A 120,850-nucleotide genomic window follows, 5' to 3' on the forward strand; every position below is an offset into this window, starting at 1 on the left:
TACTGTATGTATATTACTTTATTATTGAATAAACCTGCTTAAGAAGACTTAGAAGCTGTGATCTTGATTGCTGTTCAAGACAAAGAATAATCTAACAGTTCCTCTGAAATTACAGGTTAGACTGTATGAGACTACAAAAGGAAGTTCATCCACGTGGTCCAGTTCTTGTGAACATGTGCCCATTGTAGGCACTTTCGGCAGTGGACAAGGGTCAGCATGGGCACCCTGACTGGTCTGCAGCCCCATAAACAACCAACTGCGATGCACTGTGTGCTCTGACACCTTTCTATCAGAACCAGCATGAACTTTTTCAGCAATTTGAGCAACAGTAGTTCACCTGTTGGATTTGACCACATGGATGATTGCTATGTCCTGATACGTAAAACCATGGACTTCAAAGTGTGTGTACTTTTTCACATGACATGTCATTTATATCTTAACACAATATAAATATAAAAGTGACATCTTTGGCATTAAAACAAATGAAGCAGAATTTAATCTGCTAAAGCAACACATCCCCTTTATTTTCCAGACTCGGAGGGTTTCAAAAACACCAGCGGAACGTAATTATATGCCGTCTTTTTTAATTACATTTCATCTTGCTCATTAAGCTGAATCTAACATGCTTCAGAAACATTGGATAAGGAAATAGGTCATTAATAACGTAATACAATACCGTAACACTACATATACTCTCAGAGGTGGGCAACCATGATCTTTGCAACTGCTCATTTAAAATCCCTGAGGGTCATGGAAACCTGCCAGTGGGGTCTCACGTAACAATGAGTTGCAGGCATTTCATCTCATGTAAGTTTAAAGGCTAATTGAACAGTTTTCCTAAATTAACATAACATACTATAAGATCTATTTTGTGTCCCTGATTGCATTATATGTATAAATATTTTGATTTATCGAGCTGTAACATATTTACTTAGTGCTTTACAGTATATTAAAAGGGGAGGTACAGTAAGTGCTGTAATATAACGAGTACAGTAGTCTATACACATTTTGATTGGGGTGTAACAGTTATGAACAAATTAGGAATGGAGGTCCCTGCCCCGTAGAGCTGACAGTCTAAATAGGAGTTGCCAGACATGCAGATACAATCAGAGGAAGAAAGGAAGTGCAATTTACAGAACTTACAGAAAGTCATGGTTTCCAAGTTACATAGTACTACAATTAAACAGTGTTCCTTTAGTTTGCTTTTTAGGTCATTAGGAGTTGAAGACACAAGTGTTTCAAGAACAGAGATAGCGTGGCATCTTTCTAGGAGAGGGAAGGGGTGCAAGGGTTGTAAAGGTGGTGGTCAGAGAGTGGCAAAGGGGATACAGAAAAGTGAAGCAATGCCTGGTGAAGACAATGACCATATCTATGTGCCGGACTTCGTCCACTGAAGACAGCTGAATCAAGAGGTTAGATGAAGAAAGGGATTCTCAATGTGGCAATTATAGTCCCCCAAGTATGACAATAGGAGAATCAGATATACAGAAAGTGAGACAAAACTCAAAACAAAAGCAGAGCTTGTGTTTGAGGTTGGTCTGTATAAACAGGGCTGGAACTATAGGGGGTTAACGAGAACTAGGATTAGCCGAGATGTCACTAGCCCCCAGAAGAATAAGTGCTAATGGGATGTTATGGTGATAAGGCCAGCTTTTACACAGAACTCTGAATTCAAAACATGGCAAGTAAGACATATGCCAACCGTTACCTTCTAATGTTTTCTTACATTTTTATTAAATATTGATATGCTACAATCTTTACGGCGTGTGGTCAACAACAAACTAAAACACCAACCCTTCAAATGTCTCAGAACTATATATACATAATCCAAACACATTGAAGTGTATTTAGTCTTCTTTATGCCTCTTGTGAAATCTTTCCAGTAGAGCCCGTAAAATGTTCCCAGGTACTTTTTGGTGCCGATCAATTAAAGACTGAAGAGCACACTTTGTCTGCAAAAAAGCAAAATAAGAATACTAAGAATAACACTAAATTAATATCCTTCAATAAAGCAGTTAAATACTGATATCAGCTAGTTTGTCTCCGGTTCAGTTAGTGGGGTGTGACTGGGTCTTCATTCTATACCCCTTCTTCTTGTACAGACATCTCACACTGGGACAAACTCCAAGAAACGTGAAAGAATCTCTCCTGACATGCGATACCGTAAAAAGAGGATATGGGCTAGTTATCATTATGGACGCCAATGCAAAAGGGACGATAAACACTTTTACAGAGATTTATATTCAAAGTTTGTCTCACCATGATAACAGCGTTCTCAGTCTAGACCAGTGCTTATGTCCTAAAAATATTATCAAAGTTTTGTCTCTGTGTCATTAAATAGTGGGAAAAAACGTAGTAGTTGAGTGTAGCTTGGCGAGTGCATTATTACCGTATTTGCTCGATTATTAGACGACTCCCCAAATCTGAATATTAATTTAGGAAAAAAAGAAAAAGCCTGAATATAAGAGGACCCTATAGGAAATTTTTTTTTACCAGTAAATGTTAATTCATGTAAATTATGTGAACAATAGTTTGTTAATAAAAGCTATGATTGAGAAAAATATTTTGGTTTTATTTCCTCCTATTTTCCAACCTGCCCCCAGTTATGCACATCTGCCCCAGAAATGCCTTATACCCCCTATATGCCACTGTGCCCCATGATATGCCTTTTAACCCTCTAAATGCCACTGTGCCACATGATATGCCTTTTGACCCCCTATGTGCTACTCCACCTCCAGAAATGCCTTTTACCCCTATATGCCACTCTGGCATTAAGGGGGTTAAAAGACATATTATGGGGCAGAGTGGCATATAGGGAGGTGTAAGGCATTTCAGGAGGCAGAGTGGTGTATAGAGAGTTAAAAAGGCATTTCTGGAGGCAAAGTGGCATTAAGGGGATTAAAAGGCATTTCATAGAGCACTCTGCCTCCAGAAATGCCTTATGCCCCCCATTTAACACCCCCCCCTCAACTTACTGGTGCTTCTGACTCCCGTCATGCAGCCGGGGCAGCGTGGAGAACCCACGCACTTACACTGCAGCCGGAAGGAGGTGTGGCTAACAGCGGGGGTCGTCTGCGTCCATCGCGCAGACCTTCCCCGGCTGTCAGAGATCAGAGTTCCCCGCACCGGTGCTGGTGCCGCGAACTCTGATCTCTGCAGCCTTTGCTCAGAAAAAAACCTTGTCTTATAATCGAGCAAATACGGTATTACATATTCATGAAACAACCAACATGTGCAGAACAAGTGATCCCGCTAATGCTTCATCTGTTATTGATGAACGGAGCTGAGAAAGAATGACTCGGGTATAAAAGAAAATAAAGGATGAGACATGTTCTACAAAATGTAACTTGGCCTACGTTATAATTACCAGATATATATTTCCCAAACAATTAAATGAATCTTATATATTTTGAAAACCCCAGAGGAAATGTATTTCCAGCTATGTTAGGCAGTCACTAGGCTGCATAAATACATTACAGCTAAGGAAAAAGGGGTAACCTTATTCATGCTCCTCACCTTTTCTGCCAGCTCAGCAGCACCGACATTTGGATCGTATGGGATCGGATCGCCAAGGTGTGTGCAAAGTTTCACTGGAAAGCCCCCGTACAAAGGAACAAGAGGAATCTTAAACCTTTCATAAAGCCACTGGAACAAACCTTATTAAAGAAAGCGATAATTAAAATGAAAAGGAGCACTTCGGTCAAATTATATTATCTGTAATTAATACAAACCCACTCTCAGATTTCATGAAAAGCAAATCAAACTAATGAAAATCTAGTGTTTTTACCGGGGGTCCGGAATTATACAAAATCTGTTTAGTCAAAAGAAGAATTAGAAGTGCTACAGCTTTCTGGCATAACACCAGAACATGCATTAGGTGCAAAGTTTTGAGAAGTAACGGATTTAAATGCATATTGCATATGCTATAAAACCAATGCGTCATGATTGAAGAGTATGGCTGCCGGATGGATTCAGTAGAGACAAATGGCCAGACTATACGCCTCACTGAAAGGGACTTACTGAAGGCAGAGCCCCAAGCTGCCCCTCGGCAACCTCCATGCAATTGGTTCCAGATGACAATACCGGGTGCCAAGTCCAAAAAATTACTTAGGCTGTAAATTGGCTGATGATGAACCAGCTCATCAAGCAGCTCAATATGCAAATATACAGCACTATCTGCTACAGAATGACCAAGGGTGCTGGGAGTTGCACCAGAAGTTCAGGTTCAGTTCAGTGGCAGGTAAGAACTGTGTGAATAACAGAAGGGAGAAGTAATGGGAATAATATAATAGTCAATGCCAACTGGTGCACTTCCTCTCCCCACAAAGGGCACTGTTTTATACATAGGCATTAATTTCAATAATAAATCTTACGTAACCATCCAAGTGTTCGAAATCCTTCACGTATGTTTTGTGTAAACATTGGAATGATGGGCTAAGGCAAAAAAACAAAACAAAAAAAAAAAAAATCAGATTTCAATGAAGTTACTGAAAACACACCATCAGTTTCCATGATTAATTCTTTTAAAAAAAATCTTTCAGGGCATCGGAATGTAGCACACATCACTATACTTTAGGGGACTAAACTGTTACCAGAACCATTGACCACTACCATGTTGGTTGGTAGCGGAGAAGAAGCCACATGCTTTTGAGTTAGGACAATACAAGAACAGATGACGATTACGCAAGTTATTTAACTTTTAGTCATTCCTGACCAAAAAGCACACATGCATCTTGGAACTGGAAATGTATACTTTGTCACTCTACACACAGCCTCAATGATCTGTATCCTTTACATCATTTTCAGAAAGGTAAGCACAGCCATTGTTTTCTGGACCTGGCAGGCAGCAGTACAATAAAAATGGTCTTCTCAATGCAATGCATACCAGTTTCTATGTTGGGTATTTCTAGTATGCATATGAATAAACCTGTATTTTGAACTGGCAACAAATATATATATAAATTACTAACTTTGAATATGTTTGGTGTTTGAAAAGGCTACCAAATTTTAAATGTTTTTAAACACTTGAGCTACACGTTGCATTCAGCAATATTGCCGCAAAGCCGGTTACCATGACACTCACCACTTTAGCATCAATGGCCACCTGAGCAAAACCCGTCCGATTTTTCCAAATTATAGTATAGTTTTCATCACTAAAAAGCGCCTCCCGTACTCCGCCTGGTGATATCGCCAAGAGGTGACCGTTGCTCAGCGCTCTCACGCATTCTTCTTTTGGTCCGTGGATTACGTTAAACAACTCAAGTAGTGGTCTTAAACCTTACAAGAGAGAAGTACATAAATCGCTATACATCATGTCAGAATAATTTTCAGAACTTCACTTTGCAAGGACTGATAACATAGTGAGCATTTTTCTTTATGGCACACCTTGTTTGTGAAAAATCTGTTTTTGGCCCTTTAAAAAGGTCGACCATGACATTTATAGGACATATATAGGTCCCTGGTATTGTAGAAATGCCTGCAGCGCACACTGGGAAAAACGCTGGCTCAAGGAGGAAACGAAGGAAAATAAAATATATTTGCTTTATCTACAAATCTATTATTTTGCTAATCGGTTGCTCTGAAAAATACCCCTCGTCTTATAATCGAGGTCGTCTTCTAATCAGACCTCCGCCTGGGGCCAGGCTGCTTACCGGTGCTCTGCCTCCCCCTCCTTCCTCTGGGGGCGGGGCCAGAGAAGTTGCTCGCACAGCCGGGCCCCTGCAGAAGTCTTCGAGTGAGAGATCTGCAGTTCAGGTAAGCGGGTGGGGGAGGGTTTTTGAGCAAGTATGTGTGATTAATGGAATGAATGAGTATTTAAATGTTTGTGAATGAGTGTGTGATAGCATGGATGTGTAAGGGGGGTGGTGGTGGTAGCATGGCATAGGGAGGCTGTACTCACACTCCTATCATCCCCAGGTTCCAGCATGTACTGGCTGCCTTGGCTTGATAGGAGTGTGATTGCTGTTAGCAGAGATATCTCTCTCTCTCTCTATATATATATATATATATATATATATATATATATATATATATATATATATATATATATATATATACACACACCTCCAGAAATGCCTTTTAACCCCCTATATGCCACTCTGCCCCATGATATGCCTTTTAACCCCCTATATGCCACTCTGGCATATAGGGGGTTAAAAGGCATATCATGGGGCAGAGTGGCATATAGGAGGGTATAAGACATTTCTGGAGGCAGAGTGGCACATAGAGTGTTAAAAGGCACATCATGGGGCAGACTGGCAAATAGGGGGTATAAGGCATTTCTGGGGGCAGATGTGCATAACTGGGAGGGCAGGTTGGCAAATAAAAGGAAATAAAAAAAATATACATTTTTCTCAATCATAGCTTTTATTAAATATGAAAAAATTGTTTACATGAATTAATATTTACTAGTAAAACTTTTTTCCTATAGGGTAGTCTTATATTCAGGCTTTTTGTTTTTTTCCTAAATTAATATTTAGATTTTGGGGGGTCGTCTTATAATCGAGCAACTACGGTATATTGATTATAAGAACTAATTTTATGTTTAATCATCTTACCGACTTAATAATGCATAGTGAGGTAAAAGGTTTCAACTCACGGTTTAGTAAATTATCATTGTAGACAAAGTTTCAAATAAATCGGTAAGAGAAAAAAAAAAAAAACATGTGGGGGTTCTATCAATGACTAGCGTGTTTGAGTTTCACCAAGTACAGTTTATGCCTTCATCTATTCATAACCAAGGATATTTTACCACTTCAACCCTAGAGACCAAGTGGCTGTCCAACTCAGTGCAGTGTTTGATTGGGGAAAGTCACAATAAATATCAAGACTACCAACAATGGCGGCCTACGGGTCCGTAGATAAAGGAAGTACAAAACGAAATAAATGAATTAAATAATTTATTTTTCATGGGATTTGCCTTTAAAGAAAAGTTAGCAGAATTTGACATTAAAGACTATATGCCAAGCTACTTAAAGTACAAAACCGTACTTACTTCAATAGCAACGCTCTGTCTATTGGTGATTTAAAGGATTTCTCAGTGTTTGACATGTAGGTATGAGAGCTTCACAGTAGTGAAGGCTGCTAATGGGATTCTGGACAAAGAGAGAGAGAGGAGGGGTTCAGCCGATGCGTGGAGAAAGAGGAACTGAACCATATGAACTATTGTCATACACCCGCAGGTGGACTTGCGCTCTTTTTGATGTAGAAAATAATTGGTTAAGCTGGAAGTGCCTTGAATTTCAACTGGTACAACATGATTGTTAAGATAGTTTAAAGAAAAGCCCACTTCAGAAAAAGTATATTCATATTCAAGCACATCTAGTCTTAAGAGCAACATATTGTATGGTGTTTAACAGAGTTGGTAGCTACTAGCATGGACCTGTCAACTTTAAACGATTCATTGCTCTTCAAAACAATACCTACCACCCTGGTAATGTTGCTTTGACATAGTCAAAGCAAAGTCTCATAGGGTTCGTACAACAAGGAGTTTGAAAGAGTTACAGTTTCTACTGTTTTCGCTTGCAAATGTACATACTCTCAATCATTCTGAACCTCCTTACTTCATGCTTTAAACTTTTGTTTGTGGTTGGAATGTCTTCTCTTTGGCCTGTCTCTACAGAACGCCAATTTAAATAGGTAACATTTGGTAGCCTCCTGTTTAGCTTCTTTGGAATTGTTGAATGGCTAGGCATGAAATACAAGCTGCCTGTACAAAATCAACTGATCAAGTCATCCTCTACAAAACAGCCCCTCACCTTCTGTCTCACTGTCCCTCACACCCCTTTAATATATGACTGTAGGTCACCATTGTCAGCAGTCATGTCGTTCCCACTGGGCCCAGATGGTGTGCATTGTTTGTAAACTCTGAAGCCTCACCTCCAGAAGCCAAATTAAAAAAAGAAGCTTTTATGTCGTTCAGGTTGTATTATTTACAACATTCGTGCCAACTATCTGTTGTTCATTTTCTGGCCATAGCCATGGCTAATACATCAAGTCATATACCAGAATGCGGACTATTATCTCTTTACCTTAGACTAACATTTATGTACAAGCATTTACCTGGTATTTTAAACAAAAAGTGGTCCCCGACAGAGTGAATGGTTCTCCCCTTGAGGAGGATGACCCTTGACACAAAGTAATAGTAGTCCACAGGAAGTGCTCCATGATAATACACAATTAATGCAGGACTCTCATCGGGGAGTTTATCCATGCCACATATCTCATAACCTGCAAAGACAGAGAAAGGACGACCCTTATCAAAACAAGTAAAACGACTCATATGTTTTGAAAAACTAACTTGCTATAATTTAATACTAGCCATAATGAATAAAGTAACTAGTCAAAAGCAGAGACTTTATCTATGATGGTATTTTAGGGGAAAAAAACAGCAATGTGAGTGTGTCCTTCTATCCAAGTGTTAAAGAGGAAGACAAACCATAGTTCGTATGATCATGAGAATTGTTCGATTACATTTTTCATGGTTTTCTTTTTAAATACATAACCTCCTTTCAGTAAAAGACTAGAGTGTTCTCAGGTACATAAATGTTAGACTTGTGCAAATGGACCAAAAAAAAAAAAAAAAGATTTGAACAATTATTTTTCCTTTTTGCTCCATTTCATTTCCAACAACGAACTTTGTTTTTCTGCCCTTTTGTCTCAGAAGAAATTCAGAGGGCTTTATCCATTGGGAAATAAAATGAATTGTCTTCACTAACACTCTCATTCTCTCTCTAAACGTCTCCACCGACCGCGTCTGTGTCCCAGTCTCGTTTTCTACTGCCCTGCTTTGTTTCGTGCCTCTTCTTGTTTTCTGTCTTCTGTTTTTGTCTGCTTCTCCCCCTTGGTATCAGCTCTGTTAACCAGGCCTCCCAGAGTGCTTCCACAATAGGGCCAAGGTTCCACGCGTACCCTCTTCCTCGTTTGGAGGAACGGGAGAGAAGCTGTCCCTGGGGTGAGTGCCACGGCGCCATCCTTTTGTGGAAGTATCGCAAGAGGCCAGAATAATACAGACAGATCCGTAGAGAAAGAGAAGTGTTTCTGCAGCTATTTCTCTACAATTTGGTTCTAATAATTCTGGCCTTTCAGATTGCCACAGGGACAGCCTCTCCCCTGTTCATCCAATCGAGAGAAAGGGTTTGCGCAGAGGCTCCAGGAGGACTGGTTAACGGAGCTGATACTGGAGATAAGCTGATTAAGAAAGAAGACAAGATAACAAGAAAAGGTGGAAAAGGAGACATGGTAGTGGTAAGTGGAGACACAGAGAGAGTGAGAGAGAGAATGAATGATTGTCTAAGAGAGTGAGAGAATGAGATAGTAAGAAACCTATGAAATGCAAGTAGAAATTCAGAACTCTACTTCATTTGTGTTGGTTTTGTTTGGGGTCCCTCCTCTTTTTCAGACACTTGTACAAATTAACAAAGTTGGCAAATGTTGTTAAAATTAAAACTTGTACAAATCCAAATGCACAAGTCTAATACATATTGTTACACACCCATCCACATGAGATTGTCTTATTTGCACCCACAACTAATAAAATTTTTACCATGCCATATTGTAGCATGCCCATCCCACAGAGTTGCCAGCGTACGTCGAGCACCATCCCACATACTGTTTGAGTAAGCCTCTTTTAGCTCATTCTTCCGCTTGTACACATGGAGGAACAGGATGGATAGATAAAAGAAAATGACAAAAAGGAAGGGTAGGATGAAAACTATTATAAGTGGTGTGAAGACCCACAAGAGATAGGCAACATAATTCAAGTAGTCTTCCCAACTGTCCAGCTCTAACCACTCCAGGCACAGGTGCAAAATGCAAATCGCATAACCGAGAGACGGCTCTGCAGCACACGACTCATTCTCGGCCTGCATCTTTATCACAGAATCCAAACCTCCGAGTACGTATCAGTATTCACAAACACGTTGTCTCCTAAAACCAAAGGAAAAATAACGTTGTAGCAATTAAAAAACATTTTTATTACTATGTAAGTGTTCCAAAAGTGCAGAGAATAAACAGATTGCAGAGATGCAAACAAGTGTACTGGTAGGCATTTCAAAGGACCTGGATCACAAAGCAATTGATGGATTGAAATCATTAGCTGTTTATCTGGTACAAAATTACCCCCAAAAAATTCAAAAATAATGTAATTTATCACAATTAAAAGCTTGACCCCATACTGTACTCAGAATCAACCGTATCATTCTAAATCCTTTGCATGTATTTTAAAAGAAGAAACAGGTTTTTATAACAACTAATAAGCATTTGTTTATTTTATTCTCTGTGCAAATAATGGGAGTATTTAATAGAGATTAAGGTTCATGGCTTACTTATGGGTTCTTTTACACTTCTGAAAAATAAACTGTAGGATGTGATGGATTTTTTTTTCAAGCAAAGTCTACCTTTCATTAACATTAATCATATCTTTATTTCACGTGGATATCAACGTTCTGTGATAGATAGATATATATATATATCTATATATATATATATATATATATATATATATATATATATATATAGATATATATATATATAGATAGATAGATATATATATATATATATATAAGTCCAAAATTAACAATTGCACTCCAAATGCCAAATTTCTGCCCGGTGCCAAATAACTGCAGCAGTAAATGTCCTGATGAAAGTCTGTAATAAACAAGACTGAAACGTTGACTTAAAAACCGAAGTTGTTTGTGTGGTCATTTGCAAAGTCCCTGGAGTGCCGGTAATTATTTTTGGACTTATATATATATATATATATATATATATATATATATATATATATATATATATATATATATATATATATATATATATATATATATATATATATATATATAATCATTATCTTTAACATACGCCTAGAAAAACTAAAGAAATACTCACGCAAAGCCGCTCATGTAGGTTAGCTGGATGTTATACAAAGACCTTGGATTTGGCCGGGTTATAAGACCAGAGAAAAGTGACATCACACACCAGGATCCAACACATTTTTAGACTAAAAAATAAATAAAACATAGTATTTGAATAAATTACAATTATCATATGCAATCTAATAAAATACAAGTAACAGAGCATCCTTTCTCATGATTCTTTTAGTGAGGGATTGTTAATGTCTTCTTTTCATAGTGCCATTTAAAATACAGTCACTGATAAACAGACCCGGCCATATGGCCCACTGCGAGAATGACCAGTGGGCCGCCGGTGCCACATGCTGCAATATACAGCCAGAGGCCGCTGGCTGCACCTATGCCATCAGACGGCTGCTGGCCTTAAAGCAACAGCGCAGCTTTGTCATCGTCAGCCCAGCCCTGCTGTAAGATTACGTTAGCTGAATGATACCTGTTACAATTCTTGGGTATGCTGTGCCTGAAGGCCCCCTATGGACCCCCCCAACAGCTCCTTGGTTTGGCTGAAATTGAAGGTACAAATTTTTTTTGGGGGGGGGTTGTTTCTACGTCACACATAGAATTTTTTATATACTCTGCCGCAGGTAATTTAATATAATAAAGTTTACCGCAATCATAATGACCATAATACTCCAATAAATGCATCAAGATGTCTGCAGTAGACGGTATACATACATTATATATACACACACAAGATATGGCTGCTGAGAACACTGCCATATATTGCTTGCCATTAAATATTCATTATGACCACCATTTCCATGCACTAAAGAACTATAATGAGGACTAAAGAACTAGAGCTGGAATACCGAGAGACAACTAAACAGATTATTTCACAAGCAACGGGTCGGACCTCGCAGTAACACTGGACTGCCTGAGCATTTCTGTATGTAGTCACTACCATTGCCCACTGGCCTTCTTTACGGTATAAACCTCACCTGAGTCAGATCCACATTATTCCCCTTAGAAGCTGTGAGGCTAGCGCTAAACCTCCCAGCATGCCTCGCTCCACAGCTCCCCTTCCTGCTGCCGTGACATCAGTGCGTGTAAATATAAGCTAGGTGGGTATTGGCGTACTAAACGACTGCATACATTGTCATATAATTACACGCACATCAGATGTCTCTAAATATTATTAGGAGGTAAGCGTGCGAAGGGATAAGCACGGCGCGAAGCATGCTGGTATTTGTAGTTCCTGTTCACACTGTATCGTGATTACTATTACCCGGAAGCACAGAGATGGAGACGTCAACAGAATAGGCGGAGCCTGAGAAGGAAGTGGCAAGGCAAAGCATGCCGGGAGTGGTAGTTTTGCTGCTCGTTTGCATGCAGGTACTGTCCGAAGCTCGGGAGGTGAGCTGAGCTTCACGCGCTATAACTTGGAAGCACGAAATTGAACACTCGTGTTGTGTAGGTTGTAAAATACCGTTTTGGGCTTTTATTTTGTGTAACATTGTATTAGAAACGTGTAGTCTCCTATGAATATTACTACGCAGACTAAAACGTGTGGCAGTATAGCAAAGCTCATGGTAGGCTGTCAGATATCTGGGTTCTGTTTTTCAATCAGAATTTGCGGGGCTTTATTTAAAGGTAGAGGTGACATTGTTACAATACTGAACCATGGATGGATGGATGGATGGATGGATGGATGGATGGAAGGGGGGAAGGGATATCATTGGGTTTATGCAGAACTTCCTACCTCTTCAGTGGATGGAGTGCAGGGGAAATCAGGCTATTTAAAGACTGTTTTACAGACCATTGCATTAAACTTTTCAGTAAGGCTAAAAGAAAAAGGAAAGTACTGTGGTACTCTGCGAAGGGGTGCGTGTATCAAAGGAGAAGAAGTTAACATTTAGGAATTCCAAGCTTACATGATGAGCAAATCCAAAATGTGTGTTGTAAGATGTGCCGAAGCGCACACAGCCTCGGTTTCATTATGTATAATCTGTTAAAATCATTGAATGGATCAGGCGATGATGTATATTCAGACGACAATCTTGGTACTAGTGGGGGGGGCTCAGGGATCCGCATTGGGACCCATGGAAGACGGGTACAGCTTAGACATGGCGCTGAAATGTATAACTACAGACGTTAGCTGCAGAAAGAAGACCTATAGTTAGATTTCGGCTAGAGTACTGTGTACGGTTCTAGAGCAACCGGTGTCAGAAGGACATAGACATTCTAGAGAGAGATAAGACAAGGGCTATTAAATTAGTGACTGGTTTGCTTGGAGAGAGAATATAAATATACAAACACATAAAGGGATTGAATAAAGTAGAAGAGGATGAGAAGCTGAGATATAGCACGGAGAAGGCTTCCTTTATTGAGTTGGTTGTAGATGAGTGGAATAGCTTTACAATTGAAGTGGTATAAACTGATACGGTAAGATCATTTGAATATGCTGTGACAGCCTTATGGCTTATCCTGAATAGGAGACAAGACCAAGGACCGAATAAGCAGGCAGGCTTGATAGGCCCAGTGGTTTTTATCTGCTGTCGTCATAAAATGTTTGTTAGACACCCACCTTATTAATAAACTTCTAGAGCAACCTCGTTCCTGTTCTCTGGTTTAAGATAATTGCTCATCTAGTAACCAAGTTACTTTTCTGCTGCAGTAGATACCCTTGGTAGGGCAGTATAAGTGCTTGACTGATCTGTTTCACTGTCTTCATTTCTCCTCTTAGGGTCATGTTGAGCGTGGAATGGACCCAGGTGGCCAAAATGTACCTTTACCTGGATGATGACCTAAATGAAAAGAGTAAAATATTATGTCTTTGTTCTAGGGCATTTGTCAAGTAAGTATTTAAAGGGGCAGCTTAATGCCACATACAGCCCCACCGATGAAGAATGCATACTAAAAAGAATACAAATGTTAGCGGGTGATAAAGCAGCACATCTTTACAGGTTTTGGCTGAAGCATACAGTCAGTGGCAGGAAAGTTCTCTCATTTAAATATACAGCGGCCATTTCCTCTCATGTGTGTGAGGGGTCTAATCGGACCCCCCCTTGGCTGCAGAGCCAAGCGTATCACTATCATTACAAAAAGTATCGGGGGGCAAGGGAAAGAGCAAATGCATTGAGGGTGTTGTGAGCACTCCCTTCATGTATTTGGATACAACAAAAATATTAATTTAAACAAAAAATCTATATTTTTTAAATAAAAACAGGCTGATGAAATTTGTGTATTACAACTCCCATAACATATATGCTGTGTACTGTTCCCTATTTGGGTTTCTTGTGCACTCCTCATGCACAGCTTCATTTTTTGGATAAATTGAATAAGAGAGGTTGAGCATTGTAAGACAATTTAGCCGGTGTTACTTTTATTATTTTAGTTTGGAATATATGGAAACATTTTAAGGAAATTATTTTGTTTCTGTTATGTTTGTTTAGTTTGTAAAATAGGGAAAAATACATATTGAGTCCAGTTAAAGCAAACAAACAGATAAGCTGAATTTTGCATCCAGTGTGATGTATATGTGAGATGTGGCTGGTTATTATTGTCACATTAACAGGATGATATCATCTATAACCCATTGTCACATTTTTGTTGATATTCACAGATTTTTTTTTCTCAATTTTTCTGCTATGCTATTCTGTGAAACCTTTGTCTTTCTTTGTAGTGATCGGAACTTATACTACTTAGGATTAAAGGACATTGACCTTGGCAGGAATGATTACAAAAATGGTAAGGTGTTAAGAACTGTGAACACACACACACACATTTTTCTTAAGGAGAAGTAGGGCCACATCCATGCTTTACAAATTACTCCATAATAGTTATTTTTTAATGCTATTGACTAAATGGTTTTTTTTTTTCATAGTTCCCCGTGCAGTAAGGCTCGAGATTTTTGCAAGGGGAGGACAGTTTTCTCCCTCCCCTCCTCGTGATCTGTTAGTGCACAATGTGATCAGCAAACAGGGCTCCGTATCCCTGTATTGCAAATGGCAACCGTTGCAATCAGCCAGTAGGGCTAGACCCTGTTGAGGGACTCTTATCCTCAAGCGAACATCCGGTGGGTGTCATCATTGACATCTACAGGAAGGGATTGTGTGATTGGGCTTTCCTTGAATGGCATATTTTTGATATTGGCTATTTAGTGTGATAATGTCCTCGACCCTCAGCCTATGTTTGTGCCATGTGGCATTTTGTAAGAAAAAGCATAATTCCTGGATGACACCTATTTTCTCATAGCTAGAAGAAAGGCTGCTGATATGGTTGGAATTCCCAGTATGAGCTGTGAACTGGCAGTCTCTTGTACACCATAGTAATAGAAAGACCTAGAATCAACCAGTTTATCAAATCGAATTGTTTACATTTGCAGGTGATGACGAAGATGATTCCCCGAGTGTACCAGCAGAATCTAGTATTTATGACTTGGTTGCTGAAGAAAGTGACATGGACTCAGAGACAGAACTCATGGTGAAAATGGGCCTTCCTTTGAGTTTTGGTGGTTCCTCATTTGAGAAGAACTTTGTGGTAAGATGATGTTTCCTCTCCCTTCCTGCTATTTTCGGGATAACCCCTTTCTTCGTTTCTTCCTGTCAAACACGTCTCTTCTGTTATTAACGCTTACGTGTCCTTAATAAATCTGACCTCAACTTAAAACTTTAAACCTATGCCCTCTGTATGCTTTAGACTTACAATACTATTCTTGTCTCGTGAATTCCTACAGTTCCAGCTTGTCGGGAGTTCTACAGGTTTACAAAAAATACTCATCTCAAAACTTTATTTTAATTTCCGAAGGCCCATTAACCAAGCCCCTCTCTCAATCATTCCTCATTACTTTCATGGTAGTGTCTCCATGGTAGATAACTTACTTCCATTTTCTATTTTTATTATGCAAGAGATACTGAATTAGCTTTATTATTTACAAAAACGCCTAATTTTTTTTATTAACAGCTTCCAGGCAACTATACAAAGATAGCTAAAATCCGAAAAAAGAAGAATAAAACGAATAAATGTCAGAGGGATTTAAATGAGAGCATTGAGGAAGCTGTTGCGGGTATGACTGACGCTGAACACAACTGCGCAGAAGAAAGCACTACTAATACTGAGCTACTGATTACTGATGGAACCAACCCGATAGACTGCGAGGACACAAGTGTCACACAGACTGGTGCTTTTGTTACTCCGTCTATTGAGCTTGACATAAAAGAGAAATGGGAAGAGTATTGGTGTCGGTACGGGCAAAGTTTACTGTGGCAGGACTGGGTGCAGAAACATCCCGATACACAACAGTCAGATGGTAACTGTACCTCTCAGCCATGGAGCTCCCCTGACACCAAAGATGAGTGGGACGGTCATTATAATGAATCTTATTGGTACTATTTTGAGCAGTTTAAGTACTGGGTAGACCAAGGGTGGACATTTGAATCTAGTGAAGTTCCAGATCAAGAGCAAGAAGGACAAAGTACAGACAACACAGACCTGCGTTGCCCTATCACACATCCGGATGAGTCTTCTACCGAACATTCTGCTACAGCTAATGATTGCAGTGCTGGTGACGGTGTCGCAAATGGAATAATGAACATAAATCTTAATTCGGATGAAACCGAACAAGACAGTGTAAGTGATACATATGAGGTCCATTCATTGCCAAATCCAGAGTGCCCATGTGATCCTGCCCATAACGAACCGGAGGATGTGGAATCTGGAAAAAAGGATGCATCGTCTGGAAGCACTACTGCAAGCCAGCCAGGTCCGTGAAATGACGTTGATTTTGACTAATGAGCAAGTTAAGTTGTGTAAAAAGCAACCTTGCAACTGCTTCTCATTATAGCAGTTTATAAATGGGTTTTCTTGTAAGTAATCATTTGTTTATCTTTAAATAGCTCCCTGCTGTATTGCAAATCTTTAAATTTTAATTTAAAAGAAGCGACTTGAACTGTGACATGAATTGCTTTCTAATTACATACTATGTAGATATTGATTTTGTATAGTTGTGACATTAGGATTTAATTTATACAAACGCTAGCAATGTTTCTGATTTCTCCAAATTTGGTACAATTGCGAAATGCTACCTTGTGTAAACAAATGGTCGCTGAGTCCTTCTGTAACCTCCTACCCTTTAATCCTTGGCTCCTCAAAGAAGTGTACTTGTACTGCGAGTAGTTTTGTGAAGAAAGATATGCCCAACAGTGTATTTTATTTTTATTCTTTCTGCTCTGTTTTATTCTGCAGATAAATTGAGATTGCAAATTATTACAAGTGCCGTGAATGTTAAAATAAATAAAAGAACATACATTTTATAGGGAAAGTTCACGCGCTTTATTATATCAATTGACTTGTGGAGTTGTATTATCTAATCTATAGTCACATGCCTCATCTTTGTATTAGTGTCGGGAGGATCAAACTCTGCACCCCAAAATGTGCGCTCATCTACCATTAAGGGGCAAAGTGAAGGTGAGGATGATGACGATGATGAGCCTCCGGACTGCAAACAAGCCAAGATTAAGAGAAGGTAACAACCCTCCCACTCCAAAATTTGTTCAAGGGCATAATTAGTGTTCCTTATATTCTGAAGATGTCCGATTATGTTTAATTCAGTATAATTGTCCAAATGTAGAGCACGAGTTATTGATACCACTTCGTAATTATAGCTACTGTATATTTACTAAATAGGAGAAAATCTGTCCCGATGGTGACTTAAAGGGACACTCCAGCCATTGTATGCACCCTAAAATATGATAGCCGAGAGGTCTCTGTGAAGTATGTTGTGTGACTCCCCCCTTGAAGATGCATTGAGTGGAATTTTACATTATCATTCATATTTGTTTGTGCCCCTACCTTTAAGTGGAGGCAATAACAGCAGACGGGAATTTATTCCTGCTCTAATGGCTCGAAAATAGGTCCTCCTGAAGCATCCCACACTTTGGAAAGTAATTCGTCAACAGGGGCAAAATAAAACATGTATACTAAAACTAAAAAATAAATACATGTGTATATTAACAGAAAGTAATAACTTAATTGAAGCTATTTTACACGGTCATAAATTTATATCAAATATGACAATCTTGTGTTTATCTTATGTTATTTGTGAATCTGGGCTGTTTGACAAGAAGCACGAAATTGATAACAAAAAAGTCCAAATTTCAAGTAAAAATGAATCAACCAAATAATAATCGCAATTCAATAAATTCTTTTATTGAAATAATAGCATGATTGGTTGAAATTCATTCTGTTGTAAATAATCCTCTCCAAAAACTGAAAGTATGTACATTTTAAATTAAAGAAAATATTGATATTTGATATGTATTGATAATAATGTTTAATATATGCGAGGAATGTTGGCTTTGAGACAGTGTAATATTCAGTTTATTTGGTATACACACAGTGACTGACCCTATAATAATACCAATGACAAAAGTTATGGTGGGTGATGAAAAACCCTTCCACTTAAAATTAAGGGGGTAGTAGAAGTTTTTTTTGTCTGGTGTCTAAAGACACCAGACAAGCCAGAAGGCTTGTTTTTCCCTTGGAAATCTCATGGTGCTGCCACAAGGGATTCTGGGTAGGCGCATGCAAATAAGGTCAACAATGATGACCTTTTGCCTCTATATCCACTTTATGCATGGATCCCTTGAACCTGCCCTCCCCATGCTGTCCTGCATATGACTCCGATAAAAGCCAGCACCCCCATGAGAAAGCGTTGGTTGCCAGATTCATGATGGGCATTAGCCCGGCAGATTTAAAAGGACGACCCCGGTAGTCTATTGTACAGTATATACAATATACAAAGGATCCTTCGGGGGGGCATAATGGGCACCTCCTGTATCATTGAGTGAGGAAGAGCTGTTTGTATACATTGCGAAGGAGCAGTACAGTGGTTATTAATAACATAAAAAATACTGTCTGTCTGAGTGTATACAAGTTATTCATTTAATCCTAAGGTTCTCTTTGTAACAGAACCAATGTTTAAGTAGGTCACTATATCAATAAAATATAGTTGAAATTATTTTGTTCTCTTGTACACAATCACTATTAGAAGCAGTACAGATCAATTCAGTGGCAATTAGTGTTAGGAACAGGACCCGTATTAGAATGAGACTCCTATCTTTTTGAGAGACTTCTCTTTTTAGAATTCTAATTTTAAACTATTTTATTCCTTTTTTAAATACTTTTCTAGGGGGCACAATACACTTTCTACCTTATAAAACCTCTGTGAAGCACACAACATATCCATATTCCTTCTGTCTTATTAAACGAGTAAGTGCCAGTCTACTTTATCCTCAAGTGAGCTGCTAATTTGGCAAATCTGGATATTACTAACTATATCTTCATGTTGAATGCTATATATTAGTCATTCTTCTTTGTGAGTGGTGTTCCCTGTCACCTAGAGGTTCAATATAGACATATGTGGCATTATGTACAACAAAATGCATGTTTATGTATCTTACCTTGCTGATGTGTTTCCATTCGCACTCAGTCTTAATGAATGTGTTTTGTAGCCATGAACTGGATGCAGATGAGTACCCGCGTGATGTGCTTGCAGAGGCCTCCAGTGTCTTGGGACTTAAACATGGAACCGGTCAAAAGTAAGGCTCTTAAGAGTGATGCGCCGTGACAATAAACTAGAATATTTAATACATATTCAAACAAGGGAGCCAAAGCTCTTCTATAAACCTCCCACTTAATACATACTTATTTGCGGTTATTGTATCGGACAATTTTTGGCCACCACAAGTGAGGGCACTGAAGCAAGGAGTTGGATCTGTACTTCTTGAAAAGTAATTTACCTGTAACTGCCTTTGTCTAGGAAATTGCTGAATATTAATTTGGAATTGATATAAATGAACTGAGAACTACCATGTTTCTTAATCTTAGCGCCATCTAACGGGGTGTCCCTAAACATCTCCAAAGGACTTGGTGTCATGGGACGTTAACGTACACTAAAAGGATAGATCTTTTTAATATAATACTTGAGCTTACTTTTAATTTACCGAGAGGGCTGTGGATAAATGGAACCTCCTCCCATCACAAGGGGTAGTGAGGGAATTTAAACATGCAGGGTATAGTCAAAAAGATTTCCTGAATCAAAGGCAAGACCAAGGACCAATTATGGTCTGTCTCTAGACTACATGGGCTGAATGGTTCTTATGTGCCGTCAAATTTTATGCTTACGCACGCGCGTAGTCCCTTTGCTGTCTGAGAGTGACTCTGCTGGTTCTCTGTTGTGCTACTTATACATACTGTATACCTCTTTACATGCAACTTACATTGTGACCCTGCTTTTTATATTTGTCACATTGTGGAATACTCTGCCCAATAGTCTACTTTAAAACACCTAAACAAATACCCCCTGGTTCTCTCCCATTAAACCATAACTACAGTTTGCTGTAAAATCTACACTTTAACTGCTTAATGTAAGTATGTAACTTAGTAGACTTTAATGTGTTGCTCGTTTTATTATATATGTGTTATATTACCGTTCGATTAAACATTTTGTGGTAATTTGTTTAGTTGGTGATAGCTGTCTGGTCGGGAACATAGCCTCTGTCATGTTGAATAGGTATCCTTACAAGTGTCACCGCCATCTTATAAAATGGTTATTATTACTGTGTTGCCTAATGGCTACTATTCATTCATTCATTTTTATTTTTTTTGACTCTGCTAGGTATGGAGAGATTTCACATTTCAGCCACCGAACTCTGCACTACCTAGAAAGAGGTGTGAAGCACAGGTCCCAGTTTCTCGACATGCATAGACCAGTGAGTGCCAAGAACAAGCACATCTTTTTCTCTGAGGATCCTGTGATAAAGCCGATGAAGACTAAAGCTTTAAATAAGGTATGATGGGTGGCTATATTTCTAAATCCACCCCCAGTGTTTCTATAGTATTTCAGCTGTTTGTCTGGTTTATCATAGTAAAGGGTCAAGCTTATTAATCTTCCACCATTGCGCATTCAGAGCCAAAGAAGCTCTTCCACCTAGAGAAACTCGCTTGTGGCTTGTTTTTTGTGATGCATAGTAATTGCAGGAGAGCTGAACGCATCAAGGTTCCTGTAAGCTCACATTTGACAATTTGTCTCTATACTATGGATATCGGTATAGATCATATCACCTTTGTGGCTCTTGTTTCCAGGTTAAAGGATTCCTGGAGAGGATGAGTGAACCCACTCAGAGTACATCAGATGAGGTGGTTCCCTTGCAGGATGTGTCTGTGTTTTCCAGCAGCTCAGACTCCGAGGAACAAGACCATTCGGACCTTCAAGGTTCTTCTGTCTCACCAGAAACGAACTCCAACCTACCCTCCAACAGCATATGGTGTGCTCAAGATGCAAACCCTGAAGAGAAGCAATTCATTACCAGTGATACAGTAAACCCTGCCAGAGAGCTGCTATCCTTGGATATCCCTGACTATCTACAGGCTGAAACAGACCTTGTGAAAAAAGGTTGGTAGAGTTTGTGGCATTTTACATGAACTAGCCTACAACCTCATCACACATTGAAACCTTTATGGTTGTGTTTTTTTGCAGATCCACACCACTGTGTGTGATCAAAGGCAGCTGCTCTGTGTCTCCAGCTGAACAGTGGTTTAGGCATTTATTTTAATTTAGTGAGGCTGGCTCCTTCTGTCAGAGGGGGATCCAGCCTTTTTTTGGTGATCACGGTGTTCAGTACTTAACCCTTGTCCTTCTGAAACAGATTTCTCTGCCATCACGGGATTAATCATACCGGCTCTGTACATGATCTCATTTTCCTTTAAAATGATACAGTGCACCTTGGTCTTTGTGTGCATATACTTTCTTTACCTGAGGTGCGTTGTGTGTATTAAGGAGTAATATTATTCCGTCAGCTGTAAAAGTGTGAACCTAAACTACCGTATTTGCTCGATTATAAGACGAGGTTTTTTTCAGAGCAAATGCTCTGAAAAATACCCCTCGTCTTATAATCGGGGTCGTCTTCTAATCAGACCTCAAATAGAGGTCTGATTAGGAGACTAAGATCCAGATCCCCCGCACCGCTGCAGGGGACCTGGATCCTCCTGTCGTCGCCTCCCCCCTCCCCACACACTTACCGGTGCTTCCGGAGGTGAAGTTGGCAGCGGGGGTTTGTATGCGTCCGTCGCAAATACCTTCCCCGACTGTCAGAGTTCCAGAGTTCCTGATCTCTGACAGCCGGGGAAGGTATTTGCGACGGACGCATACAAACCCCCGCTGCCAACTCCACCTCCTTCCGGCTGCCGCGGAATGAGACGTCAACCCGCTGCCCCGGCAATCCAGCAGGAAATTGGAAGCACCGGTAAGTAAGTAAGTGTGTGTGTGTGTGTGTGTGTGTGTCATTTCTTGAATGCCTTACACTCCTATATGCCACTCTGGCACTTAGGGGGTTAAAAGGCATATTATGGGGCAGAGTGGCATATAGGGAGGTATAAGGCATTTCAGGAGGCAGAGTGGCGTTAAGGGGGCATTTAATAGTGCACTCTGCCTCCTGAAATGCCTTATACCTCCCTATATGCCACTCTGCCCCATAATATGCCTTTTAACCCCCTAAATGCCAGAGTGGCATATAGGGGTATAAGGCATTTCTGGAGGCAGAGTGCTCTATATAATGCCTTTTAACTCCCTTAATGCCACTCTGCCTCCTGGAATGCCTTATACCTCCCTATATGCCACTCTGCCCCATAATATGCATTTTAACCCCCTAAATGCCAGAATGGGATATAGGGGTATAAGGCATTTCTGGAGGCAGAGTGGCACATAGGGGGTCAAAAGGCATACCATGGGGCACAGTGGCATATAGAGGGTTAAAAGGCATATCATGGGCCACAGTGCCATATTGGTGTGGCAAGCCTGGGGGCAGATGTGCGTAACTGGGGGACAGGTTGGAAAATACAAGAAATAAAAACAAAAAAAATATTTTTCTCAATCATAGCTTTTATTAAAAAAAATAGTTTACATGAATTAACATTTACTGGTAAAACTTTTTTCCTTTAGGGTTGTCTTATATTCAGGCTTTTTCTTTTTTTCCTAAGTTAATATTCAGATTTTGGGGGGTCGTCTTATAATCAGGGTCGTCTTATAATCGAGCAAATACGGTACATCAAGCAAGTAGTGATTCAAGAAGCTCTAAAATATTGTATAATTTTATAGTTTTTTGGATGTTCTGCTTTTCTAAAATACCGTATTTGCTCGATTATAAGACGAGGTTTTTTTCAGAGCAAATGCTCTGAAAAATACCCCTCGTCTTATAATCGGGGTCGTCTTCTAATCAGACCTCAAATAGAGGTCTGATTAGGAGACTAAGATCCAGATCCCCCGCACCGCTGCAGGGGACCTGGATCCTCCTGTCGTCGCCCCCCCCCCCACACACTTACCGGTGCTTCCGGAGGTGAAGTTGGCAGCGGGGGTTTGTATGCGTCCGTCGCAAATACCTTCCCCGACTGTCAGAGATCATTGTTCCAGAGTTCCTGATCTCTGACAGCCGGGGAAGGTATTTGCGACGGACGCATACAAACCCCCGCTGCCAACTCCACCTCCTTCCGGCTGCCGCGGAATGAGACGTCAACCCGCTGCCCCGGCAATACACCAGGAAATTGGAAGCACCGGTAAGTAAGTGTGTGTGTGTGTGTGTGTGTGTGTGTGTGTAGGGCATTTCTGGAATGCCTTACACCCCTATATGCCACTCTGGCACTTAGGGGGTTAAAAGGCATATTATGGGGCAGAGTGGCATATAGGGAGGTATAAGGCATTTCAGGAGGCAGAGTGGCGTTAAGGGGGCATTTAATAGTGCACTCTGCCTCCTGAAATGCCTTATACCTCCCTATATGCCACTCTGCCCCATAATATGCCTTTTAACCCCCTAAATGCCAGAGTGGCATATAGGGGTATAAGGCATTTCTGGAGGCAGAGTGCTCTATATAATGCCTTTTAACTCCCTTAATGCCACTCTGCCTCCTGGAATGCCTTATACCTCCCTATATGCCACTCTGCCCCATAATATGCATTTTAACCCCCTAAATGCCAGAATGGGATATAGGGGTATAAGGCATTTCTGGAGGCAGAGTGGCACATAGGGGGTCAAAAGGCATACCATGGGGCACAGTGGCATATAGAGGGTTAAAAGGCATATCATGGGCCACAGTGCCATATTGGTGTGGCAAGCCTGGGGGCAGATGTGCGTAACTGGGGGACAGGTTGGAAAATACAATAGAAAATATAAAAGAAATAAAAACAAAAAAAATATATTTTTCTCAATCATAGCTTTTATTAAAAAAAATAGTTTACATGAATTAACATTTACTGGTAAAACTTTTTTCCTTTAGGGTCGTCTTATATTCAGGCTTTTTCTTTTTTTCCTAAGTTAATATTCAGATTTTGGGGGGTCGTCTTATAATCAGGGTCGTCTTATAATCGAGCAAATACGGTAATATATATCCAGACCCTTTTTGAAGGCATCCATTGTATCTGATAGCACCACCTCTTATTTATTTCCATACTTTTATTGCCCTTACTGTAAATCCCTTTGTCGTCTGACATCTTCACTCTTTCAGTCTGAGGATGACCTTCTGGTTCTTTGTACATTTGTGTTTTTGAACAGGTCACTGGAGAGAAATATTTATACAGTTTTATAATATTTCCTCTAAGATTCTGTTTTTTTTAGTGTATATAGATGCAGCTTTTTTAGTTCTTCATAGATCTCTCAATCCCATTATTAATTTTTTAGCCCTCCTTTTGCACATAATGTCCTTTTAAAGGACTCTTACCAGAATTCCACCACATATTCAATGAGAGGTCTTACCTTTGACTCCCTCCTGTGAATCAATACCCCGTTTCATCCTTTTGGCCTTTGCAGCTGCTGACTGGCATTGGGCTCTGTTGATAAGTCATCTACAATCATTCCTTCTCCTTAGTAGTTTTTCCAGGGAGGATACCATTTAAAGTATATGATGTTTTATTTTTACCATCTTTTTTGTAACAGCTGAAAAGAAAAGCAAAAAGAAGAAAAAGAAGAACAAAATGAAAACAATACCTTTGCCTCCTGAAATTGCTGCTGTTCCTCATCTTGCAAAGTACTGGGCACAGCGCTACAGACTCTTCTCTCGCTTTGATGAAGGGGTTAAGCTTGACGAGGGTAAATGCAATTAGAATTTTATGCATTTTATTTTATAGATTTATTTTTTTACTTTTACTTTTTTGCGAAGCTGAAGTGCCCAAAACTGTGAATTTCATTCTGTGATTCCGTTAATGTCACATTCTTTGAAGCGGTGGGCTAGATTTCCAGTGACTAAATTCAATCTTACACCTTTGTCACCATGGAGATGATTGTAATCCTAGGATCAATATATTTTGGGTATTTTTTTTCCCATTGGCTCTATTTATAGACGTACAAAACTGCAAGGGGAAAAATGTTTGTTTTTGGTGGCTGGGTTTTAGATTTTATTCATATAAAACATCTTAGGTTTATGAATATGGTTTCAAATCCCCACTGAAAAAAATACATAATCACATATATTAAGGGTGAATAAAGACAGTAAAAATCTAAAAATAAAAAATATAAAATAAAAAGCTGTTTTTCTGTAGTGTAAAAAAGCCCTGGTCCTTAATGGGTTAAAACCATAGCAGATACCTTCTATTCATATTGCTATCGGCCTATAAATTACCATTGATTCACTGGATTGTGAGTTGAGCTGTCCTGTCTTCTTAAAGCGCTACTATATGATTTGTTCATAAATCACAGTTAAGTCTGTAATATAAAATGTTTTTTTCTGGACTCGATTTAATAAATTGACCCTAGAGAGTGTGAGGATACAGGACCGAGCAGAATGCTTTCCTGTAAATCCTTTTTATTTCAAGGGATTGTTTTACCTTTGCCAAAGCAAAAAGGAAATGGTTCCATTGCATTTTGTAGCCACCACAAGTGTTCTTAATGTCGCTTTCCACGTGCAGAAGGCTGGTTTTCGGTAACACCTGAGAAGATTGCAGAGCACATCGCCAGCCGGGTCAGACAGACCTTTAACTGCAATGTTGTAGTAGATGCTTTCTGCGGTGTTGGGGGTAATGCCATCCAGTTTGCCAAGGCCGGAAACGCTGGTGAGTTTGGAAGTATTGTACCGAGCAGCGTGTGACACATTACAAAATAATTAACTTAAGTTGTAATGTTTTGGGGATTTTTTTTTCTTTGTTCTTTTATTCAAAATGAATTCTTTCTACATTCCCAGAATGTGATTCATACCTCCGCTAAAGGTTAGAGAGTTAATGAATTTAAAAAGTAACTTTACATTATTTAGACAGCCCCAGCAGATTTGTTTTACAATAGGGGGGGGCGAGAAAATGAATAATAGGGCCCTACTCTTGCAAGCTTAGAGTTTAAGAATTTGAGGGGGGAGATGGAAGGACAGGCTGCTGGACTGAAAATGATTTGATTGTAGCGATGGTGATATGGAGATCTGGAAGGGTAGGACGGATAGTTTCCTTATGTCGAGAGTAACTGTTATGTCAGCGTGTGGCATGGGTAAACACATTATGACAAAAAATAGATAGAGGCTATGAACGTGTTGGGTTTTATCTCTTTTAAGAGGGAGTTAATTAAGGAAGTAATCATTTATGCATTTTTGTTCTTTAACCCCTTCGTGACAATGGCCTTTTTAACATTTCTGCGCTGCTCGTGTTTAGCTGTAATTTTCTTCTTTCCCGTTTACTGAACCCACATGATTGTATCATAATTGTATCATATTATTTACTATTAAAAAAAAGTATAAAATATGGTGAAAAATTTAGAAAAAAATGACTGTTTCTAACTTTTAGTTGAAAAATCTTTTACTCATCTATAAAAGGTAATGAAAAAACCTGCTAAATAGATTCTACTATTTGTCCTGAGTTTAGAAATACCCAATGTTTTTATGTTTTTTTGCTTTTTTCTACGCATTATGGGGCAAAAAGTACAGGTAGCGTTTTGCTATTTCAAAGCCATTTTTTCCAAATCTGGTAATTCTTCCCCCCATGTGCCATTTCGGGTATATTTGAAGCCAGCCAATGCAATTTACCCCATCAAGTCATATATTTTTGAAAACTAGACAGCCCAGGGTATTCCAAATGCTAATATTTTAACCCTTTCCAAGCACTAATTCTACCATCAGCCTTTGTCAAACTTTTTGGTAGTAATTTTTTTTGCATTTGTTTTTCCACACACATTTTACTCTCCGGAGCGTTCACAGTCCATCCCAAGGTAAGTGTTTGGTGTTGCTGGATGCCTCCTGATCGAGGCATTCCAGCGACACCATTTAAGTTTAGGAGGACGCCCTCCTAAACGCTTTTAAAAGGGGCGTCCGCCGCCATACAAAGTATGGCGGATGTTGACGCCCCGGGGAGGGGCCAGAGATGGCCCTTTGTGCCGATCATGGCGTTGCTGAATGCCTCGAGGTCGAGGCATTACAGCAACGCCGTTTAGGTGCAGAAAGCGAAAATAGATCGCTTTCTGCACCCGTTTAAAGACGTGCTGGTCCTAGTCAATTGTCGTTAACGACTTGATTTTCCGTGACGTGCCCAGACCGGCAATTGTCATCAAGGGGTTAAATTGCGCTGCTTTGTTCAAGCAAGAAATAGTGCTTGATATTTATACCAGATATTTCTAAAATAATCAGATCCCATATGAGAATTAGGAATTGTCTGTAAAATGTTTAGAGATACAATCCTGCAACATGACTTGATGTGAAAGCTCTTCTCTCGTAAAGTTTATTTAAAGAAACTCGTATATTTTGATAATGTCACTCATGCATTGCCTCTGCTTCTCCTTTTTTTTTGTAGTTATTGCAGTGGATATTGACCCAGTGAAACTGGATCTTGCTCGGAATAATGCTGAGGTCTATGGTGTTGCAGACCGCATTGAATTCATATGTGCCGATTACATGCGTGTGGCTCCTGATTTGAAAGCTGATGTTGTATTTCTCAGCCCTCCATGGGGGGGACCTGACTATGTCAGTGCTGAGACCTTTGACATCAAGACAATGATGTCTCCAGATGGATATCCTTTTAAAGACTGTCTACCCAGTCATTAATTAACCTTTCTGTTCCACCCTTGATGTGCTTAAATTTAATGCCTGGAAACCCCGATTGATATAAGAGCTACAATGTAAAGAAGTAGTTGTTGTGGGGCTTGGTAAAGTCTCCCTCTGTGTAATGCTTACATTCTGAGGTTCCATATGTATTGACCTTTTCACTTGAAGCTAAGTGGAGCATATACGTGTAGGAGAGGGTTGGTAAGCACCATTGGTAAGAAGAGGGCTGTTCGATCTTTTGCTTGGTAAGCACACTGCTGGTGTTGATGATTTTTTTTATTTTTTAAAGAAAGACTGTCTGGCAAAAAGGGTTATTGAAGTTGCTGTGGACATAAATGAAGGAAGGGTGTCTCCTGCCATGGTCATCAACAAGGCATGCAATTAAGGGACCCTATGCTTCTCCATGGAATGTTCCCTCCTAGTGATTCTGCTGCTCTGCTATCGATGTTCCTGTAACCAGGGACAGCTTGACTTGGTCCATGAAGTCCCGGTTTGAGACACCCAGTGGGTATCTGCAGGCACCCATGAGTCCTGTTTTTCCTAGCAAGATATTGCTCAGGATTTATGCAGTCGTGTTGGCAAAATATTTTAGAAACTTATAAATCTGGCCTCAGTGATGGGTCTGATGAGTTAAAGTGAGTGTTGGGCACTGTTTTACTTGGTGTTGATCAAATACCGAGTCTGACTACGTATGGGCATGCTAGATGGGCCAAACGTTATACTGTATTAAGTACCACAAAGGAAAGGACTTTATTTTCCTTCATGTTCCTCCACATTTGAAATTTTCCAGCTTTCCAAACAGATAACGAAAAACATCATATATTTCCTCCCACGCAATGCAGATATAGAGCAGGTAAGTCTCCACAATTACCCTATTTAACATGGTTTGCTATCTCTGCTAAGGAATATTGTGACAGAGTGCCTCTAAGTAGTATAGCATACCATTAATCAATTTAACTACTTACTTTTAAGCGCTTTGTCCCTTCATAATACTTATTGAAGTCCGTAAACTGAAATGTTCAAGCTGGAAGCTTGCATTTTAGTTAATGGGTCTCTTGTAAAATTAGCATTTGTGATAGGGGAAAATGGTTAGGATTGGTGAGGACAATGATTTATCAATATTGGAAGAAAGTCAGTTGTTCTGAGGTGTGCCAAAACCGACATTTAAGGTAGGCCTACAAGAAGACCCCCTGTGAGTTAAGAAAAGAGACAGATAAAGGGGGCAACCAAGGGATATAAATCCAATACCAACTACAGGCTGATTCAATTAGCCTTAGAATTTTATAGTAACCTCTAAAAATGTATTATGTTTTCTGGTAAAGCTACACAGATATTGACTTATTTTCAAATTAAACTGCAAACTTCTAGTAAAGTTATAATATGATTTAATTTGTGTTTAATTGGGTAAGCTATGTAGTCTTTGTTTGTATGCACACTCTTTAGTTATTGACGGTTGAGTTTCTTTTAAAAGAGCTACAATATGTCAGTAAAGGCAAGTGCACACGGTGCCACATGCTTGCTCAGAAGGAACCCGGGTAACTTCTTGGCTACCCTCTTTTATTGGTGTTTATATATGAAGTGTACCCAGAGCCACATTTACTTAAAGCTGTAATTCTTCAGTATGGAAGTGGATGTGCATAGCCTACTAGATACTGTTTTGTGTGTTTGGTTTTTTTGTAGCTTTATTATAGTATTTAAATCAATGTTTTTATATGACCAGAGGTTTTTTTTCATACCTTCTTGAATTTTTTTTTTTTTTAATTTGTGTGAAAATATATTTGCCTGTGTTGCTATTATCTATGTAGGGACTGTGTATGTGGACCCAGGATGCATACCTTGTTGTGGCATTATAGAAAACCTTTCTGTACTGCAGTGGAGCGGGTCACCAGCTCCTGAGTCTATCATCGGCTATATCCAACCAGTAGGGGAAAGTCTTTTGTGTTTTTAACAGTAGGTTTCCATTATAGAAAAAGTAATGCTGCGGATCAGCCACAGAACAATCAGCAGCTTCTTCGGCATTACAAAAAAAACCCTTAAATTAAAATACACTCAATAGATGGCGCAGTCACCCTAAATAGGGCTGCTTACAACCATTAGAATGAATTGTATAAAAGTCAGCTGGCCGGCATACTTGTAAAAAGCTACTGTTCAGATTTCCTTTGGAGACATCGTAAAACAAGCGGATTGACTTCCCCCTTTCTCAGTGCACACGATAGCTGAGTGAACGCTTATATTTTAACTACAAAGTGGATGTGAAAAGTGTTTTCTTTTATGTTGTTAGACTAACTTTGTAAGGCGCTGGTGCGCAACTTCATGGGAAAGGCCAATAAGGTCCTAACTAGATTCCCCAAGCGGTCTAGCTTTTGAAAATATATAGTTTTATGGAGTTGAAATATATATAATATATATAAAATATATATATATATATATATAACCTCTACTGTGTCTCAAATGAGACATTGGCCTAGCGAACTGATCTGTCAGTATTGCATGTTTGAAAACTGTAATGTGCCTGTTCCAATTTTGAACCCGCAGTGCCAAAAACACGTGGCCTACCCGTGCATATGGGGTATTGCTCTACGTAGTAGAGGTGTTTCTTAATACAAACCACAAGTTGTTCCAGTAATGTCACGTACCCAGGGAAAGAAATGCACTGAAATACCGTTTGGATAGAATGGGTTTGTTTAAAATGGGGGAAAAAAGGCAATGTTTAGGACAGACTGGTGCTAAAATGGTTAAATAAAACTTGTTAAAATGTCCCTAATAAAGTATTTTAGGATGTCATCTTTCAAAAAAATCTATACTTTTGTTCAGCAGTTTTTCTTTTTCTTGTTTAGAAACAGCGATGCGTGTCATTCATATTTAACCCTGTAAGTGCCAAAGTAAATGGAAATACCAGGCATGCGAATACCTAAATACAATTTTGGAGGGATGTTTTTATTATTCTTATATAGCGCCAACAGTTTACGCAGCGCTTAATACAATACATAAATTCAAGCGATATGACAAGAATTGACAGACTAAGACAAACCGATACATTCGGTGGATATATATAGTTTTTATAGATGAAATTGAAAATGTTGCCTCCCCCCCTAATTTCCCCCAAATTCTTAGATATTTTTCATGCTAAATAATGGTTTAAATATTTTGTGGGGCTGGACTAAATGAGTTAGTGGTCAATCACAGTTGAATAAAGACAAAGCAAAAACGCACAAACTGCTCTGGTCATTTAGCACAAACATGGTAAAAAAAAACAAAAAAAAAAAAACCTTGGTCCCGAATGGGTTAGTAGATTAATGCATTTTCAAGTTAAGTGTTCTCTGTGTTTAGAACTCTTTCCATCCTGCAAGATTTTCCAGAAGGTACCTGGCTTGCTTTTTAAAGCTTACTCTTAGTGAACACTAAGTTAATAGATTTTTGTTTTGCCGCTTTAATCTTGCTCTTCTAATTAACAAATAAAGTAGACCTGTCGCAGAAAATCGTTTTGTTCTCATCTCACGCAGTACGTAGAACACGGTTAATTCGATTGGCACTTGGTAATTCCTGTGTCTCATTGACAGCTCATGTTTTTCCAGCATGTATCTGACACCTTTCCTCTGGCTGCTGATTTAAAAGCTTTGTAATGTTTGCAAAAAAAAAAAAGCCGAAGTGGCTTATATAAATTACACATCATAAGTCTCCTTATAATATATTTGATAAGTTTGCATGTATAGGTTTTATTATGCTTAATGGGAAATTTGGTTACAAATCAAGTATATTTGCTGAATGTGTATTAGGAAGTTGGCAGAGTGTACACACCCCTGTTAAAATGCCAGGTTCTTGTGATTTTAAAGAATGAGACAAAGATAAATGATGTCAGATCTTTCCACCTTTAACGCGACCTATAACATGAACAATTTAATAGCAAAACCTAAAAAATAAAATAAAAAACCTCACAATAACCTGGTTGCATAAGTGTGCACACCCTCTTATAACTGGGGCTGTGGCTGTGTTCAGAATGAACCAATTACATTCAAACGCATGTTACATAGAAGTCCGTACACACCTGCTATCATTTAAAGCGACTCTGATTAATCACAAATACAGTTCAGCTGTTCTAGTAGGAGTTACCTGGCATTTGCTTAGTTGCATCTCAGAGCAAAAGCCACAGTCCGCAGAGAAAGACGAGAAGAAACCTGGTCAGGGAGGCTTACAAGAGGCCTACTGCAACATTAAAGGAACTGCAGGAATCTTTGGCAAGTACTGGCTATGTGCTACATGTGACAGCAATCTCCCGTATTCTTCATGTGAATGGGGTAGGGTGGCAAGACGGAGAAACATCCAAGCCCAGCTGAAGTTTGCAAAAACAAACATCAAGTCCCACAAAAGCACGTGGGAAAATGTGTTATGTTCTGATGAAACCAAGGTTGAACTTTTTGGCCATAATTCCAAAAGGTATGTTTGGTGCAAAAACAACACTGCACATCACCCAAAGAACACCATACCCACAGTGAAGCATGGTGGTGGCAGCATCATGCTTTGGGGCAGTTTTTCTTCAGCTGGAATGGGGGCCTTAGTCAGGGAGGAGGGAATTATGAACAGTTCCAAATTTTGGCACAAAACCTTCAGGCGTCCGTTAGGAAGATGAAGACGAAGGTCACCTTTCAGCACGACAACAACCCAAAGCACACATCCAAATCCACAAAAGCATGGCTTCACCAGAAGAAGATTTTGGAATGGCCCAGCCCAGACCTGAATCCAGTTGAACATCTGTGGGGTGATCTGAAGAGGGCTGTGCACAGGAGATATCCTCGCAATCTGACAGATATTGCCACGTCAAGATGTGCCATGCTAATAGACTCCTACCCACAAGACTCATTGCTGTAATAAAATCAAAAGGTGTTTCAACAAAGTATTAGTTTAGGGGTGTGCACAATAATTGAATTGTTCACCTTATAGGTCACATTAAAGGTGGAAAAAGTTCTGACATGATTTATCTTTGTCTCGTTCTTTAAAATCACAAGAACCTGGCATTTTAACAGGGGTGTGTAGACTTTTTATATCCACTGTATTTGAGATGCACGTCTCCCGCAGTTTTATACTAAACTGATTTGTGTTTGTGGAATGGTGATTTCTTAAAGATGGTCACATGCTGGGTTTTACGCGTTGCCCAGGCTGCTGCCGGAAGAGTATTACAATGTATGCGTTCATTGCTCTTCAACAGATCATGAAACATAAACTGCACAGTAGGGCTGCAACTAACGATTATTTTAATAATCGATTAGTTGGCCGATTATTTTTTCGATTAATCGATTAATCGGATAAACAAAAAAAATATTTAATAATTTAATGAAATGCCCTGCACCCACCCACACTCTGCCCCATCAGTTTCCCACCCGGCAATCATTCTCTCTCCAACGACGAATCGATCACTCGATTAATCGATACCGGAAATCGTCGACAACGATTCCCGTTATCGATTATTATCGATTTTATCGATTCGTTGTTTCAGGTCTACTGCACAGACAAGGTGGCCCTGCTGTCTTGTGCTGAAAGGAAGCGGGTTTCAGATTACTTTTGTACGTTTGCAGGGCTGTGATATTTTTTTTTTTTTTTTTTTTTTTTTTTTTTTCCTGTGACTAAAATAATCAGAGCAGTGCTTTAGCAACTTTTGTCAGCCCAGCTTAAGGATTACACAACCACAAGAATGCCTACTGGCTATGGCCCTTAGTCACTGTGTACTCTTACACTTCTACATATAGTTTCTCGGTAGGCAGAGTCACAATAATGGAAAAAGTCAGTCATATTGTGTAATCCAAGGAAAGTGGGGAAGTTAAGATGGCTAGGTTTTATTTATAATTCCCAAAATAAGTCCTTCCACTTCTTAAAAAGTTTTGCTGACTATTCATACTAACTATTCCGCTTCCCGTTATAGTTTTCCTAACTTCTGAAAACCCATTATTTCATGTAGGATTGCATAAAAAACACAGGATTGTTGGTAGTGTTTATAAATATATATATAAATATATGAGCTCAAAAGTTTGCATTACCTGGGAATTGTGAAACGTTTGCATTGATTTTAAAAATGACTGATCGTGCAAAAACCTGTCTCTTATTTAAGGCTAGTGATCATATGAAGCCATTTATTATCACAGTTGTTTGGCTCTTTTTAAACTCCAAATGATAACGTATCACCCAACTGGCCCTGATCACAAATGTACCCTTGAATGTTTGGCCTTGTTACAGACTCCCAAGGTGACACACACAGGTTAAAAGGACAAAGGTTAATTTCTTACACCTGTGGCTTTTCAAATTGCATATAGTGTCTGTGTATAAATAGTCATTTAGTTTGTTAGCTATCGCGTGGATGCACTGAGCAGGCTAGATACTACTGAGCCATGGGGAGCAGGAAAGAACCGTCAAAACACCTGCGTAACAAGGTAATGAAACTTTATAAAGATGGAAAAGGATATACAAAGATATCCAAAGCCTTGAAAATGCCAGTCAGTACTGTTCAATCACTTAAGAATTGGAAAATTCAGGGATCTCTTGATACTAAACCAAGGTCAGGTAGACAAGAAAAATTTCAGCCACAACTGCCAAAAGAAGAAAAACCCACAGCTAACCTCAGGATAAATACAGGCTGGAAAAAGATGGTGTGGTTGTTTCAAGGAGCACAATATGACTGTACTGGAACAAAAATTACCTACATGGTCAAGTAACCAGAAAGAAACGTTTACTGCACCAATGCCACAAAAAAAGCCCGGTTACAATATGCCCGACAACGCCTTGACACACCTCACAGCTTCTGACGAGGCCAAAATAAAGCTTTATAGCCACAACCATAAGCTCTTTCTTTGGAGAGGAGTCAACAAGGCCTGTAGTCGAAAGAATACCATCCCCACTGTGAAGCATGGTGGTGGCTCACTGTTGTTTTGGGGGGAGTGAGCTCTAAAAGCACAGGGAATGTTGTGAAAATTGATGGCAAGATGAATGCAGCATGTTATCAGAAAATACTGGCAGACAATTTGCGTTCTTCTGTGTGAAAGCTGCGCATGGGACGCTCTTAGACTTTCCAGCACGGCAATGACCCTAAGCACAAGGCCAAGTTGACTCAAGTGGTTACAGCAGAAAAAGGTGAAGGTTCTGGAGTGGCCATCATAGTCTCCTGACCTTAATATCATTGAGGCACTCAGGGGAGATCTCAAACGTGCGGTTCATGCAAGGCGACGAAAGACTTTGCATGTTGCCATGAAGAATGGGCAGCTTTACCACCTGCAACAATTTGGGGCCTCACAGAAAACCATTACAAAAGACTTTACTTGTGCAGATTTCTTTATCTTTCTCGCTGAAACAGATTGCTATCTGTAGGATAAGAGGAGTCCCCTGGAGAGAGTTTCTATAAGAGGGAAGTGCCGCAATATTTTTTCTTTTTTTTATATTTTTTCATATAAGTTATATGCTTCAGCAACACACATGCTGCTGTATACTCCTAGGCCACATTGAGTATTTTTTCATGCAGCAAAAAATATGAATTTGTTTTATTGTGCTGTTACTTTTTTAGACTCTAGAAGCTTACATAAATGTAGACAAAAATGTTGGTGAAGTGAATTATCTGTCATTTCCTTCCTAGTGAGTTTTTTCCTTTTCAGCAAAACAGCGGAAATTCATGTTAAAAATATCCCAGAGCATCACAACAGGAGCCACTAATGTACAGAAACGTATTGGTAACGCACGGCTGGCCATGGCTTTTTTTTATTATTTTTATTTTTTTATTTTAATGCTTGTGTTAAATTAGTTTTGAAGATATTCTTTTTCACTGCTCGCTTTAAATGGCAAGAATATGCACATTGTCTAAATATTTGCTTTAATGAAATATTAAACATTCTAATATATATATATATATATATATATATATATATATATATATATATATATATATATATCAATAATGCTACTTTTTCTTGAATTATAACACCTGAAGCGAAACCTAAGGTTCTGAAACCTCCCATCTTGTTGGCCCAATTAAATTAATTTTCCCAAAAACTAAATGAATGTATTGCAGACAACTTGTGCCCTGTTTTGATTATGTATTATGAATATTGTATATTTTATTACACATTCTGCACGTTTGTTTGTCAGTGGTGCTGGGGCACTTGGTGAGTGAGGATGTGAGTTCCGAACTACCGCATTTGCTTGTGTTTTTTTTTTGCTTTTATTCTTTTCAGAAATAAGCTGAAAAAACAACCTTGTTTTATAATCGAGGTAGTCTTTAAAGTCAGACCTTAAATCTGCGCAGCCACCATGATCGGCAGCAGTGAAGATTTCCTGATAGCCTTTGCAAGTCAGTCTGTCCAGGAATGAAAGAAACGCTATGACATCACTGCACCCAAATGCTATGACATCACTGGCCTGTCAATCATATCCCCAAATCGGGTGAGGAGTGTTCAGGGATGCCTCTGGATTGAAGCATGCCTGGAACGCCCAAAAAGAGGCTGCAATTTCTGGGACTGCTGTCTCAGCAATTTCATAGAGGATTTGAGACTATCTAGGTCTCTTCTTCAGTCTTATTATACATGTGTTATACAGTAACATGCCGACAGTCGCAGCAAGGTACAGAGATTGTGAATAGAGATTACATTCCTGTAGTGATGTTAAAAGGAAATACAAATATATTAGTGTGTTGTTGTGAAATGTAGCATCTGCCCTCAGCCGTCTCAGGGGTCAGAACATATGCAGTTGTATCTGATGGCCTGGTATACACTTTTTTTGTGTATGTGTTATGGTGAAGGCTGTTGCTGTTCAGGTAACTGACCGTGTCCGTTGGTTGGTGGTAAAGGGAGGTTTGAATGGTGGTGTTTTAGACGATAATGGTTGTGTCCAGGAAGCTGGCAGGAACTGAGTTGCAGTTTTATAGTAGAGTAAGTTTGGGTTTTTTTTTTGTTTTTTTTTTTGTGGAAACGTAGAATGGACAGGCCCAGTTACCTCAACAGCTTCCACTTGGACTACACATAAGAATCCATAATCTACAGCCAGGCCATAAGATCCAACCACATATGTTCTGAGTGCAAAGATGAACTAAAAGACCTCAAGAAGGAGGAACTCCTAAAATACAAAGAGCCACAGAGAAATTATCAGATCCCCAAAGTGGTCACGTACAGCCCACTGCTTGGAGTTTTTTTGCTATATTGTTTAGGACCTCAAGCAAACTACATACAGATGACAGACTGATAACTGATTAAAACAAATTCCACAATCTTATCTGCTCCTTTACAAATATATATATATATTACACACCTGTTAGGAGCACCATAGACCACGTACAGGCCAACACCATAAAGTTTAATGGTACCGTCTCGAGCAAGCTATCCAATATGGTAAATCTCATGTGTTTGCTGCCCCAATTCTGAACCTTACGTAGGTGAAACAGGCCAGCCCTAGGAAGACAGATTAATTCACATAGACACAATGTGAACAGAAAAAGATGCACAACTGTAGGAGACAACTTCTGCCAAAATGGACACGGCATCAAACATCTGAGGGTCACCATATAAATGGTTCTGGACACTGAGAGAAAGGTACATATTGGAATACAAACTCATACTAAAATTTGGCACCATTTAATTCAGGTGTACATCCTGATGAAGAATTTGTCATGCTATCCACACAATCAGTCTTTCACACGGATACTTCTGTATTTCCTTTTAACATCGCTACAGGAATGTAATCTCTATTTATGATCTTTGTATATTGATGTGACTGTCGGCATGTTAGGGATTTTTGCTTCAAATGTATAATATGCCTGAAGAAGAGGCCTAGATAGTCTCAAAAGCTTGCAATCCCTTATATGTCAATAATGATCAATTAGAATGTTACTTACATTTGGATTGGTCAACGCAACTTGCCATTGGTGTGATGGTTGTTGATAAAGAGACTCTGTATGCCAATGAAGATATTCCATTAAATAAAAATCATTAAATAAAAATAGTATTGTAAGTAAAATTTATATTTTTTTGGAACATTAAAGCAGTCGGTCTTAACTTATAATGAGCAGTCCTACACTTATCTCCTGCTTCCATACTGATGTACTTTGTTCATTGTATGTTCCTGACCAGGTAGGACTCACTGTCCATGGGAGAGGGAGCTGTAAATGGTCAGTCTGCTAATACTTTTGTCATCTGCATTGCGCTCCACGCAAATCTCATATGCCCTATACACACAAACCTACATAGGCTTATGTGTATATGTAGATAGATATAGGTGTGTGTGTGTATATATATATATCATGTTAAATGTTAGTGCAGACATCAGACAGCTGGAGAATTATTTACCAACTGATTTGCATAAAAGCAATACATATAGTATAATACAAATACGATACAAGTGTCCTCATTTTTTTTCTGTATATTTATAGGTTGCATCATTGGCTGGGCCCGGAGGTCAAGTGGAAGTAGAACAGAATTTCCTGAATAAAAAACTGAAAACAATGACCGTATACTTTGGAGACCTGATCCGAAAATCTTAAGTCTTTTTTTTTGTTCCACTCTTAAATATTTTATTCTGAGGAGCGGAGGGGTTTTTGTCCAGTTATTGTTTAGGCACAGAACAGTAGTTTGTGATTCCATACCTGTAAATATTTTTTCCTTAAAAGAAAAAAGAGCACCGTTCCACTTCCTAATAGGACACGGATTTGTATAAAATTAGAAGATGGTTAGATAAAGAATCCATGGTCAGTCAATAATCACCATTGCCAAGAAGAGTTTAGAAATCAGGGGTCATGAATACAATGTTTCATTTATTTTTACTTGATAATCCGGCTTAAAGAAAAAAGGATTTTCTAAAACTAATACAATCCAGCTATTAAAGTGGTTTGATTTCTGAAAAATGTTTTGTACCAGCTATATGTCTACACTATTCCTTAAAAGATCCCCAGCTCCAAAGATGCTTCTCCTCCTTGCAGTTGCTCTCTTACTAGTTCCTGTGCTCTCTGTTTTGGGAGTATATTTGTTAATTTAGTAGAATAAAGGAACTCATGTTTCCCTGATGCTTTTAGAAGCCTGTAAATCGTGTAGAAATGTAATCTTTTATTGTGTATGTGGCTCATTCTGCTTCTTCTAAAAGTATTTGTAAGAGGGGGTAGTAGTCTGTCACCATGAGGTTTACTTTTTCTTATTTTCGAACACTGCAGCAGTAACACCCCTCCCATATATATATATATATATATATATATATATATATATATTTATATATATATATATATTTATATATATATATATATTTATATATATATATTTATATATTTTTATATATATATTTATATATATATATATAATGTATATGTATGTATATAGTATAAATGTGGCAGTGGCTACTAAAATGAGGACTTACTTTTATACAATTTTTTTCATATACATTTTAAGTAGTTTTCCATCCTTAATAACCACACAAGTAAAATAAGCATTCATAATCATATTCCAATATATATCAATGTGTATAAAAATCCAAATTCCTGTTTCTTGTGTTTTTTTACTTACTATTACCAGTGACTGCTGGCTGGATAAAATTGCATATTGTTGGTACCCGCAGTTGAAAGATTTTGGGAACCTAAATAAAATGTGTCTTCTGTGTAATATGGACTTTTTATTAAACTTCAAGAATCAGATTTGAATATATTTTAGAATTTCAGAAATGATGTGGCATGCCCAAGAAACTGCTGCAATTGGTGAAACTTTCTATTAAAGAAACAGAATGTTACAGAACCACTTGGCCCTTTTAACCTGCCCATTTTCCTAATGTTAAGACTTAGAAATTGTTCTCTTTGATTCAGGATATCTTTATCCCAATCCCATCCATGCATGTCTTAATTTCCTCACTGTATTAGCCTCTAACACCTCTACTGGATCACTCTTAGTAAAGTAAAATACTTTTCTTCCTTTCTTCCATACCTGTATGCCCATAGGGTAATGAATGGGTTACCCGTTAATTGCCCTATGGACATACAGTTATGTCCACAAAAAGTTTGACAGGATTACCTTCAGGATGTACATGTATGTCCTGCATTTTTCTGTTGGCAGCCTCCCCCGTCAGCATCCTGCCAACCCACCGTTCACTTCCAGTAGGCATCAGCCCTGCTTGTTGATCCCAGTGTGAAAGGGGGGGGGGGCTTTTTTTATTTATACAAATCTAAATAAAAATAAGATTTAAAAAAAATCTATACAGTGAGCTCAGTGGTATCATTGTGACATCACTGGCATATCCAAAATGTACCATGCAAAAAAATTACCCTGGCACTACATTGTAAGAGGTATAACCCCCTCCTGTTCACTACCCCCCAAACTTCTTACACCAGAAGTATTAAAAATAGTACGCTATATGGTACTATTTAAGGGATGGATGTTGCCTTCTAGAATGCATTTTTGTATGTAGTACTGTCAGGGGATTGTCAAACATAAATTGGATTATTGTTCATCAGCAGCACCTACTATGTAGAAGAAATTATAGGCAAAACTACAAAACAAAATTAGTATAGTTGTTTTTTTTTGTTTGTTTTTTACATACTAGCACATTTATCTTTTGCAGGTTTCTATGGTTTCAAATGAAAGCCCTATTTTGTTCTGGAAAGAAGAATGTATAATTTCTGTGGGTATGTCATAAACCGAAAAGGAGAATCTTAAACCCACATATGGTAAAAATGGCCCAAAAAAAGTACGGTACATATGGCACTACAAAATTCTTGTTAAAGAACTGGTTAATGGTTTCTATCCCATCTGCCTTCTCTTTTTAATCCAAGTGATGCATTTTACTATCCCTTAGTCCTGATTTATTTTTATTCTACAAACCATTCACCATTTTTGTAGCCCTTCTCCGAATGTTCTCCAACATGTCAATATCCTTCTGGAGATAAGGTCTCCAGAACTGTAACAATGCTCTGGCATTTTTAAATTAAGATTGTAGTTATAAGATAGTGGACAAAGTGATATATATAACTTTGTCAACGCAACCCAGGAACAGTACAAAACTGGCTTCTTTGGTGGTTGCAGAGAGCACGCTATGGCAGATCTGGAGGGCCACTTGGACTAAGTAGTTTCTAGGGAAACATGCTGATTTTGTACCTGAATGGATTTAGAGAGCTTGTAAATCAGTAGATCAGACTCCGCCATGTTGCCCTGGAGGAAAAAATCAAAATCAAAAATTGCACTGCAACCAGCCTGACATTTTGTAAGTGCCATGCACTACATCTTAATTTAGAATTTTTTTTATCGCCAACTACACTTAGGAAATGCTACAATTTGACAAATGCTACCCAGCCAATAAAGTACTCACACAGACCACCACCCATTACTTTGCAATGCGATACCTAACACCTGGCTGACTCCAGGCAGATTAACAATTTTTTAATTCAATCAAAAACAACATGGGTTTACTTCAGGAAGATCATTTTTTTTTATTGGGTGACTAAAGTAATTGATTGCGGTGGTGCAGTAGACATTGCGTATCTAGATTTCAGTAAGGCGTTTGACTCCAACATAGAAAACTTATCAATAAACTGCAATCTTTGAGTTTAGATCCCAATATTGTTGAATAGATTAGGGCAGGGGCGTCCAACATGCGGCCCGTGTGAGCAGGGCTTCATTAAGCGGCCAGCGGAGTCGGTCTTACAGCCGCACGCCGGCTACTTTGAACTTCGCGGCCGGGCGGCTGCTTTGAACACGTGATGTTCGACTGGGGCAGGCTCACAGAAGGTGTTCCTCGTGGCAAGGAGAGGGTCATTATCGCCAAATTAACCCTGCATTATAGCTAGAAGGCCAAATTTTCTTTCAGTGAAAAATGAGTGCGGCCCACACACATATACATTCCTGATGAAGTGGCCCACTGAAGAAAAAACTTGGACACCCCTGGATTAGGCAGTGTCTGACAGAAAACAGAGGGTTGTGGTCAATGGTGTATATTTGGAGCAAAGTCTTGTTACCGGTGGGGTACTTCAGGGATCTGTACTTGGACCCATTCTCTTGAATATTTTTATTAGCGATATTGCAGATGGTCTTGATGGAAGGTAGGTCTTTTTGCTGATGACACAAAAATTTCCAACAGGGTTGATGTTCCTGGAGGAAGAAGCCAAATGGCAAATGATTTAGGTAAACCGGAGAAATGGTCAGAGCTGGGGCAACTGGCATGCTGTGTTGATATGTTGGTTAAATAGCCTACTTTTGCCTCTTAAAGCACTGCCTTTCCCAAATATAAAGGCATTTACCGTTCCCTATGATTAATTAATCTTGTAAAAGTTCTTTGTTTGATACAAAGTTGGAAATATGCAGAAGAATTGCTTATCTGATAAGAAATAATGGTTCTGCTTCCTACTCTGTACAGCTTTTTCAATGCTCAGTGCAGTGGCGTCACTAGGGTTGGTGTCACCCCCTCGACGTGCGTGGTGTCATAATTCCTCCTCCACCTTCCAGTGATCTGCCAGTGCCAGGTCTGCCTCCTCTGCTCCGGTTGCACTGCGGCGGCCGTGCTATCCCAGGCGGATTATGCTGTCATAGAGTTCCCTGCCTGGTGTGGTGTCACCCCCTGTAAGGTGTCACCCGGGTGCGGTCCGCACCCCCCGCACTTGGGTTGTGACGCCACTGGCTCAGTGCTCGACTCTGTGTCTGTCACCTTCCTTTCTCATACACTCTTAACACTATATGCAAACACACAAACTCACTCTAACACCATACACCCCCCAAAAACACATACTCAAATATATATATATATATATACTGTATATATATATATACAGTCCAGATACACACATATACACTGCCTTTACTAATGCTGCACATACATAAACACGTGCATTTAGGCTTGCCCTTACACACAGACATCTTGGCTAACACTGGCCCCTGCATTCACATACTTACTTGCCCTACCATACAAACATTTTCAAAACACACACTGTCACTTTTCTCCTTATCTCTCCTCCTCATTATGTTTTATATAGACCCGTCATACCCCACAGAGCTGTATATCTCCCTATCTCTCTTTTGTATCTCATTATCTCCCCCTTTCTCCCTATTCTTTTCTGTCTTCTTGATTCTTGTGGTAGGAGTGTGAGGTCTTGTGTGGTGCACGCGGCTCCAGTGCACCGAAGCAGCGGTTTGTATAAACAATCCTTGCGCTCCTGTCATTTTGGGCCTGTCAGTCAGATCCATGTTCTCCCCAACCAGCCCTGCTCCTCCAGCAGAGGGCTTCCCTTTGGCCACCTGATACTAAGACCAGCCCTGCTTACACAGACTAACATCCTTACTTGAAAGACACACACAGCAACATACTTATACACACTTACTTCTCTTAGCTCAGAAGGGGGAAAGACTGGTACCAGCTCTTCTGTTCCCATCCAGATGCTCAGCGTAAATGTGCTGGGCCTGTGGGAGATTAGCCCGTGGTGCCAGCTTAGCAGTATGCCCAGCCTCGGGGTTTGTTTCGGGCCCCCCATTAGACAGAAAGCCCTCTGTAATGCTGGGGAATCTGTTACCGAGTGAATGTACGGTGTACTCAGTGAGTGAATGTGAGTGAAAGTGCAACTTCTCCGCAAACTCTCCTTCCAATTCCCTCTATAGAATACATTATTTACTGTAAGCTTACACAAGATGCTCTCTCCATGCAAGTTGATTTGTGTATATATACTAGGATCAAATCTCCAAGTTGTCCAACATTGCATTGGCTTACAAAATGGCAAACGTAACCCCTTCATGCCAAATGTTTTTTCCATACCTCAAGGGCTGGAGCTTTTTTGTCAATAAATTCCGTGTTGGTGGCATTAAAGCAGTTGCTTCATTTTTATTTTACTTTTATTCTTTCAAAATCTACCACATTATTTTTATTATTGAGGAAACTTTTCCTCTCTGTGGTCCTCTTGTTTACTGATTACACAAGCCCCATAGCACTACATTCTTTATTACAATGTGTGTGATATGCCCAGGGGAGGGTTGACATCCCGGAGGGATTTTGTTCCTCTCTTCAGTTCTTCTGGAGACACCTGCTTGGAAGAGATTGCCTGATTACGTCATCGGGTATTCTAACTGTGAATGTGTACCGAAGCTTGTTCCAGAACTGTTGGCTAACTAACACAGAAGAGTCCAGGCTGTTGTCGTGACGCCTTGTGGACATATTAGTAACCATACAGTAACCATACACAGGTTCTGAAGGTGTTAAAGGGTTATACTTTATATATATATATGCATCTGCCCTAAATCCCCCCCCCCACATAAAAAAGAAAAAAACACAGTTACATAGTTTACAAATAAAGGCTTTTGACCACTAAGACTTTGTTTAGGTTTCCACATTCCTCACAATACCTCATGAATCTTGAAAAACCAGTCCTGAAAGGTATTAAGCTACATACAATAGATCACAATGATTAGAAGTATCTTCACCTGGGTTTTCCCAGCTGCTTACACATACGACAAAAAAAAGAACCAGGCTGTTTTTTTTTTTCTTTTTGTGCCCTTCTGGACCGAGGCTTTTATGATATGTTTGCAGTGCTCGTGTTTAGCTGTAATTTTCTCTCATTGAGTGAACCAACACAAGTTTTATATTTTGTTTTGTGTTTTTTTTTCTGAACAAGAAGGGCCGATTCAATTTACCCCAATCAAACCATATATATTTTATTTATAGTTCCTGGGATATGTCACTGTCAAACGACACCCCAATATGTGTTCGGCAAAATCTTCTTAGTACAGTGATACCACCCTCGCATAGGTTTGTTGTTTGGCGGGTAAAAGCCCAAATTTGGTAGGTGCGAAACCCTTGGCTCCCATTAAAAGACACTAATGTTCAGTCTGATGTGACCAACATCAGCTTTGGGCTCTGGATCAATTATACAGGAAGGGCCCCTTCTCTGGATTTCCTGTCTTTTTCCTTCTGTTCTATTCTTTCCTCCAGCTTTGGTAATTTCATTTGCACCTTTCTTGTTGCCATTGCAATTTTCTGTCTTTCCCTTTTTCTTTTTCCATGTGTGTGTAGAAATATATATATATATATATATATATATATATAATCGTATTGGCCCGATTATAGGCCGCACCCTTAAAGTTTGGTGCTATTTTAAAGAAAACATTTTTTTAAGGAAAAAATACACATAAGTGGAATGGTAAAAAAAAAAAAGTATGTTACCTAATGAACAGGAATACACATTTTAACATTTTTGTATCTATTATGCAGTTATTCAGCATATTTTATATACAAATAGAATCTTAGAAAACCAATAGCAATTTTAAGGTCCCCCCACTCTGCTTCCCAGATATGCTTTATACCCTCTGATATGCTTAATTCCACCCCTGATATGCGTTATGCCCCCTACAAATGGCACTCTACCCCCTAGATATGCTTTATGCCCCCAGATATGCCGCTCTGCCCCCTCCCCCAGAGTCCCTGGTGTCCAGCGGGGGCAGCCGGCAGACAACCTCTGCTGCTGTTCGTCACTTCCGTGGAGCACTCCGTCATAGAAGTCCCGTTGGAAGTACCGGCAGCAGTGGAAGTTGTCTGCACACATTGCACAGATGTTCACTGGCTGTCAGAGAGGAGGCTACAGGTCCCCTGCAGCGCTGCGGGGGTTCCTCCTCTCACGCAGCCAGTAAATGTCTGCGCCATGCACTCAGATAACTTCCACTGCTGCTGGCCAGTACTTCCGTTGGGGCTTCTATGGTGGAGGTCATGTCACGCCGGCGCTCCACAGCAGGGCAAAATAATAAAAAAAAAAAAACACCTGCCCGATGCCCGGAACTGAATGTCCCAGGCATCGGGCGATAAGCATTGCACAGCCCTGCCGCTAAACCCCAATTATAGGCCTATATGGTGTATGTGTATATATATATATATATATATTGTGACAACCCCTATAGCATGAGGGCCATACATGTCACTTTTAGGGGTTCTAAGCACAGACCTCTAGGGCAGCTTTGAACAAAACAGCGCTTTATTTTAACCACTTAAACCCCAAAAACCAAATCATAAAAAGAAAACCTAGCTCCCATTTGGAGCCCTCTCTAACTGAACTATGCTGGTCCAGATTGACCAGCCTAATCACCCACTTCCTCAACCTCCCAGCCAGACCCAGCTACGCCAGGCTCTGGAAAACCTCCACCAGACAACACACAAAATGTCCAGGCAGGTATTGCCTCACTTGGCTCCGGGATGGTCCTCTTGTGCAGGGCCTCTCCTTGTCCTGGGAGCTCAGGGAAACTTCCTCTTCCCCCAACAGTCTCTCTGAGTATCAGGCTCCAGGGGTTTTTAATGCCCAGCACCTGTGCCTGACGCCGACCCCATAGGAATCCCAGACCGGATCCTGCGGACTTCTTGCCTCCTGGAAAACCCGGCATGGAATTTCCACAAAATGGGGAAACGGAGCATTGGCCCACCCTGCTCTCCAATTGCTCCACCCCAGGGACCCATATGTATTATCTGCATAGCAGCTGTACCCAGATGACATGCCAATCAACTCCCTGGGGTTCACAGTCTCACAATATATTGTGGTAACGTGTATGGGAGAGTGGTTGATGGGATATATATCTCACCTGGTTTCCTCAGCCAGGCACGGTAGCAAACCCAGGAGCCCTCAGGTGAGGCTTCCTAAGCTCATTACCAGGGAGGAAGCCTTAAAAGAGAGGGCTGTTAGGTTTGCAGGAGGAGGAGAAACTGAATGAAGGAGCAGCTACAGCCAGCGCTGCAGCCCACCAGGTATGAAGCTTTACCTAGGGAAAACCTGTTACTTTGCTTTGTGCCAGACCTTAGGCTTGTAGAGAGGTATCCGGATGTTTAGTTAGAGCCGGACAGGCTTAGAGTTTGTTTCGTTTACAAGGTGCTCTGTGCCTACAGCATCTAAATATACACGCTTTACGTTTGAAACCTGTGTGAATACTGTCATTGCCGCCCCATGCGTGAGCTGTTCCCTACAATATATACGCACACACACATACACACACAACTTTGCGAAGGGAGTTAATAATGCATAAGGTAAGTGTTTTAATACATATCTAAATTGCTTATATTAATTTGTAAATATCTTTCCATTGATCTAGTGTAAAGATAATTATATATATTATATATTATATATATTATATGTACACCGATCCGCCATAACATGGTATAAAATCTCCTAGGCTTTGTGTACAAGTAGCTGTTGCCACCGGGATTAAATAGGACATGTCGCAGGGACTTTCCACAGTTTAGCAATTTGTGAGATTCTGCTAATTTGTTTGTTCTGGAATGCGTACAAAATCAGTACCGTGATATCAATAAGCTTAAGATACGGGGTGTACAGTTACAATTGATTGTTTTTCTCTGACCAATGTCCTGTCGGTGCCTTAATAGGAATTACGTGTAAAAAGTAATTCTAGTGCAAAGTCTGGAAAGTGGCCTCATCAACATAGCAACCAATGGAATTGTCCTGTTGATTGCTTTATTCCATTGGTAATTGTGGTGAAAATGCTATTTTTTTTTAAACTTTCCACTAGAATCATTTTTTTTAAATACTTTGCCCCAAATGTTCAGTAAGATACTATCAACTATGAACTTGCATTTAGCAAAATATCCTGTATTCTTTAAAAACAAAATTCTTTAAATGGCATATTTAAATAAAAACCAGTGGACAAGAAATATTAAATGTGGGTTTTAAAAGCACGAAATGTTAAATTTTAAGCAATACATTTATTTCAGATAGGCGCTTTTAAATCATATTTGTTGGATATGCTCTGGTTCCTTGCTGTGTTGTGTGTACATAACAACACAGCAGCACTCCAATATTGGAATTTATATGCATTTTGGGCTGTATGTCTTTTTTTGTGCTCTTTGTATACATTTTAAATTAAACCATGTGGAATTGCATATCACCCAGAATAGGTGAAGTGATTAAATAACAAGCTTTTCATAACTGCCAGACTTACAAAAGACCGAAATATTTAATTATTCACCTAGAGAGTTTATCAACAGTTTTGGGGTGACGTGACTAATTTATACAACACAATAAAGAGATCAATACACGGCATTAAATAGATGCTGCAATCCTATTTTTCAAAATTGCTCTCTGTTGAAAATATGGGGAATTATAGTCACACTACACAATTTCTGACCATATGTGGTATATTTATATTGTCAGTAGGGTGCCTAGCGATGTGCACTAAGTATAGTTTTTGTTACTTGAAACCTGAAATTTTGCATGAGGGTTCCTTTGTTCCTTTTTTCCCCATCATGATTTACATGCAGTAAATCAATTGTTCCCTACGGTTTTGTGCCACATTTTCCAGGACTTTATACGCTAAGGAGCAGTTCTAACCTGTGCTGATGTCAGAATCACTGTACAACAACAACAAGCGAGAATATTGTTGCAAATAAAGAAGTATTTTGCTATTTTTGCAGCAATCTGTGGCTTGCGTAGGGACATTCTCAGCATAAACCTTGACCGGACGATGCTGTGTTCAGATCTCCAATAGGCTTCCAGGTTGTGAGAATTAGCTTCGCAAATAGAAGAGGATCATGGTTAGGTGAGTACTAGCATGAAACAAATAATTATGTAATGCGGAACAATTTAATTTTATCATCACATTTAAATGAATTTTTAATAATTATTCTGTTTTAAAACAAAATTCTAGGAAATATTTTCAGACAGATGGACATTAGTCTTGTGTATGAGTTCTAGATCTATTATCTTAGACCTCATTTGCATTGCTATAAACGGTAAGCTCAATGTGGTGTTTTAGCAAGAAAAGTCACCCAAAATATCATGACTGCCTAAACTAGCAGCCTCTAGGTCATGGTGGGATGGGTTTGGTGTGGAAGAACTTGACTGGCCGCACAGGGCCCTGGCCTCAACACTATTGGGATGAACTGGAACAGGGATTGCGAGCTGGGCCTTCTCATCCAACATCAGTGCCTGACCTCACAAATGTTCTTCTGGATGAATGGGCAACAATTCCCACAGAAATACTCCAAAATCTTGTGAAAATCCTTCCCTGAAGAATATAAGCTGTTATAGCTGCAAAGGGGGAACCAACTACATATTAATGTCTATGAATTTAGAATGCGTCCCAGTACTTTTGTCCATATCTTGTATATCACCAAGATTATGTGAAGATAAACAGTCATTATTAGATGCGATGAAACATTTCATTTCAACAACATATCTATGCTTTTTTTTTTTAACATGGCACATGGAAGTAGATCACCTGCAGAGGAAATGTTCAACATTTTAACAGCCTAGTTCCATAAGGCAAAACTCCTATAAAATACTGTCGCAACTGATTGAACTTCATCTCAGCAAATGAAATGGAAACATCTGCTGAAGGCTATTAAAATAAGGGGCTATTTTTTCTTGAGGGAAAGCGGGTGGCCAAATTTATAGATATCCAATCATTTTCATGTGATAAGATTATTTCTCAACTCGCCCCCCGGATCGTCACTGGGTGCTCATCGCTGTTTATATGTTTCATAATGACATTTCACACATTCACAGAGGTCAATTTTTCTTGGTTTTGAAATAGAGTTCATTTCCAAATCTATAAAAGTTTATCTCCATTACTAGAAAGTTGTGTCTTTTATAGCAAATATTCTTTTGGACTTTTGAACTTGCTTCATGCAAAACATTTAGCTCAGTAATTTCTAGCCAATATGGATTGTTGGTTCTTTTCCTAATTGCTTTCATTATTTTATGAGTGTCTATTTTTATGCATACACATACAAATATGAAAGTGTTTATGAGGCATGGGTTTTCTGCTTCCTTAATAATGATGTAGTCATACCGTCAATGAAATAATGTACATGTTGTTGGCTTGAGCACCAGAATGCCTACATGGGAAAAATACCTACATAGAGAACGTATGGATTTTACATGCCACCTAGCAAGCCCGGACCGGTCATGCAAATGCTTGGTGGGCCACTGCCCGACATCACTCTATACACACCTGATCTGCCCATTCCACAGCCGAGCTTGAAGGTGTTAGGGCTAAGAGGAAGAATGCTAGGGAGTATGGCTAGTCCCAGGTACGGAAAAGTATGCAGAAGTTTATTCCAAGGATCACTTAAATAGGCCCTTACTAATTGATATCTGATGAGTACAATATTACCAATGTTACACTCCTTAGTACATCATCAGATAAGGGTTACTTTGTGTTAAATATAGGGGAAATTACCAGGTAATGACCATATGAATCTTAAATAGACAACTATCTGTTTATTTTTTAATTTAAAATACATTATAAATTCCTTTTATTTTACCTTTTTTCTGTCTCTAAGGTTTGCATACAAAGGAAATTTAACAAACTGTGTGACATATTAGTGAAAGAAAGTGTGAATTCCTCTCTGTTGCATTGTTCCTCATTTTAATGTCAAATATTGCTGTTTCTTGCTACTTTTTTTGCAATATCCTGCAACTAATATTTTGAAACTGATAAAAAAGGCACTGAGTGCACTACTGTTATGACGTATTTCACATATACCGGTAAACTTTTGGGCTAATCAGCACGTAGCATCTACCGGGTGAGATGTTGCAGCCAGAAGGGCAAGTTGTCCCTACATAATACAGTCTTAAATCGGTCAGACATCTCATGGGTCTGTGGGCACCTATTGGTTACATTTTTACATTACTCTAAAAAGATCATCTTGCACATATTCTGTTACATACATTTCATATTTACTGCCAAAGTTCCCTCTTTGGTGACTAATCCATATGATCCAATTCAGGGGTCCTACGTAAAGCTGCTCTTCCTCTGTTCTGAACTCCAGAACATGATGTGAGGTCCCAGACCTCTGACCCTAAAGGATGCGTGGCAAGAGGAAAGTAGACTATGGAGGCACACGTCTTCAAATTGGTAGTTGGTTAAAAGATGGATCTTTTATCTCCTCAACCAGCCCAAAGTGCTACAATATCTTCCAATATGGTGATCTGCCCCTGGTAATGTGGCCGACTGAATGCTGCAACCCCAGACCTGCCAGGATATGCCTCCTATACGATAAATCAGGTACGAGGGAACCACAGGCCACAACTATTCGTGTCACTTTCTGTAAACATAACTGTGAAATACTAGCTATTACAAATATGCAAAGTAATAGCTTGTGGATTCTAAAAATGTGATTGTTCCTCTTAGGATGGTGGGAAGGTGGAATGTGCACATACTTTACAGACTGCATGCCATACATAAAGGTTAAACAGAGAAATGTCACTTTAAAGTTGGTGCCACTACGTGGATTCCTAGTACGACAGCATGTGATTTTTACACACCACCAGTTCTGTTCTCGGTGCTGGCCCTCATTGGCGTCAATAATAAACCTCAGTTCATTAATTCATTAATCAAAATGTACGCCGCTAATTTACTTATAGGGATAGTATAATAGTTCAAAACCATTGAAGTGCTTTATTCAACTACTTGAATAATACATATTAAAGTACTTGCTTTAGGTAGGAGCTGCAGCTCCCTTCCACCTTTATAGTCTGAAAATCGATGGCAGTGTATTGTGTGCACCAGTATGTGGGTGCTCTCATTCACTTGTTCACTGGGCCCGTGCGAGATCTCACTGGCAGTAAGTATATCACGCTAGTAAATATGTTTGGTGGAATGAAAAATAGCCGGGACCTCTCTCTTATAGAGCGTCAACCCTGCTGTACATCTTTAAGCAAATATTTTCCTACAGAGGTCGGAAAGCCTTTGAACAAATCTTCATAAATGGATACATGGATACGTTATTGTGCCAACGAGAAAAGGAATAGTATTATCTTGTGTTCAGTAGAGTTGATACATAAAGGTCAGACATAACAAGAACAGTGACAGATAGCACGACTTTAAGGTTGACACAAAGTAACTTTAAAACGTAAGAATCCAAAGTGTTAAAAGACACATTAGAAGAGCTGTGTCATATCACAGACGTGGGAATCATTGAAGGACTGCACTACGCTCACATGCCCGTTAGAGACTATTTCCTCGTTCTGCCTGGATTCTGGCCTCCCATAACCTCCCCTCCAGGCTCATGCGTATGCGCTGTACAGAAACTATGGGTTTTCTCCAAATTAAAGGCACAGTTTAGTGTCCCCGACAACCCTTCTAACAAAGAACGCATGTTAAAGTATTCTTCAGAAACTATAAAAAACAAAAAAACCTCATAGTCTGACATTTGAAATTAACAGGAGCACTTTCTGCGCATGCACCCACGGATCTGAACAGCCCCTGAGCTAAAGCTGGAGCTGACTGGAGGCAAATATATCTGGAAAATGGCAAGTGCCTATTTTCCAGAATCCTTCCACGCATTTGAAAGGAGGACATCACGAATATTTAAAGGGACCACGCAGTGCATATGAGGGACAGAATATCCCTTTAAGATAAACCTTAGAGTTGCTGCCATATCAGGCTGCCAAAGACACCATGTTTGAAGGCTATGATGGATGTTCACGGTGTAAGACATATGCGGTGCCGGGCTTGGATCAGCTGTAAGAGCTTGAAGAAAAGAAGTTTGCTTGTGAGCAAACTGTGCAGCCCAGCTGAGGGTCTCCATCCTGGCCTCGGAACCTGTATAAGCATACGATTTAGCACTAGCAAGATAGATTTATCCACTTTCATGTTATCAGACCTCAAAATGATCAGCAAAATAGTATTTGCCATTGAAAATGACATGGTGACATCACATATGTACGTTCTGTATTTAACCTACGGAAAAAAGAGAGAAGAGAACGTAAGATATCAAAAGATGTCATGCACTACGCTTAGTGTACTTGTGTAAGTATATATATTTTATTCATATATTGGTAATGCTGGTGTTTCACATAAAACGAGGAGGTACAATACAGGAGTCCGTCATACATGACCTGGGTATAGTAGGTATGCATGCGTCTCAAAGTATTGGCTGGATATACAGCTACAACCAGGAGGAGGAGGTAATTGCCATTTAGGAACGTTCTGAAAGTGTATGTTTAATCAAGGTGTGTATGTAACGAGTGCTACAGTAAAAACACGGTCCTTTCAAACTTGAGGAACGTTGAGGCTTGCCATTCTGTGCTACATCCTAAAGATGTTTTACTTTACTGAGAGGGTAGTAGATAAGCAGAAAAGCGTTTAGGCAGATGTGGTAGAGGGTAACACAGTAAAAGAATTTAAACATGTATGAGTTAGGCGTATTGCTATCCTGAATCGAAGGGGAGACAAAGAACTGATTAAAGTCGGAGTATTTAAAGCATGAAAAAAATGGCAAGACTAGATGGTTCTTATCTGTTGTCAAATTCTATATTTCTGTTCTACAGTCAATAAACTTGCGTATGAACAAAATTCATAAAAATATTCACTACAGTAAAACGTGTTATACGACAGAAATCAAGGAGCAGTTTTTAAATCCCAATTTTTATACAAGGATTTCATGTTTCGGCAAACTTCATTGAAACAGTACAGAAATAGCATAGTTTAGAATAATGACAATTATATTGGTAATAACTAATAGACTCTCCTTTAATCCTTATCTTCATACAGGTAGCAAAGTCTACATCAGATACAATTACAGTTGCCATATCAGCCATTTTTCTTCCTGGACACCTATACTTTTGTGGATATTACAAAATCAGCACCTGTAGTGCTACCTTGCAGTATTTATAAACCGCCACAAGGACGTTAATTAAGTTTATACATCTATCATTAGTAATTATTAGGTGTCGATCAGTAACATGCAGCAATATAGGTGTATCTACTCTCTAGGAAAAAAAGTTGCTGATATGGCAACCTTAGATACAATAATGGTAGAAAGCACACTAGTGTTTTCAGAGGTTAAGCATTGGCATTCTATAATCGGAAGCTGGAATTAGATTCTACAGTAAAAGCAAAAAACAGGGAAATTAGGGCGTAGTGCCTTCCATGAGTAAATAATTAGTGATTTAGTAATTTGAGAACTGCTTTCACCATCATAGTGAAAGGTTTCCTCTGCTACAGTTATTGAAAGCCAGGATCTGGATAAGAAGGAAGAAAGGGGGTCACAGCAGAACCCATGCCTTCCCTGACGTTAGATAAAGCTTCATTCTCTTCATGCTCAAGTACTTTCCTTGCCTGACATACAGAGATGTATGCAAATCCTCCCGGTAAATACATACCAGGAAGTAAAAGAAAAAAAAAAGAATCTACAGAGCCTCATTGAAGCAAGTTCCTTCCAGTGAGTGGCTGCAGGGGCTCTCAGACAGTGCGCTCCTCAACACTTAGGGCTTTTATTTATATTATTACTTTTATTTTATCAGTATTTTCTTTGGTACTCTGGAGAAACCTCAAGACATCGCAGGAGTGGTGGAATCCATAGCTTGATTTCTTTTGTTGGCTGCTCACAGTGTTACTCTTAAGGAATACCCAGTGAACCAAGGATCAAGCAGAACAGTAGGTACCTTATTTAAGTGTGTGTGAGAGTGAGTGTAAGTGTGTGTGTGTATGAGAGTGAGTGAGTGTGTGTATGTATGAGAGTGAGTGTGCGTTTAATTTGTGTTGGTGTAAAATGCCAATCAGCCAGTGTAAAAGTTATACAGGGTTTTCAGAGTGCCTCCCAACTTTGGGCTTTAGTAGAAACTTTATGGGGCTGATCGGTGAGTTTGATGGGTCACATTGGTGTCTGTGTGCGATTGCTGAATGTCTACATTCTTTTGAAATAGTGTTTTTTTTGTTATTTCTGTGCTGTATCCACAGGAACAGACAGAATGTAATGTATTGTCATTCATTATTATTATTATCTTTTATTTATATAGCGCCAACAGTTTACACAGCGCTTAATACAATACATAAATTCAAGGGGTATGACAAGACGAGAATTGACAGACAAACCGATACATTAGGTGGAGAGAGCCCCGATCGCAAGCTTACAATTCATGAGCAGAACCCCTTAACTCTTGGAATGCCAGGGCTTTTGCGCACATCCCTTCAGCATTTGAAAATTAAACAAGGAAATTACTTTTTCTTTGATTAAATATATACCCTCATCCTAATAAAAAAAAAAAATAGGACAAACGTTCATGAAGGAACAAATTATAGGCATGTGTTAACATTATATTAACCTGAATTCTTGAAAGATCTGTAAAGAGAAGAAAAACCCAATGCTTGGTTTATAGGAAAAAGCAGAAGTAATGCTATTTTACAACAGCGGGGTTGTAAAACTGCATATATGTCCTATTACAGTCTCTTAAAATGAATTGTACAATTTTGTTTCAGAAAAACGCAACTTTTTAAAATTTGAATGCAATGTTTGGTCCGGTGCAGCTATCACCTCATTGTAACTATAAAAATGCAATATTTTCATTTTTCTATCCATATTTAACTCTTAGTATGTATCGTATTATAGATGGAAGGAGTCTGTTTTGAGTTGTATTTCATTTTGTGTTCTTAGGTCACTTTTAAAGCCCTTTATTACGCCGGTGAAGAATTTGTTTATTAGGCTAAGCAGGTTCCATCGTAAATGACCTTCCGTTTTTCTGCACAAAGGGAAGCTCTGTCTAGGGGCTTTTGTTAAACATCTGATTATCAGTTGAGAACAGGACAGGTGAGACCAAGCATTCCAAAGGTTACTTGGTAATGTAAAGTCGATTAGCGTCACTAGTCCAGGAATGACTGATATTATGGAGGCAGGGTCTGTCATCTTGCTAATGGAAAGAGCCACCAGCCTTTATAATCCTGGAAGGACATCTTGTTGGGTAGAATTGCTTGTGGCGTGGGCTATATATGCTTCATGCGGGGCAGCTGTGCACATACATTCTAATATCTGCGACAAGGAAAGTCCGGCCGCCAAATTTTAAATGATTATTTAATATTGTTATTTTATTATTGTACCATTGCCATATATGTTGCTAAAAATAGCCCTTTAATGTCCCATGCTAGTGGACCAGACATAATCAAGAAAATCAAATCATGTACTAGAGTGTCTGCAGGTCTTCAAGGCAGAAGTTATGGAAAATGATGCTCCTGGGCCCTTGGTATCCTGCCAAATAGCCCTAAGCTTCGTCGGTGCATCTAAGAGTCACATTTGTTCTGTACTCACAGAAGTATGCCACACAACTGTTAATCATGAATGTCCAGTTGAACTACCCCCTACAGTCTATAGCCAGTCTATGGCTTTGTGGGGCTTAAGTGTTCTTGAGTGTTTTGAGACAATCAGGATGTCATCTGACACAAAATACAAGTACAAGTGACATGAAGAAAACCGAGAGAGTTGTGGTCTAGTAATAGATATAAGCGTTTTCATTTATTATTACTTTTGGTATCAATCTATATCAATTGAACTCACCTTCGTCTGCTCAGATGTTTGTGATGCCCTTTTTGGACCAGGAATTGGAATATTTTCTTGCAAGAAGTATTTTGGGCAAGCTGAAATTGTACTTTTAGCTGTGATAATTATTTAGAATAAAATATCCACAGCGGCAGTGAACAAACACATAATTAACTCCCAATCTAGGCATCTATACCTAATATGATAGAAAAAAAGTGTTTTGTTTGTGATATATTTTCTTGTTCCTGTTGTAATAAAATGCTACATTGTTCCTGTTCTTGGAATTAATTTCCACTTGAGAGAGTTTGAAATTCCCCATGGTGGAACATGTGACATTGTCACTTCCTGACACCTGAGATGACTCTAGTGATTAGTACATGTTCCGAAAGTGACCTTTACCCTGAGTGGTGCTATGGAGAGAAGCTAAGTCGAGTTATTTCATTTCTCAGCTGTTTGGCTTTAACAGCGGTTAGAAAGGATCAATTAAAAACACATTGTATAAAGAGCCTAGGTATTTCCCATGTTATGTACTATTATAATAGAGCATTACAAGACATTCTCCAAAGGTACAAAACATAGATGCACATTTCACTGGTCTGTAATATGAGAAGAACAGGCATCTCTATTTGGGATGCGGCCATTCGGATTTGCTGAAGTTACCAAACTTAATCCATTGCGTTTTTTTTTTTTAAACATTAAAAATGGACGGCTGCTTACGTGGCAGCAGAATTTTAACATTTCAAGCTCAATTTAGCTTAACGCCATATGGACCTAGGTCCAGTTAACATGGTCACCTATCTATGGAAGCAGTATCCATGGTACTAGACTACCCACTGGTGAGGTCAGGCACTGATGTTGGATGAGAAGGCCTGGCTCGCAATCTCCATTCTTGTTCATCCCGAAGGTGTTCGATGGGGTTGAGGTCAGGGCTCTTCCACACCAAACTCATCCATGTATTTAAAGACAAACTGTTCCCACAAAGTTGAAAGCATAGCATTGTCCAAATTGTCTTGCTATGCCCCCTTTAGCATACCAAGGCATTTTGGGCAATGCTACTGAGAATGCAGTAACTGTATATTGTCTAAGTAGCTCTCCATGCCACCCAAATCCCTCTGTTCCTAGCAGCAAGGACATGACTTCCACAGGGAAACGGTGAGCTGCCTGCACGCAATGTGATATTGGAAGCCATAACCAGGTCAATAGGGACACAGTGGAAAGTATCTTTCAAAGGAAATACATATATTCTATATTTGAATATTAAAACTCTTAATGTTGGAGGAACGTTTGTGTACATTCATTTATAATAATTTGTTGTTAGAATTATTATTCTATAGCAAGTTTTAAACCCAAATGGCTTGGGAGATTTAACCTATTAAGAGAGATATGATGCTTATAGGGATGTTTGGAGAGGTGGAAATGGGTAAGATTATTCAGGGCCAACCATGCCATTCTCGCAGAAGAAGCTCACCATGGTTGGCCCTTCATAATGCTCAGTAGGATAACATTTTTCATTTGACCTTAACTGAAATTAGAATAAACCCTGGTAAATTTGCGGGTCATATGAAACCTTTTAGCTTTCTGAATTATCTGTGCATGATGTCCTGTGTTACTGGTAAAAATGGTAAATGTCAGGGGAATGACTGACCAAAGTCGAGAAAGAGGAAGTCGGTTTTTGTACGGTGCATTTCACATGCCAAGTTCTGTTTGTGATCTGGTGTCACACACCGCTCTATAAACAGTAATGTACACAGCTACTCCTAGCACCATAAGCCATCCACACCGGACAATGTAAGTACTGTTGGAAGAGCCAAATTATACCTGAACGTGATGAAATATTTTAAGAAAACGATGCTAAAATAATTGAATTTGTAAAATGCAACTTTTTAATCTTCTATGACATAAGCAGAGGTGTTTACTGTCAAACGAAAATTGCAATGCTTGTGTCAATATCAGATTGTTGGAACAAGGTTTCTGTTAATAGTTCAACGAGGCAGACATTCCAAGTCCATCGATATTTAGTTTACTTATTTTCATGTCTGTGCAATGATCGAGATAATGTAACAATGAGCAACATTATTTTGTTTGTGTGAAATGTAAAAAAAAAAAAAAAAAAAGCACAGTTGGTCTATGCAAATCCAGTGAATCGGAGAACTGAACCACAGGGGAAGATCAGCCGGAATGAAGTATGAATTTCACATGGTCCGGATTCTGACAATTTCTTACCGTTCTGTTAATTTGATTACTTTAACAGTCACGGAACCACTTCCCTTCTATTTGTTCTAGTTGGCATGTAATACTTGGAAACCCTCAGAGTTTGGATCTGGGACTATACCAGGATTTTATAAGTGGAACTGACTCCATCATATTTTACTCTGATCTAATAATCCCAGTTGGTGCTCTTCTCATTGGTATATAGCTTTAAAAATCCCTGCTTGAATACAGGTAACAGTTCAGAGTATTTTTTTTTTTTTTTTACCTCTTGGCAAGTCATCAATTTCATATGGACCATTATCGTACCTCCCAAGTGTCTTAATTTAGGAGGGACAGTCCCACTTTTGGACTCAACCCCCTTCTTTTCTCCCCTCATGTCCCTCTCTTGTTTGGTGAGCTGTCTCTCAATGTTCTACAGTCCTAAAAGCACTTTCTACCGGTAGCAAAATAAATGTCATCACTACCTACCTGGTACTACATACTACAGCCTTTAATGTGTTTTATATGAAGTAGCAACTTCATCCTACAAATTGTAAAGAAATCATACTTACAAAATAGGAACTACCCAATTCCAATAATTTGATATTTTATATAAATGCTATCGATCAGTGTAGCTTGCCTTTGCTTTTAATGCTCATCCCAACCATGTGAGATCAGGTGGTATTAAGTGTATGTTTTACATGTTACAAAGAAGAAGAAGAAGAACAGTATGAGAACGTGATGCAATGAATGACTTATAAATCAAAATGAGGTTCACTACCCCTTTTTGATTATTCCTAATAGTTCATATTGACCGATTGCACTCTGAGAGATTGGTCTGAATACCGGTTGTAAAATTGATCTTGATACAGATCCTGTTGTTGCAAAATAAGGAAGGATGTCCTGTTTCAGCTATGACCTTACGCAAATGTATGTCAGGATCTACACTTTGTGTAGCCTGTGTGCTGTTGCTGTCGGTATAGTTTGTTTATATATGTATTGTGTGTCCTTCCCTCTATATGTTCCCTATGGGACCAAAATTCTTCCTGTTATTTGAAAAGACGTGCCGTAGCTAACATCTATTCTGCCTCTTGAAACTGTCCGTTTTTAGGTTTTATTCTATGTGCACGCATATAGTTATGTAGAAGACGTTGGCGGGTTTGCGGCAGCTTCAATTCTTGATCCGCATGCTCGGTGCTGGTTGTTAGAAGGTCTGCGCCGGGGTGGTGACCTGCAGCGATTGCGTTTTAGGAGCAGCTATTAAAAAGGAAATCACTGTTTGGCACACCGTGCCCCCTATGACATAACTGGAAACTTGTCGTCACATCATAAGCACATTACAGCCCTCATTAATATTTAACAGATATAGGTAATTAACTGATAACTGCGATCAAGCTGAACTGTACCTCGTGGAACCACTTGAGAAGTTAACTTTACTTCCTTTTCGTTGAACCCATGACGTTGACATCGCTTCGGAGATGGATTTAGTAGAAGAAATCAATCCCATAAACTAAGTAGCCTTCTGTCTATGTTTTAAACGAACCAAGGGTGACTCTTTATTTTAAAGGGTTCAAACTATGTGATTTATTGACCTGTTTATGGAACTAGTTTGCAGATATTGATATCCGTTTACGCTGTTAACATTTTCTTTACACAAGGAAGTCTTGCATTTTTCTTTATATTTGTAGAATGCCAAGATTTAAATTCCCGCAGCCTTTTTCTCCATTGTTCTGAACAAAATATTATGTGGAGCTGCTAAGCAAGTACATTTGGTTTACTTTGGTATAATTTAAGAAAAATTGGCAAAACTGCTCTTTTAAAAAAAATAAATTGGCAAATTCATTGTCGTGATGATCTTACACCCATTCACACTAGACATTGCGAGGTCAATGAGGATGAAACCTTTGGATCCAAAAAGCAACTTGGGAAGAATTCTATTCCCATTCGAGAACAGGAAGTTCTTTTAGATTCAAACTGATAAATGGAAACTTAATGGATATTTGGAGCTGTGTTGTGTGTTATTGTGATGCAGGAGGAAGGTGCCATATCACGTCTGCTGTTGACTTTATATGATATGGGTACTTAGATTGTTTTTTTAAGGACACATATATGTGGTAATTGAAGATATTGTGGGAGTTGTTGGTATACTAGCTAATACCATGTAAAACGCAAAATTCATGTGTGATTACATAACATCGCCACTGTTTCTTTTTAGTTTTTTTTTCTCCAGATCCTCTATAACTTTAAAGGCACTGGCAGACTACTGAACCACGAAAGTACATTAAAGTACTTTGTGCATTTATTGAACCTAAACTTAAGGAGAAGCTACAGCAGGACACCTCCTCTGTGGTCTGATGTTTCGCATCAGTGATTGGCCGCTTGAAGCAGCCAATCGGTGACAGGAAAGCACTCCATTTAAAAATGAATGGTACCATTTTCTATGTATATGCACAAGGGCCTTGTCAGATCTCTGTGTGCATTTGCAAGGGGGGACATCATGAACAAATAAAGGGACCACTCAGCTATCATCAGCCTTAAAGTGCGTATGATGGCTGGAGTGTCCCTTTCACTCTGCCTCTGGGGTTGTGTTGTATTGGATCATGTTGCTAAAGCTTGCCAAGTTTCCTCTTTCCTGTTATGAATTTATCCTTGGCAACCACCCCATGTGTGTATTATACTAGCAGTATAACGCACACATAGTATTTTTATGTGTTTTCTTTTGTATCTTGTCAATCAAGATCACAAAAGGATATCCAACTTTTCATATTTCTCATTAAAAAAAAAGTGTGACACAATGTTTGGACATTTTACAACCTTTTTTGTTTTTGGAGATAATTTAAAAGCTTATTTAATGATTTACAAATATGACAGAGCCCGTAATTTATTTTTCTTTCACGCTAAAATCAAAACCAATCAGTAATCAGTAGGGTCTACCTTACCTATTATGATGCTATTACCGGTAATTTTCACAAGCATGTGGTAACTGCTAGGTGAACATTTAACTTTTATCTAACATTGTTCTAAAATACGAAATGCAAACATGTATTTAGTTGTCCGTTCTCCAAAAATAAAGGAGGGGGGTTGAAATTCAATTAAAATTGAGGTTTCAATACTCCGAATTTGTATTCCACTTCCTTTTATCGGCCCATATCTGTAGGTGTCTCATTAATGAGTGTGTTATTATAATACTGTGGAAAGGATTAATGCTGCCTCTCACACAGGAGAATGGAACTGTCCCATCAAGTTTGAGACACTTGGTACCTATGGTTGAGTTGTGTATAGGGGTATATTCACTAAACTGGGACTTTTCAAGTAAGCATTTCAACTCACTGAATATGTTGTGTTCATAATGATTAACTCTTAGGTCATCTTGCAAGACAAGCTGAGCTGACCCATCAACATCTCATATATATATATATAATATATATATATATATATATATATATATATAATGTGTGTGTGTGTGTGTGTGTGTGTGTAGATATATATTTTGAAGGACTAGTGTAGCCCTTATAGCAGGAGAAGCTTACATAATGATAGCAAGAGGTTAAACATTCAGTTCACCATCAAAATCCCAGTTTAGCGAATGCATTTCTTACAGGAGGGATTGAAAACACTGAAGGATGCCGTTTAAGGGTGTAATAGTTGGGGGGATAAAGGGCTAGTGATTTTGAAGCCCCGTGTTTATTAGGGAGTAATTATTGTTTAGGGGCCGTTTATTCTGTGTGTGTCGCTGTGCCCAGATGGTCCTGTTTTCAGAGGATTGTCCCCTCGAGCCTCTGGGTCAAGTACCCAGGTATGTGCATCGCTTACTAGCTCCAAAAATCAGATGTCTGGCTTCTTAATTTCAAAATTGCTTTGTACAGTAAGTGGTTAATATTCCGTTTACTGAATGTATGAGATTATATATGAAGCTACTTAGCAACTACTCAAACATAACTCAACCTTTATGTGTAACATGAGTATACTGCCAACTGCCAAGAGCTGCACCTCCAGAACGCTCTATGTTTTGCTCCTTAGGAATGGTGGACAGGGCAAAGGGTGATCAGTACCTGGGTGAGACCTACCCAGACATCAAATTCTGCTTCAGAACCAAGTAATGATTCTCCAGACCCTAGTGGCCAACCCCTGGGAGCTCCTAGGTATGGGAACAGTGACATAAGGCCTTCTCATGAGTTTATGGATTAATTACCATTAAATAGCCTTTTCTTTGTTTAGTTATAACTCTATTCCTACATGACTCAACCATAGCAAATACAAGGAAGAAGATCAAAAGAGGAGCTGTAACTAAATAGAGAGAAATAACAGCCAATCCAGACGTTAAGAAGGCTGGAATCCTTAGAAAATGTAGTTCTCTAATCTGTAGTTACCATTAAATGGGTAGTAAAGTGATTTATAGTTTTCTACTTTCTGCCTCTCACACGAACGTATCGGAAAGAGTGATATGCAAGTGTGACAATAATTGGACTCTGTATTACAACAACTATTCTAAGCTATACTTTATAACAATACATAACCTAGATGTACTGTCTGAGAAGATGAAAGGAACAAAGATTGGCAGTGCGTGACTTTAAGACTTCCCCATTTAACACAATGACGGTGAAGGCCACATTTTAACACTTAATCACAGTGTTACTTTAAAATGCTCTCCTACTCTAACGAATCCCCATTGCTGTTGGATGTCCGAACCCGTATCATAAATGATTCTTTTAACCATGTAAAATAAGTAAAAAGCATCTAGTCACACACGTCTTTCTAGGGTATTTTGTAAAACTAATATCCATAATAATAATAGAGTGTATTCTCTAACCTCGTCTTGGTAAGGCTTATTAAATAATCCCATATGTGTATTTGTATAATTTACGTAAATCAATAGGATTTACAGGCCAATAATCTTTAGTCGAATAACATACTAGCTAGTTCAGTTTTAGGAGCCGTGCGATAAGTAGACCCGATCGGGTTTGCTTCCTGTTTCAGTGCTCTCAGCCTTATCTTGCTTGCCAAACAGAAAAGGGAATTGAAAATGTGTTCTTATAAAACAATTTGCATATGCTAGAAATGTAAAGGAACACATTTAGCGATAAATTAAAGTGTTTTTAAATCTAGAGAACGTCTACAAGGTTCAACTCAAGGTTTGATGAACGTGGTTCAAAAATGTATCTATGGGTATGTGAGTTAGAAGTGGCACCTAGATATAAATATCCTTTTCTTGCATATTTTTTATTGGTTTGTATTTATCAGCTGGGAAATATAAAAAAATAGTCACGTCTACTGAATATATGTGGGTACAGTGCATGTTGAACAACGTGTCTCATATTATACTTATTTAATATTTTGAGACATTCTATTTATCAGTAACTTCAGGATTTAGGTCCCAAATTGGGAGAGTTCTACATGGACCCAGTCAGCTGAAGGGTGTCTAGTGTGCATACTTGAGAACTTCCCAGGGAAGGCTACCCGGAGCAGTGGCTTCTCAAAGGTGTGGGAATTAGCCCCAGTGAGCCTTTAGTGGAAGGGAGCTGGGCAGATAGCAGGAGAAAATGGGTGACTAGTAGGGAGAAAGTGAATGTGATCACACACCAATTCACTGCCCAACGAAAGAAGAAACATACTCTGAGTCCTGAGAAGTAAGGCTCTACAAGGAGACTCCGGGTCAAACCCTCAGAGTTTCCAGGCATGCCAATATGGTAATGTTCGGTAATGTAGCCCATTCTCTATTAGGTCTTGCATGATCTGAACGGGGGCTTTCGGTATTTGATAAGTATGGCTGCCACTCATCAGTAGAGCTGCAAGAGTTACCATGAAAACATCACACATTTGCTTTTATACAGTAACCCCCATGGGGGGGGGGAGACACCTACAAGTGACTTATTTAGTTATGCAAATCACACAACTCTAGGCTCCCCTCCAACTATGTCACCTAAAAAAGGGCTCCCTCTTTGGCCATCATAGCAGATCCAAAGGATGACTAAGACTCAAGCAAGAAGAAAAAAATAGAGCTTTCGGCCCTGAGTAACGGATAACCATAGACTGAAGGGGAAAATGTGAATTCTAAAACGCAAACACACATGTTGGAGCAGAATTTAGAGGTCTATAATAAAATGTTGCCGTGTGTGTGTGTGTGTATATATGAGTTATTATACTGGAATAGTTTCATGCTCTGAAATCTATCAAATTGTTGTATTTTAATTTGTGTTGTTTTTCTCCTGCAGAAAATATGGGATGTTTAGGGTCAAAAATGAAAGACAGCGGTCCTGCGACTGGGAGTGAGAAGATCAATTCAGTACGTAAATCTGAACGAGCTATTTATGTGCCAGACCCAACGTCCGGTAAACAGCAAAGGCCAGTAAGTAGATAGCCAAGGAGAGAATACTTTAGTAGCAAGTAGCCATGCCTTCCTCCTGCCCGTTTCACACGTACACTAGCTCCCTTAGACTACACAAAAGGCTTTATCTGTAATCTCATAATGACTCCAATTATTAATATACTGTAAATACATTCAGTTTAATGGAGGCCATGAAATAGTCCGTTCAGTGTCATTTTAATGTTGTGGGCTTCTTCTGCCAGTATAATTAGGACAGTTTTCAATCATTTTACTGTATTTTACAAATGTTAAAAAGTGTTCAGCTTTTCATATACATTTGAGTTAAATAATATACTATGATGTTATTAAGCAGCACCAATATATTATTTATATCATGTAGTTTTTAATCTTATTTTTGTTAAAACATCCAACCTTCCAGTAGAAACATTGTGTGAGATATTTGCCAAAAGGCACCATATTTTGTACAGCATAAAAAATATTCTACCATTTTTATCATCCAATTCCTAATTCTTGCACTCAAGTCTGTTGCCAAAATTAACAGCCACCACGTTTATCCAGACTATTTAGCATGATGGCAGTCAAAATTTGCTTTAGCTGGGGTGCCAAACATTGCTTTTCATGGTCACTTTGCAGTCTTGGACACTAGATTAGCATGAATGAGTGGAAGAGATTGTGTAAATTATTGTGCTGTACACATAGTGAGAGTACCGGTTTTGGACCCAAATACCTCTGTCAACTTTTCCTCCCCCTTTATACAAACTTAGTGTGTCTGAGTATGAGTGTGACACAGTTCCTATTCATATCTTGGGAGGTGTGTGTATAGGACCTTGTGTGATGGTAGTTATAAAAACCAATCCTAATAATGGATATTTTTGTTGCAGCTAGTGACGTGTATACCAGGAACCTCCTTCCCTAGCTCCGCTTAGCAGGCATGGATAGGTGTAGGATAGCCTTATGCCTTTCCCATGCATTCTTAGGCTCCCTCGCTGTATCACTTCTGCTTTAACGTTTGACATTATTGATTTTATTTCTACAATGCGTGATATCAGTTTCCACTTCATGTCATTAAACAGCTCTTTATCGTATGTTTAATTTTGCTGCCCGCCCTTGTCTGTAAGTCCCATAGTTACCTATAGTACATGACATACTAAAACTTACATCACATTGCCTCCTTGTTATGTTTTTTTGTTATTACCTCTAAAATGAAATGCTGCTCTGTGACTTTCAATCGAACTGCATTGTGTTATTGCGGACCTGCTCAATATAATAAAAGTTCTGCCATTGTCTAATTTAAAGTCGTAGCCTGTATACTGTATATTCAGTGCTGTGTACTGCACGGTTTGTGGACTGTATATGCTTTATCCATTAATATAGTTGATTACACAATGTGTTAATTTCTAAGAAAGAAAAACATGTCTCACCTCAGGAAAATGAAATATATTTATATAAAAATTCAAGCTGATGTAAATGTGAGGACTGCCAGTACTTGCACGACTATGCAGATCTTTTTGTATTAATAAACCCTGAGTAAATACAGTGCAGCTCTTTATTTGCTGGGTTTGTTTGCAGACTGATATGAGGTTAGACATTGTACAGTGCAAGTAAATAGACACACCAGGAAGGAAGTCCCAGCCCAAAGTGGTATTCAGTGGGCCAGAGCTGAGTCAGGCAAGGCTGCCATGTGTTGGTGGAAATAGAGCCCATCACATCTGGCTACTGTTTATAAGCCTTACTGGGCTGCTGGATTGTGTGATAAATTATAGATTTTTCCACTCTAAACTCCATCTCTTTTAATGTTTCGGTGCAACTTGTGGTCTGGCTCTTAGAGCCAAGCAGAACCCATATGTTTACTTGAATCTGCAGTAATAATTTGTGACACATTAAGTTACAGAAGTTGTTCATCTATGGCCAACTTGTTCAATACATAGCACATACCTTTTTTTAATGGGCCACTTTAGGCCACAAATCCCTTCATACCCCCTTTCTGCCCCTCATGCCCCCTTTCTGCCCCTCATGCCCCCTTTCTGCCCCTCATGCCCCCTAGCCACAACCCATAGTGTGATAGTGGCATGATCGAATAATACTGCCAAGTGACATGACGGTGAACATTTCTGTCAGTATTTATGATGAGAGGAAGGGCTGCCTTTTAATGGCAGCAAAAAGGTTGTTTGAAAACCGAGAAACCTAAGAATTCTAGGAACCTCAGAATTTTGTTGAAAATCAAGAAGAATGCTTTGCAAGTATATTTGGTTTGTTCCATGGCATATATGAGGAACATTTTCAAGTGACAATGAGGAAGTATATGTGTTTTTTTTCCCCTAGTTGTTAAAGTAAAGGCATGATTTGAGGTCTACTGGCATAGCCACAGGTGAGGATGGGCCCTGACAGCCTTTAGCGGGAGGGAACTGGGTGGGCAGCAATAAGCAGGACATGGGCAGGGAGTGGGCACGTCTAAACAAAGAAGAAACTGACCCAGGGAAGTAGGCCCTTACCTGGAGACTCTGTGCCAAACCTGAAGAGTTCCCAGGACTGAGCGTGTATAATAGAAGTCTCTACGAAGGCTGTTAAGCACGATTAAACGTTATCATTAGTTTTTGGGATTTGATGCATTGTGCATTTTTGACACCTTTTGTGCACCATCCACAATGATCAATGGAGTCAAACAAAAAAGTTGAGCGGCAACTTGATAAAGACCTTCAATAAACCTGCCTGAGTGCCTGGAGCCGTTTTCTATTTTGATTTACTGGGGAGCTGGCCCTTCCTGGCACAGCTAAGCACCTGAGTTCCTGTGGTGTGTGTGCAGATTCCTGATTCTGGTGACTTCCATCTTATGAGTGACCTGCGGACGAAAAGGTCCTCTTTGTTGGTGAATTGTCACACCAGTTCGTGTAACAAAATTAATTTACCAAAATTACCCAAAATGTGCGCATTTTTGTTTGACAAATATAGTTTTGGAAATATTTTGTGTAAGAACTTACCCCATTTATCGGTCCCCAGCCCTTCCCTGTTTCTTCCTCTTGCTTGCTTACCATTCATTGCTTCAAAAACTTTCACAAACGACTTCAATATATTAGTTGCAAAACCAGTGTGAACATTCACCGTGTTATTAAAAAAAAGTGTGAAATGAAGCTTATCTGTCCCCTGTCCAACGCTTACATTTTGCAGTTCAGAACAATAAATAAACCTTTGTAATGCTTCTTCACAGAATAAGCAATATAAATGAATTAGTCTACCCTGTGTGTACCATGGGAGCAGCCATGTTTAATTTCCTGTTCACAGGATGTTGATGATTTATTCCTGTCAATTAATTTATTTCTCTCGCTTCGCTGGCAGCTTTTATAAGAGTGGGATGAAATGAGGGGCTATAACATAATTCAGGGAATTAATTGATACTTTTTAAACTAAATACCAAAATAAGTCACAATGATAAAATGCACAAGCTAAAGATACTTAGAATAAAAGTAGTTAGTTATCATATAAACTGTGAAAGTTTCCCTTGAATTTTCAGATTTCTGTCTCAAATTCCTCACCTCTTAGTAAATCGACATCAGTGCATTAATTTGCACCATTAGTGTTTTAGCGAATATGATGTACGTACTAAGTATAGGCTGTTTCTGTAAGGAAAGAGCATTGCATGGCATCATATGTTTGATAGTAAATCAAGTTTTTAATATGTTTTAACAATTAGCAGATCATACAATTTGTAGTCCAGAATCCTTGTTTGTTATGTTTACACAAAATGTCTCATCGTATCAAGAATATAACCAGATTTCTGCCATCTCTTTGTATAGGGTAAGGCCGGAGGTCTCTTACCTGGACAAGAACTGCAAATGCAAGGTATTTTTAATTACAGAAAATGGAACTATGTGTTTTTCCAAACAAGCTATGTCACTTGTTCAATAGTTTAAAAACAATATACGTTTTGTTTTATGTGCAGAAGAGATTGGGAATATTGTGATAGCCTTGTATCCATATCAGGGGATCCATCAGGATGACTTGACCTTCAAGAAAGGAGAAGAACTGAAAGTTCTTGAAGAGTAAGTGCTTTCGCCCACTATTCCATTGTTTTGCAGTTGGTTTCAATTAGATGATAGGGCCAGCTCAAATAGAGTTATTGGCCTTGTGGACTGCCAACTAGAAATACCTACTCTAATACCGGCAATCCAGGGGCAATCGTATGAAGGAGTGTGGATTAAGAGAAATGTTGTTTATTGGGTGGGGAAAGCACTTCAGGAAAGTAGCTGTATTAAATATTTTATGTATTGCCAAATATCATAACCAAAGATTGCCAGAGATCATAGTTTCCATGCGATAAAAAAAACCATTTTAAACTATGTATATAATGACAAAAACTGCAAGCTTTTGATTAATTTAGTTAAAAGGCACAAAGATGGACATTCCCTTTTTTGAAAATGTGTTGAATCTCACAGCCGCCCTTATGCTACCTCTTTAACGACGTTCACAAAAAATGTGACAGCTTAAGTTTAAGAGAAAACATACATTTCCAGATAAACTTCACTCATTCTTCTACTTGCAGCCTATAGCACACCACGTTTTTTTTCACGCTAGATACCTCTGTCACACTGAGCACCACCATTCTTGCAAGCCCTGATGGGCCACGTGTCACAAAAGGAAAAGTTATCAGGAGAGTTTGCAGAATGTTTGTGTGTCGTGTGATCTGTCTATTTTCTACAGCAAAATTATGTTTTTGCTTGAAAGAGAAACCTAAAATACGTTCACCGATAAGCAATGTGTTTTTCTCTGTAGGCACGGAGAATGGTGGAAAGCAAAATCTTTGTTAACGAAGAAGGAAGGATTTATTCCAAGCAACTACGTAGCCAAAAAGAACACATTAGAAAAGGAAGAGTACGTTCATCGACTTATTTATAAGTTTGGTAGCATTTATTCCTTTCCATCCTGGATACAACCCATAATTGTTTCTCTTCCTCAGATGGTTTTTCAAAGATATTACAAGAAAAGATGCAGAAAGGCAACTGCTGGCTCCTGGAAATAATGTTGGGGCTTTCCTGATCAGAGAGAGCGAAACATCAAAAGGTTGGCTTTATTCCTTTAGCGCGGTCATTATCTATGGAGGATTTACATTTCAGACAGTTCTTGATCAAATATGTTTATATGGAAATCGATCGGGTTCTGTGTATAAACGGCAATTGGTGATTTAAAGTGATAAAGATAAAAGATCCAGCAGGAACATTTCCTTGATTGCTATTAGAATTGCCCAGCTTTTATGGCCTAATGTATGTGTGGCGAAGTTGTGTAGGCCACTTGGTCAGGGGAATGCTGCGATTAGTTGCAAGTCTGATGTCATAAAACCTGGTTCAAAGTGGCCATGTTTATTTGAAAGTTCAGTATGGGTGTTACCCCTTATAATTGCTTCTTATTACTCTGACACTCATGAGAATAATTACAAAGGAAATGTGAGGTCCCACGTGTACTTTTTGCACCAGAGAAATAGTCAGTATTGGGGTAATAGTCGGGGATTCCAGTGTATTCTTGCCCTGAAGCATCATGGAAAATGGAACCAATATTGCCTTAATCACATGTCTGTGCATTTGGTTACACTAGCAGATATAAACACTCATATAAATATGAGTAAGTTAAGAATGGAATCTTAGAAAAAAAAAATGATAGACGTTTTCCATTTATCATGTGACCATGTGACCGTTCCTCTTGGTGACCTTAAATGGTTACTGATGCAAACATAGTGTAAAGCGTTTTGTCTTGACAATGGGGTCAGAGAATGCCAAGGGTAAGAGACGCGATTGAGACAAAATACTTATATAGTGGCGTTGAACCATCTGTATTCTAACCTGGAATATGAAGAAAGCCATCCTTAATCAAAGTTGCTGATCCAATAAGACAAATCAAGTTTAACATGCTGACCAAACAAACTTTAGGATAGTCTTTCTTTGTTATTTCATTTAAATATTTTATGTAAAAAAAAAACAGAAAAAACATTTGGGGATATTAGTAGTAGGGATAATGTTTCTTATAAGACATTTATAAAAATGGGAAATTGAGTGGGGCAGGATAGCTAAAGCATTTAGATGATTATTTACTCATTTTTAATTCCGGTTTATTTTATATTTATTTTACAGTCTATTTTTTAAATTTACTTTTTTCTTATTTTTCTCTAACAGGCAGCTACTCGTTGTCGATACGAGATTTTGACCCCCAAGCTGGTGATATCATAAAGCACTACAAAATTAGGACATTGGACAATGGGGGCTACTATATTTCTCCTAGAATTACTTTCTCGTGTATCAGTGATATGATCAGTCACTATCAGAGTGAGTTTTATCCCTGTTACTTCAATGTATTTTTTTAAACATGTGAAAACATTCTGATACGATTGTGCACCAAAACAATTACACTGTTATAAAATATAACAAATGCTTACTGGCTACTTGAATGAAAAAGAAAATGTTGTTTTGTGCTGTCGAATATAAAATTAGTACAGGAGCCAGGCTGATGATGGCCATTATGAGATAGCACTGAGCAGCGATTGTAGTTATAATACATATGAACATTTTTACACTATTTAAATACTGTATATAATAATTATCTTTTCTATAAACTGTACTATATTCATACCCACCAGCCATTCTGAGCTCAAAGGTGAAGAAAGGAGAGAGTCGCAAATAGGCACTTGTTCCTCTTTACAAGGGATATATGGGACATATTGATTAGATTGGTAATAATACTGATGGGTGAGCTAGGGGAAAAATAGTTGAAAATAGGACTGCTAGTACATTGAGAAGTGGAATTCTGACCAATATTTAGCAGATCCCCCCTCCACTAATTTGGAGGAAAAACAAGTATGTCATATGTCAGATGCAGTGAAAGAGGATTGCTTTCTACGCATCTGGTTTCAGCTGACAGCTACAAGAATGTTCCTTAGCAGGTGTGTCTCGTTTTTAAAATTCCAAATCCATATGAAAAATAATTTTGGCTTTCTGAGGAAACAAAGTTATTTTTAAAGTTGTTTGGCTGTCTAAAAGGTGTTAATGAAAATAAGTTAATGTGAAAGATTTCATATGGCAGGTTGATTAACTTTTCATTTTTTGGGGGGGCGTTTGTAGAACAAGCTGACGGCCTCTGCAGGAAACTTGAAAAACCATGTTATAGCCCTAAACCACAAAAGCCGTGGGACAAAGATGCCTGGGAAATACCTAGAGATTCCATAAAGTTGGTGAAGAAGCTGGGAGCTGGACAGTTTGGCGAAGTTTGGATGGGTAAGTTCACAAGCTTATAGATTTCTTGGTCAACAACATATTTCTTTTGCATTGGCTTCTATTTAAATTGATGTGAGAATATACAAAAATCTTTCCTGGGTGCTGATACCCTGACGGGCACTGTCCAGTGGGCCATGGATCAATGAGTTAGTTGGAGAGAACATAACATTTTCTTCCAACTGGTCCATTTAAGTAAAACACTGTCCAGCCCAGACCTCCATATCAGTACTCCCACTAAGAACAATTTACTAACGCAGAGTGCCAAGATATGAGGTTGCGTCACAGTACTAAGTAGTGGAAAGCCACATGGACCATGACGAAACATTTATGCCTAAAGGGCTGGGCGGAAACAGAAAGTTTCTTCCTATGGGAGTGCTTGTGTGTACCATATGACCGTCTACTTTTTGTATAAGCTCAGTAGTGCAGAATTTCAGAATATCCACCTGCTGAGATCATAACCCATTCTTTAAAAATAAGAAAAAACTGTCTTTATCTCGGTGAAAAGCTGCAGCTACAGTGCTGGTTACACTAGCAGATGTGGAGACAGCTGGAAAATCTAATTCTGAGTATTTCCGTTTACCATGTGTGTGACAGTTCCTCTTGGGACTGACCGTTCCAGCAAGAAGACAGGACCTGCTACGGTGTTCTTAGTTTCTGTTTGTGCAGGAAAAAATAAGAACGATTGTAAACTTGTATGCCAATAATTAACACCTGCTTAAAAATGTGATGTTTTGTGTTTTTCCGGGAAACGCGCTCTATTTTATTTACATATGGTTTAGCAGCTATTAATGCTTTACTACAGGTTGGCTTAACTGTATAAGTTAACTTTGCTGTGAAGTGCTTGTGAGGAGTAGACTATGAGTAAATTGTATGATTTCTTACACCCAGTGACATAAAACTTGTTGAAATATATTCACAATCGGACTGAACTTGTGACATACTGTGTTGTGAAACTTGAGGTTCCTGGCAGTTCTGCAGAGTTCCTTGTTAGCTTCAATTGAGTTTAAACTCAAAGTTCAGCTTTGCTGAATATGATATTTCTAATGCTGCACAAAAAAGTATCATTACTGGCACGGTAGAATGGCAGTACCTTCAAGAGCAGATAGCAATTTTCAACCAGGGCATTTTCCCCAGGGCCCCTAGTAGCAGAGGGACCCCCACTTGCTGCTTACTTGCTGCTGTCATTTATATATTTTCCTGCCCTCCACAGCAGGACTTGTTAGCAAAGGCAAACCTCAGAGTTAGTTTGTCAGGATCCCCCAGCAAGCAGTCTGCAGTCACAGGAGCAGAGATAATCCTGGTAGTAACAGAGATGTGCAGGTAGGGGCTTGCAAGTGTCCCTTTACTTGGACATGTTTCTGTACAAATTTATGTAGCTACGTATGTGTGTGTGTGTGTATATATATATATATATGTGTGTATATATATATATATATATATATATATATATATATATATATATATATATATATATATATATATATATATATATATATATATATATATATATAATTTCAGATGGGTTGTGCACATTCCTGCCCTAAGCATTTGTCCCTTTCCCCACCCCAATACCTTTTTTTTCTTTTACAATTCGAAGAATGCTATAAGTACATACGCAGTACGTCAACGTTCCTGGAGATACAGTCAGTACAGACTGAAATGGAAAAAAGTTATTCTTCATAAGTACTATGTTTTAACCCCTTAATGACAAAGTCTGTACATGTACGGGCTCAAAATGCATTGTTTTCAATGGGTTTAGGGACCGCCCATTGTCCTTTAAGGGGTTAAACATAATTTGCTCATATAGCAACAAACAATAATTGTTGGCAGTGTGGATGTAATAAGCCAGTAACTGCCTGTCCTGTTCTTTGTGTATTTTAGAGGACAGGAAATGACAATGTCAGTTTTTGCAACAGTGTGACCTATATGCCTCAAGATGTTTCCTCTTGTAGATTTGATGATGCTTGCTGTCCATTTTACGAGAAGCCTTTTCCACTGCGGATTATTGCACTCAGTTGGATATTAATTTCATGTGACGCTCCACCCCGGCTTCCTCTGTTCTCACCACTTGGGGACTATAAATGGGGCAGACTGGCATCAACACTTTTGTTGCAAGACAATGGAAGTCATCAGCCAAAGGAGGAATAAATATTAAAAATGAAAAAAATACGTCATATGATTGGCATAATTATTAGAACTATTTTGGGTTTATTCATTAGAGAGACGTGGTTTCAACTCCATGATATCACTGTACATAATGAAGGACCATCCCCAGTAAGCTTCTGCTGCAGGAAGAGCTTGGGTGTTCCTGTATAATGTCTAATCTAATCAGGGAGGTTTATTCAAAGAATTGAATTATTCAGGGCAGGCTTTGCCCTCCTTAAGAGAAACCTGCCAGTGTTGGACATTGAAAATGAACAGGCGCTGAAACGTTACTTCTCCTGCAAAAATCTGCTGACAACGATCAATTTGGTGCAATCTGATGTGGAGGGAATGATTAGAAGGGCAACATGCTCAGGACATATACTTTCCTTCTGATTATTTATTATTGCACATAAATATGTGTGGTGATACTAAAAGCAGTAGTATCATACCTTCTAAAGGTTATATATATATATATATATATATATATATATATTGTAGGGGACAGCTCACGCATGGGGCGGCAATGACAGTTTCACACAGGTTTCCAACGTAAAAGCGCGTTTATTTAGATGTTGTAGTCACAGAGCACCTTGTGAACAAAACAAACTATAAGCCTGTCCGGCTCTAACTAAACAGCAGGATACCTCTCTAGCAGCCTAAGGTCTGACGCAAAGCAAAGTAACCAGTTTTGTATGGGGTAAAGCTTCATACCTGGTGAGCTGCAGCGCTGGCTGTAGCTGCTCCTTCATTCAGTTTCTCCCTCCACCTGCAAACTTAACAGCCCTCTCTTTTAAGGCTTCCTCCCCAGTAACGAGCTTAGGAAGCCTCACCTGAGAGCACCTGGGTTTGCTACCATGCCTGGCAGAGGTAACCAGGTGAGATATATATACCATCAACCACGCTCCCATACACTTTACCACATATCCCCCCCGTCGACTCCAGACCAGAGGTCTGGACAGCGTCAGTAACCATACAGTACACCCTGGACAACGCATCCGCATTCCCATGTAACTTCCCTGGTCTATGCTCCACTGTAAATCTAAAATTTTGCAAGGAGAGAAACCATCTGGTCACTCTTGCATTCCTCTCCTTATTCTGTTTCATCCATGCCAGAGGAGCATGGTCAGTCACCAACACGAATTCCCTGCCCAGGAGATAATATCTCAGGGACTCCAACGCCCACTTGATGGCGAGACACTCCCTTTCCACTATGGCATAATTTTCCTCGGCTGGGGTCAGTTTCCTACTCAAGAACAGCACTGGGTGTTCTTCCCCATTAACCACTTGTGACAAAACTGCCCCCAAACCTCTAGCAGACGCGTCTGTCTGAACCAGAAATGGTTTCCTAAAATCAGGGGAAACGAGCACTGGCTGGTCACACAGGACAGACTTCAGACTCTGAAAAGCCCTTTCTGCCTCGGGGTTCCACTTTACCATCACTGACTTACCACCCTTTGTTAAGTCTGTCAATGGTGTGGCCATGGAGGCAAAATTGGGCACGAACCGACGGTAGTACCCGGTTATGCCAAGGAAAGCCCTCACTTGTTTCTTTGTTACTGGCCTAGGCCAGTTCTGTATCGCCTCAATCTTATTGATCTGGGGTTTAACCAGCCCCCTACCAATGATATAACCCAGGTATCTTGCTTCCTCCAGACCCACTGCACATTTTTCAGGGTTTATGGTTAGGCCTGCATCACTAATGGAGTCTAACACGCCCTGTACCTTACCGAGGTGACTTTTCCAGTCAGACGAAAAAATTACCACATCGTCCAGGTAAGCAGCGGCATAATCACGATGTGGTCTCAAAATCAGATCCATCAGCCTCTGAAAGGTAGCAGGGGCCCCATGTAACCCAAATGGCATCACAACATACTGGAACAGGCCCTCTGGAGTGGAAAAGGCAGTCTTCTCTTTAGCCTCCTCAGTTAACGGTATCTGCCAATAGCCCTTTGTAAGGTCAAGTGTTGTAATGTACCTTGCCTTCCCAAGCCTCTCAACCAGTTCATCCACTCGGGGCATGGGGTACGCATCAAACTTTGAGACCTCATTTAATCTCCTGAAGTCATTACAGAACCTCCACGTCCCGTTGGGCTTTGGGATTAGCACTATGGGGCTTGACCACTCACTAGTAGATTCCTCAATAACACCTAATTCAAGCATGCGCCTGACCTCCGTGGATACCGCCTCTCTACGGGCTTCTGGTATCCTGTATGGCTTCAGGTTCACTTTACTGTGAGGCTCAGTTTTAATATGGTGTTTTATGAGGTGGATACGGCCAGGTAGGTCCGAAAACTTTCGTCTGTTTTCCTGCAGGAACTCCCTCACCTCCTGCTTCTGGGGCACTGACAGTGCCTCTCCTATGGTTACTGGGGGAACTGGTTGCCCCACTTCTTTGCCCCCTGCCTGGGTCGCCCCCAAAGACTCCCGCTCTTTCCACGGCTTGATCAGGTTTACGTGGTAAACCTGGAAGGGTTTTCTCCTGCCCGGTTGATGGACCTTGTAGTTCACCACACTCATCTTCTCTACAACCTCATAGGGACCCTGCCACTTGGCTAAAAACTTACTTTCAACGGTGGGCACTAAAACCAGGACCCTGTCCCCAGGATTAAAGGCCCTCAACCTGGCAGATCTGTTATAAATTCTGCTCTGGGCCTCCTGCGCTCTTTGCAGATGCGTTTTAACTATAGGCATCACCGTCGCTATTCGCTCCTGCATCTGAGCCACATGTTCAATAACACTCTTATATGGGGTGGCCTCGGTCTCCCAAGTTTCTTTGGCAATATCTAACAAACCCCGTGGATGTCGGCCATACACTAACTCAAAGGGGGAAAACCCTGTAGACGCTTGGGGCACCTCCCGGATAGAGAACATGAGGTAGGGTAATAGACAGTCCCAATCCCGACCATCCCTTTCTACCACCTTTTTTAGCATATGCTTTAGGGTTTTGTTAAACCTCTCCACTAACCCGTCTGTTTGAGGGTGGTACACTGAGGTACGGAGGTGAGTGATTTTAAACAACTTACACAGGTCTTTCATGACCCGTGACATAAAGGGCGTACCCTGGTCAGTAAGAATTTCTTTAGGGATCCCCGTGCGAGAGAACATGTAAAACAACTCCCTAGCAATATTTTTGGAGGCCATGTTTCTTAAGGGTACCGCCTCTGGGTACCGGGTAGCATAATCCAAGACAACCAAAATGTATTGGTGTCCCCTAGCAGATTTGACAATGGGCCCTACCAAATCCATGGCAACTCTCTCAAATGGTACTTCAATGATGGGAAGTGGCACCAAGGGGCTACGGAAGTGTGGTGTTGGGGCACTCTTCTGGCATGTGGGGCATGACTCACAATACCTTTTTACTTCTTCATATACCCCAGGCCAATAAAACCTTTGGAGGACCCTTTCTTGTGTTTTATTAGTCCCCAAGTGCCCCCCAAACACATGGTTATGGGCTATGTCCAGCACCAGGTGTCGGTATGGTTTTGGCACCAGAAGCTGTTCCACAATTTCCTTGTTAACTTTGGTGACCCGGTACACTAGATCCCCATTCATGGCAAAATGCGGAAATTTCTGGTCAGCTTCGGGTTCCTGTGGTACCCCATTTACTACCGTGACATTTGCCCGTGCAGTTCCCAGAGTGGGGTCTCTCACTTGCTCGGTCCCGAAGTTACCCCGAGACATTTCTAAATCTAAGACCTGTTGGCCGGGTAGGGAAGTTTCTTCTTCTTCCTCCCCAGCTAACACCTGCAAGGGGAAAGAATCTTCACTATACATTTCAGGTGGGCCTAGATCCTTTTCATCATGCCCCTTACTGGTATCATTGTTCCCAATGGCCGTCTCACCTGACCCATTATTTACAGGGAGGGTTACAGACTCTGCCGGAGTTTGTTCCCCAGCTGCAGAAACGTTCCCCCTTCTCCACAACTCCCAGAACAAGGGGAAATCACGGCCTAAAATAACCGCATGCATAAGTCTTTTTACAACTCCGACTTCGTAGGTCACAGTTCCAGATGGGGTCACCAACTTAATGGGGGCCACAGGGTAAGCTACAATATCCCCGTGGATGCATAGCACTCTTATGTGCTTGTTCGGCACGTAGTCCATAGTCACAAGGCCAGCCCGAACCAAAGTCACCAGGCTACCCGAGTCCAAAAGTGCCTTCACGGAGCAGTCACCTATCTTCACCATACAAAAATGCGGCTCAGTCTCTGATTCTGGAATGGCTGCACAAACAGGTTCTGCAAACAGGGACTGACGCCGACTAGCGTCACACACCATGGGCTCTGAGTTAAGAGGGCAATAGGCGGCTATGTGTCCCCACTCATGGCACCTCCAGCACTGGGGGGTCCCTGGCCTCCTTAGTAGGGAGCCCTTTCTAGGATTGTGGGGTCCCAGGGGTTCAGGATCAGTCTTTTGCCCTTGCCCAAACTCTAGAGCCCTGCTCTCTCTCACATTTTTCCATACACCTCCAGCTGGAACTCTCTTACCCAAAGATGTCGCGGGTCTGACAGTCTTGGAAGGTGTTGGTGCCGCAGGGACCTCACGGAGGAAGTCCTCGGTTGCTATGAACCTTTCCACCATGTTGACAAGCTGCTCAGCAGTTCTGGGGTCTCCATGCCCAACCCACCGTTGTAGCTCCGCCGGGAGGGCGCGGAGGTAGTGGTCCACTACCACCTTTTCCACAATCTGGGCTGGTGTAGTGGATTCTGGTTCCAGCCACTTGCGTACAAGATGAATCAGATCATACATCTGGGACCTGGCAGGCTTGTCCATGGTGTATTTCCAACAGTGGACTCTCTTGGCCCGAACAGCGGGCGTAACACCCAGGCGAGCAAGGATCTCCATTTTTAGTTTTGTAAAGTCCCGGACATCCTGCTCCCCGAGGTCATAGTAGGCCTTTTGCGGTTCACCAGTCAGGAAGGGTGCAATCACTTCTGCCCACTCTGCAACTGGCAGTCTCTCTCTCTCCGCCACTCTCTCAAATACGGTGAGGTATGCCTCAACGTCGTCGTCGGGTGTCATTTTTTGTAAGCCCCGCTGAACGGCCCTCCTCACCTTAACAGTCTCAAGGGGGCTTGCCTCCACTTGTTGGGACTGAGCCACAACAGTCTCTCTGAGCGCAGCAATCTGCTCCATTAACAGGCGATTCGTTTCCTGTTGTTGGGCCATAGTCTGCTGTTGCGCATGTTGCTGGGCGTGAAAAGCCTCTGCATGAAACTTCCGTTGCTGTTCCAAGGCCTGCTCATGTCTCAGGTTAGCCTGTATCAGCTGCTTTATCACTTCCTCCATTGTGCCGGATGGGCCTTACAGTGCTGCAGCCTTCACTCAGGACATATGCTTCCGGCCCTTTAAATGTCCACAAAATTCAGATGCTGTGTTTTGTCCTGCCGTTGCTCCTAGCACCACTGTGCCCGCATTCTCCACCAATTGTAGGGGACAGCTCACGCATGGGGCGGCAATGACAGTTTCACACAGGTTTCCAACGTAAAAGCGCGTTTATTTAGATGTTGTAGTCACAGAGCACCTTGTGAACAAAACAAACTATAAGCCTGTCCGGCTCTAACTAAACAGCAGGATACCTCTCTAGCAGCCTAAGGTCTGACGCAAAGCAAAGTAACCAGTTTTGTATGGGGTAAAGCTTCATACCTGGTGAGCTGCAGCGCTGGCTGTAGCTGCTCCTTCATTCAGTTTCTCCCTCCACCTGCAAACTTAACAGCCCTCTCTTTTAAGGCTTCCTCCCCAGTAACGAGCTTAGGAAGCCTCACCTGAGAGCACCTGGGTTTGCTACCATGCCTGGCAGAGGTAACCAGGTGAGATATATATACCATCAACCACGCTCCCATACACTTTACCACATAATATATATATATATATATATATATATATATATATATATATATATATATATATGTGTGTGTGTGTGTGTGTGTTTGTGTTAGGGAGAATGGTTGTGTGCACGTGAGAAAAACAAAATATGTGATGTGTGCCGGGAAAAGTGAATGTGTGCATCTATGTATTTGCTTTACTACATATTTTGTATGTTTTTGTGTCTCTGCATCCCCTGTGGGACTGAGCCACCTAAGTGTAATCAATATCAATATGCTGTGATTAAGAGCATGTTTAGAGCATGTATTATCCATTTTCATTGGAGCGTTTTGATAAGCCTTTTTTTAGTTGTAGCTTATTTTTACTACCTTTTCTTTTAAGGTTTCTACAATAATAATACTAAGATCGCTGTGAAGACACTGAAGCCTGGTACCATGTCAGCACAGGCTTTCATGGAAGAAGCAAACATCATGAAGACTCTTCAGCATGACAAATTAGTGAGGCTGTACGCTGTGGTCTCCAAAGAAGAACCGATTTATATTATCACAGAATACATGGCGAAGGGTATGTATTTGCCTGCCTATTTATGTGTCTGTCTGTCTGTCACAATGCATTGTTAAGAACGTCTACTCAGGCATAATCATACTAGATCCTGACATTGTTTTCTTACCAATATATTTGCAGTTGTGATAAATAAAGGTTTCTTTCATCTCGTGTCCCTTGAGACAGTGACAATGACGAAAATGAGGTAAAAAGAGTCACAGAACTGGTACACTACTTTGGTCTTTTATTAATCCAGAGAATTGAAAGTGTACCTGTTCATATCCTACTCAGAAATTATTATTTCCCTTATTCACATTTTTGGGGGAATGCTTAATTGTTATGCGAAGAATTCTATAACAAATTAAACAGTAGCATAAATGGTGCATTCTCCATGTCCTATTCGTATGGTACACAAGAATAAAAGTTCTATCATCCAGAGTTTGCATTACTGTCGGATGGACTAAAAGGTGACCGTAAGAACTCTTGTTATTGTAAACTTGTTCTGTATAAATGCCTGCCCTTTACTTTACCCACCACCCACCACATTTCATCGTATATCGCTATTTCAGGATGGGCTAGCAGTGCAAAATGCCTCTTTTTTTATTGAATTAATTTCTTGGATATATCTTAATTTGCCTGTTTTTGTTCCCTCTTGTCAGGAAGCCTTCTGGATTTCCTTAAGAGTGATGAAGGGGTAAAACAATATCTTCCAAAGCTGATTGATTTCTCTGCCCAGGTAAACTTACTATATTAAGACCAAGTTGCCACAGCTTGCCCCACACCCTAGTTGGCCCTTATACCCTCACCCATATTAAAGTACTGCCAAGACAACTGGCAGGGACAGATGCTATGTGTCCTCTGGTATAATAGCCACAATTAAATGTAGAGTCACTCCTTACCCAGACTAAATAGTTTAGACTTCTTTTTTTTTTTTTTTTTTTTTTCATTTTACTGTAAAATGTTTCACTTCTCTGAAATTGGTTGAAAATTAGTTAATCATGGAAGGTTCCTAGAAGAGAACTTTTCTCTTTATTTCTGCTGAGTAGCTGATAATTCAACAGCTTTTTGTAAGTCCTTTGTTCCTCATTTTTGTATATTATTAGTTAATTATATCCAGAGAGAAAGGGTTATTTAGTGTAAAACAGAGGTTTACAGCCTCAGGCAATAAGTATTTATTATATATATATATATATATATATATATATATATATATTTATTACACCACTCAGTAGAGCTATGTATGAAGGGTATGCTTCCCCTTTAAGAAACAAGACCATTCACAAGAATGCATTACTGTTACCTGTTTGCCAGAGACCAGATACATTACCCATTGTGAATGCTGGAAGCTGTTTACAGTAATAACAATGGGGATATCTGTTTGAATGAGTAACCTTATTCTAGTCTTGTCTCTGATGATGCAAATGCGACGTTCGCTTCAAGGTGGCATTTAGCCAAACGATAGATAGCTATTGTGCCAAGTAAAAAATGTTTGCGTGTTTTCATATTCAATGATCACGGTATTTGCTTATCGCTGAATGCCTGCTTTGGAACCCTACACAAGGTATTTTCAGTTGACGCACAGTGGCCTCCCTGTTAGATTTGCTTACAGTAAACCAGATGAAGGACAGCAATGCAAAGTAGTATTTAGCAATGGGCTCTGCAATAAAGAATACTTTCTTTTCCCAAAGCGGCACTGGGAAGATCATGTCCTCCAACCTATGTCTGATGGCCACCTGACTTTATTTACAGTAACGCAGAAGTTCTCTTTTTTTTGGGAGGGATTTTATTCCAGTGATTATAGACTGAAATCATTTACACCACTTGGTGTTTCAGGGTATAATACATATCTTCACTGTCCCTGTCTGTATGTGTATATGAATATATGCTTGTTATATTACTTGAAGGCCAGTAGCCAATAACAGCTGGATACATGTGGCCCCACACTATGCTTACACTCTGAGTGGCAGATTTTGCTTTAAAGATCACAAAACGCTATTTGCATCTTTGATTCTACTGGCAATGGAATGTGACCACATTATAACGCATCGAGGCTGCATTCTACCGTACTCTGGTGGTAGGCTGGTGGGGAAGATGCAATTAAAATAATTGTATTATAGATGAAAGCATGAAGCCAGATCCTGCCTGCAGGCTGCCAGTTTGCCAATAATGGTGTGGAAAATATGGAGACAAACTCTATATGAAGACAGACTCAGGGAAGGCCTACGTGATGTCAGTCTCTAAAGGACAAGTCTGCTAGAGAAACTGGCACGGAGATGAGCAAATGGGGGCTTTGTGACCTGTTGTGAAGGGAACACGACTGTTCTTTTCAGTACATTCTGATTAGCAGGTTGTTAATCTCATTTGGTGATCAACAAATTGTCCCTTTTCAGGATGCAGTACCAGGTGATGGACCTGGCCCTTTCTTCATCTTTTTAGCTTTGTTGTTGTTGTCATTTAGGAGAACAAGTCACTTAGCATTGACTAATGGGCTCTACACATCTGTCACCTCACTACCTCAGAGATGTCAAGAAAGATGGTCTAAAATGACCTACATTTTTTGTTTTTTATATTATTTTGCTTGGAAGAAAGCCCTATCCATAAAAGACCTCTATCGAATAAGAATACAATGTAAATATCACACACGGACTTGGGCTAATGTTCCCTCTGAGAAGGGGCCTCTGTAGGGTCACCACATCAGCCATGTTTTCCAGAACACATATAATTGTTACATATTGCTGAGCAGCCCAGGTAAAATGCTGCCCTGCAGTATGGGGCATGTGTAACTGATTAACTGGTTCCCTTCCGTAAGCCTATACACCCCACATACTGCAGGGCAGCATTTTTTCGGGGCTAATCAACAATGCGTCAGAATTATATGTGTCCTGGTAAACGTAGTCACACTAGGCCTCAGCATTTCTCTTGCTGCTATGTCTAAGCTGTAAGGGAAAAAAGGAACTGAAACAAAAGTAGAAGTAATTGTGATGCAAAGCTATAGATCTTCCCCATTGTCTTGTTTTTGCCTTATTCTCTGATACAGAATATTGTAAGAAGGACCCAGTGCAGTAAGACATAAACGTCAACAGGGTATCCTTCGAATTCGGTGTCTTCATGTATCTGATTTTCTTCTCATTGTGCACTTTTGCTACCACAGGCTTGCGGTATATACCAAAGTTACATATTAAATATGCTGTTTCTAAGACTTATACCGTTTGGCTTTATTTGCCGTGTGACTCATGCTTATTGATACCATTTTCAACTTAAACCTGTTTTTCCAGGTTTTCTAGTGGACAATAGTAATAAGCAAGCATGAGCTCACATTTCTTTACTTGTACTTAATGTTTAATCGCTTTCACGCTAATAAGTTGCTGCTTCCACCCTTTGCATACAAAGGTTTAGTAATAGTTCTGTTCCAGACTGATGCTTTACCGACTCTTTTGCCACTTGAATGATTAACGTGGAAATCATTGCCCTGTATTTTTATTGCAGAGAACTTGAATGGCAGTGTTTTATCCAAAACTAGAAATCGTTAACCTGTTTGATTTCTATATGTATTCTTAATGAAGGTACCAATCTGTGTTACAGATAGCAGAAGGTATGGCTTACATAGAAAGGAAGAACTACATCCACCGTGATCTCCGAGCAGCTAACGTGCTAGTGTCTGAATCTCTAATGTGCAAAATAGCCGACTTTGGTCTAGCCCGAGTAATTGAAGACAATGAATATACAGCAAGAGAAGGTATGTGCCGTACATTTCACAGCACTTTAAATATCTACTACATAACATATAGGGAAAGGTCATGGGCAAACATCCACAAGTGCTTAGAACATACACACATACTTTTCTTAGTCCTTCTGACTGTGTTGCTTATGGTAAGTTATTTGCCAGGTTGAAATAAAACTTAATAGGATGTTTTCAAGGTAAATTTCATTTCTGCAGTTAGTGTTCAAGGCAATGTGTGTGTGTGTGGGGGGGGGGGGAGGACTTCCCGGATAAGAGCTTAGAGACAGATATATTGTACAGTATATTTTTTCTCTGATATATATTTTTTAAGTCTCATGCCCAGGATGATTATGCATTGTGTTGATCTTTTAAAAATAATATACTGGTCAACAAAAGCTTAAATCCAGAGCCGGCCTTAGGCGTTGTGGCGCCCTGTGCGGACTACTCCTCTGGCGCCCCCCCTCACTACCCCCCCTCTCTGCCCCTTCAAACTACCCGCCCTCTCTGCCCCTTTAAACTACCCCTTCAAACTACCCCTCCCCTCTGCCCCTTCAAACTACCCCTTCAAACTACCCCCCCCTCTGCCCCTTCAAACTACCCCCCCCTCTGCCCCTTCAAACTCCCCCCCCTCTGCCCCTTCAAACTACCCCCCCCCTCTGCCCCTTCAAACTACCCCCCCTCTGCCCCTTCAAACTACCCCCCCACTTACCTTGTTGCCGGAGTCCTGCGGTAAGAGCGGGAGGCATCCGTCTTCTCGCTCTGCCGGCATTTCATGTTTCATGTATAGTCCGGCGCTCAACATGAGATGCTGGCACCGCGACGGAGTCACGGAGAGTAAGGGGCGCCGAGCGGTTGCCGAGAACTTCACGAGCAACCACTCGGCGCCTCTGACCGGGACTTAGATTAAAGCATCGGTTTTTTTTTTAAACTTTATTTAACATCAATGATGTTAAATAAAGTTAAAAAAAAAAAACAAAAAAAAAAAACGATGCTTTAATCTAAGTCCCGGTCAGGCGCCCCTGCAACCATGGCGCCCTGTGCGGTCGCACACCCCTAAGGCCGGCCCTGCTTAAATCATCTGCTTAATAATTCACCATAGCGTGTTCTTCCAGACATGGGTGAAATATCATATAGAGGGTGGCTCTGGGTTCAGCTTTGAAAAAGCTGCATGGGAAAGAGCACAGGGAGCACAATTAAGAAAACCGAATTACTCCCAACCTGTCCATTAGTGTCTGGCCTTAAGATACTAGGACTGATTTTAATCCCCGGTCAGTCCCTTCGTCTGACCAAACCTGTGGCATCAAAATCAAGGCAGCTGTTCATGGTGTAAATGAGCGGTGTTTCACATAGCACAGGCCTCAACAGCCTACCCGAGTAGGCCTCACGCGGTGTACCCGCTCTCAGCTTGTCTTGGGTCATGGTCCCTATTGTCCTCTGATTCAATGGAGACAAGCAATACTGCTCTTAAACGTGAATGCATGGCTTTATATACAGAATGTTTATATTAGCCAGGCTAAAACTTTGAGGAGTCATTACTGGAATAAGCTACAAATGTGATGTTTAGGAATTTGTATTTAGTTTTCACTTTCACCTTTACATATATCATGAATTGGACATAATAAGTAAGAAACTGCATTCAATAATCTCTTACGTTTGAATTGGGTATCTAAATTCCTTTCAATTACAACGGTCTTTCCCCACATTCTTCTTGATTAACCCCTTCGCGACCTTTGCCGGTTCAGGACCGTCATGACAAGAAGGTCACTAAACGCCCTTTGACGGTCCTGAACCGTCAAAAAATTAAATAAGCTTAGAAAGTGATCAAGGATCACTTTCTTCGCTTAAACGGCCTTGCTGCAATGCCTCGATGTCGAGGCATTCAGCAAGGCCGAGATCGGCATCGGGGGCCATGTCTGGCCCCTCCCCGGGGCGTCAACAGCCGCCATACATTGACGCCCGTTTTAAAACGCCCGTTTTAAAAGCGTTTAGGAGGCAATCAACGATCGCCTCCTAAACTTAAATGGTGTCGCTGGAATGCCTCGATCAGGAGGCATCCAGCGACACCAAACACTTACCTCTGGGTGGGCTAGTTTTTTTACTTGCTTTTTTAGGTGAGTAAAAGATTTTTCAAATAAAAGTCATAAAATGTGTTTTTTTTCAATTTGTCACCATGTTTTTTTTATTTTTTTTATAGTAAATAAGATGATACGATCAAAATAATGGTATCTGAAGAAAGCCCATCTTGTCCTGAAAAAAACAATATATAACTTATGTGGGTACACTAAATGGGTGAGGAGAAAATTAGAGCTGAACACAAGCACCACAAAAGTGTCAAAACAGCCTCGGTCCCACAGGGTACAAAACGAAAAATGAGCCCGGTCCTTAAGGGGTTAAATTTCTCCTTGTATTAAAGGGTCCAAGCTGGGTGTTTAGCTCAGAGCTGTTGTAAAACTGGTCTATGCAGTATCCCAGATGGAAATCACTTTTCCGCATAGACCTTCTTGAGGTTTAGTAAGTAAATCTTAGTATCTTCACAGAATACTGCAGTAACTGACCAAATGTAAAATAGAATTTGCAGATAAATTGGACCATTCCAACTCACCAACGTCACTATAGATTATGAAGCTTCAACCTTGGGAAGTCTTTCGTGAAAAAATAGTGAGATAGTTCTTTATAATGAATAGTTAATGTGGGAAGACTTTGTGAAAATCATCTTACATCATCTATGCATTATGCAGGCCTGGTTCTGTCATTCTAGCAAGAGAAACTCACCTTGGTTGTTCCTTCATAACATTCTTAGCCTGCAAAGCTCCCTGAAGTGTGCTTGTTGTGGCAATGTGAGATGCTTTTCAATTACATGTTCTCTTTCTTTCTTCCAGGTGCTAAGTTCCCTATAAAATGGACAGCCCCAGAAGCTTTTAACTTTGGCTCCTTTACAATAAAGTCAGATGTGTGGTCGTTTGGAATACTCCTATATGAAATAATAACCTTTGGAAAAATTCCCTATCCAGGTAAAGACCTTATAGTAACAGAGTGGGTTATATTGAAAAAAAAATCAAGAATAATGTTCTAGTTCAGAGCTTCTCCATTGGCGGGGGTGGGTTACTTAAGCACCTCTGTAATTTTTTAAATGAATGGTACCTGGTAGGAAATGGGTTATGTTTTTAGAATACTTGATAAACTAATGATATTTGAGGTTCTTGTTTGAAATAATAAATGATTATGGGTTACGTATACAATTACATAGTTGATTAAGTTTAAAAAAAGAAATATAGTCCATCAAGTTCAACCATTCCACAAATCCAGAAGAAGGCAAAAAAAATCCTTCTAGACTCCCAGGCAGTGAAACCCACCCTAAATCAACATTGTGATAAACCTGTATGGATTTTATATCTGGAAAAACAACCATGCATTTTTTTTTATATATATATATAGATTGAATTGGCCTAAAAACAACTTCAGATGGCAATCTATTCCATTATTCCTAAAATAGATTGTTGTATTGACTTTGAACATACTTGTAAAGGTTTATCATATCCCCTACTACACTTGAATATTTGTAAAAATGTTTTTTTATTCTGAGTCTGGCTAAGAATTCTTCTTTTTGTGGCCTACCTAGGGATGAGTAACGCGGATGTGATGTCCGCGCTACAGCGAGGCTACCGTATGCCTCGTATGGAGAACTGCCCTGAAGAACTGTATGAAATCATGAAAGAGTGCTGGAAGGAGAAGGCAGAGGAGCGGCCAACATTTGAGTATTTACAGAGTGTGCTAGATGATTTCTACACAGCAACAGAAGTACAATACCAACAACAGCCCTAGAGCATGGCTTTATCATCATTGTTTGCTTTAAGTGACTGAACTGGTTATTCCATTTTGCCGTTTTCTCTTCCAAACATCTTTCAAATCTGTAAATACTGAAGAGATTGGAATTACAATAGCCAGGAACATACTATTTTTTTGATCGTATATCTGTAAAGTCTATGGTTTTCTATTATGTACAAACCTGGAAGAAAAACAAAATGTGCAATTATTGTACAGGATCATGTCATATTACTTGGAATATTGTAACCTTACTAATATACATACAAATGGCTCTTTTCAGGTTGGACACCTCTAAAACGTGTGATAATAATAGATGCACAGGATCTATGGATACAGCTCTGTAAGCTTCCCATATGTCACAGTAAACCATGACAGTATGGTACGGTTAGAATGAAATATATAACGATGCATGCTATACATCAGGGAAATAACATTCTGACACTTACGGCATGTACTATATAACGCGTATGAATGGGATTCTGGCATTTACCAACCAAACCATATATGTCACGAAGAGTCGAACATTTCGTTTGTGAACCCAGCTTGATGTAAAGGAATGTGATGTACATGTCTGATGCACAGCTGGTCTTTTATGAAGCTGGTTGAGCACTAGCTGCCGGCAAGCTAGTGGTGGCCCGTTGTTGCCATCAAACACATGGCATGCTTTGATTACTTGTGATTCACTTTAAAAAGCAAATCAGGCTTGAGTCTACACTGGCTTACCAAGCACCACTTGGTTGTCATTTCACAACTATCTGAGTCTACCTCAGCTTAAATGTACAATACAGCAACAACAGTGCTGGAGGGTTCCTTCTGCTTGTATTCAAACAAATCATTCATTCTTCACAAACATCGTACCTTCTAAGATTAAGAATAAAAAATAAAGGTCATAAAAACATTCGGCCTTCAGCAATAAGCAGTTATTACTTTTTAAACCTGGAATGATCACATTTTTATAGCCTTTATTACCCGAGAAGAAGTTGATGTAATTTAGCAGTATGGAACTCAGATTCTATGAGTATACAGTGTTCAGTACATCTGGCTATGGAAAATACATATTTAGGATTTTTTTTATATATATATATAATGTATAAATGTGGTAAGCATGTATGAAGAGCTGTGAATATATAATAGTTATGTAGAATTAAATTCATCATACGCTGAATAAACCGTATGCTTGACTGGTCCGCTTTTTGTTAGGGTCTTGGGTTTATAGAATGGCAGAATCTTAATGTGCTCATGTGACAAACATGCCTTCTTTTGAGGACATCACAAGCAAATACCTTAAGGCAATTCAAGGTGTTTAACTGGCAGTGGTACTGGTGATTTGGGAAATCCCATCATAAACTGGATTGCAGCAGTCTTCTTGGCCAAGAACGGCAAGCATTTATACGCATCTATAGCATGTTATAACTTACCCACACAGACATGCATTACGGATATGACGACATTATAGGTACTAGCTATGTCTGCAAGCTTCTAAAGTGAGCAGTATTCGTGATACCTAGATGTGTATTTACTGAATGGAGAAGATGCACTTAACTCCAAGATGCACTTACTATTAAAACCTCCCCTTCTCCATTCCAGCAGTGCCACTTATATTATTCACATAAAATTAATGTACATAAATGTTGTTGTAAAGGTTATGATGTTTATCACATGGTTTTGATCATTCTGTATCAATTGTAATAAATGTTAGAACATTATATATAAATGACAAGATGGTTACACTTGATTTATTTGGGAAAGAAACAGTTTAAGGCAAAAGTGTGTGTGTGTGTGTGTGTCAATTCTGCATCGCATAATGGATTGGGCTAAAATCGGACAAACCTCAAAGTCCTTGGTGTGAGATGCACAACTCAAGTCTAATGGAGCCGCAGAGATACCAGTTTTTGGATATCCTAACTGGAGAACAATTTCAAACTATTTTCAGATGCATACATCATAGCAGAGGTTAGAAGAATAAGGTTAAGCATCAGTGATACCATCCTCCTTCATGATCCTATTAAAACAGCACCTCAAGCCCTCTCACTGCCAGCAGCCACTATTAACCCATTTGTCCCATTAGCCCACAATGTTTCTAGTGTTTTGTCATGACATGTCTCTACCTCCCCACTTTACTCTTCCCTCTATCCTTACACCTATCCTAACCTCGAGTCAACATCTGGCATATTCTCAACTCCTAACATGCTCACAGCTCATGTATTTAAAGAAACCTTCCCTATAGTCTACATTATAATCAATCTCTTCTTCCCTTACTCTCCAAGCTACTAGAATGTTTAATCCACCGTCACCTAAAAGGTTTCATATCCTCTCTGCTCAATGTTTTTCATCCACTACACTGAGAAAGAAGTCCAAGAGCATGAACAATCTTCATTAGAACATTTTTTTTTGTTAAAGAGACCATTAATCTTATGTGTTATTGCTAGTTAAGGTACTTTATGTTAATGGATTTGAGATTCAACAGATCTCATTGACACAGTTTCCAGTTAATGCAGGGTATTGCATTAGTTTATGTGGCAGTAACATTTGTTGTGTATGAGTGTGTGGCATGTGTGTAGAAGGGCACTAGCACACTGCACTATGTGCGCTTAAGAACTCTGCTCAGATTCACGCTTTAATAGAAACTAAACAAGACTAGTGCATTGCACTGTCCAATTTGCATCTTTGTTTTGTTGTTCGGGCAATTGACAATGGCGGCATTTATTTTTCATTGTTGCAGCATCAACAGTAACACGAGTGTCAGTCCACATGGTTGCATCTCCTTACCTTATTCCAGCGCCTCTCCCCACATCTAACAAGGCTCACCCCCACCCTGCATTATAGAAACGCAGCGTTTCCACCCAAAGTCATCTACATTATCCATACTACCAGGTCTCATGCTTGGTCACATTGGTTTGGATGCTTGCCTGCATTGTAAGAGTGCTAAAAGATCTAAATCCTCCAGCACGCTGCCCCAAGAGATCTTGCCCCTCAGATTGTGGAAGAACTTTCAATTAGTCATCTGTGACAGCCTCGCCTCATGATTATCCCTGGCAGTAGTTGGCTTCATTAACTACAAACCATTTAAACTGATCTGCTGGAAGCAAATATCACCTTGTTAAATAGGTAGCCACACAGTTTGCACCATTGACATTCTTTATGGCCAACTACAAAAGTCAGTTGTGTTCCTTGGCTAAAATATCTGAGCAAAATTGGGAAGAGTTTATCCTGACTGAATACTCATGTGTAATGTACACATCTGTCATCACGTGTCCCCTTACTGTGGTCACTTAACTGAAAAGCCCCATTTTGGTTCATAATTTAGTGAACTGGCAACTTTATTTGAAAGAAAATAAAGCACCTTGTCCCCCCAAAAAAAAAAGCAGTTTTACCCCAAACTGAACCTGCTCATTTTTCCCGCCAGATTCAAACTCAAAGATGTGCCGAGGGATGGGCCATCACGTGGTATAGGACAGATTTTCCATTCCAAACACCCATTGAATGCTACCACAGATTACCTGCCGATACTCAGCTGGATATGAGCTATAGACAAAAATCAGAAGATTCTTATAGCAAAATATAAACTAAAATCTTTATTTAAATACATAATTGACAACATTAATATACAGAGATTTTTTTTGCTTCTTTATACACGAGACAGAAGCGGTCTTTTCCTAGAAGTACCTGTGGCTTCTGGTTTTTCAGTCGATTTGCTGTTTTTCTTTGGTGTGCCAGTCATGCTTCTAAGATTGGAAAACAAGCCCTTTTTAGGCTTTGGTTCACAAACATCCACCGACGACACAAGTTTACGGCTTTCATCAAGTTCTCCCTGAAGCTCTGCTACAGACGCCTCGAGCTGGATAGCACGTTCCGCGAGGTTCTGAAGACCCTTCACTTCCTGCTCCTGTAAGAAAAGTTAAAAACTTAATCTCAAAGCTAAAGATGTACCTAAAAGTTATAACCAAATAATCCACCACACTTTTTTTCTGCCAAATCAGATATGGTGACCAACAAATGCCAACCAGTGCCCAGTCATGATCCCGTTGGGCAGAACTTCTGAATGATGGCGCTATACTAGTGTGAAAAGCACCCAGACAAACTTTTTGCATACCTTGATTTTTAGATGTTGCTTCAATGCTTTGATTTCTTCGTTCAACCGTGCAGTGTTTAATGCAGCCTCATCTTTAATCTCTTCAACCTGACCCTTTAGATTTGATATGATCTAAAAACAAAAAAAAAAAAAAAAAAGTGAAGGGATAATGGATAGTGAAACTTATATTTGCAATTCACCTCCCATATGAGCACTTGGTGCCAGCATTGCCCTGCACGTTATTACCCTACACTGAATAATCAGCTGCAATGTGTAGTTCTAAGGCACGTGACATGCAGATCAGAGAAGATGTTTTAAACAGTGTTGCTAGACCATTTTATGGAACCTATAAAATAAAGCAAGGCTTACCTTGTCTTTCTCTTGACACCTTTTCATGAAGGCATCCAAAACCTGGGGCATAGCATTGGGATCTAAGAGGAAAAGACGGGTGGGAGGGAAATGAAAAATTCCTGGGTAGCAAGTGTATATTAAAACTAAAGTACAATGTGGTCACAGCAGAACCAGCATCATCTAACCTTTGGCTGGCCTGTTCCAGTGGAGAGGGCTAGCATATATCCTGTGGTCATTAGCAAAATACTTATGCAAATGGTGGGGATGTTCCAGTCACCTGGGATGGGTGCGAGGTCTGCAGTGTCAGGCAATGTTTAGCAGCTCATTTGTACAAACCCTCGCCCAGAGAGCTTGCAGTTGTGTTAAGCATTTACCGCCATCTAGTGGTTGTTTTTAAGTGCAAAATTACAGGATTTTTTTTTTTTTTTTTTTTTTTTTTTTTTAAATTGTATGATTGGGAAACACACATTTCTTAAGTTATTGTACTCCATCTTGGGAGCCACTATGGATGGGCATGGAGACCACTGCAAAAGTGATCCCAGTAGGATCTGGGCAGGTTGAACGAACCAAACAGAAGATCAGTCTTCTACGCAGTAGTATTTGGTATCAACACACTATGCAAGCCCAGGCCATGCTTCCTCTAACCAGACAGACATCAAATGATGCGGTTATTATAAACCTTCGGAAGGTGCTGCGTTACAAAAGGAAAAAACCCTAGTATGGGTTGCAACAGCAGCTTAGTTGGATTACAGAAGCCTGGAATACTTATCTCTCAATATGGAAACAAGCCATTATACCAGTTTACCTTGGCTAGTTTCATCTCCATCTGAATATCTTTTTTGACCAAGTGCAATCTCCAACTCTTGTATTCGGTTATCTCGTTCCTGTTAAAGAAAGAAGTTTAAAGGGAAATATCCCTGTGCTTTGGCAGGTAACAGACAGTTGCATTTAACATAATAGGAGTGCCCATATTTCAAATACCAGAGATTTACCTCAACTTTTTCCTGTTCCGTCTGAAATTCTTCCAATGGTACATAGTTATCTTCAAGTTCCTCCAGAGCTTGCCGGTATGCATGGTTTTTTATTGCCTTCTTGTACATATCTAACCTGTTCTCCAGTTGTTCTTCATAGCTCTCTTTTAGATCTTCGAACCGTTTGCTAAATATTTATAATATATTATTGGATGCCACCCTACTAACAGATATCCAAGTTCCATATATTAAAAACTTTCAACAGGAACTCAATTTTCATCCATTCAAGCCATAGCATACATGTACAGGAGCCAATCAGACTTCAAATCCCATCTAAAAAGAAGTCTCCCGTCCACTGCACATCTCATTTTTAGTTATTAAAGACCACAATTAGCCCTTTATATAGAGTGGACATCTGCAGCAGCCAGGTGGAACTATAGGAGAAATTTTTAGAGGTTCTGATATCCACCCCAAGATTACTAGTATAAGTGGTCAGTGTCACCATGGCAGTCCACAAGGAAGAGGCAGAGGTTTTGGTGCCCATTGACAGTACAATTAAGCTTGTAATTCATTCAGGTCCGGTAGGAGGTAGCAACAAGTCTACAGAACATCTGAAGAGCCTCATTCCTTGTGACTGGAAACCATTTACAGCAAAGACATGCACAAGAGTAAGAAAACCCAGTTTTGTAGTAAAGCTTTTCTTTAAAAGGCATCTACAGGGTTTGCATTAAGTTTTAGGAAAATGAGAGATCATAGAAGACCATCCTACATTACCCATAAGATTCTTCAAGATCCACCATCTGCTGATACATAGCTTCACCCATCTCTTTCCTTATCTGTAATTCAATGACAAGCTTGCTTTGGCGCTCAGCGAGTAGCTTTTCTTTAAGCTCTTCTATCTTTCTCAGAAGGTCCTGGGAATTCAAAGATTAATTTTCAGAACTACAGTTCCAAAATCCTGATCAATTCAGAGTTGTCACTTTTTGTAGTGAGACAGTTCTTGGTTTTTTTTTTTTTTTGTTTTTTTTTAAACAAGATTTTAAACACCGATCCACAACACTTATTATAGACAATTCACATGAATGGATACAGTCTTAGGGATTAAGGACTGCTAAACAGTCATGTCAGGAATGTAATGTTGACTTGTCTGTTCCTTTCAGAGAGGGGGGCTCCCTGAAGCTTGGTTGGCGTGTATCTTATGTATTTATCTACCATAACAATAACATAAATCACGTACGAGTGCACATATATGCAGTGGATAGAAAAAGTCTACACATCTTTGGAAGCTCTCTGCAGACCATGGCTTTGCTCTGAGATGCAACTAAGCTAATGTCAGGTAACTCCTACTAGAACAGCTGAACTCTGTGATTAATCAGAGTCACTTTAAATGGCAGGTGTGTACGGACTTCTATTTAACATGCGTTTGAATGTGATGGGTCAATGCTTCACAGCCCCAGCTATAAGGGTGTGCACACTTATGCAACCAGGTTATTGTGAGGTTTTTTTTTTTCCATTTATTCCCCCCCCCCCCATTTCAGCTTGTTTCTTATTGAATTGTTAGTGTTGTCTTTGTCTCATCCTTTACCATCACCAGAACCTGGTATTTTAACAGGGGTGTGTAGACTTTATAGACACACACTAATCTAATCACGTATAAGCTGGTGATTTATGTTATTGTTACGGTAGCAAGCACATGATCGAAATACAGTGTAGTGACCAACTGCATCTGGCAAAAAAGACTGCCGGTGTCGCCAGTCTCTGGCGCGCTATGGGAGCAATAAGTAGGTACATCCAACTGAATTGGGGGCTGGGAAGTTAAGAGGCTTTTGCACTTCATGCCCTGATAATTGTGTTTGTTACTTTTCATGGCTAGAGCTGTGGTTCTAGCTTTGGACAGTGTTACTTTGAACTTCAGACATTTACTATGACGTGGAGTATCTTACCAATACCCATTCAGGATCCTTACCTCTGGACTCAAGATACTAATATCCATTTCTTCATCCTCATCCTCTGAAAGGAGGTCTTCAATAGACACATTGGCATCAATATCAGTTATAACCTTACCATCTTTTCCCACTAGTCTTGAGTTCATGAACTCAAAGCTTTTTGGTTGAATAGTTTGAACAACCTGGGAGTAATTAAAGAGTTCAATCAAAATATAGTAGAAATAAAAAAAAAAAAAACTAGGCCGTAGTGAGTGCTTTAGAGTTTGATCTGAAGGAGAAGTTTGGAGGCAACATTGAGGGTCACAGATTGACTAGTGAAAACATTCAGCTCCGAGACATTAGCCTAACCTTCACAAAATAAGGAATGCTGTAGAACCATGAGAAATGTCTAACAGAAAAAATGCCTGTTCAACTGAAAATACTTCCAGATTCCTTGAGCGTCACCAAAATAGTTCTGCAGTCACCCATTACCCATGGCTAAATTCTTAAAAGCATTCTTGCATTTAGCACTACAGCGACAGGTTGGTCTGAGCATCCCACGCATCATCCAAAGATGGCGTAAACAATCAGTAACAGAAGTATGCGCCGATGAGGAAGAGCTAATCAATATGTTGCGTTCTAACATAATATGGAATCTGGGATGTCCACTCACTTGTTTAGCGACTGCTGAGAATTTCATAACATGAAGCGTTTCGTCATATGTAGACGCACACTGGTTAATGTTCACAATCATACAAGCTTTTCCTTTTCCGCAAAAAAATGGCTGGAACAGACGAGTCAGTTTGCTTTCCCTGAATGGAACATAGTTGGCTTTTCTGTGAGAAAAAGGACAATCGAATTAATGTTTCAAGGCAAAACAGGTTCACAAAATAAATGTGTTTAAGATCTCCCACCTTGTGCTAGCTTTAAACCTTTTAACTTAATTTAAGATTTCCCTCTTTCAGTTACCCCAGCATATGCCTCTTATTCCATTACCCTTGGATTTTAAGCCCTCCAAGCACCAAGAAGTGAAATCAAGAGAAGTTTGTTATCATGAGAAACTGAAAACGCTGGTTTTGCCATAATACCGTATAGATCAGTGACAATAGTGACCAACGCCAGTAATAGGAACAGCTAAAAGTCGTGTCATAAGTCATACAAAGCTACCTTTTCCATATGAAAAAAAAGCCACAGGCACCACTGTTTTAGTGGATATTGGCTTATGTTCAAAAAGTACAAAAAAATAAAATGCTGCATTTACGTGCAAAAAAAGGCACCATCCATTGGCCGTAACTTACTTTGGGTTCTGACTTTGCTTGAGAGCAGCGATGCACTTGCCAAGGATGAGCAGAGAATTATTGATATTGCCCGCTTCTTTCAAGCGGTCACCGACGGTTTGAGTTTTATTACACCGCTCAGAGCCAGCCAGATCGCAGAGAGAGATTCTGTACAGAGACATGTTTGACAAGGTCAGAAATACACATGCATTTCACATTGTGTCACATTAGAAATAATCTGGAGCCAAGTTACTTTATCAATTAAAAGTCTATAGCTATATTAAATAGAATGTGTTAGATACTCACTCTGACATGCCAAGTACATTAGGGTCATCTCCAGAACTTAGTTTGATAAGCCGTACAGTAAATATACTATGGCTGTTAAAAAAAAAAAAAAAAAAAAAAAAAAAAAGTTATAAAATATAGAAACCACATAATCCCCAGACAACGGCACACTAATATTAACCAGACAATGCCGACATTCAGACGTGTTGAATCCATATAACCAACCCAGTATAAGACTGCCTAGGAGCGGCTTTAGCTCGTCAACAAAATGCCTGGACAAACATACTGGTAGACATGGGGTAGTTACTAGGGGTGGGGTGGGCACCACAAACTACACAAGTTCCTGGGAATGTCTTCAGTTTCTTTTTGCAAATGTTATCTACAGGCACAGACCAAGTATGATTAACGCACTAGGAGACAAAACCACAGCATGTCCATGAAGAATGAAAGCCCTATGGAGTTTTAATACCCTTCTTCCAGAATAGTCATACCTACGACTGGACTGTTGGTTCATTCGAGTAGATGCCAGACTTCTGTTTTTGTTGCCAGCTTGCAGTATTTTGCATGCTTCTTCTGTACTAGTGATATTAAACCACTTCAAATCTACAGCAGAGAACAAAAACATGCACTTTTAGAGTTGTGGCAGTCTTCACGACTACATATAGTTGGTCGGCTCTTCTCAGTGTATCAAGGATTATCTTCTAATCTTTCTATATAAGATGTCATGCAACAATCTCCAGGAAGTTGAGTCCTTGTAGATCATTTGACACCAGCCTTGAGTTTGGCAACATATCTATGCTCTATTCTATTAGCCCTTGGTTTTCCAGAAGGTTGGACTATTGCAGGGTCTCCAAGCACACAGAGTTTGGTTTAAGCTAGCAAATCATTGATAAAATTCTATAGACTTTAGCAAGCAAGTTTCAGGATTGTTTTCTTATTAGAAGACAGACATCAATGCAAGTTCTCAAAATACCTTTCACGTAAGAGGTTCCAGACTGGTCATCACAGATTTTCAAAGCTGGTCGCTTTTGATTTTTTGAGGAGGGAAACTGGTCCAACAAGTCATAAACATACTCATTGTATATCTCAAAGAATGACACCCAAGTGGAGAACTGATAAAGGTGCTGGTCATCCCCTAAATACACAAGAGTCATTAGACGCAGTCCATGTACAGGCATTAGAGTCAGCATGTAGTCATACAAGGCAGATCCACATTATGGGCTCATTGCGAAGAGCAGACATTGCAGATGGCACACTACTTCAACATGAGAGTCCCAGTTTTGTACACGTTAGATACAAGTTTAACTTTTTGGGGGAGGAATTAACTAGTCTAGCTAAACTGGGAAGACAATTCATCAACACACTTTGGTCCAACCATCACAGAGGTAGAGGTATTAACCATTGCATCTCACTCCTACATAGAGTTTCCCAGTCAGTCACAAAAAGTTAAGGCTATAAGATTCACTGGCGGCAAAGTAGTACTTGCACCAGCTATGCATTATCTCCCTTTTAGCATGCTTTATAAGGAGATTACTCTTGGCATTTATGATACATATTACTCACATTGCACATATAGTAAGTGCATTCTTAAGCTGGTTTAAGACTCAATACAGTACAGTAGGAAACGGTTTTATGGCAGATAAGAGCCAAATGGCTCATCTGATCTGCCCATTTTCCAGCCTTAAAGGCTCAGACCTTTATCATGCAAAACTACCTTGTAAGCAATATAGCCTTGAAAGAATTAGATTGGACTCAAACTTTGGGTACTTCGACGTAGTGGCGGACTTGGCAATATTATGGCCATATAGTGACAGAAATCCAATATTTATGCCTTAGATAGGAGTTTTATTTTAATGGTATATGCTGAATATATTGCACCCTGGGAATCTAAATGCGTGGACAGAGCATGCATTACCCAAGTCTGATGGTACTTCAGTAGGCACACTTTGCTTCAGGTTACTTGAGCTTAAAGAAGTCTTCATCCCATCCTATATAAGAAAAAGGTATTTATAAATCTCTCTCGATCAAGGCATACAGCCAAGTTAGCATTGCTGCACGTGTATAGTTACACACGGTTCATAATAAAGGCTTCAATCACACTGCCTGCCAGAAGGTCATCCTCAAGGAGCCATCCAGAGAATTACTGCGTGGACCAATTCGGTAGACAGGTGTATCGTCCTTGTGAGTGTCAAACTATTTACAATGACCAAGAGGTTCCTTTATGCATATTAATGAAGATATATGCTTATTTTAATGAACTGAATAATTAACTGGAACAGATACTAACCTCCTTCAGTGAAGAAAGAAGCAGCATTTTCATGGCTTCTTCTTGCTTGACCTGTGTAGGATCCAATTTCATAACATCATTGCCAAGATAAGGCTTCAAATTCATTTTTGGGTATTGCCTTCCCCGTACATAGCTAAAGATGACATCCAGAGACCGTGGAAGTATGCCCCCGTCTTTTGGGGTACCTATCAGGAGACAATGGCATTCTCAGTAAGTGTCCTCAATCTAGGAGCGGCAAGAAAGAAGCGAGAAGACCTTCGTACCTTGAATGGTAAAGGTTTTCCCAGCATTGGTTACTCCATACGTGAACACGAGACCGTTCTGCCCAGTAACAAAGGAATCGACTAAATCTTTCATTGTGCCTTTGAAGAACTCAGCTTGGGATGTATCGGGGCCAAAAATCTGCATTAAGTAAAAGAGGCACATGAAAAAGGCCCAGACTGAACAGAAAACCCTAAAGTTCTTAAGAACTTCTGGGACCAAAGAGTTCCTGAAATTGTGACTCAACTTGGTAGGGAAGAAGAGTAACTTGCTGAACTTTAAATCTGCCGAGCGGGAAGCATGATATACAGGATTATGCACGCATTTTTGCCCAGTTTACTGACCCGACTAAAAGTAAATTTGTGTACAGATTGGCCGATGCCCCTTTCACAGTTTTTCATAGCAGATGAATCTCTAGGAGCCTGGAGAGACACCACCTCTGAGCTTTCAGTAGTCACGCAATCCTAGAGATAAGAAGCAAGCATGTTAAACGAGTTACATGTTTAACCCATTAGATGCCACATTCTGTTCTAATTATCCTATAAGATTGATTTTAGAAAAGTCTACAAATAGAGAAATAAACATAAAAACTTACCTGGGATTCATTGCTAGCAAGCTCAGTTTTAGAAAAGGGTCGCACTCTCAAATATACTTTCAATGGATGGGTGACCGGGTCATTCTCAAGGAGAGAAAAAAAAATGCAAGTTATCAAATAAGGAAAAATGTAAAAAGAAAAAAATTTAAGCCATCAAAGAATCAAAGCTTCTTCCCAGCTCAGTATTAACCCCAAAATGCTCAGTGGATTACAGTTAGACAACCACCCCAACACAAGATAGAGGGGAAGTAACAGGCCACACACACACACTGGCCATTAACAAATGATGAAACGTTTGTGATTGTGACCCTTACCGACACCAAGGAGGAAGAATCGATGCTCTCGCTTATGGTACCGCAAGCTGAAGGATCCAGGACAGAGCTCAGCTCCGGAAGGTAGATTGAACTTTCATCTTTAGAATCCATGTTGTCGCTAAAGAAACCTAATAAAGACAGATTATACCAAGTTTACACTCGCAGAAGTACATTACTGAAGTCCGTCACACTACATGCACCACATATTGACGGTTTGACATCAAGGTCATCGACAAAACGACGGACCAAATTATTTTATAAATAGTTTCAGACTAATTGTATGCGTCCCAGCTTTGTTCTCGTCACCCAACTCCTTATCATACCGCCTGTGATAAACTATAGACTAATGAAAGACTGAAGAACGGACTTAATTAGCATTGCCATAAAGCGTCAGCTCAGTGTGGGGATTGTGCAGGGAGCATCACCAGAACAACATAAACAGTCTGCAGCAGAGGAAGTGTATAGGAACAGAAGCAGATAAAAGCAGGTCTTTGCCACATTACTGGATTTAATATATTGCTCCAGCAGGCACGCTTGCCACCAGGGTCAGATTTATCCAGACACACCAAGCAGTCACTGAGATTATCAGCATCAACTGCTGACCGCTTCCTGCATCAGCTTCCTAAATCATACATGTCAGCCGTGAAATTATTATTTGTAGTTTTATATAGCGCCACCAGATTCTATGGTGCTGTACAAAGGGTATTCAGGACATAACAAGTAGTTTATAACATAGGATGACAGAGAGAGACAGGTGGTGAGGAGGGCCCTGCTTATAGGAGTTTACAGTCTAGATGAGATGATTGAGCAGTAGTTGGGTGCCGGTTACTGACAAACCGAGCCCGCAGCGATATAAACCGGGGCAGAGCCGCGCAGCGGTCACATCAGAGCCGTATAACCCGAACCCCCCCTGGCAGCAAAACACACGCAGCGGATTCAGGATTAATTAACCTCATAGAAGAGAAAAGGCGATGCGGAGCAGCGGCACAAACACCCTGGGCAGACGAATCGCCCCCCGCGAAGTATTATATAACGTCACACCACTTACACACACGATACCTCGCTATGTGACCGGCACCGCTAACCTAATACTAACCCGGTGCGACAAACAGCCCGAAAACCCACCGATATCTCAACGCAAACTACCGCTCAGCTGGCTCTATTCATACAACCCGCGGTCCAGGTGCTTCTTCTGCTCGCAATCTTATTGGCTCTGAGGAAAAGGCTGCAGAAATGATTGGTAAATAGGCTTCTTTGTGGCACGCCCACCACACATAGAGGATTTGGATTGGCTAATGTGCGATCGCATCTTCGGAAGACTTTCAGCGTGTGCTAGAAAGGCGATTTGTATTATGATGTATTGATTTATGTAGCGCCGTCATACTCCGCAGCGCTGTACAGTGGGGACCCTCAGATTTCTTCATTCAGAGCATACATACTTTTTTAAATGAAACTTTTGTGTACCCCGTTCAGGCAAATCTATCTCTGCTTATTACACACATGATGCTAATATCACAGACTAGATCACCCTGCCATGCATGTGGCCATGTACAAAACTTAACCCTCTCTCTTCCTATATAATTACAGGCTTCTCGGTAGCTTGTTGGTTACTATTTGGGTTCTGGATGCCAGGATCTAAAATACACCCAGAGTGGAAGAGGAATTCTGGTGCAATAAATTGATCTAAAATGGTGCTAATTCCAATTGTTTAATTTATGATCAACCTACAACACCCGATGGAGCATTATTATTATTCATTGTTTTATATAGCGCCATCATATTACAGACCGCTGTACAACAGGGATGTTTCTACTTAAAGCTTCTCACCGAAGTGATGATGATAAAGCATATAAATGATTGGGCTCATCATTCCGTGTATAATTCACGCTTAAGCTGATGTCAGAGTGCCTTATTGAAACACCGCCACAGCAAGTGCAAGGAAACACAGGTGTTTGGGTCTTTATGACACTTTTATCGAACATGCCGTTCTGATTCACTATCGATAAAGCCAGTTCTGTGTATCTACATTTCAAAATTAACTAAATGCAATTTAAAATGATACGATAGTACGGTCATCCGCTCTAAAAATCTTTAGTAAATCATTATCCTCCAACTATTCAGTCTATTCATAAAGTGAGTTCCGCTCTACGGCTTTATGCATTCCGAAGGGCCAACCCAAGCGATCTTCTGCTGTAGGAAGTTTAGTCAGCTGTGGAGGATCATGAAATCTCCAAAAATCCCTCATCCATTGAATTAAACAGCAGCTCAAACCTTCTTGTTGGAGAAACCTGCCCGTGATGATCCTCCATAATGAAGTGAGGGAATTAAAACCACAACTCATAATGAATAAACCCCCAAATATTGGAAATTGTTTCCAGCCCCCAGTTTGTATCAGGAGGTGCACAGACTGCTTCAGGACCGGGCTTTTTATTTTTTTACCATGTTTGCGCTGAAAGCCCAGCGATGTTTTTGCTGTCTTTCATCTCTTTCTCAGTTAGTGCACCAACACAAATCATATATTGTTTTTTTCAGCACAAGTAGGATGTTCACTTGAAACCATATCAAGAAGCTGGGTAGTACAATGTTTTGCATACATATAAAATGTACACACATTGAACCAATGGGAAAAAAATATCCTAAATATATTTATTAAGTTATCATGATTCGGAAGCCACCCTATACGGCCAGGATTTTTTTTTTTTTTAGCCCTACCTGACCCTAGACTAAACCCTACCTAATCAATTTCCCACTCACTAACCACACAACCTTTTTTTACGAGAGAAGAAAAAAAAAAAAAAAAATACTGTTAATCAGAACACTGATTAGCAGTGAAAAATCTACATCAAAATATTTGTTGTAAGAAAAATCGCTCCGGACACACTTCTGGAACATTTTCAGTCTCTCCAACTCACAGGAGTAGGGAGACTAACAGACAGATACAATGTTTACATTGTATCCATCAGTTTTCAAAGAAACACATGTGATTAGCTTTTAAAGCGATCACATGCACGGGGAGGATTGGGTGCCTCACGTTCTCGGCCTGCAGCGCAACGCTGATCACACATCAGCAATGACGTACCATGTCCACATGAAGTACCAAGTTCAACAAATGGTGTACAAAACATAGATATGACAGCTACCTGCTGACTACTATTCCACTCCTGTGAAAACAGTCAAGCCTTCAGTCTTAAATTATCCTTTGTGACATGGCTCTGTTTAAGCCCACATGCAAACAAGTCAGCTCTCTGTAACAGCTTCGATCACGGTCCAAGCAAATAATGCTTATTTTGTAGTTTAATACACATTTACTTAACCGGAGAGCCACATCACTTTAGACTAAAGACCCCTAACAGTCTTCCACCCCACTTTCCTGCTTGCAGTTCTCAGACACCCTCAGCCATCTGACATTGAGTATATGGTATGTATGCAGTGGGAAGCAGGTTTTCAGATGAACAGGTCCATGCGTGCAACAGATGGGGAAGCAAAGGCATAACAGCATGGGGCATTTATTTTACAGAAGTGGCCCACGGTAGATCACAGGTGCTGCTAGATTTTCATTTTGGGTTAAATCATGTACACTTAAGTAGTCTTATATTACACATGCCATGTACACCCTAGCCAAATGGTCAACTAGCATTGTCTATTTAACCGGTACAAAAATACCCTTTTCATCTCAGTTTTGCTGATCAGATATTTGACAATAAGAAACAACCAGAACCAACACAATGTTTTTACTGGCTTTTATTTAACAGAAGTTTCAGCATTTATGCGTCAGCAATGGTTACTTCAACTTCTACACCAGGCTCGATACTGATGGAAGTGATCTGCTTGACAATCTCAGATGGGCTGTGCAGGTCAATCAGACGTTTGTGAATACGCATCTGGAAGCGATCCCATGTCTTTGAACCCTCACCACAGGGTGTTTTTCTTGTAGTGATGCGCAGAGTCTGAAAATATAAAATAAAATGTGAAATGTTGCTGTTTCCCCCCTGCGTCCCTTTGGTGACCCCCATAATTTACCAGAATGTAAAGTTTCCTTCACCGAGATTTGTTGTCTGCTGGGAGTACATTAAAGAAGGCAGCTGCTTTTAGCATATGCGCAAACCACAGATCTGCTCCCTCGTCTTATTTATTTAGCACCAACAGCTTATGCAGCGCTTCTTACAGTACATGCATTCAAAGAAACTAAGACAAGCTGATACATCACGTAGAGGTCCTTGCTTACAATCCCTTATAGCTTTAAAGCAGCAAACAAATTATGACTAACATTCAGAAGCCAATGTAGTTTGCTCCATTACCTTGGTGGGCATACGCACGGGTCCCTTGACCTTCAGGTTCTTCTCCTTGGCCCCACGAATCAAGTCAGCACACACTATAAAAAAAGTGCATTTAATTAAACCTATGTCAGTACCAGCATTAAAATAAAAAACCCCGACACTACACTGAATGAGTATTTAAGTCGGCTCAGAATAGCGTATAAAACAATCACTGTTTAATCATTTAAAAAAAATGTATCCTCATTGCCAACTTAGACAAGAACATTCACCAACACCAGATTGTATAAAGGCAGGCGGGGAACTTTGTGGCCATCAGAAGCCAACAGCCTCTAATATACAAGTGGAAGGCTGTAATCCCAGGAAAAAGCTTCATTTCATGCTGCGTGGGGAAAACCCCTGTATTTACTCCAACTGGAACAAGTGTCCTGATCAGACAGGATTTACAAACAGCAGCCTGGCGAGGCTTTATGCAATAGCTGCAAACTGCCGAAGTCAGTCCCCACGAGACTTACCCTTCTCTAAGGATTTCACATTACGGCTGGTCAGTGTGATCCGGATACGATGAATGGCGACCTCCTGTTCCACAGGGGCTTTGCCTGTATCTTTAAATGCCTATAAAAGAAGCAGCAATGACAGGGTTAAGAGATGAGAGAAGTCAAAGAATGTGCACAGAGACACATTAGGGGGGAAAAAAAAGCACTAGATTGGCACACTGGGCGACAAGGCCCATTATTTTACTGCAGTTTTACGTCGGCCGAGCACGAAGCCTTCATACAAAAAGCCGACATGCGAGAGGATGTCTTACCGCTCGAAGCTACCGGAAGCTTTACAGCTGGCGGAAAATAAAGATATTAAAATCAACGGATATTAAAATCAACGCTTAAGGCCAGACTAAGAAGCACGCGTTCCATTTCCGGAGATGCTGGATCTGAGGGACAGGCCGCGGGTAAATAAGATTGGCAGCCCATGTGGCCCACTCGCGACACCGGAGCTGATTTTATCGGCGTTATACGGCTCACTCACCATAGCTGATCACCTCCCTGACCGACTTATTCGTCCGACGGAGCAGTGCAGAGGCTTTGCCGAGCGAACAGCGGTGAGTCAGGCAAAGGCGCACAGCGATGAGTTTCGGCCTTGTTGGCAAAACTCAAAGAGGACGGTCTCTCGCGTTTCACCGACTTTTATACAGGAGAGGCCGCCCACAGGAAACGCGTCACTAGTGCGCGTAATGGGAAAGCTATTGGCGGCCATCTTTATTGAGGTAATGTTTTGGTTTACAGCCGAATGTATTCCTAGGTTGTGGAAACAGACTTGTCAGTGCATCCCAGTGGATATGAAGGACATGTATAGGCGCGCAGAACAGAGCCAACCAGCGGTAAATTGCAGATCCATATGGCAATGAAGTAATGTAAATAATGGCATAATTACAAACGGCTTACATAAAGGCATGCAGTACCAGAGAAGAACACTAGAGGGCAAACAGATTTCACGGATCACCCATCACCAAATTTGTCCTCAAGTGCCACGAACAAGATGCATAAAGATCAGTTATCGTGGAAAGTGGTGAACGTGGGGTTTTCAAAAGGATAAATTCTATTAGGTGTTATGGTGATCGTGATATTACAAGAGAATAGCTTTTTAAACAGACACCCCACTCATCATATGCGCTTCCATGCCTATGATAACAGTGTGGTCCCTTTAAATTTCCGTGGAACCCCATGAAGATGCATGAAGAGATTCTATAGAATCCCCCCATATGCAATTGCCCCTCCCCCACCCCTAAATCTGTTTATCACTAAATAATTCTGAATAAACACTGTAGAGTGTTTTCTCATGAAAATCCAGCTTCTAAATATTTGGACACGTTCATCGATCATGTGTTAATTAGATCATATAATGGCATTTATCATATGGTATAATATTGTTACTCTAAAGAAATCCCGTGAGCTATTATTAAATGAGGATCTCCATGGGTCTATAATATAAGATCTTTTTTGGTATAACCAGTATGTAAACATAGAAGTGTAACTGGGGTTTTTATGGTGTCCTGTCTGTGTTTATAAAACTTCTTCGTAATACTCAATTCCTAAAAGTTTACATTTTTTCCAACTATCGAAACATTTTAACGTTCTTTGAAACAGTAGTTCATCACTGAATGCTGCTGCTAGACTTCCTCTCCCATCGCTTCACTAACACCTCTCCCCTGTGTCAGTCTCTTCACTGGCTGCCTGTGCGCTTCAGGATTCATTTCAAGATCCTTACTCTTACTTTCAAAGCCCTTCACAGCGGTTCCCCTCCATACATCTCCTCACTCATCTCTAAATACACTCCTAACTGGTCTCTCCGCTCATCCAATGATCTCCTTCTATCCTATCCTCTGATTTCTTTCTTTCATGCCCGCTTCTCAAGGGCTGCCCCTATCCTCTGGAATGCTCTCCCCGGCCTATCTGTCTTTCTCCGTGCCTTTATTCCTTCAAACCCACTTCTTTAAGGACGCTTACAACATAGCACATTAACGCCGTCCCATATTTATTTAGCTCACCTAGCCCTCTCCTGCAATACTGCAGTACACTAGTGTGGCTGGTCTATCCCTAACAACTGCACTTTTACCTATTGTGTAATACACCCTAAATCCCTCTGTAAACTCCTAATCCTAATGTGTTGTTTCTGTTAGTCAAATTGTTATGTTACATACTACTTATGTCCTGTCTACCGATTGTACAGCGCTACGGAATTTGATGGCGCTATATAAAACAATAAATAATAATAATAATTTTAACCTGAAACAAAGATCATTAAGTGAAGCTCCCTGAGTTGTGCTAATGTGTTATTTCGCATTTGGTGCGTATACAATATAGATACATATATATAGAGATTAAAGGATTAACACAACATGCAGTCAGGATCTATGCTTTGCTAATCGATACGCTTATATATGTGGCCAGTTCATTTTAAGTCATTTTTGTTTTGTGTATTCTGCAAATGTTACTCTCTTTCTCGTTGCAATGATTTTTTTTCCCCCTTGAATGAAACGATTTTCTAGCTTGGAGCAAACAATACTTCTTTTATGGAATAGGGGCGAAGTTAAAGAATGTTATCTGAGTCTTTCAAAACATTCCATTGAGAGAGTAGAGGGGGGTTTGTATTTTTACGCACTTTATTTAAGTAAGAGCAATACTTGTTTCTCTACACTAGGTGATCCCTGACCTGTGACATCACATAAAACAAACATCAGGAGGGGAAAAAGGCACACATAGCCTTCAAAGCAATGCTTTTCAAGCTTTCTGGCAGTGAAGGGGTACAAAAAAACTATTCTCCACTTTCACTGTCTGAAATTGACTGCAGTTTCAATGAAGCAGAGTCAGCATCAGCCACAGCTTTTATGTCATTCACAAAATGCTCATTCTAGATACATTACAGCTCTCTCACAGTGAATCAGGCTTGGGAATTCATAACTCAGCCCTGTAGCCTTTGAGTGCGTCGGTAAAAGTGGATGTTAATGTGTCCACATAGAAACAAGCTAGTAGTAACTAACGATACATGGCTGTAGTAACCCTCAAATCATCAATGGTATAGTACTTGCTTGAAATACGAGTAAAGTAAGACCATAAAAAATGAAAAGCAAATTACGTAAATTACGACCGCTAGAGCGCTTTTATCATAACACTGAAAACAGCACAAAGTAAACAAAGATAAAATTCTAAGCCAACCACCACAGAGCAAAAGAGATGTAGCAATCATTGAAGGTAAGTTCCAGTATACCTAAAAGGGAACCAAATAATGCAAACAGTGTTCATGAGGTGTCTGGGTGCATATTTCTTTGGCATCCCCCTCCCATGGGTAACAAGAACATACTTACATGTTAACAAATGCAAGCTCGCTCTAGCAGCCAAGAGAATTCATTCCAACACCACACGCTTATACATACATCACCCTCATACAACTAACCCTAGGTTCCCCTCTGACACTCTAACACCCTAAGCAGACATGGAAACTCACGCTAACACCATACAGTAACATTTATTCTAACAAGATACATTAACACTCTCCGACATACATGCATGCTAACGCCATCCACTAACATACACACACTCAAGCTAAAATCATACACTAAAACACACTCTACACCATACAGGAGCACTCACACATGCTAACACCGTACACTAACATGCACTCTAATGCCATACAGTAACAAACAGCATACACTTACATGCATACACATAAAGAACATACATACTCCCCTCGCTCCCTGTTACCTTGGGTTGAACCCTGTATGCACTGCAACACGCACTCTCTGTGTGAATTGTTGTGGGGCTAAGTCAACACCTTGAACTCGTTGTTGTGTTCCTCAAATCGTTCCTGAACCATTTTTGCTTTGCGGCAGGGTGCATTATCCTGGCACTCCCACCAGGGAATACTGTGTCCATGGGTGCACATGGTCTGCATCAATCCTTAGGTAGGTGGTACATGTCAAAGTAACATCCACATCAATGGCAAGACCCAAGGTTTCCCAGCAGAGCATTGAGCAAAGCATCACTCTGCCTCTGCTGGCTTGCTTTCTTCCCATTGTGCATCCTGAGTGGCTTGTGTTCTTCAGGTAAGTGACGCACACGCACCCGGCCATCCATGTGATGTAAAAGAAAACATGTTTCATCAGACCAGGCCGCCTTCTTCCATTGCTCCGTGGTTTAGTTCTTATGCTTACGTGCCCATTGTAGGTGCTTTCGGCAGTGGACAGGGGTCAGCATGGGCACCCTGACTGGTCTGTGGCTGCGCAGCACCATACCCAACAAACTGAGATGCACTGTGTGTTCTGACACCTTTTTTTTTATCAGAATCAGCATTAACTTTTTTAACAATTTGAGTTACAGTATATCCTCTGTTGGCTTTAACCACGAAAGACAGCCACATGCATCAGTGAGCCTTGGCCGCCCATGACCCTGTCGCTGTTCACTGCTTTTTCTTCCTTGGACCACTTTTGATAGGTACTGACTGCTGCAGCCTGGGAACACATTTTGCAGTTTTGGAGATGCTTTGACTAGCCATCACAATTTGGTCCTTGTCAATCTTGCTCAGATCCTTACGCTTGCCCATTTTTCAAAGGACCAAATATTCACTTGCTGCCTAATATCTCCCACCCACTGATCAGGTGCCATGATAACAGGATTATCAGTGTTATTCACTTGTCACCTGTCAGTGGTCATAATGTTATGGCTGATTGGTGTATATCCATCAGGGTTCTAGCAGCTACCTAAGTCAAATACATAAATGAAGAACTTTTCCCTCACTTTGCTTCAGATATTTAATAAGCTGTGCTCACAGGAACAGATGCATAAGGAGGATACAGGTCAGATACAGGTTAACGCGCTCCATGCTCGTGCTTTCTCATTTGTTCCTGTAAGTACGATTTCCCCTGATTAAACATCTGAAACATTCTTCATTTTTTTATTTTCAAGTCGATTTGACCATCTTGCCTCTTACAAAGTCTCTCTGAACCAATCAGCTGCCAAACAAAGGTGAGAAGAAACTGCTGCTCAAATGTTATACAATGTTATACATGTTATACAATGTTATACAATGTTATACAATGTTATACATGTTATAAATGTTATACAATGTTATACAATGTTATACCATGTTATACCATGTTATGCAATGTTATACAATGTTATACATGTTATAAATGTTATACAATGTTATACAATGTTATACCATGTTATACCATGTTATGCAATGTTATACAATGTTATACAATGTTATACAATGTTATACATGTTATACAATGTTATACAATGTTATATATTCTAATACATATATGCAGTTTATTTATTGTGCTGGGGTTTGAGAAAGTGACTGATGTTTTTTTATTGTCATTTAGAGGCATTCATTTTTAGTTGATTATTGGCACTTGGAGACTTGTCCGCTGAATATTTCTGTTCCCTCCTCCCTCTCCAGAAAAGAAATCCCTTTCTCCACTCCCCCAACAGAAAAAAAAAACATATCTGTGCCCTCCCCACCCCTCCACTTTCCATAATATTTTCAGTGGGGGGAGGAGGGCTTGCTTTCTGCATTTCTGATGGTCTACTAGGTAGTAGAGCCTTCAATGTCATAGATCTGTAACAGATCGCTCCTGTAGGGACTGTAGGGACTGGCGCTATGGCATCGTGATCATGATCACACTATTAAGACGGGAGAGGGATTACGTTATTGTTTTATTGTGCAGTTTATGGTCTCCCTTCTTGCTCTAGACCCTACACACAGCGCTGCCCAAAGCTCAGCTCTTCATTGATACAATTTATTGACCTGTATTGTCAAACTTCCTTGACTCTCAAAGTCCTAGCATACTTCAAGGGGGCACAGTGGCATTTTGGGTATTTCACTTATTCCACTTCAGTAAGCACGTGACAGAAAAGCAAGTAGAGCAGTTTAATTCAGGAAAGAGGAAATCTTAAAGAATGAGGGGTTTGTAAAGCATTTGTTTCCCAGGAGGGAATCATGTTTCCAAAGGTCAAGTCTAAGGTCGATTAAAGGGCACCATGAGGAAACGTGTAGCGGGCTGTGTATAAATTAGGAATGTCAGTTTCAGGAACCTATACATCCAATAGGTCACCGATCCCCGTACAAAAACAGCCTACAAAGTTTACATAAAGTAGCACCCTATTGGAAATATAGGGCAAGCGGCATCAAATAATTCCTTATATGAATGACTAAGAAACTGGTCAACCTTTCAAAAAAATAAAATCAATGATGTTCATAAAATCCGGCTTTACCCGCCAATCTCTCAGACTAGGTAATTGATTCCAGATTTTGCAGGATTAAGGATTCAACAGAAGGAGTTCAGAAGGCATCATAGTAATGATGTAAAGTTTACTGCTGTATAAAGTTAAAAAAAGAAATTCAAAAATGTTCTTTTTGCTGCTGCTCTTTCTTCTCTTTTTTACAGTTTGTCATCTCGATATACTTTATGCATTCTTGGATTTTTAAGTTTTGATTAATGACAACATAAATTCCTATACAAATGTACATAGTTCTTTGGTCATGGGACTATTAACAAGTATTTCTTGCCTGATTTAAATGCTTGACCTTAGTCACCTTGAGGCTTTTTTAGCTCTTCTCTACACGCTTTGATCAGGAGAAAATATTTGTGACTTTACTTTTCTCTTTTGTTCCGTTTTTGCCTCCCATGCAGCTCTTTATGATTTGTTGTATGATTATTTTTTGTGAATTTTGTGTATCTCATTGTCATGATGAAACAAGTTTGTTTGAAATACATGTGTCATTATGCTTTTTCATTGTAAACTTAAAGGAGAGCATTCACATTCTAGATTATCCACTTAAGTAAACTGAAATAAAATGTATCATTTTTTAAATCTTTCTGTTAATAATATTACATGTTATCTGTTATTTTCTGCATTGTGAAAGCTGTCAGTTTGCAACTGCATCATATTAAACAATAATCCAATAAAAGATTAATATTCTCTAGATTGTAAACTTTCAAACAGGGCTGTGTTTCCCTAATGTATCGGTTTGTCTTATCCTGTCGTTTGTCATACTCCTTGAATATATTTATTGTAAGAAGCACTGCATAATTTGTTAATCCTATATCAATAAAAGGTAATAATAATAATAATAAAAATAATAGAGGAACATTGTAATTGGAAACAAAATCTAGCACTGGAAGCAGTTGCACTTGATTAACTCCTTAGAGATACAAGTATTGTCCAGGTTCAACCCAAATCTCCTACTTTCTTATTTAGTGTACCCACACAAATTATATATTGGGTTTTTTTTCACCAAAAAAATCATTTGGGCTTTCTTATCAAACTATCCCCATATAAAAGTATTATATCTTGATTTAAAATTGACTCATTATACAATGCTAATGCAAATAAATTACAAAAACATATATATATATATATATATATATATTAATTTGGTTGTCATGAGTTTGGAAACAACTCATGCGTAGGATTTCCATCTATTTTTGGCATAATTTACAAGCAGATATTAGAACACGTGTGTTGCTTTTTGTAAGCTATCAATTTTTCATATGCTAAGACCTAAATAGCGGTCACATATTGCAAAGCTGCCCTACAAGACTATATGTTATTGAAAAGTGCCTTGGCCATTTGACAAGTCGTTCCAAAACTTCTCATGCAGCTGTTTCCCGACCAATGTCTTCTAAAGTGTGTGGCAAACAATTAGCAATTTTGCTTAAGATTGTATTAGTACGTCCTGATGGTTTTTCAGGATCTACTATTACATTCTACGTCATTAAGGAGTTTCACAATTCTTACAGAGTCCAGACAATGTGTTGCAACCTTCTACAAAAGCTGATGGTAGGATTTCAATGCAATCACCGCTAAGGAATTGATGGAAGTAAAATTCCGCCTATGGTAAAGTTAGGTGTGACATCAAAGCCGCAAAATGTAAACCTGCATAACTTCATATTAAACATTAAATAAAATAATATCACAATTCATAGATGGTTTTCAGTGCTGGATTTAATTGTGGTTTTGTCTCAGGTTTGACAATCTTCTTTTTAGGAGTAGACAGGATCATTTTTCTTGGAGAACCCTGCTGTGACCTGTCATTCCTAATGGCATACTAGCCTGCTGAACCGTCTAATGTGCCATTAATAAAAAGGGCTAAAGCCAAGTAGCTCTGCAGGATGAAACGGAGGGTATTAAAAAGTGTAACATTCCTCTTCCTTCAAAACCATCTTTGCCTGCGTGTTTCTCTGCGTAAGTGTGTCTGATGATAGCACATATTTACCACTTGGTGTCAGCATGTCAGAGTTCCAAGCTGAAGTTTTGTGGCAGAACAGCAGCGTCTACTAGCAGAGATAGTCTGCTTTACATTCAGTATTTAACCCCTTAGGGACAGAACTGTTTTTCAAATTTTTATTAACTTTTATAACACTGGCTGTTTTAACATTTATGCAGTGCTTGTGTTTCTTCTCTCTCATTTACTGAACCTACAAAAAAATATAAAATATGGTGAAAAATTTGAAAAAAATACACTTTTTCTTACTTTTATTTGAACAATCTTTTACTCATCTACTATAAAAGCTGCAAAAGCAGTTTTTTCCAGAATTTAGAAATACGGAATGTTTGAATGTTGTTTGGGGGCTTTTGTTTGCAAGTTATAGGGCAATAGGTACAAGTAGCATATTGCAATTTCAAAACTGGTCATTCTGCCTCCATGTGCTATTTAGGACATCTTTGAAGCCTGTCAGTTTATTTCACCCCATCAAGCCATACAATTGGGTATGAAAACTAGACAACATGCTAGTATTTTAACTATTGCTCGTATTTCCACACACATTGTACTTCAGGTATGAATTTAGAGGTCCTGGTACATGTCATTGTCAAACACCCCAATATGTGTTCAGCACCCAAGTACAGTGATACCACCCATGCATGGGTCTGTTGGGTTGCTTTGGAGCTAAAAGTCCACATTTAGGACATGTACAATTCAGTTTTTCAACTTGGAATTTTGAAATATGGTCATTCTGCCACATTTTGAGACATTGTTTATGCGTGTGCTGGGTGAAGAAGTGTGCCGGCTTATCCTGCCCTTGTTTCGTTTTCTGAGATGCCATAGCTGCCTCTCCGTACTGTTGGCAAGGTATAGTGGAACTTTTGAACCCCCCACCGCCGCTTAGAGCCACTTTAAACACGCCATTTTAACTGAGCTATCACTCCATGCGTCTGCTCCGTCACACTGTCCGACCACGCCTCCCACGTGTCCTGTTTGGGCCATCTTTGAAGCCAGTCAGTTCAATTAATTCAATTACAGTCATCCACCCATACATAGGTTTGTCAGGTTGTTTGGGAGCTAAAAGGCACATTCTTTATCGTTTTTTGAAGTTTGACATCTGGTCAGCCTATGCCCATGTCCTATTTGGGACATCTTTGACGCCAGCTACTTCCATTTACTCAAACCATTTTTATTTTTTTTAAGTAGACACCTCAGGATATTTCAAATGCTGGTATTTTAACTCATTTCATGCAAGGATTTTTGGGAAGACAGTGCCAATTTTAGGACTTGCTCATAAAGATATATTTTTTTTGTACATTTTTTTGGCATATTTTCATTGAACTGGGTGATTCCCCTTTATGATGTCACAGTGACATCACTGGGGTCTTTTATTTTTATATTTTATTACATATTTCATATATATATTTTATTTTATTTTACTGATCACACAGTGATTAGTGAGCTGGGCACCATCGACCTGCATGGTTTGCTGCAGTATCTGTAGTTCTCAAGAGGTCTGGAGAGACCCTCTGGGAACTCTCTTATTTTGAATGGGTGCCTCTCCTAGGAGCGATCAATTATTTTGTGTTGCTGAATGCCTCTATATCGAGGCACTAAAGCAACACTGGCTGAGCGTAGATCCTTGGAGCGATCATATAGGGCCCCTATATTTTTTTGCTGCAGTATTGCAACACCACCAGCTGAGCCAAGAAAGCAATCATTGATTGCTAAGCAAAAGCAAGCATGTGCACTGTGTACAAATGGCAAATCTGCCTAAACAAACAGTAGTGTCACAATACACATACATTGCCCTCCACTAATGTTGCCACCTTTAGTAAAGATGAGCAAAGAAGGCTGTAAAAATTGTCTTTATGGTTTAACCTTTTGATCTTCTCTTCAAAAAATGCACAAAAATATTCTGCTCTCATTGGTAACAAACAATTGCACAACACAGGTTTAACCCAAAAAATGTTAAATATATGTGTGGCACTGCCTCTGCTAGAAAGCTTATTGGCTTATAAAGGCTGGTGTTTATTGATGATGGACAGAAGCTGCCGGATGAATGCTGAAGTGTAAAGGGATATATTAACTGCTCAGATTCAAGATGGACAATGACCCCAAACATGCTGCGAAAGCTATCCAGCAGTTTATTTAAGACAAAGAAGTCGAATATTCTGCAATGGCTGAGTCAATCACCTGATCTTAACCCGATCTAGTATGCATTTATTTTGTTGAAGACGGAACTTAAGGTAGAAAGACCCACAAACAAACAACAACTAAATATAGCTGCAGTAAAGGCCTGGCAGAGCCTCTCGAAAGAGGAAACCCAGTGTTTGGTGATGTTCATGCGTTCCAGATTTCAAGCAGTCATGGCCAGCAAAGGATTCTCAACGAATTATTAAAAATGAACATTTTATTTATGATTGTGTTGATTTGTCCAATTACATTTGTGCCCCTGAAATAAGAAGAAGGTGTATGAAAATGTTAGCAATTCCTAAACCTTTCATACAATATTTTTGTTCAACCCCTTGAACTTCAATTACATCTCTGTTGTTTCACTTCAACTCCATTGTGGCGGAGTACAGAGGCAAAATTATGAAAATTGTGTCAGTGTCCAAATAATTCTGGACATAACTGTATGTGTGTGTGTATATATATATATATATATATATATATATATATATACACAAACACACAAACACACACACTCTCACACATGCACACATACATTACCATTCACTACTCTGCAGCAAGAGGTGAAAGGTGGTTGCTTTGGGATAGCAGTTTTCAGTTCAGCAAAGGGTAGTTGCCTCCATGTATTAATAGAGGTCCTGAATTTACATGGCATCATTTTTCCTAATGGGTATGTTCCTCCATTTAATGAAAACTGTTGCTAAGGATGATTTACTGGTAAAAGTAAAATGCATCAGTGTTTTACATGCTCTTTAGGGGTTCTTTCTGTCTTCCATCTGTGGATGTTTCTGTATGAAGGGAAGTCGAGTCTCATGGAGAAGAAAGGTGTAGGTTCAGTGGCAATTTAAGATAATCTTATAAAACACGTATAAGAGGGTAGAGGTGGTAGATCAGTGGAACGACCCTCCAGCAGAAATAGTAGAAGTTAATACAGTAAGGGAATATATGCATGCATGGCATATGACTATGACCAGGAACTAATTAAGTCTTTACATCAGGAAAAATGGACAGAGCAGATGGGCCGAACGGTTCTTATCTGCCATCAAATTCTATGTTTCCATCTCGGCATTGTGGGAACCATTGTTCCAAAAACAGCTGGTGCATTGCCTGATGATTTCTTCTGCTGAATGCTCACCCTTTTGAGTCCCTATTGATATGTTTCTGTTAGGGCACAAGAAGTACAGATGATGAAGTGTCCTTCCAGACATGCAAAGATGCCTAAAAATATAAGGGGTGACATTTAGCAATCTTGGTTCTAATTGACACTACCTCAACATGGTGGGCCAAGTCCAAATCTACAAAATACAAGTTGCATGCACACTTATCACTCAATATAACAATGTGACAAAAAATAACTTTCTATATTTGTATACTCTTGTAACACTCCAGTCAAGGAATTCCTTTTGGCTGTGGGGTCACTATGATGTCACCTCAGCCTGGAGACGGCAGATGTTATGGTCTCTGAGCTGGCCTTCCCTGCACTCCTGCCATGGAGAATCTTCCATCTCCGTGGAAAACTGGAAGACTGCAAAACTACATCTTTTTCCAGCCCCAATTAAAAATTATTATTGCAACCTTCTAGCATTCTAGTTTCAATACTTTTATTAAACCCCTTCGTGACAATGGCTGATTTTTTTTTTTTTACCCGGCGTGACAATAGCTGTTCTAACATTTCTGTGATGCTAGTGTTTAGCTGTAATTTTCTTCTTTCTCGATTACTGAACCCACACAAGTTATATATTGTTTTTTTCACGACAAGGAGGGCTTTCTTTAGATGCCATTATCTTGGTTCTATCATATAATTCACTATTAAAAAAAAAGTATAAAATATGGTGACATTTGATAAAAAAGGGACTTTTTCTGAATTTTACTTGACAAATCATTTGCTCATCTATAAAAACTAATGAAAAAACCTGCTTAATAGATTCTACATGTGATAGGGCAACAAGCGTTTTGCTATTTGAAAACTTTTTTTCTAAATGGTCATTCTGCCCCATGTGCTATTTGGGCCATCTTTGATGCCGGCCAATGCAATTAACCCCATCAATCCTTTTTTGAAAACTAGACATCCCAGGGTATTTCAGATGAAAGTATTTTAGCTCTTCATATACACTAATTCTACCACCAGTGGTAGTAATTTGTTTGCATTTTTTTCATACACATTTTACTTTAGGTGAGAGTTTACAGCCCATGGTACACGTCACTGTTTCACAACACCCCGATACGTGTTCAGCAACATCTCTTGAGTATAGTGACACCCCCTATGCATGGGCTTGTCAAGTTATTTGGGAGTTAAAAGCCACCTTTGCGAGGTGTGCATTTTTGGGGAATTTAAACATTTGGTCACTCTGCGCACATGTCCTATTTCTGGGACATCTTTGAACCTGGCCAATTTACGCCATCAAATCATACATTTTTTTTTATTTTTTTTTTTAAACCAGACACCCCACGGGCATTTAACATGCCAGTATATTAACACTTTCCATCCGACAATGTTTGTGCAGATATGGCGCTGATTTTACGACTTTTACGTTTTGTTGGAACAGAAATGTTTCCCTGATGGCGACGTCAGTGGGGAATTATTTTTACATGTTTCCAATTGAATTTTTTTTTCTCTCTCTGTGCTTCAGGGCATCTAAAATGTTTTTTTTAATTTTTCTAAAATGATCCCTTAATGCTTAACAAGCAGCTGTAAGACCAGCTGGGATGTCCCTTAATATTGTAAGCGCACAGTATGTTCCCATGTTATCCATCTGAATTGGTAACAGGTAGACATGCGCTGCATCCCTTGACTTTAATAAGTAAGAGGGTCCCTCTGTCAGCTTAGATTCGTGGCGCTCGGGGAGAGGAGTAGCGGGAGAAGGAATGTGTATATATGGATGCGATAATGTATGGTGTTAGAGTAAGTTTGTCTGTTAGTATATGTGTATTCATTAGAGGGGGTGAAATATGGTGACATGGTGACGTCCTGACCTTCTTGCAGCTGCAGTTAGGTATTTCTGGAATCAGGACACCTGAATTGATAAACTTGAAGGGGATTTTTCATCACTTTACCTAATTTTGTGAGAATTGGTTTTTTTTTTCTAATTTTCGCTAGTTTTTACTAAATTTCTCATCCTAAATTTTCAGCTAATCATCTAACTATGGTATCAAAAGAAAACTATCTCTCCTTGAAAAAACAATATATAGTTTACACGGGTACACTATTCACAGGAAAGGAGAATAATCGGTGAACCAACATAGCGCAAAAATGGCAAAATTGCTCCGGGCTTTGAGGTACCAAAAACCCCTGGGACTGAAGGGGTTAACCAATGTACAAAACTGTTCACCCCTAATAAAAATAAGCATGGAGTAAGACGGCATTCTCTGACTTTTTTAATTTTGTGAGTGGCATTATAATTATTATATAGCACCATCATATTGGTTCTAAAAATGATAAATGCCTATATTGGCATCCCCTTTCTGCCCCTACGCAGTGGGCCAGATACTACAGATATCACTTATTTGCCAAACCAGCCCGTTTATACTATGGAGAACTCTCCCCTGTCAACAAAGCCTCTACTACACAGTAACCTATCTTCCAAATGTATTCTTAAGAGGCGAAGCACTATTGTGTGTGTATATATATACACATACACACAAAATATTCTTTTGATTTTTGCCAGGACTACATATATACGTAGAAACTAATGTTATAAAACCAAAAACCAAAAGCCAATGTCTGACTAGCTTTAGGCAGCAAAGATCATAAAAAAGCGAATTTGACGATAGACACAATATTTCCATTTTCATATAGTCCGCAGAAGACATAAAGGGTTCAATATTTATTTGACTTAATACAGAATTTTTTTTCACTTATAGCTACCTCCGGTATTAAGTAATTCTCTGGCTCTGATTCTCCTTAGGTATTCCTCTGCCACTTCAGTCCCTTAAACGGAAAACCTACAAAATAACATGTTTAACTGGAAGAATCAAATCATTTGATTCCAAATTCTATGGAGCTTTTAGAAGGGGTTGATAACAACGAGCGGGCAGTCTGTCTACAGAATTGATGTAGATCATAAAAATATCCTGGTGTCATAATACTCAGTTTTACTGATTTGCCAATAGATAATATTGAAGAGAAGGCTTAAGATAACTGGTGGTATTCATATTTTAAACAGTTAAAATCCTCTCCTCCACCGGTTCGCTAACTCACAAAAATAGAATACTGATGTAATTTACACTAATACTTTATAATGAAATACACATCCATGTTCAGGGCTTTCCCTGGCTGCTAGCCATGCATGTTCAGGGCTCTTCCTGGCTGATACTGGTGCATTTTCTGGAAGCCCTGGTGATACTACCAATCTATCTTCAGACTGGTCTGTGGATGATCCCCGGCCCTTGGAGCTGCTCTGCATCTTCCAGCAGTCAGTTACCATGCTTTCCCCAGCTGGAAAATGCTCAAGCCTGCCTATGGCTGATTCTGGGCCATGGTTGATACAGGGCCAGGCTTAATCTGCTCCATGACAGACACTGACCCCCCTCTCTCTGGCTGCTGCCAGCCCTTATCCTGACACATCCGAGAGCAATCTCCATGCTGGCCAGCACATTATCCATGATCTGGACTCCCAGCAGCAGCCCCATGCCACACGCCCTCCTGCCTGCTACCCTGAGCTGGGCTCCAGCACAACACAAGGGTATTAAACACCCAAAGACAGAGCCCACCACCCCCAGGACACTTTCCCCCAGCTCCACACATTCAGCTGCCCCAGCCTCCTGCACCTCTCTGGTTATCCTGCAGACACCAGCCTCCCGCACACACCAGGCCACACTGTCATCCACCTCTGGGCCCAGATCAGCAGCAAAGTGCAGGGCCATCTTAACCGCATTGTGTGCCCTGGCCAAAGCAATGCACTGTGGGCCCTGGCACTGGCTTACAACCTAGAGGATTTTAAACCCCCCACATATTTAGAAACGGGGTTAACAAATCGTTTTGAAATCGATATGCTTAGTTATATAGTATCCTGGCTGGGAATCATAGGAAATATTAAAGAATATCTAAAAATGAATTATATTCTCAAATAAATAGCATCCCCTGTGCAACAAAGTAACTTTAGGCGGTCCTTTAAGAAAAATATACAGAGTCGATTCCTTGTCCTAAGGCAATAGTGCTATTTATACTTTAAACTGCATATCCTCAGGTGAGAACCGTGTTTATAAGTAGCTATCCACTGAAGCTAAACACGTGCGGGAGGGTACAGGTGTGCGACAGATCAGCCCTTAATAACCAAGATGTTCTAAGGCTATAAACGTGAGATCTTGTTTTGCTAGCAGTAGGCT

The 120,850-nt window shown here is 39.8% G+C and overlaps 5 protein-coding genes and 1 non-coding gene across 8 annotated transcripts; 2 read left to right on the plus strand and 4 right to left on the minus strand.

Annotated features, from left to right (window-relative positions):
* Positions 1-1,715: 1,715 nt before the first annotated feature.
* Positions 1,716-11,001, minus strand: TMEM68 (transmembrane protein 68). 2 transcript variants are annotated; one of them, XM_053465974.1, is made up of 7 exons: positions 10,888-11,001; positions 9,545-9,927; positions 8,062-8,229; positions 5,084-5,277; positions 4,374-4,434; positions 3,517-3,656; positions 1,716-1,952 (listed from the first exon to the last, which is right to left on the minus strand). In XM_053465974.1, the coding sequence occupies exons 2-7, from the start codon at positions 9,867-9,869 to the stop codon at positions 1,848-1,850; spliced, it is 993 nt and encodes a 330-aa protein (XP_053321949.1). In that variant the 5' UTR covers positions 9,870-9,927; positions 10,888-11,001; the 3' UTR covers positions 1,716-1,847. The 2 variants fall into 2 exon arrangements, with proteins under 2 accessions (XP_053321949.1, XP_053321950.1); XM_053465975.1 differs by lacking the exon at positions 10,888-11,001 and having other exon boundaries at positions 9,739-9,884.
* Positions 11,002-12,187: 1,186 nt separating this feature from the next.
* Positions 12,188-38,951, plus strand: TGS1 (trimethylguanosine synthase 1). Its single transcript, XM_053465965.1, has 14 exons — positions 12,188-12,263; positions 13,594-13,704; positions 14,533-14,597; positions 15,235-15,389; positions 15,813-16,611; positions 17,250-17,373; positions 19,361-19,447; positions 20,527-20,698; positions 20,994-21,303; positions 24,833-24,985; positions 25,801-25,944; positions 27,658-27,874; positions 28,683-28,761; positions 38,302-38,951. Exons 2-14 carry the CDS (start codon positions 13,598-13,600, stop codon positions 38,410-38,412), a joined length of 2,523 nt encoding a protein of 840 aa, XP_053321940.1. The 5' UTR covers positions 12,188-12,263; positions 13,594-13,597; the 3' UTR covers positions 38,413-38,951.
* Positions 38,952-53,731: 14,780 nt separating this feature from the next.
* Positions 53,732-87,972, plus strand: LYN (LYN proto-oncogene, Src family tyrosine kinase). 2 transcript variants are annotated; one of them, XM_053465970.1, is made up of 13 exons: positions 53,732-54,253; positions 64,529-64,599; positions 68,433-68,478; positions 68,579-68,678; positions 69,409-69,507; positions 69,593-69,696; positions 70,800-70,949; positions 71,742-71,894; positions 80,247-80,429; positions 81,068-81,144; positions 83,991-84,144; positions 87,009-87,140; positions 87,749-87,972. In XM_053465970.1, the coding sequence occupies exons 2-13, from the start codon at positions 64,534-64,536 to the stop codon at positions 87,949-87,951; spliced, it is 1,467 nt and encodes a 488-aa protein (XP_053321945.1). In that variant the 5' UTR covers positions 53,732-54,253; positions 64,529-64,533; the 3' UTR covers positions 87,952-87,972. The 2 variants fall into 2 exon arrangements, with proteins under 2 accessions (XP_053321945.1, XP_053321943.1); XM_053465968.1 differs by having other exon boundaries at positions 53,735-54,253; positions 64,529-64,662.
* Positions 87,973-91,571: 3,599 nt separating this feature from the next.
* LOC128496361 (kinesin-like protein KIF20A) lies at positions 91,572-100,403 on the minus strand. The gene is made up of 18 exons (XM_053465966.1): positions 100,287-100,403; positions 99,979-100,062; positions 99,728-99,847; positions 99,386-99,524; positions 99,123-99,307; positions 98,737-98,823; positions 97,809-97,959; positions 97,327-97,438; positions 96,857-96,928; positions 96,572-96,718; positions 95,947-96,109; positions 95,315-95,476; positions 94,123-94,262; positions 93,370-93,535; positions 93,183-93,261; positions 92,396-92,457; positions 92,048-92,158; positions 91,572-91,840 (listed from the first exon to the last, which is right to left on the minus strand). The coding sequence occupies exons 1-18, from the start codon at positions 100,401-100,403 to the stop codon at positions 91,583-91,585; spliced, it is 2,355 nt and encodes a 784-aa protein (XP_053321941.1). The 3' UTR covers positions 91,572-91,582.
* Positions 100,404-104,018: 3,615 nt separating this feature from the next.
* RPS20 (ribosomal protein S20) lies at positions 104,019-105,749 on the minus strand. Its single transcript, XM_053465978.1, has 4 exons — positions 105,593-105,749; positions 105,082-105,181; positions 104,591-104,664; positions 104,019-104,239 (listed from the first exon to the last, which is right to left on the minus strand). Exons 1-4 carry the CDS (start codon positions 105,593-105,595, stop codon positions 104,057-104,059), a joined length of 360 nt encoding a protein of 119 aa, XP_053321953.1. The 5' UTR covers positions 105,596-105,749; the 3' UTR covers positions 104,019-104,056.
* On the minus strand, positions 104,750-104,818 carry LOC128498576 (small nucleolar RNA U54). Its single transcript, XR_008354788.1, has one exon. It is a non-coding gene; the product is annotated as a small nucleolar RNA U54 (small nucleolar RNA).
* Positions 105,750-120,850: the final 15,101 nt, after the last annotated feature.

Source organism: Spea bombifrons, chromosome 5 (assembly GCF_027358695.1).
Source record: "Spea bombifrons isolate aSpeBom1 chromosome 5, aSpeBom1.2.pri, whole genome shotgun sequence".
In the NCBI taxonomy this organism is placed as follows: Eukaryota; Metazoa; Chordata; class Amphibia; order Anura; family Pelobatidae; genus Spea; species Spea bombifrons.

Excerpts from the sequence above, each read along its gene's own strand:
- TGS1 (XM_053465965.1), top strand. The coding sequence starts at position 13,598 with ATGTTGAGCGTGGAATGGACCCAGGTGGCCAAAATGTACCTTTACCTG. Across the intron at positions 15,390-15,812 it reads CATTTGAGAAGAACTTTGTG|CTTCCAGGCAACTATACAAA; the intron begins GTAAGATGATGT and ends TTTTATTAACAG. Across the intron at positions 24,986-25,800 it reads AGGGGTTAAGCTTGACGAGG|AAGGCTGGTTTTCGGTAACA; the intron begins GTAAATGCAATT and ends TTCCACGTGCAG.
- RPS20 (XM_053465978.1), bottom strand. Across the intron at positions 104,665-105,081 it reads TGTGAAATCCTTAGAGAAGG|TGTGTGCTGACTTGATTCGT; the intron begins GTAAGTCTCGTG and ends CTTTTTTTATAG. Across the intron at positions 104,240-104,590 it reads CCGTGCGTATGCCCACCAAG|ACTCTGCGCATCACTACAAG; the intron begins GTAATGGAGCAA and ends TTATATTTTCAG.
- LYN (XM_053465968.1), top strand. The coding sequence starts at position 64,534 with ATGGGATGTTTAGGGTCAAAAATGAAAGACAGCGGTCCTGCGACTGGG. Across the intron at positions 71,895-80,246 it reads GTTTGGCGAAGTTTGGATGG|GTTTCTACAATAATAATACT; the intron begins GTAAGTTCACAA and ends TTTTCTTTTAAG. Across the intron at positions 84,145-87,008 it reads TGAATATACAGCAAGAGAAG|GTGCTAAGTTCCCTATAAAA; the intron begins GTATGTGCCGTA and ends TCTTTCTTCCAG.
- LOC128496361 (XM_053465966.1), bottom strand. The coding sequence starts at position 100,403 with ATGGATTCTAAAGATGAAAGTTCAATCTACCTTCCGGAGCTGAGCTCT. Across the intron at positions 98,824-99,122 it reads TTCTTTCTTCACTGAAGGAG|GATGGGATGAAGACTTCTTT; the intron begins GTTAGTATCTGT and ends TTTCTTATATAG. Across the intron at positions 91,841-92,047 it reads AGCAACATCTAAAAATCAAG|GAGCAGGAAGTGAAGGGTCT; the intron begins GTATGCAAAAAG and ends CTTTTCTTACAG.
- TMEM68 (XM_053465974.1), bottom strand. The coding sequence starts at position 9,869 with ATGCAGGCCGAGAATGAGTCGTGTGCTGCAGAGCCGTCTCTCGGTTAT. Across the intron at positions 3,657-4,373 it reads TCGAACACTTGGATGGTTAC|GTTTGTTCCAGTGGCTTTAT; the intron begins GTAAGATTTATT and ends TTCTTTAATAAG. Across the intron at positions 1,953-3,516 it reads CTGCTGAGCTGGCAGAAAAG|ACAAAGTGTGCTCTTCAGTC; the intron begins GTGAGGAGCATG and ends GCTTTTTTGCAG.